The sequence below is a fragment of the Mastacembelus armatus genome, chromosome 14, assembly GCF_900324485.2.
Source record: "Mastacembelus armatus chromosome 14, fMasArm1.2, whole genome shotgun sequence".
In the NCBI taxonomy this organism is placed as follows: Eukaryota; Metazoa; Chordata; class Actinopteri; order Synbranchiformes; family Mastacembelidae; genus Mastacembelus; species Mastacembelus armatus.
The window spans coordinates 7709102-7853280 of record NC_046646.1 but is presented as its reverse complement, the minus strand read 5'-3'; the positions used below and the strand labels follow the sequence as shown (position 1 = coordinate 7853280).

General features: G+C 38.5%; 4 protein-coding genes across 7 annotated transcripts; 3 read left to right on the top strand and 1 right to left on the bottom strand.

Moving 5' to 3' along the window:
* The first annotated feature begins 40276 nt into the window (after positions 1-40276).
* On the top strand, positions 40277-77001 carry gabra3 (gamma-aminobutyric acid type A receptor subunit alpha3). Its single transcript, XM_033325542.1, has 8 exons — positions 40277-40362; positions 43890-43957; positions 60688-60908; positions 65398-65480; positions 66244-66387; positions 68103-68255; positions 70657-70862; positions 76681-77001. Exons 2-8 carry the CDS (start codon positions 43955-43957, stop codon positions 76999-77001), a joined length of 1131 nt encoding a protein of 376 aa, XP_033181433.1. The 5' UTR covers positions 40277-40362; positions 43890-43954.
* Positions 77002-94916: 17915 nt separating this feature from the next.
* Positions 94917-109191, top strand: tmem164 (transmembrane protein 164). 3 transcript variants are annotated; one of them, XM_026328061.2, is made up of 7 exons: positions 96367-97656; positions 103062-103111; positions 105102-105126; positions 105570-105636; positions 106502-106580; positions 107596-107696; positions 107852-109191. In XM_026328061.2, the coding sequence occupies exons 1-7, from the start codon at positions 97559-97561 to the stop codon at positions 108056-108058; spliced, it is 627 nt and encodes a 208-aa protein (XP_026183846.1). In that variant the 5' UTR covers positions 96367-97558; the 3' UTR covers positions 108059-109191. The 3 variants fall into 3 exon arrangements, with proteins under 3 accessions (XP_026183845.1, XP_026183846.1, XP_026183847.1); XM_026328060.1 differs by lacking the exons at positions 96367-97656; positions 105102-105126 and adding an exon at positions 94917-95656; XM_026328062.2 differs by lacking the exons at positions 96367-97656; positions 103062-103111 and having other exon boundaries at positions 103119-105155.
* Positions 109192-112117: 2926 nt separating this feature from the next.
* On the bottom strand, positions 112118-125537 carry ammecr1 (AMMECR nuclear protein 1). Its single transcript, XM_026328059.2, has 6 exons — positions 123973-125537; positions 119083-119193; positions 118033-118147; positions 117463-117553; positions 117255-117351; positions 112118-116656 (listed from the first exon to the last, which is right to left on the bottom strand). The coding sequence occupies exons 1-6, from the start codon at positions 124443-124445 to the stop codon at positions 116542-116544; spliced, it is 1002 nt and encodes a 333-aa protein (XP_026183844.1). The 5' UTR covers positions 124446-125537; the 3' UTR covers positions 112118-116541.
* A 5161-nt stretch (positions 125538-130698) lies between these two features.
* On the top strand, positions 130699-143826 carry kif4 (kinesin family member 4). Of its 2 annotated transcripts, none has more exons than XM_026329356.1 (31): positions 130699-130784; positions 131840-131984; positions 132154-132268; positions 132507-132697; positions 132843-132932; positions 133073-133239; positions 133669-133763; positions 133932-134051; positions 134930-135105; positions 135216-135277; positions 135365-135497; positions 135655-135713; positions 136020-136125; positions 136939-137013; positions 137280-137462; positions 137812-137915; positions 138020-138164; positions 138768-138878; positions 139050-139133; positions 139305-139418; positions 139592-139747; positions 139849-139946; positions 140544-140673; positions 140767-140937; positions 141034-141153; positions 141269-141346; positions 141631-141723; positions 142144-142305; positions 142626-142751; positions 143170-143274; positions 143551-143826. In XM_026329356.1, the coding sequence occupies exons 2-31, from the start codon at positions 131862-131864 to the stop codon at positions 143734-143736; spliced, it is 3678 nt and encodes a 1225-aa protein (XP_026185141.1). In that variant the 5' UTR covers positions 130699-130784; positions 131840-131861; the 3' UTR covers positions 143737-143826. The 2 variants fall into 2 exon arrangements, with proteins under 2 accessions (XP_026185141.1, XP_026185142.1); XM_026329357.1 differs by lacking the exon at positions 130699-130784 and adding an exon at positions 130799-130933.
* The last annotated feature ends 353 nt before the right edge of the window (positions 143827-144179 follow it).

Genomic DNA, 144179 nt, shown 5'->3' with positions numbered 1-144179 from the left:
CATTTAAAAACACAAATCCTTCTTGAACACTCTTTCTTTCCTTCTCCCTGCCTGTCACTCGCCCCTCCTCTCTGTCAGTAACCATGCAGGCTTTACAGAGTGCTGTGTCAATGGCCACATATGCACTGGACGATTTCCAGTTGGAGTGATGGATGTTTCAATTTAAAAAAAAAAAAAAATCAGAACCAACAGCTTAAATAATTCACACCTTCCTGAAACATCTCAGAAGTACGCACCTCTCCCTAAACATCATGTGAAATTGGGTCAACATGGACTACACAAACAGGCGCACCATCAGGATTTCTATTGCATTACTGTTACTTATTGTACGTGCAGGGTCACACATACAGGTGAACAAATGGTTCCCACCCAGGAGGAGAATTGGATTAGTCTTAAAAAAGTGATTCTTATGGTGCATCTGTGTGCAGGATGTGGAAATTAGTGGCACACACCTTTCCGAGAAAGTGTTTATAGCAAACATACCTGTTGGTTTTGCTCATTTGAAAAGGTGCAGAGATAGCTGGGTGTGTAGACATCTCACATCAGAAAGAGCTGTGATTCATTTTAGCTTAATCTTTTCAACCAGCCAGTGTCAGAGGCCATGCTCTGGTTTGAAGTACTGGATCTCTTCCAGGTCAACGTTGTAAGGCATCAGTCACCCGTGGGAGACACTTACCCCCTCTGCTCTGTCCTTTACCTGCCACAGTTGCCAGATTTTAAAGGAGTCACTCCCCTGCACTTTACAGATTCATGTTTTTAAACTACACCACATTTGATGCAATGCACAGTCATCTGTAGCTCCTCGCTGCCTTTCCCCTGCCATCTCTCAGTCTGCGTGCCACAAGGCTCATAATGTGATGACTCCCTGGACTCATGAGCGTTACCACAAGTAAATGACTCTTCTCAGCCAGTTCCTTCATCTGTTGAGACATATGGATCAGAGAGCCCCTATTCACAGTAAATGGCAGCATGGTGCAAAGGAAGCAAACCCAGATTTATTCTCCAGTGGGGAATGTGTCAGGGAGTGCAGATTTTGTTTAGAGAGAAGGTGTTATCTTTTCTGAGAGTTACAGATGGATATGCTGTGCCTCTGTGGCTTAGTGAACCTGCTATCTTCTGGAGTGGCGTTATTACGGGATCTGTTTGTAATTGCCATTCTCTGGATTGTGCATGCAAATGCAGGCAATAAAATGTGCAGCAAAGATAGCGGCAGATTGTTGTTGGAATTAGCATTTCTACATTGCTCCTCGAGGCACATAAGACATGATGCAGTAAAATGCAAAATATCTTCAGTGATTACAAAATAAATACGGTAATATCTCACTGACTGTGGAGGGAAAGCTTTGTCTGTTTTTTTTTTTTTTGTCTGGAGGAAAATAATTATCCCATAAGTCAATGTTGAGTTTTTCAACATGCTTTTGAAATGACTCAGTATGCAAAATAACAGGGTCACCCTTTACTACTGATTAGTGTTTAAAGAACAGCAATCACACACACACACACACACACACACACACACACACACTGCCCTACAGACAAGCTTGTTTTAAAGATGTCAATATGTACTGATATCAACCACACAGCACACAAGTGGAGAATAGGACTAAGGCATGAAGCTACTGGTTGATGATGATAATGATAACAGCTGACAGGAGGTGATCACAAGAGCCCTCTAAATATACTGAAGCCTCAAACATGATCGTGTCAGTCATGACAAAGAAGGTTGGAGGCGAAATTTACAGCTCCAGTCCACAGGGGCAAAAATGATGAGAAGTGGAACAAAGCAGGACAATGAGAAGGCCATGTGGGATTAACACAGAAGGGGAGGGATGTTAGACACATGGATTTCTGTTATCGAGCACAGCCAAACATCATTTGTAGGATGAAGTAACAGAATATTTTATGGTGCGGGGTGGTTTTACGTTACTTAGAAACTCTCGACGTATATGCTGCTTCCAAGAATTTTACTTACCTCATTAATTCTCTGTCAAGGCAGACAGACATTATTTTCCCATTTACAGTATATGCAGGAGAGGAGTAAGATTAATCCAGACGCCTACTGATTTATGATAATTTACATGATTGTCACTCATCTTAATCCTGTACAAATTTTCTGCTGCATCTGTAATGTGGTACATAGAAACTCCACAAACTAGTGACTTGTTTAACTGATTTTGGCTGACTGATTTTCTCCTGACAAGAATCATCTTTTATGAACGTACCTTCCAGTAACTGAGGGAGTAAAACTGCTTGCCAAAACTGCATAAAACATTTTGAGCAAGAACATTATGAGAAGAGCAAATCATCGGCTATTGTTTGGGGAAAGACGTTTGGCGCTTGTGCAGCAGCTGCACAGCACAGTTCAAACTGTTCTTGCTGGATCATCGCTGAGATCAGATTTGTCATTTATAAGCATATTTTTTGTATTTAGCTGCAGACATCTTGTCAGGATAGAATAACAATCAACATAAAGAGAGAATTTTTCATTTGTGCAACATTTTGCACATTTTAGCAGTGAAGTGGAATTAATGAGCTTTCATCCTGTAATAAAAGCCATGCTTAGACTCTATTGTCATCACAGATGTTCACTTTTGTTTTTCATGCTCATGTTTGCAGTACATGGGAAGAAAGAGAGGCGGAAACTGCTATTACAGACTAATCGGTAAAAACAACAAAATAAAATAGTTGCAGATCCTAACAGGCATTTAAATTAAGTTTTTCAGATGGTGCCATGATGAAATTTGCATGTCTGGACTGAAGGTATTGTTGGAATAAAAAACATCTTTAGAAAATTTAAAATGTTTTAAAGTAGTTGGATCCATACAGTGGTAACTCAAAGATTAACTAAATATAGTACCACCTCACTCTCCCTTAGTTTACCCTACTCTCCCAAACCATATATGTCTGTCTGCAATTACTGTGACCTTTAAGGTTCACAGAATCTCTCAGATGTCAGACCCTAAAACTATAAATCAGAAATTGGCTGTACTGCAGGGGCTCAGTGTCTGTAGCTCCTGATAAACTCCTAGAACTCCTGAGATGGTGAAGAAAAGTAAAATGCTGTATTTAAAACTGCAAAATGTTATTTTTAATGACGAGAATATTTGTAGTATGTGTTTTATTTACCTGATGCTTCACAAAAAAATAGAAATCTAAAATAAAGAAAATAACAGTGAAAGAAAATGCCAAATTTGTCTGGTAAAGAACTGGCCCAGTCATGCATTCATTTCATCAACTGGCACAGAAAAGGAATTTAAGCGTTAGAAAAATTGACTTTCAGTTAAAGTTGGCAGAGGACTAAGGTATTTTGGGCATCTTGAGTGAAAGACGATGAAGTGGTCATTTTTTTGACCCTGATCCAGACAGACTGAGAAACATTGCTTGAAGGTTATTGGCAAAGGTAGAGGATTCAAATTTTGTGAATCAAGGTACATGGCACAAATTGCAGTCAAGTTAGTGCAGACAGAGTGGTACAGTTCTGGTGTTTGTGAGACTGAAGGCACACCATAATCGACAATTAAACCATTTCATGGTTGCATATCCTGATGTATATGACAACCTGGTGTTTCTGGCTGAGGATAGAGAGAGGGGGTTATCAGGGGCCAATAGTCTGAGTGGTTGGAAACAGTCAACATGAGACAGAAGGTATAATTGCTCTATGATAGTAATAGACCTCCGTAGGTTGTGTGTGTCACAAGGGTGTCACCACCATCAGCTGATTATTTTTACTGCATCAACTGGGAAACAGTGTGTAATGTCCAGATTATAAGAAGAGTGAGGCACACAATTTTTTGATGTTATTTGTGATGTTACAACCTGGTGCTCGGGGCATAATATTCAATCAAGAAAAACAACAAATGAGGTGTGTGCCTGTGTCATCATCCTGTGTTGGCAGTGTGCAATGGATCTTCATCAAAATTCAATTGTAATTTTGACATATTGGGCATCTGCTCCCACCACTGTGCAAAATCATAAAAGCAAAATAATCAGCATGCATGAACAGGGACACAATTTCACAGTGCACCCTCATACACTGTAGAAAGCGCCTTATTGTTCAGGTTGTGAAATGGCTTGTTTCATCCAAAACAAACAATTTGTGGATGTCACCTCTGAGCTTTAGGAATTGATGACAGGCACCTCCCAGTATTTTTTGACAATGTAATAATAAGACGAATAATCGAGCAAATAATTTGCAGATAAATCAATTGTTACAGCAAAGAGTTCCAACCTTTACAGTAGAAAGTTCATACTACTTCATCAAAGTAAACGCTGCACTGTTTTGGGACATAGTCTGTGCAAAGGACTGTAGTGTTTTTAATGTGCAGTAATTCAAAGTACATTTATGCACAGAACCCAACAGCTCCCTCCATCATAAGTAAAGTCACCACTGAGACTAATGTTTATTCTTTATCACTGGCAGTCAGATGATTGTGGGCATTTTTTATGTGTTTGGCCACTCTCATGCTGTCTCAGCCTACTCTTTATTGCGCCAGGTACAATTTCTTTCAGAGATTATTTTACATCAGCGTTGCATTGCCATGCTCAAACATGGTGTAGGTGTGATGGTAGCTTTTGAAATATATCTTTTAAATGCACAAGAGGATTTTGCAGTTTAAATTATAGCATGAACTGTTCCTGCTGAGAACAATGAACTATCAGATTATCTGCATTTGCCACAGGGAATCTGTTCGTCAAGGTCATCATAGCTGACTAACCTAAATGCCTCAATAAACAGAGGGAGTCATGGGGATAACAAATGCAAAATTCTGCGATCAGAAAAGGCAGCAGGGATGCAAGAAGAATAAACATGAAAGATGATTTAAAAAAAGGCCTTAACAGTCAACAGAGAGAATTTGGGGCCGGGTCATTTAAAACATTAGCAGTTTTAAAAATCAATGCTAAAACAGAGAAAATAAGAAGATGCTAAAGCAAGGAAGATGTGATTCCATGTTTCTGCCCTAAGAGCTTTGCTGCAGCATTTCTGAACACTGAATCAGCTTTGCAGATATTGCAGTATGCAGTAGTCATTGTGAGCACTTAATATGCTATAAAGATATAATTTAGAGATATTTTTTGATCTTAGTTATAAAACTTCACAGCTAACTAAGAGGTTACACCAAGGCTAATACGGTTTTCTCAAGTCTGCTCACCCCACAAACACTTTTATCAAAGACAGCACTACTTTATTACATTTGATAGACCATAAAAGTGCACTGTGGCTGTAATATACCTCAATAAAATATCATTCATATATCCAAGGCTTTGCCTGGTTGTTACCAGACTGCCAGAAGTGTTTTTATTGACATTATACTGCATCCTGCATGAAAATGCACACTAAAGGCATGAGCTGCAGTTCCAATGCATTAAAAACACCTACATAAGACCTTTACAGCAGTCATGGGGCACACCTATGAATACTGGATTCAGCCTTTATATAACCCTAAAACTGGAGCCCTACACATCAAACACTTGGATACACTTCACATGATCCTAAATTCACATAAATGTAACCTGTAAACATATCACTCTTGTTAATGTAGGATCAGTCATCTTATCAGTCTTCTCTCAGCTCAGCTCAGTCCATGTTAAAAAGGAGGATGAAAGTTGATCTTTACATTAGGCAGAATGGATGACCTTTTTTTGCAGTCAGCAGGGATGCCATCCTAATGCCACTAAGCTGGACAGTCAGACCTTGGTTTAACCTTCATGCATAGCCATGAACATCACAACCAGGCAAGAGGACAGGTCTGTCAGACTGTCACCCACCTTGAATGAGTCTGACTTCCTGCCAAGAATGTGAACACAGTTCTCTGAGGACAGTGTTTGTCCCCCTAAATGTCCTGTCACAGGTTACCTCAGAGAACAGGCCTTTTCTAGTTCTGCTGTACGCACGTGTTTAAAAAAGGAGAGTGCCAATTCTGTTCTCTTCATTGGAAATTATTATATTGATAAAATATATTTCCAGACCTTGGTGGGTTTTGCTGGCATTTCTCTTTTTTTCTCTTCATTATTAACTTTCTCTGGTTTCTGATTTTTTTTATCACTGGTTGACCCTTTTTAATTATGTTAGGATGCATCCTTTGCTACCTAGTTCTGCACAGTCACTTTCCATGTGGTAGCCATGTCATTCTGACTATTTCACGTCATCTAGCCAATCCCTAACGTCTCAATGATCACTGCCCTGCTGTTTCTGGTCTATGCCCATCACTAAATATTCTCACATTTCAGGAACTTCTAGCATAGTCGTATTAATTCTTAGTTTATCAGAGCTGTTTACTATTCCTTACAGTAAGGTGCCAAAAATACTAAGAATACATGGATGATTTTACACAGCCAAGGTTTCCACATTTTTAGTCACCCTGTAATGTCCTCATAAACAATCAGGACCAAGGTGAATACAAAGCTTTATGATATACAATCAAATTCAAATGTGTGGCTATTTCTGTCTTAATAGTGTCTGTTGTTGTCTTCATGTGACTGTTCCTGTTTTCACACAAGCGTACAAAGTGTACAGATGCACTCACTCTGAACTGAAAAGACTCTGTTATTCTCTGTTCATGTGTCGTGTAGCGGTCAGGGTTTTCAAGAAGTAAGTTTGCCAGTTTTCAATTATGGATGAGGAAAAAGAAAACAGCAGCAGAGCTTGAGTGAATGCAAACTATATTGAAGCGATAGTTGGAGTTTTACTGGCCTTGAAGTCCTATCAAACAAAGTGCATGGGAGCTAAAATATTTGTACTCAAGCATTAGACCTAATCCAGTGTCTATGGTGACTATGGTTTATGGCTAAAAATTAACAAAATGACAAATCATTTGATTAAGCACCTGTTTCCACACTAGCCTCACCAGATTTCTGTTTTCTGTGGATTGGTGATAACTATTTTGCCTGTTGCCTGAGTTTATTGTCATTTATTGGTATTTGAAGTATCTTTTGAGACAGAAAATTTGTAGAATTTAGGACATCACCATGAGAGATATTTTAAATACTGTACACGTGGTTAAAAGAATTCCTTCAAAATTCTCTTTAAATTAGGACTGACATTGGAAAGTCATTTATTTTAGGCAAGAAATATATAGTAGTCTAAACAAATGAGTCTAAAGTACTTTAGGTTTTAATTTCACAATCTCTCATCCATTAAACAGTTATTCATTGTATCTTTTTGTCCCCAGTGAAGGTGGATGATTTACCAGGCATTTTAATTTGAGAACATTTCTAATTGTTTTCTTTCCAATAAGCTCTAAATGTTATGTGACAGCAGCAGGGTGCTTGGTTTAAAAGAACTTCAAAGTTCTCATAGACTTTTTACTTAAAGCACTACCCAGGTCACAGCATAAGTGCTTATGATTTAAATTCTGGGAAATAGTGAGGCTGGTGGTGCTGTGTTAGCTATGACGTAATACTGAGCACTCTGCAGATGTCTGCAGATGTCATAGTCGTAGACTGAACTTCTAACATCCGAGCCACTATTGTACACATTACAGGCCAGCAAATCAACTGAATAGCATATTGTATGGACATATACTGTGCTCTAAAATAACTCCTCATAATTTTATTTAAAAAAACAAATAATACATATGCATCTTATTTAGCTGTGATTGCACAACTGTGTGAAGCTTGCCAGGTTTGTATCTGGAGAATATGTTATTTGAGAAGCTCTCAGCAATGTGTGGCCAGATTATAGAAATACTGGAGCTTATCAGCCCCACACTTCATTTGTGCTTGAAACAGAGAACCATGAACGATGCTTAACTGTGTCTTGCTCACTCCAGCTGCAGTCAGTCACACTTCTTGTAGTTATGTTTATCACTGCCGCTGCCAAACCAGCAGACTCCACCAGAGTGATAACTTGCTGCACCAGCAGACAAAGCTGCTTTGATCACCAGAATCACTCTCACCACAGTCTGTCAGACTGTGCAGCAGCAGCCCACACAGAGCATCCACAATTATGCTCATCGCAGAAACTCAGTCATACTTCGCGCAGTCGGGCTGATGCAGGCGTTGTCCAAGTAGCCAGCTGCTGTTTGCCACGATCTGCCATGGTTCTAGCCACAGCTGCATTCGCCCTTGCTGTGTTCAGCATCATTCTCACCAGAGACATGCTTACCTCAGCCACAATCAGTCATGCTCGCTGGAGTGCTACACAGCCTGAGCAGCTGGCATTGTAAGCTACATGAGACCAAGCAGCCATAGTTGGAATCACACTTGCCAGAGGCACCCTCACAGCTGCCATCATTCACACTAAGTGGGATCCTACTGGCCACACAAAAACCCCAGTAAACATTTCATCCACAGAGACTCACAGCAGGACCCAAAGCTGATCACAGTCTTGTTCAGAGTAACAGTCACCTCATTCCACTGGAGGGAAAGGTGATTATCATCTCGACCTCAAATAGGTACTTCATAATGGTGCAGCATATGCTATGAGTTTATTTATGTACATGTGTTTGTGCCCTGTACTAACATTCATGGACCGCCTTTGAATATACATTCTATCATCTGTGGGCTGTAATAAGAAAGCAATGAAATTTGATGTGTGTTACTGGATATGTGGGATTCACATTTGCAGCATAAGGTCTTTTTTGATGCACAGTATCTGCTCTTGAGATAAGATAAAATATTTCCTGGAAGTCTGATGTCAGGGAATATCAAGCAAGAACACCATCTGTAATATCCCTCTGTGTCATATGGGAAAATGGATGGCCAACACTTGCCTGTGGCATAAAGCCCTACATACAGTATCTGGTTGAAGGATGAACAGCAGACTATGAACTGTCTACTTAAAATGCAGTGTCATATATATATGACACTAAATTACCTGTTCAGATTGTTAAATTGCATCAGATGATGCTGAATCTGCATATTTCATTGTGACAAAAATAAATAAATAAATAAATAAAATAGATTACAACTGTTAAAACGGTGAACAATACCATTTAATACTGTCACATTTTTTTCTGTAACGTTAGCAATGCCAGTGTAATGCAAAACTGAATTTGGGCTTTTCTTTAGAGCAACATGTTACATTCAATTTACAGAAATGAAAGAAGCTTGTTGCTTTCGAAACTGCCCTCATTCATCATAAAACTGCACCTTATATCTCGTGGTGATATTATACATCCTTGAATCCTCACAGTACATTCTTGTTTGTCCTGGATACAAAAATGAGAAAATGTATTTAACACAATTTCCGGCAAAGTGGTAAAGACAAGCCTATAGAGCTTCAAGGTGCAGTACAGTGTTTATGTTTGATTTATGGTTTAAATTATTCTGTAGGGCCACTCTAGTGTGTGAGTTGAACTCTGCCGCTCTTTGTATGGCTGTTGCTGGAGAGTGGAACCTTGCATTCCAATTACATTTAGGCTATATAGCTGTCATTCATGTTAGTAATGACTATGGGGTTTCCACTAGCACCAAATTGCCAGCAAGCCCATGAATACTTTGCCTGTTAGTGCGATCAATGCCTACCGATCAAGCCACTTCAGCGATGCAGAGTTGGGCAGATTCAGTGAAGGTGTATAAAGACCCATTTGACTCTTAGAAAAAATGAAGCAGGATGTAATATGTAAGTGCAGCATGCATGTTTTCGATTTACTGTATAATTTGCACATCAATCTTTAGCAACATTTACACTGAGGTATATGTGACTGACCAACAAAATGAAGGAATATCTTCACATTTAACTGTAAATTCAGGAAATGGTTGGCTTTAATGTAGCTTTATGTTTAACATGAACTGGATCACTAGAATCTGGACTATATCAACTGCTTGATTTATCAGGGCTTCACTGTGCTCTGTTTCCATGGCTGGTCCCATCCAAAACACTTGTATAACCAGACTAAGAGGCTACGGTCATGCTTTAGATGCAGATGCTGAATATTGTGAACTGAGAATGACATAAGTGGTAGAGTCCCCAGGGCATATGAACATCTGTACCAAATTTCATGGCAATCCATTCAACACTTTCACACAAAACCAAAAATGTCATTACCATAGTGGTGCTATAGGAAATGTTAAGGGAATGCCAGAACCATTAGGACTTACCATCTGCATGTATGTCTGTACAAACTTTACTACCAGTCAATCAATTAAGAGATATTATACTCGAAATGATGAACATGTTGACATGTTGAGGCACTAGAACACGTGTCTGGGAATAATCCAGGTCACTAGACTTCATCTCTGGGGATCAGGCATGTCTCAACAATATTTCATGGCAATCCAACCAGTTGTTAATGAGATTTTCCTCTCAGTACCAAGGTGGTGGACCAACCAGTTGATTGACATGTCACTATCATGGCTAAATGGATGTACAGTAGGAAGGGGCTGTGGGTGAACATCCAAAGAACACCAGACAGGCTCCTGCACAGACCATCTTTTCTCTAGTGGAATATTTGATGGATGGCAATGACATAGAAGTCCCATCAGAGAACAGCCCAACTCATGTTTTGGCTCATACTTAGTGAAACCCCAAAACTCAAAGGGCAGAATGAAGTCAGATAGATGTTTGCCCTGTGCCTTCTTTTCATTATTTACTCTATTTCTCTGATGATTATGGAAGACTATATACCATTCTTATGAATGGACTGCTGTATTAAAATATTAATAGTGTTACATTTTCCAGGTGCACTTTGTGACCTAGAAAGCAGCTGTGATTGAAGTCAGGGTGGACTAGGTTAATGGACCAACAATTAAATTGTGCTGTAGATGTGTTTAATGTTTCCTGCGTGGCACAATATCACTGAAGTTGGTACTGACCTTATGATTTCTATAGTACCATTCTGCTTTTTACCTCTTTGCACCAACCAGGTCATATTCTTTCCTTCACCAATCACTGAAACCTACCTACTGGCTATACGAAAGGAAATGCTGATGCCTGACAGATGTCCTATGCACTACATTAAATTAATGGGTCATTACTACGAGACAGAATACAGAGACTTTTGGATGCAGTCGGAAAAGGTATGCTGCACCTGAAAACCCCGATGTGACATGGCGGGCTCAGCTCATTAACAGAGCTACACAGTGTGAAAGTTTAAACAGCCGGGCTGCTGTTGCTTCTCAGTTCATCTTAAAACGTCTTGTTAGCAATATAGTTTATTGGATACTAAAGATAAAAAATGAACGAGAACATAGCCTCTTTGTAAAAAGTGATTCTTTGTTCATAATTTATTGCTTTCTGGCTTAAAGCCAGTGGGAAACAAATTTGATGGAGCAGTGACTCAGCGTCTCACATAGTGGACCACAGTTTGTTTGTACTTAAGTGATGGATATGTTTTCTCTGGATAAATTACTTTACAGATAATTAGTCTGCACACATGTCAAATGATGTATTATGATAATCCTGATGATGCTTGTTAGCATATTCCTTTGTTGTTTTGGGCTCTAAGATGGTTTTTTAAATGGCTCTCAAAATGAAACTTCTTTAGGTCAACATTTCACCAATATTAAGAGTCACTCCAGGCGTTGAGACTGCTGTGAAAGCCAACATTGTTTAATTAAATTTCACATTCTTAAACTTCACATAAACATTTCTCATTATTCTATTTGCAGATTTAAATATGTTGTCATGAGTGTGAAAATACCAAACTGCCAAATTTTCTTAATCTTAGAATGAACTTTTTAAATCACCAGAGGGAGCAGGTCTCCTTTCAGGGAGGCAGCCATGTTGTGCCACCATATTTCCACAGTAGCCCAGAATGGACAAAAGAGAAACTGGCTCTAGACAGGGAATTGCATTTTAACATCTCACAGCCACCACATCTTCCCTCACGCCTTGAAAAGGAGAGTATGGAGGAGGGGGTTTAGGTGTGAGGTTGAATGCTGCATGCTCTCCACTATATGCTGCTAGATCTTTCACATTTTACATATTGCACCTTCAAACCTTTGATGTCAAAAAGACCTTCCTAGCCCATAGCAGCCCACCAAGCACCTCAAAAACTCAGGAATTACTTCAACAATAAAACACCAGCAATATGGCTGAAAAATGGTTTAGACAATGAAGCAAGTGAACAATCAGCGGGGTAATCATAAAACAATTACCGCCATGCAAACAAGTGGAACTTGCTGTTGCCCATGAATAATGCAGGGACCTCCAGGGCCAATTAGTGGGGTGTATCATCACTTCAAATGTGATTTCTCAGGTTTTCAACAGCCTGAAAGGACAGTGCAGTTTTGCACAGGGTCTAGGGGGGGCTGGCTCCATGTGGCTTCATTGTTTATCTGCTAATTCAAGCTCCCTGTGAGTACAGTCATAGACTGTCCACCCTCCTTACATGCATCTCAATTCCTACAATATGGTCTTATCCATTGGCACAGTATTGTGTGCTGTATCCATTGCATGCATTTCCATGCCACAGGCATTTGTATTCCCTGGGCACACTCAAAGCAGTGGGTTGCTTTCCTGAGCTGCAATTCATTCCCTGCACACAAGCGAGCTGTGTCAACATGACTGAGAAGTGATTGGCTATATGTGTGACCATGCATGCAACTAGAGAGAAGTATTTCAAGAATGTTTTCAGGTCTTAGTTGTTTTCTATCGTTTATATATAGCCCACTAAAACAAATGTTTAATCAAACACCAAGACTGTAGTTGTTAACATTCATTTAGAAGATACACATCTCACTTTCTTTCTGATTCACTTCCATCCCTGCTCTGAGTGATAATTAAATGTTAATGTAAACTCAATACTTTCTACTCCAAGATCCTTTCAATGGAAGCAGCTGCATAAACATGTCACAGATGTCAGCAGTCTACTCCCACCATAATAAAAATATGTTCTGCTGTATATCTGCTGAGTGAATCGGCTTTGCAATGAAAGTGAAGAAAACACTGTGAAAACATGTCAGCTGGTTACTTTTACACATGTACTTAATATAATCTCACTTATATTGTACAAACCCCAAATCACTAACAAGCAACACCTTATTCTTGTTAAGTGGAAACACTGCTGGTGCTGAATACAGTCACTGGTTCTGACCAAGGTTACATGTTGTCTCCATCTTAATGGGAACCTGCCATCACTGTCTTGTCACTTCCCATCCTTCTGGTGCCTGTTCCTTCACAATGTCTGCTAGTATAGTTATCCCTCCTAATGGGCAAAGACTTTGTTCCAGCTGTAATCATAATCCATTGAGGAGATGCAAAACTTGTCACAGTCTGAACTGAGATATTAATTTTCCCTCCATGTGGGGCCCTGCTCTGCCGGCCATGTAATGCTATCAGCTTTGAAGGAATCTTGTCTGGTTAAGCCTCATACAAATGCTCTGTCTAACATCTATTTTCTTGCTTAGAATTTATTTGCACTGATGGAGCACAAAAGAACTGGCTTTTCAGAATAAAAGCATCATGGTCGAGGGCTTGTATCTTTTTCTAAATGCCCCTGCTACTATTATCGCATTAAATTTGTGGCTTACAAGATGCAGGTTCAAATTAAATAGAAGAAAATTTTAACTCTCGACAAATGTTTTGTGCTGAATTCTGAATGAAAGGAGCAGTATTTTTATGTGCAACATAGCTGCATTTAAACCCCTAGGACACGAATGTTGCTTTTTTCAGTTAGCAACGTTAATTGCATTATATTTTTCATTAGTTTGTCTTCACACTTGTCTTAAACAGACTTCTTGTTCTTGCTCTTAACCCTAAAGCATACTATGTATCTTAGCCTGGGAGCCACTGTTAATGATGGTACTGTTCTTTTTTCTGTTTATTCAGTGATGAGGGTGAAACTGAATTAGCAGAGAGACTTGAGTTTGACACAGCTTATTCTTCTAATCATGATTTTTTATTTTTTCCAGTCATATTTTTCGTATAGCATTTTTTGCTCATGTAGCCTGTTTATAGTGCTCCCATTTTGTGAAATACGACCTTTTGAGATGCAAATCTGAAATGAATATGAACAGAACGTAAAGTATAAACAGTCTGTACTGCAGTCTGCGTTGTTAAGTGGCTGTGATGCAACAAGGCCTGAGGTAAGACATGTGCACAGGTGGTGAGTGCTAGAGAGGATACTGCGTTTCACCAGGAATCCCTGATGAACTCTGACAGGTTTCACCTATGAGGATGGTACCCTGTCACTGGTCAAATGGCTGCTTTCCAGTTTGTTGTTTTTTCAATTACAGCAGTAAAATATATGCAGAACTGCAGTAGTTTGGTGTTCTGTGTCTCTAATTGTAAAGTCACACTGATTTCCATGATTATTCTATTTATCTGATTAAATCTCTTTCACCCGGCAGCATAATGAATATTATTGCAGAGACAATTGCCCTATTACAGTACATTCATAATTATGTGTGATTCTGGTATGGAAACTTATTTTTAAGGTGTTTTTTTCATTTACTCACTTCCAACTGGAATAATTTTAGGAATAACTGATTGTGACTCTCAATTATTGAAGAAAAATAATGGTTTGCTCTCTATAAACTTTATCTACTGTTTGACAGTGTCTGAGAATGCACTGCAGTCATTTTTGTGTTGTATACTTTGCAGATTTGATAAATGGATATCCAATATTGTAGATTCAGCAGTATCTAGAGAGAATTACCCAGCTGTGCTGTCTGTGGGCAAACATGTTCAACTGGGTAAGCATTATAGATCTTACCCATTTGCAACTTGACAGGTGGGAACTATTGATGGTTATAAAAATATTGAAGAAAGGCGTTAAATCAGCTTGCCAAATCAGCTTTATTCAGACACAAAGGGACAGCGAAAGCATGTAATCATGAATGGATTCAGCTCCTACGCCTTTATATGTGAAAGCAGAAGGAAAAATGGGTTCAAGTAGATCATACAGGCTAGGGAGCAGTCATGCAATTTTATCAATACCAAGGTGACACATCGATGAGTTTAAGCATTACAGTGCCTCCAAGTATTTACAGAAATGTGCACTTCTCTGTTTTTTTTTTTGTTATCGTTCAATTGGTTCTCTGCTGGAAAGCCTTGACGAGAGCTTAATCCGCTGAAAGTGTTGCCTAGTCAAGTAGCAAGTTATATTCACTGTTGCATGCAGTGTATTGTCATCAAATCTAGACTATATTCTTGTGCGTGCAGTTGCAGTTTACATTTTAGTTTTCAAAAGAGGGTCCTTCTGAACGTCACAATACAAATCTTTAAGGGCTTCGACAGTGTTTTGCTTTTAACGATTTTGGCCTCCTTTGGAAAAACCAGAGTTATTCTCTCTCTACCATCATGTAAATTTCCACACACAGCATGAAAAGTCCAAATTGGTGATTCCATGTGGTATATTTTTTTCATTAATTTCTTTATTCTAATTAACGTTTACAGTATCTTTTAAGAAGTCATACAGTTTTCCAGCCCTGTGAATGTGCAGAGGCGGGTAGGAGAGTAGGTTTCAGACTAGATCTTGGCACATCCAGCAAGTGAGACACTTTATTACTTACACTGCCAAGTTTAGCACTAATAAAAACATCTATCAAGTCAGCTCACCTTTAATTCAGAGGAGATTAAATATACTTGGCTGTGATGAAACTGGGCCATCAGGGCCACTTGGACTGATGGCATTTACAGTTTTAAAGTTCCTTTCACCACCTGTGAACAGTATGTTTAGCCTGATCATTAGTCACCCAAGCTTTGGCAAAATGTGATGAAAACGGCAGCCTGAAGTGGATCTTTCTTCTGCCCTAAAAACAGCAACAGAAGCTTATTGTCATGTGGTGGTGTGTTCATAAGGGATCCACTATACTTTCATTATGACAAACCCAAATCTTCAGAAATTAGCACTGCCGTAATATAATTGTGATGGGTCCCAGTGGAAACTATTTTGCCAAGCAGCCCAACACATCGATCATTTGGTGGTGAAACAGCCTAATGATCATAATCCCGCACAAGCCCACAGTCCCAAAACAGAGAAGAATTGTCCTCACTCAGTAGGTCCCCCTGTGTTTCTAGTGGTATGCATCATCAACAGCAGAGGCTCCCAGCTTTTTATATCAGACATACCCACACTGCCAAATAAACTCATCAAATACCCATTTTCTCAACACTACCCATCATGGTGATTTAAATTGATTTTAAACTGGAAGTTATTTATCACTATTAATTCTGTCAACCTGGATACTGCAACTACGTTCATACAGCTGCACTGTCATTGTTTGAATTTGTACTAGTACTGTTGTGTCAGGAGCATATATACGAATATATACTTCCTGCTTTAATTTGACATCAGATTTGTTTTACCTAAGTTATGTCAGAAATGACTGACCTGCTGCTATACTGAATATAATAGTGTTTCTCACCAATATTTCACAACAACGAGCACTGAAATTGATTTTACTCTTGTGGTTAAATAATACACTACAAAGATCACTGGTAGATGCTTAGTCCATGACCATCACATCAAACCAAATGTGACAGGATTTAGGGCTATTTTTAGTTAACAGCCACTTGGATTACATGGCTATAGAGCTGTGTCCTAAATTCAACAATTACTGCAGCCAACAGTGTTTATTGGCTGATGAGCTCTGTGTTTTTGGCTATTAGCTGTTCCTTGACATTCTGGACTACGCAGTTACTGCATAGTCATAGTCATATTTATTTTCATTCCATGATATATAATAATAAAGTTTAAAATTTACTTTTCTTAGGTCACGGTCAGGACACTATAAAATACATGGAAAACAAAATAGCCTCAACATTTGATATTTTTCTACAAGGAAACTAGAACTTGACACTTTCTATTTTTCCACCTTTTATGTGCATTGTTCAATAAATCACTCAGCACCGTCAGATTATTCCGCTAATTTGCATCAAATGCATTTACAGCCTTTTAATTCTGTCAAATGTAATTACATTAATCATTGCATGTGCTTTTTTCCCCACCCGAAAGAAAATAAACTGACAGTTAAATTGAAAACAAATGTTGGAAGAGTGGGAAATAAGAGTGCTTTAGGTCTACCATCACCTTAGGCAAGCTATTTTTAATTTGCCAACAAAAGCACCATGTCTTTTCATTAATTATTTATTTTTTTAAACATCCGTCATATTCTGTTTCAAGCATAATCTGAGCCTCGGGGACTGCTGAGCCCCTCATTTGCATGACAGGTATTGGTAAATCGGGTGCAGAATTGTAGACAGCGGCCAGCAGCCAGTCTTTTAATGCCTGTTTCTCCTTTCCTCATGAAAAAATTTGTCGACACGTAACAGTGCTGTCTAGTAAGCTTTCTGGATGGCTTTTCACTGCAGCTCTAATTTGTGCTTGTGTTGAGAAAACATGAACTGAATCAACAGAACAGAACAGAACACAGATCCTATAGGAAATGTAATAGATGATGGTGTTCATAGGTTGACTAATGAAAATAATTAAATCTTCACTTTTTTCTTTAATACTTTGAAAGTTTTTTCTGTTTTCTGAGAACATTTCATGTCTACTAATATATGTGCTGCCTCTTCAATACCCACCCTCTTTTTCAACTATAATCTGTGTCTATCAGCAATTACTGTACAGTCATTGTGTTAACCTAAAAGCATAAGAGAACAGAGGTATTTTCAAAAGATTTATTCATCCTAGACACTTAGTGCCTTAAAATGACAAAGATGTAATGATGATCCCCATGTGAAATGGAAGTGACTTGTATAGGTGGTAATATATGTCAGGAAATTAGCATTGCAATTCCAGACAGACATTATAAGACAAGGAAATTATATCTCTCACTCCAGAGGGCATCCTGTAGTTATTATGGGGAACATAAAGTCTTTAATGGATAACGATCCAGAATTAGTTTTAACAAAAACCCAGTCTGCAAAATCTAACACAGAGAGAGAAGTGAGAGGTTGAAAACACTGATGTCAAGTATAATATATGCATAAAAAAGGAAATAAATAAATCTTGGACCTGCAGTGTGCAGCTTTCTGCTTACCTGCATTTGTCAAGCAACACAAGATTAGTTTAATTTGACACAGTCTGGAAGTTGGCCTGCCCTTGAGCCTGACATCTGTTCAAAGAAAAATGAGTGCTGAAATATTTTTACCTCATTTACATGAACTAAACTTAGTGTTACTAAGTTTAGAATTTTTATAAGTTTATAATTTCACCCTCAATGTTGCATTCAAGTCACTGAGTTTTGGGTAAATGCATACATGCAGTTACAGTAAGATAATGAAAAAACGTTTACATGTGCATGTAAACATATTCAGACCATACATTTTATATACTGGGGCAATTACCACTTCTGTCCCATGTTAAAGCAACCTAGTGTAGTACTGGTTGTGGCACAGAAAATGGAGGGACTGATTCTTTGTTATTCTTTTATTTACAGTTGCAGGTTAATGTCCCAGCTCTTAAACGTACAAGCCAGAATGATAATGTATATTGATTCTTGTCAAATCCCCAGTTAAGTGCTTATTGGCTCAAACTGTGAAGACGTTTCATAAGTAAAAATGCTAATCGAGTAAAGTCATTGTGTATGATGGGAGAGCAGCAGCTGGTTTCAGCTCATCCCTTAGAAACACTGTAGAAAAGTTGTGCAGCTCCTATTTGAAAACTAAGCTTAAGTGTGTCTTTACACCCATTCATTTGTTTACTTCTCCTATTGCGATCTATAGTAACACAGAGAACACTGATTACCCCGAGGAACGTGTTTGATCTTCTGTCTGTACGGTGACAATAAAGAGGGACTGAATCTCACAAAGGTACAATGAAAAAGCCTTTTAAGTACGACACAGCTGCTGCCCGTGTGAATGCTCGAATGACCATGTAACTGCTGTACCTCAGTGACTGGCAGACTGGTTTCCCTTCCCTCATCTTCCTGATGTTTTTAGGCTCCATTGAATAGCAAGATGCCAATTTCTGAGCTCATGCATTTTTAATGAGAGGTCATTTCATCTTTTCGTAAATTGCCAGACTGCAACCGCCTTGTTATAATTACCAATAATTACAGTGTCAGAAAAGTAGTTGCTATGCAACATCTAGACGGTGCAGATATAAGCAGAAAGCAAAATGTGTACCACTGTATAATGTGTTCATTCCAGAGTTTTAATCTGGCAGCGTGGTCAAATTTTGTTTAGTATAATACTCAAAATCCTGGACCTACATCACCTCCAGTAACTACTAAGGGTTCTATGGACATAAGCACAGGCACAAACACACTGTGACTGACCAAAAGAAAGAGCCTATCCCAGCGAAAGAGAGGTGGGATAGGCTCCAGCAGATCCCTGTGACCCTGGTTAAGGAATAAGTGGGTATAAAAAATGGATGGGTGGGTGGTATATAAAAGTTATGTACTGTGTAAGTGAAGGAGATACGTGCAAAATGACACATAAAAATGAGGTTTGAGATGTCTTTGGCTGACTGAAGTCTGACTAAAATACATGTGCAGTCACGTCTCTGTAACAGCAACACTAGAACTGTGTTATATCGTAAACTAATTTTGAACCATTTAAACTGTAATTCTGCACTTCGTTCTGGTGCAGAACAGCAGACTGTACAAGCCATTGAAAACTGAAGCACTCGATCAGTGATCATTAATTACATCCATATGTACAGTGGTGTGAAAAAGTGTTGGCACCCTTTTTTTTGCATGTTTGTCACACTTTAATGTTTCAGATCAACAAACAAATTTAAATATTAGTCAAAGATAACACAAGTAAACACATCATGCAGTTTTTAAATGGTTTTTATTATTAAGGGAAAACAAAATCCAAAACTACATGGCCCTGTGTGAAAAAGTGTTTGGAACATTGGAGAACCTTCTCGGGAGTTGCTGACCAACCAAAATTACCCCAAGAGCACAGCAACGACGCATCCAAGAGGTCACAAAAGACCCCACAACAACATCCAAAGAACTGCAGGCCTCACTTGCCTCAGAGTTAAGGTCACTGTTCATGATTCCACCACAAGAAAGAGACTGGGCAAAAATGGTCTGCATGGCAGAGTTCCAAGATGAAAACCACTGCTGAGCAAAAAGAACATAAAGGCTCGTCTCAGTTTTTTTTTTCCAGAAAACATCTTGATGATCCCCAAGACTTTTGGGAAAATACTCTGTGGACTGACGAGACAAAAGTTGAACTTTTTGGAAGGTGTGTGTCCCATTAAGTCAGGCGTAAAAGTAACGCTGCATTTCAGAAAAAGAACATCATATCAACAGTAAAATATGGTGGTGGTAGTGTGATGGTCTGGGGCTGTTTTGCTGCTTCAGGACCTGGAAGACTTGCTGTGATAAATGGAACCATGAATTCTGCTGTCTACCAAAAAATCCTGAAGGAGAATGTCCGGCCATCTGTTCGTGACCTCAAGCTGAAACAAATTTGGGTTCTACAACAGGACAATGATCCAAAACACACCAGCAAGTCCACCTCTGAATGGCTGAAGAAGAACAAAATGAAGACTTTGAAGAGGCCTAGTCAAAGTCCTGACCTGAATCCAAATGAGATGCTGTGGCATGACCTTAAAAAGGCAGTTCATGCTCGAAAACCCTCCAATGTGGCTGAATTGCAACAATTCTGCAAAGATGAGTGGCCAAAATTCCTCCACAGCGCTGGAACAGACTCATTGCAAGTTATTGCAAACGCTTGATTGCAGTTGTTGCTTCTAAGGGTGGCCCAGCCAGTTATTAGGTTTAGGGGGCAAACACTTTATCACATAGGGCCATGTAGTTTTGGATTTTGTTTTCCCTTAATAATAAAAACCTTCATTTAAAAACTGCATGATGTGTTTACTTGTGTTATCTTTGACTAATATTTAAATTTGTTTGTTGATCTGAAACAAAGTGTGACAAACATGCAAAAAAATGAGAAATCAGGAAGGGGCCAACACTTTTTTACTACTTGTTTGGTTGTGATGGAGAAAATAAAACCCTGATAGTGAAATAAGGCTGCTGTGCTATTTTTTCCACATAGATTTTGTAAACATTACCTGGATTTAAACCACTTTTTGATGTCACATAATTATAAGAAAGAAAACTGTACTACTGTATTTGACAGCTTACACATATAAAAATGTCATTGTATCAAGATCAATAATATAAATTAAAAATCTAAACAGATTATAGTAGACAGGTTGAGCAGGGTGGTGTAGTTTGAGGCTTAAATGAAAATATTAAGTTTGTTGATCATTTGATATCTTCTGCATAGAAGATGTTTGCCTGTCACGCCATGACATCATCTCCTTCTCACTCTACAGGGGTCTTCTATTTAAATTGATATGGCTGCTGCACTCTGGAAACCTAAATCACTGGACTTGGGCTTGTGGATCTTCCTCCTGCTCCTCCATCTCCCTCCTCAAACCAGGTACAATAACAAACTATATCTCACCACCTCACACTTTCTCTCCACGTCTACTGGATATTCAGTCTTCCTTTCTCTCGACCCATTTCATTCCCTCAACTCTGTTTGTTGTTGTTTTGGTGAGGTGGTTTGTATAATACCTATATTAATCAGGCTCACTGCTGCAGCAGACATTGTAATCTAACCAACACCATTAGAAGCAAAAGTTCATCCATATCGTAAGCAGAGAAAAAGCTAGACATGTTTTGTTATTACACTGTGAGATAGTTCGAGCTGTGAGTGTCAGTTTGTCAAATGAAATAACCAGTCATCTATAAGAGTCTTGACAGAAAAAAAACTGCAGGATTGATTAGGAGCAAAAAGCATTTCTTTTCTTTTGTTTTTCTTTCAGGGCACGTTGAGTGGAAATTTTGTTTTTTGTTAATGGAAGGACCTCAACATGGCATGGCATCTGCATTTTGTCCAAGAATTAAAAGACAGCCAATGCCATGACGTCCTACTGTAAATTAAGCCACAAAAGATGAAACAGAAACTGAGCTTATGCTTCCATCTGAATTTAGGTTGTGCGCTATAGTGCACCAAACTAAATTTCCCTGACTGGTGAATTCATTTGCATTGTACAGCATTTTCACTACTGCATCCTGTGCAAATTTTTCTGTCTGTGGGTAATAGTCAGCAAAAACGAAGCCACAGCATGTCTTTGAGCTATTCTAATCATACTCCCTGTACTTTCCAGCGAAGATACTGCTCTGGTTGTCATGTTAGCATTGTTGATAAGGTTGGATGTGATGGCAGGGAGACACGGCACAGTGTAAATCATTTTAAGATTTTGCACGCTAGGAAAGGCTAAACAAACCTGGAAGAAAGCAGTCTGGCAAAGGAAATCAGAAGAGTGTGACAGGGATTAGCTCAGTTTGCTTTGTTACTGTGCTTCATGGTGCTCCTTGCTTATTAGAACCACACAGTGCTGGTAATTACAGACATTAAACAGAAACATGTGGCCAGGAGAAGGTGCTGATCCAACCTGGCAATAGAGCTTTTTCAAGAATACTGCATGTGTACATTGACATTAGTTCCCTATTCGAGAACAGTGTGTGTACTTCACTTCAACAATTTAAACTGGGGACATGGACCAGTTTCACCAGTTTGAATGGACTCTCACTGTGATGACTGATCAGACAAAGGCTACCGTGGTCATTAACCGTCGGATAAAATAGTCAAAATCTTGAAGTATGTGATATGTAAAGGCTTTAACCCTAGGTCTTACGATCCAGTCATGACCAGTCATTCTCAGAAAGACTCAAACATCTTTTAATATGTGTGACTGACATGAGCAACCAAAGATGTCACTAAGCCAGTAACTAAAGTCTCAATACCAACTAATGCTCTTGGGCCTAAATAAGAGCAAATCCCTGCATCAAGCTTTCAAAAGCGATTTGAAGATGATCCAGTAGAATATTAATCAAACCATACCATGGATTTTACATTTTTATGCCATATAACTACCATCCATTTCTCAAAACATGCAGCCATAATTTAGCTGTTGTAACATTTTACAAACAAGAAGAGCTTTAAAAATGAAATCTTGGATCCTGCAATTAATACAAGGGCAGAGTGCACATAGGTAGAAAGTAGGCTGTCAGGCAGGTAGGCCATCCAATGTTTTAGTTTGGGCCGAATAAAATGATTGGTCAGGCTTTTTTTTTTTTTTTTTTTTTTACCCCTGCTGCTGCCACAGATGATGGATGTTTTTTCATTATATTGTCAGAGCATTTAATTTATTCACTGCCATCAGGATGAAAAGAGAATTTCAAGAAATAAAACAACAAATGCTTCTAAAATGAATTGCCTACCCTACCTCTAAGGCTCAGAATATAGTACCAACATCAGAGGTGGGAACAAATGTGCTATGTGTGTGCAGTGATGGTTTCACTGTAAACAGCTACTGTACTTAAAGAAACAGTAAACTGTACTTTACTGTACTTATCAGAGAATCTCTATATACGAAAAGGCTTCTTTATTTACTCTGTCTATTCACCCAACATTTAAGATATCTAAAATCAGGCTACAGCTTTGTGTTTGGTTTAAAAAAAAAGAAAATTAAATACTACTGTACTGTAAGAAATTGAATTTACTGTTGATTACAAGTTAAAATTATGACAAATAGTGCAAGGTTTATACCAAAAGCAGGACTTGCAGCATGTAGCATAATGCCTTATAATTACTATATAATAGAAATTCTGTAGATCATTAATTACTGGCACATGGAGTCTTCTGGTAGCAATGTCAAGGTAATTGACACTGAAGTATATAAAGTGCCGGCCTGTGAGTTACAACAGGGATTCAGAATCACCCCGAGCCTTGAACCCAGAGCAGCTGCCAGTAGCAGAGGGATATTTTGACCACTAGCCAGCACAAGTGCTCTCTTCTCATCCCTTACAAGATGCACAAGAAACCACTCCAAGGTGATGTAATAGGCCACCAGTCCATACTGGTGGATGACAGTACTGTATACATAATCATAATGAACACCTTCTCTACCTTTCATTAGCCAGAGGATTATTATTATGTTAACTAACTAATTTACTCTCCAGACACAGCCTTCTAATTTCACTGGCTTTCTTGCCTGCTAACAGTAATTTTATTATTATTACAGTAATTGTTTTGGCAGAAACAGAAAAAACATCCAACTGAAAGTAACTTCGTCATTACATTGACGTCATTCCTGAAAAACAGCAAATATTTTTCTTATAGTTCTCAATGACAAAATTAACGCTCTTCCACAGTCATACAGCTTTCATTTATTATTCCATACTGTCAAAATGACGGCAAATCTTTACAACACTCATGTCTGAACACTTTTTGCCCTCCATGTTGATTTTCAAAACATCACAGCTTCTGAATTGAATGATAAGCTGTAGCTGAAAGGAGAAGCTTTATTGTCAGACCTTCTTTTCAGCACACGTATGCACCATGAATAATTCAGAGATCATGCCACAGTTTTATTGCTATTAAAACTCCTGAACTCTTTAATAAAGCACAGTTTCAGGTCTCTTTGAGTTGACTTCAATAGTGTACTGAAATAAACTGAAACCAGTAAGTCTCTGGAAGGTAGAAAAAGCTCATTTAAAGTTGCAGTACATTTGCAGTACTGCTTGCAATAATTGTGAAATGGCAATTGGTAATGTAAGTTTACAGGACTTAGAAGCACACGCAAATGCTTAATGGCCACAGTTTTGGCTTGAGTTGTATGCCCAGATCTGTCTAGATCAAATATTTTCAAACAGACTTACCTCTACAGAGCACTGCTAGAAACTTGCGGCACATGGCGGTAGTGAGGTTGAGCTTCAAATCTGAACACACAGACACAATCCACATATTTTTGGATTTTGTGTGAATTTTGCTAAAGGATAAAAATTTTCATTATAACTTCAAAATATGAACAAATACTAGACACAAGGAAACAAAACATTTACCCTCACTTGGTAAACTAACATGCAAAATGAACTAATGTATTCATAAGTTAAAAAATACAGTAAGCCTGACCTTGGTTTGATTATTCAGTATGAGGCCAGAAAAGAAGATTGGAGATATTATCTGTAACGTAAGTATTCAGGTTGTTAATGAATACAATTATGGAAAATCATTAGATGTGGTGAGAACAGCAGGTGGATAATGGAAATGTGTAAAGTCTAAAGATGTATTCAGGGACAGAAAATTGCCATCACACCCTTTTCAGCAGGGCCCAAGTAGTCAGTGTGATTCATTATGCATGGACCTAACACAGCACGTGACAAGGATTTTCACTAATGTTAATCTTTCTGCAATTACTTGTGACATGATGTACTGCACATATGCAAAACCCGAGCACAGCAGTCTTTATTTAGCACATTTATTAAGTTTTTACTACTCTAACAGAGGGTTCAGATTAGTTCATTGGAAACACTTATCTGTTACCTGTCAAGAAATCCAAACTTGGGCCAAAACAATTCTCTTGAAATCAGGAAGTGAAAGTACGTAAAATATATAACTTAACTTAACACCCCTATATCAATTGCCAATCAAAGTTCAAGTTGTTGAAGTTTTGAAATAATCCTCAAAATGTCAGCATACACATGCTCCCTAATCATGTGTATCAGCAGAGCCGCTTCCTTCTAAGAACTGCCACCTCCCTGACGCCCACCGCTGCTATCGGCAGGCTCCAAATCAGCTTTACGAAGAGACTTTTCTAATGGATTAAGGTGTAACAGACAAATCTGGTCTGTCATTCTGTACATCGCCAAATTTCCTTGTTTCCCATGCACTTCAAGATAGGGCATGCTTGAGCTATTATTCCCAAGAATCCAAGTAATACATATGAATAAAAAGGTTTATTTCCCAGCGATCGCCTTACATTCACTCAGCTTGCCTCAATTTCCAAAGTCTGTGTTCTCCTATAGTCAACACGTAATAAATGAGGACAGTCAGTCAGTTGTTGTTGGTTTTGTTTGTAATCGGATGCCAAGCTGCTAGCTAATGTGGCACATAATCAATGGTAATATGGATGAAAGTGCTGTACACTTTGTCTATAGATTGGCTCTCAAGTTGCCCAGTCTTTGCTCACTTTCTCACTATATCGCACATGAATTATTCACAGTGCAGCAGAGAGGGACATCACCTTGAGATGTGACCTGGTCAACAGATGACAATTCTGTTTCAGTAGCATTAGACCTGTTGTCATTGGTCCAGACAAGGGTAATGTATTCATGGTCGGCAAAAAGTGGAGTCAAAAGAAAAGAAAGTCAGTGTTCACTACTGTTAAATCGTCCATATATGTCTGCTGCTTTAGTTTACTGACAACCGATCAATGATCTGCAGCATGGCTGCTATTTCTTTTCTTCTTTTATTATTATTTAGTATATTTAGGGTATAGGATTTCATTATCATTTTCACTATTACGGCTCTGCAAAATAAAATACATAAATAAATAATTAGATATATACTGATTTTTTATTTTAAATGTCTATATTCCAGCCCCTGATATCAATACTCTCTCTGGCCATAAGGACTTGCTGTAGCTTCCCCAGCCAATGCAGTAGATTGGGCCAGTCCTTCTCTGTCTTTTCAGACCAGATGCAAAGCGAGTGAATGAGTAAATGCCAAACACCACCTACAACCACCTAAAGTCTACCTCAGCTCGTGCACAGGAGATTACACAGTCTGGGGTGCATTTTTTTAATCTCCCAGGATCTGTGCCCTTATAGTGTTGTTGAAAACCCAGGCTTCAGGCAAATGGTGTACATGATAGAATCACATTAGGCTTAAGCCCCAAATATTTTGAGTTTAGCCCTGAACATATTCAGTCCTGTCAAAGGTTCACACTAACACTAAATTAACACCAGGTTAACTCTAAGGCCATCGACTGATCTTGGAGCGAAGCAGACTAAGTACAGTGTCAGAGAGAGGGGCAGTAATTTAGCAACGCACATGAAAGCAAGAGGAAGGTGGAAAATTCACTCAATAGTCAAAAAAGCATGAAACGTTCCAGTGGGAACACCCAGTCTTACCTTGTTGAATATCTTAAGAAGAAACATGAAGGTACAAGAGGAAGCTAGCACATTAAACTGTGCAGGAATCGAAGGTGATGGCCAAAAGTTGAAACTATTAAAGACATAACTTCTGGTTGCAGAGCAAACCAGTGGGAAAGTTTTCTGTCAGATGCAAGTTGTCCCCTAAGTTTCACACACTGCTCTAAGTCTTACCAGTGAAGCCATTTGCCCCCATTTGCATTTTGCATTTCCATTTGTGTGGCCAAGGAAGGATGGACAAACAATCATTTATTATTTTATTATTAAGTTTATTACCTAAACATTAAGCACCTTGAAAAGAGAGAAGCTAATTGCTTAGGCAAAAGTATAGTATGTTATCTTGATATTTACATTTGATATTTACATAAACAACCATATGGAGACTGGATGGACAGACTCTGCAGTGAACTCAAAGAAATTTATTAAAGACAAAGTAAAGAAACCTGTTTTAGATAACAATTCGCCCTTAAAGTGTGTGTGTGCCTGTAATAGCAGTTTTTATTACATTATATAAGTAGGTAAAACGTCTCCATCCAACTGTTGCCTATCTCTCACTAAAGAAAGCATAAGCCCAGTGCAATCATGACTTAGTCCCCAGATCATTTCAGTTGCTAAAAACACCCACCTGTGTGAGTCCAGCAACAGAAACTAGACACCCTTATTGTTTTCTAGACCAAATTCTACATTTTAGTTCAGTAACAAAAGACTTGAACTGTAATCTTCTGTGCATGGGCAGAGGCCTAAGTCACTTTTTTCATGTTATACTGAATTTGACTTTAAGAACAGGGACATGCACTTTATCTTCACGATCATAGTGTATGAGAATTTTGCACTGAATCTTAAATAAATCATCAGAATAGTTTGTCAGCTCAGTTACTAAAATAATATAATGTGCCTACGTATTATTAGATTATGTCAGTGGTACACAGCATGTTGTATTTTCAGCACTGTTTTTAAAATTTTGAGTAATGGATGTTGAGTATTGCAATATATAGTACTATATGTTGTTATCATATAGATATCGTATTGTACCACATTGCATCGAGGTACATATCATATCATGACCCTTGTTCCGATGTACATATCGCATTGTGACATCCTTAACAATACCCAGCCCTAATTTCCTAATTGAGTTCCCACCAATAGTCTATATATATACTGTAGTAGCTAGTAAGTGTAGTAACTGACTTACAGTAGAAATTCTCAATTACCTAGAGAAAGTGCATAAAAGCTGTAAACAAAAACAGTTTTTTTCATGTTAAACCACTGTCCTTTCACTATCCCAACCTCCTACAAATTGTAACTGATCTGTGTCCTAATTAATTTTGAGTTTTAGTCTATTTGCAGTTGATATAAAGAGAATCTGGCCAATGAGCTTCAAAGCAACCAATTAGCTGACACTTCCAGCAGGCATGTATCACTGAAACATGGATGGATTTGAACACACACCACTCATGTGATGTCTCTCAGACTTAACCCTCAGTTCATTAAATTAGATCAAAACACATTTCAGTGTTTATGTTGTTTTAAGAAAATGATTTTGACTCATTTTCCGTGCAACACAATATTTTCAGTATATCTAATGTTATTTGCTTACAGCAACATCCACCCCCGACTCCTCCTGAAGCTGAGAGTGGACATGAAGCAGTGCTGTACACAAACCCGATCGATACAGATTAAAATCCCTAAACCTACACTAGCTGCACTTTTGAATATGTTTGTCTGGCTGACTCAGTGTTGTGAACAAAGGATCTTAGAGGCTTTTTATGGAAAATGTAAAAGTACAGTTAAAGAAAACAATTCTGCTTTTCTAATAGGGCATTTGGGCTTTTTATTTTCATCAAATTGCGTTTTGTGCAGCCATTTGGGAAAAAAAAACTAGAATTATTTTTATAGAAATAACTAATCACATATCCTCCGTCTTGGTGCTGGAAATTCACAACAGGTGAGCAGGTTCTCGAATACTGACTGTATTAACATTTACTGCTGTTCAGTTCTGTTCCACTGCTTTCAAAAGTTTAGTTATAAAGTACAAACACACAGAAGCTGTGCAGTAATAAAAAATTCAGTATCACAACAAACCAGCCACCTTGCATATTTTAACAACCAAAACATGTGTCAGACTACTTACTAACAGTAGTTTATCAAATACCTTTTTGGAGGACTGACAATTTAATAATTCCTTTAGGGTGGATGGTTATGGTTCTCCAGCGGGTGCCGTTAGAAACCGAATGTTTGGCAGAGCTAAGATAGATCTCTCAAAAAAAGCAAATCACAGCTCTTTAGCTTTGGTCTACTGACAGAATAACTCACTATAGTATCACTGCTGTTAAACTGTCATAATAAGTGATGAGTAATTACCCTTTGTTGACTAAATTAATTTTTGTGGCCATGCAGCTTGTCCTCTCTGTTAACTGCCACAAACCAAAGGTTTTTTTTTCGTGGCTCATGATCCATAGTGTTACTGTAGCTCACTTGCAGCTCGTGTTACGAGTGGCTAAAGAGTAAGACATGGAACACAGTCTGGAGCAGGAGGCCTTTTGAAGCAGCTTTGAGATTATTCAGAACTCACCATGTGGCTTGAAGTAATGCTGTCGGCAAACAGAAGCCCAGATCTTTGCATAAACAGTTGCTACAAACTCTTAGTCCTTGAAAATAACTGAATTCAAAACTATGTGGTCTGGAATAAACTGGAAACATTAGCCCAAGCAGTCAGATGGTGTCTGAGACTGGCATTATGTTAACCATTCTGCCATCAGACAACTTGGTCTGGTTTAGACAATGAGTCTTTGGCAGATTGGACTTAATGCATGTATGCATTTTGTATGTATGCATATAATCCTAAAGTGTTAAACACTTGAAGAAAAGGTCTTAATGCACTGGTTTTGGGACAGTAGACTTGGATCTTAAACTCATCAACCCAGGAGAAAAGATGATGCAGCAGACATAAAGTCTGAAAGCTTGTGTAATCTTTGTTCTAGTGTTTTGGGTGCAGTCCAGTAATTAGGCACGGGTGACTGCTGGTCTTTTATGCATTGCTTTTAAAATGACTTACAACTTTATAAGTTGGCAAGATAAACAGTTTTGTATCCACATTATAAGCCTACTATTTACAATGGGTAATTCACTTAGGCTGATTGTGCTAATAGACACTTAACTCTAATGTATTGATTGTTATACTGTGGAGGTGCAGTCAGACGCTATTGCTCCTTACTAATAAAAAAGACTGCCTATGACTGACTAATTAGATACCAGCCGTGCAGCTGTTGGACTGGAATCACACGTTCAGTTTGTGTTGCTTAACAACTATTAACTGTGAACTGTTTTCTGTTGTTCCAGAAGTGGCAAGGCAGTGATTACAATATTGCCTGCAAGCTTCTGACAGCATCCCAGGTGTGGACTAGTTAAAATGCCTACAGTTTACAGTCCACTGGGCCCATTCCTGAAATTTTTTCTTGCCTCATTAGTCCAGTTTTGGTAACTGTTACATTCAGATGTGACATTAAGTATGTTTCCATCCACCTGTTTACGTGCACAAAAAACAAAACAGGTGGAAATACTGGAAATTTAAAATCATTTTAAATGTTACAAAAAGATTATCTACATGTATCTACACTGGGGTGCAAAGTGCAATAAAGTGGAACAGAAACGGCCACTGAGACAACCCTTCCCTATGGACATTACATGAAACATTATTACATTATTGTTACATTTCTGTCATGCTTTTAATACTTTCATTCACTGGCAGTTTGATACATCATCTTATGGCACCCTCTTCTGTGATGGCACATGACCATGATAAATCTTTTGCCAGTTTTCTAAAAATGTACTTAAAGGTTTAATTAAATTTGTATGGAAAGTACTTACATTTTTTTGTACTATTAAAAGCCATGATATGTGAGAAAGTCTGTGATATACACATGATATTCTGAAAGATGTCCAAATTCTATCCCTTTGGCTTTCACAGGCTCCAACAGCAAATATCCAGGCTCAGCTAATTGACCATAAAGTCTATGGTTACAGTTTTGGTTTTTAATGCTTTGCGTTTATATGATGTGAGAATTTCTTCCTTGTTACGTTAACACTGCAAATCCTATGGTTTTATGTTATTTTCCCAAGTTGAAACATGAATAAGTCAACTGGGATTTAAGTGTTTCTGAATTAAATTTTTCAGCATTTCTGGAAGAATAATTCCTGATTTCTATTCTGTTTTCTTCCATCACGTGATATGGTCAAGCCAACACCACATGCTTAAAAAAGTCTTCCAACCAAATATACCGTACGTTAATTAATCCCAAATTTGCATTTTAAGTTTGTGATCATATTAAACTGGAGTTGAATGTTTGGCCTGACTTGTTCAGAGTATTGTAGATGTGTGCCTGTGTGTATGTGACATCATCTGACTGTCCTGAATGTCACAGTGTCACCTGCTTGAACAGACTGCTGGGTTGCCAGGGCCAAGCTTTTACTGCAGAGACTAACATTGACTCAATCATTAAAAAAAAAAAAAAAAAAAAAATGTAAACAAGTAAATGTTAGTTACTTTAACGGTGGGCACTTACCCTCCTTGTTTGTACACTTAGAAATCCACTTCCATAAGTCTATTCTAATATGTGACACCACACCTGGAAGTAATATGTCCTAGTTTAATAGAATGAATAAATCTTTATCTCTGTATGGGCTTGAAGTAAGAGTCATTTCTGCTGGAATCAGCAAAAGCAAATAAACAGAAATCAAGTTCAAAGGAGCATTGCAAGCAGAGAGGAGGAGAGAGAACATGTGTTAGTGAGATGGAAAACGATGAAAGGGTAACACTGCTGTCAAAGATGCGAATAATGAGAAAGAAGAGCTTCGATATTTTCAGATTTGGTGCCACAGAGGACTAAACTGTGTGACCTACGCCACCCAGCCAGATGGGGATACATATGTTGGCTGTACAGCCTGCAAGGCACTGTTGTATGTGCCCTTTACCTGTGGCTTGAAGATCACTAAATTAAGGCACTTTAGACCATATAAAAAGAAACCTACCAGAACTCAGTGGTTTGGAATTACAGTATATGAAGCAATAGAGTCTGCACCGCCAGGATTTATGTGTACACCTGCTACAGGAAACTCAGCAAATTCTATTTCTCCACCAGCTGTAATAACTCTGTATTCCTGGAAAAATAGATTTTGATTTTACAAAAGGGCATGGGTTTATAAGAACTTATTTACCAGATGAGTTTGTTTACGAGTCCAGTGATCATCCCTGAAAAAATACATCTTTGAAAGAGTGTTTTAAAGAGTCAGGCTTTATAGTTCTCCACAGCACAGAGCATGCTTACAGTTAAAAATGATCTTGTCACTGCTGCTGGTGCTGATTGTGATTTTGCAATATCTGTATATATCAGTGCTTTATGTGACACAAAGGGCCATGGGCTTATATATGGCTTTCCTTGACAAACACCCCAGAAAGTAGTATGGTGTCACAAACACTGATAACACACATTTTAAATCTTATGTATGTGATAATTTCCTGCTCCAGTATGGGAGGTGTTATCCTATCCAGCATTTGTGGTGTTGTATTTGCATATAAAGCATTTGCTTACTCTTGCACAATAAATGTCTTCTATCACTGCTGCACGATTATTTTAAATATATTTGTTACTGTAAATGAAATATGAAATAATTTGAAGAAATCATTGCAGTAACCCTTTCTCCACAGTGAAGCTGGTCTGCATTCTGAAATCTAATTACACGGAAATATGTTATGATGGGAGCACTGAACTTAGCCAACATACTGTAGCTCTCATTATTTTTGAAATAATATTTCTCCAATTTTTCTTTTTGCATGAATCTTAAACCTTTTATGTGACAGATGGATTTTCTGTTAGCAGCCCAAACAGACACAGGAAAGACATCTCTCTGCCCTCTCTCTGACCTTGGTCGTCATGGCAGTGAATTAAAGCTATACAGAGGACAACAAGGGGGCTGAAAACTGATAAAAATCCAAGATCCAGTAAGGCAGAGGCTTTTGCAGGACTGGGCAGGGGAATGGAGACTGTGTGGGAGGAGCAGCAGGGATGTAGGTTTGTGTACTAAATGAAACAAGGTGCTAATTGATAGAATGGATGGTCCAGTGTTGTTGAAATAAAGACAGGGATATGCAAATTGTGTTGAACATTTAAAAACAACCTTACATATGAATAGATTTGTCTTGTGTGTTTTCTCAGTGGATGACAGAAATGTCATGTAGACACTGTACAACACACATTGCTCTACCTTTACCAAACAAAAACTTCTGTGCAGTGCTGAGACTGCAAACAATTATTGAGCTAGCCTTCACAAAGACAGCATCAAGTACAGTATGGAATAGAAGTGTTGGATGATTTCTTAGTAGTAGCAGCTGAAAATTAACATTTTCCAATTGATTTTATTTTCCTCCTCGTGTTCCAGTGTCTGAACAGATAGTGCCTGTTAAACTCAGTCTCCAACATTTGGCTTCTAATGGTGATCAATGGGCCAAGAAGGCCTCAACTCCAACCCCTTGCTTTAACTGGATGTGTTAAACAGATGCTGGGGAGGATGTTCTAGCCACAGACTTCATTATCCTTCAACAACTATTGAAAACCTTTTCCCCAGTTGAAACAGTCATCTGCTCTGAGCTCAAAAGCCAATGCAAACCTCTTGTCATTGTCTGAAATTTCTAACAGTTTGTTCCTGTCAATCGATACTATGGGTAAAAATAGTGAGCGCTGTGAAGTAATGTTCCCAGTGGACACAAAAGATAACTCGGAATATACTACAAATACACATAACAGTGTAGTAAAAATGTCCCCCAGGTGCTTGCCTTAGAAAGTGTGCCAGGCATGGCCAACTGGGAAAAAACCCCTGGGGCCGACCCAGAATATGCTGGAGGGAGGCCAGTCCAGCTGGCAGGGAGCACCTGGGGATACCGCAGGAAGAGCTGGAGGAAGTTACTGCAGAAAGATGCATGGATGATTGAATGGACGTTGTACAGCTGCGGCTCTACAATAAATATTGTGTAAAAGGAAATAGATTAAGAGTCTACAGTCATGTTAATGGCTCCATGAGTCTGTGCTTACTTACAGCGGTACTATATATAAAGGTTATTGGCAATATGGTAACTTGCTCACAATAATGGCATGGTGATGTTAAGAAGGTCTGTTTACCTTATTCTCCGTCTTAGGTTAGTTTTAGCATGTCAGCATGCTAACATCTGCTAATTAGCACCACCAGATAGAGCTGACTAGTGTTGCTACATGCTACATGCTAACTGTTCTGTTTATATAAAGTTTCAAATCTGAAGTGCTTTCACATTTATGCTTTCCCATTACATAAGTTTCACTTTGAACAAATTCTAAAAAAAAGTATTCAGGGCAGCTCCTCTGATATACTTAAACCAATGTGGATGAAAGAAGTAACATGAGAAATTTTGCCCTAAATAAGACAACTGTCCCTGGAGTGAGCCAAAACTACTGTATTGTATGTTAGCAGTGATTACATCTTCACTTCAGCTTTTCTCCTGTGCATACTGTCTGCTCAAAACCGGCAAATAGGAGACAGAAGAAAGAAGCAAACAAAGATGAATCAGTCATATTGAAAAGGCTTTAAATGATACAAGGCATCCACTGGTAAGAGACAATACGCTGCATAATGTGCTGCAGAATAACATTATCATTATATTGTTAGTAGAGAATGTGAGTATGAGAATCTGGTTAGGGAAGATTAGTTATGTTGTAAAGGTTAACTCATGCATGAATTCATGTTTGGATTTCAATATTTATTAATCAAGAATTTGCTAATTAGACATCCTCTCGCCTATGCTTCTACCATCCATTGTGTAGGAGTGGATGACAGGAGGGCAGAATTCAATTTGTTGCCACATGTATAATAAATAAACCAGCGCCCCCATAACAGCAGTCAAGAAATGTCATCAGCTTCCAATATATCTTTTCTACAAAGCTCCAACAACCTCACCAACTCCCTTTTTTGGATTTCAGTCGCCCCTGGCGCCCAGCTGCAAGACAGTTAAGTGAGAGCGTCTGGCCACTTTAGTGGTGGATGGGTATCAGGATTCTTATCAGTCAAACACGTCACTCCTGCAGGGGTGACACATACTTGAAGAGAGAGGGGGTAACAGTTAAGGCATTTCCTGAAAGTACTTGCTTTGAATTCAAACAGCAGCAGCAGCAAATGTTTTAGATTAAATGTCTGCAGGGATGGGATTGAATCAGAAAGATGGTGTGGTGCTTGTTCCTTTTATACAACTCAGAATTCAACAGTATTCATCTTTCCAAGCTACTAAGACTAAACTCCACTGATTTGGCTTTGTAGCCTACTCTTATAATGCTATCAGACTCAACTTAAAAAATATATACATCAAAACCAATGCAGTAGAGCCACAGATGCTGTTTTTTATTAATTCCTCTACAATGCAACTCAAACAGAAAGCTGAGATGAGGACCAAGCTGCAGAGGCATGGTAATTTCTTTTTTCCAAACACGTAGCCTTCAGCCCGAACTGACACAACCATCACGAACGGTGACACAAATGCCAGTTGATCAGATTTCAGACAGCTCCCTCTAGAGCAACATATGCAGCAGTACCCTGCAATACCTGTAAAACAGACTTTAAGGTTAAAAATCAATGAGCTTCCCTTTAAGATACAGTCTCCACATTTGCATTCAGTAGAATACTCATGCTAATTTTTAATTTCCAAATAATAGTGTTTCAGGTGTCTTTTTTTCCCCCAAAGCTACTTTTATCTTAACAGTTTTTCACCAAGGTCATAATTGGTTGACTTTTCTCTTGGCACCCTCTTGATGACCCCTGAAAGCTCTTTTCTTTAGCCCTGCTGCACATGCAGAGAGGATTTACTTAAACAGCTTCAAAAAGTCAACATGCAGGAGCTGCAGGATAAAATAACTTCATAATGACCTCATAAAATAAGTCAAATCACAGAGAGGCATATCTTCACACAAGAACTATAACTTGTCTAATTACTCCTTCTCACTCAAGTCTTATAGACATTAGCTTGTCAGCCCACAAAGCATGTTCATCCCATACTGCCACTCCAACAGTTGTCATTACTGCTCCCTTACCTCCAGCTTCCCCGCTCACACTCATCCACACACCTCCTGGCTGGCAGCAGGCACCCTATGTGGCCGGAGAGACCACCGCTACATCTCTCCCCTGACCAAGCCTGTAATCTTTCACCTGTCAGATGGGTTCATTGCTCTAACCTTGGATCAGAGCCAGCCCACTCACTCTCTACATGTCTGTTCCACTAACTCATCCAGCTCGGCCCACACACATTTCTTTCCACTAGGCCACAAAGCCTTTACCCACTTCTCCTTCTTATGTTGAAACCCGCACAATAACATAACATAACATTATTGACTGAGAACATTAGCTTTTGCAAAGGCTCATCGATAATGGTCTTTGATTAACCAAACTTGTGTGCACATAAATGCTGCGAATTAGCATATTAAAGAATAATATTTTTCCATTTATTATTTGCCTTTCATCTTTGAGATAAAAAAAATACAGTATCTACACTTACATTTTGCTGAAGACCACTGTAAATCTGGTGCCTTTGAGAAATGGGATGAAGCAATAATAAATAAAAGAAAGGGCTTCTACAGAACAAGACCAATTATGAAACATTTTCTGTATAAAACTGAAACACAGAAGGTCTCTGCTTTTGGGAAAGCTGAAAGTCTGCTTGCACCCACAGTATGAAAGTTGTTTAATGTGATATCCCTACCACCACACATACATGGTAATTTGTTATGTAATAATACCTGCAATTTTTGATGTTGGTCTACTCAGGTGAAAACATAAATATTCAGTTCAAATTACAGTATTTTAATAAAAAGAACAATCAGCCTTAAAAAAAAAACATTTACTTCAGAGATCAGTGGTTAAGACTTAACTGTATAGACTTAACTACCAGTACATGTTGGCCCAAGGCTGTTTAATTAATGGGGTATATAAGTGTAAGTCAGGGAAAAGCATGTTGTGACTGTTGTTATAAGGCTTTTCTCAGAGGACATTTTGACATATCACTACAGGACAATGACTAGTGTAAGAAATAAAATTAATGATGGTTGAATCCCATTTAGCTGCTTCAGTTTCACGACCCTACTATTGTGCATGCTGGTTCCCTGCCACAGTTAATGATGTTAACACCTGTGTTTTTCTTACTATGACAAGTCAAAATGTCTGCTGCGAAGAGGAAGGAGCTTAAGGTGTATAAAAGTGTTTCTTAAATTTACTATCTAATTTCACATTTTAAGCAACATACTTCACTCCTGTTGTTTTACTGCCTCTTTTCACATTCATGATAGCACCGACACTGTCCCATATTTTGTCTTTATTTAGAGTTTATTAATTTTCATGTTCTGTCCTCTATAAATCCATGCCTTTTCCAGATAGTTTTTTTTTTCATGGTGTCATTTCAGTATTGGTATTAAGGCAGGTATTTGTATCAACTCATAATTTTGTGACAACAGTATCAACTGCTATAGCTGATAGATGTGTGTGTGAGGTGATTTGTAGTAAAAAAAAAAAGTATGCAATGCAATGAGTCACATTAAAGTCATCTCAAATATAATAGCACAGGTTTCCAGTAGCTCCTTTACGTCAAAATAGTCAAATTGTGAAAACATGTACACCACCAATTGCTTGTAAACAGGAAATCCATCCATAGACCTTATAGTCCTACAGCAAACATTTTGACTTGTCATGTTGGCATAAGAACAGCCATAATAAATAACATTATTGATTAACGTTAAAATGAGGCACAGTTTAACATATTTAACATATCAACATATAATTTAACATGTGAATCATGCACAAAACCAGGACCCTGAAACTAAAATAGTTACACCTTTCTCTTCTGTCTGCTGTAAAATACTGCATAACAATTATAAAGATGTCCCACCTGAAGCTGCAACAAAACCTACAGTAAACTTCACCTTCTTATAATCCTCCACATTTTTTGAAATACTTACAATTTGTTGCAAGCTTTTCCAGGCATGTCTTTAACCACCCTGATCTGATCCAGTATTCACAATTCACTTTTTATGACCAAGCTCCAACTTCACAGTGACTACAAAGAATATTTTAGTCAGGTAGCATGGCAGCTTTTATCCCCACTGATTGAGAGTAGACACATAATAGTCTTAGGCCTTGTGAAAAAAAAAAAAGGAGATCCTTTTGTTAGTGTCTTTACCGTACAATGTGCTCTCCTTAACACAAACATTTTACAGTGTTAATTGGTGGCACAGAGTCTATTCTCCTTAAATGTTTTTTTTCATTATGTGTTAATAGTCCAGGAATATAATATAGACTATTCTGTCCTCTTTTCTTTTCTTATTAGGTATTTATGCACTTATACTGAGATGCTGAATAATGAAGGGGACACGAAGCAAAACAAGCAGCTGGCATGATTATAAAAACAATGTGTTTAAACCAAAATGATCTCAACTTCAGAGGGAATGTCCCATTTCTTTGTCCTCATCAGTGAATTTAAACAGCTGGCTGATAGGAAGAGGATAGTGTGAGTATGTTTGTGTGTGTGTGAGTGCTTCAGTAAAACACGCAGCTGTGACACACTACACAACTACTTTGTTTTTCTGAAGTGGATATTTTAGTGTGGAGCAGACTTTGTTAGAAGGCTTTCTCAGGGACTAAAGTTTTCTCATTAATTTTTGAATTTTCACCAGTGCTGTCAGAGAAACCACAGAGGCTTTTTGTTTAATATATGATTCATGTTAAGTGAGATATGGCCTATTGCTGTTAAACGAGTCCTAGCCATTTTCTAAAGCTCTTTGTATTGAGGGTTTTTGGTGAGTCTGAGCTGGCTCAAACAGGCATGGCTGTCACGTGTGATAACATGCATGATCGAAAAGCAACCAACATATTTATTTCAAATATTTGCTACACTGTCATATTTTTCATATTTCTGGCTCACTTAGGGCTTAATTATACACTTAGGTACCCATTACTAACCACAGGGATAAACACCACATATATCACATGGTGCCCCATGCATTTAAATGGCTCAGACACAGCAAAGTGCATTTTAGAAACAGCTTCAAATATCAAACATCATTAGTACATTCTTCGTAATCTAATGGTCCCAGTTGATTGGGAAATATATTTCCGCACTGTCAACAAATGTCTTCACATCCTCGTTTATTATACTGTAACCATGGAGCTCTGATTTTTAATCTTTACATCCATCCATATCTATACTGTTTCTACACTAGAGCAGAGTTGGCCAACCCAAGTCCCTCGATGGTCACTGTCCTTCTTGTTTTCCAACTGTCTCTGCTCTAACCACTGCTGATTACCTGGATCAGGTGTGTTCAGCCAGTCAGGAGCTGGAAGATACCAATTCACTTTGTCTCTTTTCTCACTCCACTCCCCCCTAACCTGAGATGGTGTCTTCCAGCTTCTGAATGACACACATCAAGGAACGTGCATTGGCCACTTCTGCTTTAGAGAGATGATGCTCGACCCAACCGACTTGGGCACGAGACTGGGTACATCCTGGACAGACCAGACCAGTCTGTCAAAGGGCTGACACATAACCGGTCACACTCACATGTGTTTGGAAGCTGAAGCACATGGAGAAAACCGATACAGACATGGAGAGAAAACTCCACACAAATCCCGTGGGTGGAGTGGGGTTTCTACCCATCTTGCTGTGAGGCAGCAGTTCTAACCACTGCACACCATGCCAACTCCCTGATGTTTAATTAATATTTATTACTCATATAGAAGCCAATTAGCTACACTGAACTCAAGTCTCAAAATCATGACGCATTTCCAGTTCAGAGGATGGAGAAATGTCATTTTGAATGCCCAAGCACCCTAAATTGATAAGAATAACAATTGCACATTTAAAGTAATGACTTTCACCCATTACTTGGACATTACAGGTCAGTTCCTCAGGGGATTTTAGTCTAATTAAAGACTGTAATCATCAGTGCTCCACCTACAGTATAGTGGCCTTTCCATCTCACCACTATATTGTTCTGCGGGGGGCTTGTGGGCCATGTGAATGAATGACCAGTGGCTAATGGTATATGATGAATTCAAAACATATCAATACTGTATCAGTTTCTTATTTGCCCAGCTAAAATCATTCTCCAAAACAGAAACAGTTTTCAGTCTCAGCCAGTTATACTGGATATATACTCTGCTAAAAATATATTTAAAATAAAAGGTGATTTGGTCAAAATGTAAAACTAATCATTTTCACATCATTTAAATACTGAAATATACATGTTACCAGGCCTGGTGACTGCTGATACAAACAGCAGGTTTTCACGCCACTGTTCATTAAAGGCCTGTACTGAACAATATGTTACATTTTATGTGTTTTCTATCTTCTGACTTCACCTTTCTCCATTTCTTCCTGCAGGGCAGTAGTTGGACACAGAGAACCATTACCTGATGATAGTAAAGACAATATCACCATTTTTACCCGAATCCTAGACAGGCTGTTGGATGGTTATGACAACAGGCTACGTCCTGGGCTTGGAGGTGAGTAACAGTTGACTGTATGTTGGATAAATCAGAAACCCCTGGAGAGAAAACTATTTCAGACTGCTCTCTCACTGTTTGACTGTTTTAGCTCTTTAAAATGAGGTTACAGATAACCAGGATACATAAAACTAGGTTTTTCTACACACATACTATGCAACCTATATCCAAGATGCTATTAAACAGCTACGTGAAACAGTATGAACAGATAATCCCTGAAATGACCAATAGATATTTTTTTTAGCTGATTTATTGAATAGAATAAATAAGAATTACTAACTTAGCTCACTTCAGAATTAAAAAGAAAAGTAGTTTTATTAAAATCAGAACTGAACTATGTATACAACCAGAGAACTAGAAAAAGACAAAAAAATGAGTATACCGTCATACTGTCAGAGGTATTCCTTACACAACTGGAAATGAAAATCCATAAGGCAGCACAAATCAATATCACAAATCAAAAATAACGAAACACACACACACACACACACACACACACACACACACACACACACACACACACAACATACCCAGCATGGCAATAAGTGGATAATAACAGTGTGATGCTGGGCTGCACACAGTTTGCATATCTTATAACTTCGTGGAGGAATTATATCACAGCAATGACAATGAATGCATTTCAATTTCAATCAGTAAAAAATAGTGAACCTACATTATGCACTTGCCAGGACTAGGTAATGTCACAGGCTATGAGGAAAGTAGGTATAGTAGTTCAGTACCTGTTACACCAGAAAATATTGTTAACCTACAAAATTAGCAGACTATTGGTTTACATGTGCAGAGTGATCCGGGATGGAGTCAAATTCCTGGTCTGAATTAATGTTTCAGTCCACCCCTGCTCACTTGCATATTGAGGCCTTACAAGCCTAGTAGCTCACAGAAACAACACTGAAACCAAGACCACACTGGAGTCATGTGCAGCAATGTTATGAAAATCTGCCTTCCCTTCAGGGTGGAGATCCTTGTCCTATCATGCCCAAATAGCAAATAAGCACATATGTCAATGAACATCCCTCTAAATGATGCCATTTGATCCAGCTTTTCATCCCCCAAAGACAACAAACCACATGACAACAAGCCCACATGTTCAAGCGGGATTTGCCATTTCTTAGCCAGCCAGCTGGAATGGTGCTTTCTGCTCTACTGCTTGCTGCTAAAGCCACGAGTGTGGCCACGAGGATGCAGACCCACCAGGCTGGATGACATGGACTCTGTGGCAGCAACCAGGAGGACCACCAACCAGGCACAAGATGTTAATGTCACATTCTGCCTCTGTACAGACATCCACATCTCCAAGGGCTAGGAGATTTTGAACCCTGACTGATGCAGGACTCAGCCATGACAAGTTCCCCATGTTGAGCACTGACTGAGTGCACAGTCCTGAGTACATTGTGCAGTGAAAACAAGCAGTTTTTTCCCCTAAATGGCCCAACTGGCTGTACAGGCTAAACAGACAGGAGATTGTTGTTTCCACTTATGACATGCATGAACCTTGTTTCCAATGTTTAGGAAATCCTCACTGTCCAAAGAGCTTTAGCACAGTAACAAGTATTACACATGATCATAGATCAGCAGAGTGCCATGGCTTTAAAAGCTGGATATATGGTCAGACATGTACTTAGGTAGTTAACATCAACTGAACAACAGTACGTACATTTTGAATATTATTATACATTATTATTGTATATTTCTTAGATTATATTATATTGTAGACTGCATATTTACATTAGGCAGCAACTTGAACATATATGGCAAATGGTACACCTATATGACATTTTCTTATGTTTTATGGAAGTGCAGCCTTGTGTTTTTAAGATGCCAGACTATTACAGCACACTTTATAGTGAGCATACTCAAAGTCAAAGTCAAATGCCTTTTCCTGCACAAGAACAATCTTCCTTGTGTAGGCCACCCCATGCCCCACCACCCACAATCCTAGAGAGAAACAGTCATGTGGGACCATCTCAGATAAATAGACTTGATAGAAACTGGAGAAAACCATTTAATTTCGTTTACAGCTGCATCTATTAGCTCTGCCCTATGCTCTGGTGCATTGTTGTAAACAGAAATGGGCCAACTCATTCTGTTCCCCCGCCTATGCCTGCCATGCAAACTGCTGACTTGGTGTTGAGATAATCACATATTTGTGAGAGCTATTTGTGTCGCAGGAATGATTAATGTGGATGTGGATCTCCTCTCTCAGGGGGGGCCCTTTGCCAGACGACTGGAGACTTCACCTGTGGGTGGTCACTTAGATCTGGGACACAGTTATACCCCAGGATCTATTCACTTTTGGAACAAAGCCTCATCACTCTCGTAGCTGTGCTAGTGGGAGCAGCTATTTGTCTTGCCAATCGCCCAAAAGCTTTAAACATTTCTCCCAGAGGAGCTGATTCAGCCCACACTGAAGAGGGCAAAATTTGATCTGTCATGGTTTTCATATCGCACCCTTCTTAATAATATATTAAAATCATTTGTGAAGTAGGTGGAAAGCATTTCAATACTACAGTTAAAAGTTTTGACTAACTTAATATATGTTGGCCAAACTGATTGTTGTTACAGTGTCAGGAGTCATCTATTAATCATTATGACAGAACAAAAGGCAATTATGGAGCTAGTAATGTAACATAATGTGCAATCATACATGTAATTATAATTAAAAGCAATCTATAAACAAAAAAGCCTTCTAACAATCATGCCGATCCATACTATAAAAGAATACATCATGTCTAATGTGAATATAATGTGTTTATTGAACTGTGTAATGGCAATAAAGTGTGCCCATTATTTGAAAAAAATTAGAAACACACACAGACTCCCATTCTGAATGCTGAGCTGCTGCATTTTATTCCCGAGCCAGTAGTCCCTTAGGGGCTGTTAAATGTTTTTTGGGCAGGCTAACAAAAATTATTTTGGGTCAAAAGGGATGTCTTCTCTCCAAAGATACAGACTTGGGTCTGGCCCAAAGCAGATTTTATGCTGTAGTGGACAAAACGAGCTTGAGCCAAACAAAGGTAGTTTTACTGAACAAAAGACTTTCAGAAGCATTTATGAAGTTGTTCACTGTAACTTCTGTTCTCTGCAACTGAGGTTGAAAAAAAACCCTCCTGGGCCAAATATTTAGGAGCGCAATAACTAGTGCTGTCTAGTCTACATTTTAGGAAATGTGTAATGCTGCTGGTTCAGATGCTAAACCTGCAATCTGTGTTACCACGGGAATGACAGTTTTGACAAAATGATGTACAAAGACTGTAAAAATCCAGATATTAAACTGTCCAGAAGGACACAAAATCTTCACTGAGCTCCAGCTCAGTCTTCCTCAGTTTAAAGTGTTCCTCTAATCTGTGAGTACATTTGAATTTTTGTTTGAAGTGGTTTACCTAAATGCCATCAGGCAGGCGCTATCATGTACACAAACAATCAGCTTAAAGACAGAGCTGCAGCCAAGCTTTCTGCATACAGACTGCACTGTAATGTGCTCTGTTCCTTATTGTTTCTCTCCTCAGAGAGTGTGACAGAAGTGAGGACAAACATCTATGTGACAAGTTTTGGGCCAGTTTCGGATACAGATATGGTGAGTATCGTTTTCTTTCCCTTCCTGTAAGAGTTTAGTTAGACAGAGGTATGTGGATGTGTTTATTCTAGCTAATGTCATTCTAGCTAGGACTACAAACATCCATCCATCCATTATCTATACCTGCCTATTCCTAATTAGGGTCACAGGGATCTGATGGAGTCTATCCTAGCTCTCTATGGGTAAAAGGCAAGGGTACACCCTGAACAGTTGTTATTAGTGTTTGCTGTATCTAACAGCATCGTTCCCCTACCTGTCCATTTGGTGACTATGTCATAACTCTTTTTTATTTTCAAAAGATATTTCCATAGTATAGAAATAATATTGTACAATAACAAGTACATTTCTTTAATGAAAAGACTTGCAAAATATTAAGCAAGAAATAGAGTAAATAACATGGTACCCAGCCGACCACAGTACATTCATGCTTCCCTTTTCTTCTTCTGTTTTCACACTGTGACCAGTCTGACAGACCATAGATATTTAAACAAATATCCCTGCGTCACTCAGAGGAAGCCACTTTCTGCATGAGGCGTTCTGCCTGTCCTCCTGATGTTGTCCCTGCATGTTTCCTTACAGAACATTTTTGTCACTGTTGATCCATCAATTTATTTTTTTATATATAGGAAAATATGGCAGTGGCCATAAAACTTCACTTTCATGCATGCAGCGGCCAGGGTTTGATAAAGCCTTGTCTATCAACTCTTAAAGGCTTTTGCTATTACCTTGACAGTGAACAGTGAACTATTTAATATGACAATACCATTTACTTAAGTGGCTTTATTTAGTTGGACAATTAGGGACTTGTAAATTGAGATGAGATGAAATGAGATGAGTCTATATTGTTGTTTTTAGCTATTAGACCTTTCAGTGATAAGTCTCCACTCAACTAGAAGAGCCACATAACTCTAGAAAAAAAAAAATATTAACTGTATTGACACTCTTAATGGGAGAGGAAAAACAGCATTTGTCACTGTACTGGAACAACCAAAAACCATTTGAGGATGCAGTAGTTCAGGTCAAGTCAAGTTAAAGTTTGATCCTTTTTAAATAGCACTATTTTGGAGAAATTTCACCAAAGGCCTTGGATGACCCCTTCATAACAGCAAGATGGGTAGTGTTTTGTTTTGGGACCTCATGCAGCATTTGACAGATTTTATCATGCAGCTCTAATTGACTGCCTTGAGCACTGGGTGGTTTCTCTGTGCTGGCTCGACAGCCTGTATGACACAGTGAGATTAGTGAATTCTAGAAAAGTCTGAGTTGTCTGTAGAGAGGAAACTTTTATCCTCATCGGTGGTATATTACAAACACCAAGCTTGTCTCTGAATTTATGTTCATGAACAGAATTACTAAACTGTTTTCCCCCATTATGTGATGGTGTCACTGTAACCGTAGGCTGTCTTATGCTCAGAGGCAATGGTTCCTTTGAATGAACAAAGCGCTACATTTATTATGAGCAGCAGAGTTGCCAGGAGGTGGCTGGGGGAACTACTGAGAAACTACTGGACTGTGGCTCCAGAGACTGAAGTTGCATACATACTGCCAAAGACTGGGGAAAGATTGTGACTTTAGTTAAATATAAATAAATGTATAGCATCTGAGTTTACTAGGTATCTTTTCTGTATTAATCAATCTATGAAACACTTTTATTTATATAACACTTCCAAGGGTAAAACAAAATATAAGATAAAATAAAATAAAAAAGATCAATAATACCATGTATGGGTAAGACAAATTAAATAAGGTTATTTACTGTATACAGTGGGTACGGAAAGTATTCAGACCCCTTTAAATTTTTCACTCTTTGTGTCATTGCAGCCATTTGCCAAAATCAAAAAAGTTCCTTTTATTTCTCATTAATGTACACTCAGCACCTCATCTTGACAGAAAAAAACAGAAATGTAGAAATTTTTGCAAATTTATTAAAAAAGAAAAACTGAAATATCACATGGTCATAAGTATTCAGACCCTTTGCAGTGACACTCATATTTAACTCACATGCTGTCCATTTCTTCTGATCCTCCTTGAGATGGTTCTGCTCCTTCATTGGAGTCCAGCTGTGTTTAATGAAACTGATTGGACTTGATTAGGAAAGGCACACACCTGTCTATATAAGACCTTACAGCTCACAGTGCATGTCAGAGCAAATGAGAATCATGAGGTCGAAGGAACCGCCCAAGGAGCTCAGAGACAGAATTGTGGCAAGGCACAGATCTGGCCAAGGTTACAAAAGAATTTCTGCAGCACTCAAGGTTCCTAAGAGAACAGTGACCTCCATAATCCTCAAATGGAAAAAGTTTGGGACGACCAGAACTCTTCCTAGACCTGGCCGTCCAGCCAAACTGAGCAATCGTGGGAGAAGAGCCTTGGTGAGAGGTAAAGAAGAACCCAAAGATCACTGTGGCTGAGCTCCAGAGATGCAGTAGGGAGATGGGAGAAAGTTCCACAGAGTCAACTATCACTGCAGCCCTCCACCAGTCGGGGCTTTATGGCAGAGTGGCCCAACGGATGCCTCTCCTCAGTGCAAGACACATGAAAGCCCGCATAGAGTTTGCCAAAAAACACATGAAGGACTCCCAGACTATGAGAAATAAGATTCTCTGGTCTGATGAGACCAAGATTGAACTTTTTGGCGTTAATTCTAAGCGGTATGTGTGGAGAAAACCAGGCACTGCTCATCCCCTGTCCAATACAATCCCTACAGTGAAACATGGTGGTGGGAGCATCATGTTGTGGGGGTGTTTTTCAGCTGCAGGGACAGGACGACTGGTTGCAATTGAAGGAAAGATGAAGGCGGCCAAGTACAGAGATATCCTGGAAGAAAACCTCTTCCAGAGTGCTCAGGACCTCAGACTGGGCCGAAGGTTCACCTTTCAACAGGACAATGACCCTAAGCACACAGCTAAAATAACAAAGGAGTGGCTTCGGAACAACTCTGTGACCGTTCTTGACTGGCCCAGCCAGAGCCCTGACCTAAACCCAATTGAGCTTCTCTGCAGAGACCTGAAAATGGATGTCCACCAACGTTCACCATCCAACCTGACAGAACTGGAGAGGATCTGCAAGGAAGAATGGCAGAGGATCCCCAAATCCAGGTGTGAAAAACTTGTTGCATCATTCCCAAGAAGACTCATGGCTGTACTAGCTCAAAAGGGTGCTTCTACTCAATACTGAGCACAGGGTCTGAATACTTATGACCATGTGATATTTCAGTTTTTCTTTTTTAATAAATTTGCAAAAATTTCTACATTTCTGTTTTTTTCTGTCAAGATGGGGTGCTGAGTGTACATTAATGAGAAATAAAAGGAACTTTTTTGATTTTGGCAAATGGCTGCAATGACACAAAGAGTGAAAAATTTAAAGGGGTCTGAATACTTTCCGTACCCACTGTATAAAAAACAGTAAAAGCAAAACCCATTCAAATACAAAGCATGGACATTATCCAAAGTAGATAAGTAACTTATCTGATGAAGTCTTTAGATACATTTTTAGTCTTAAACATCTATTGAATCAGACTGCCTGATGTCAACAGGAAAGTTATTCCAAACCAAAGAGGCACCATATGAAAAGGCCCAGCAGCCAGCTGACCATAGGAATACACAGGAGCATGGCATTATGTGACTGTGGAGAACAAGGCAGAATATAAGTGCCAAATCAATCATTAAAAAAATACAGGTGCATGTTGATTTAAAATCTTAGAGGTCAACAGGAGAAGCTTAAAATCAGACCAAAGATTAACAGGGAACCATGAAGGGAAGCTAACAAAGGAGTAATATGATCATTCTTGCCCTAAGTTCTGATTCTTGCTGCAGCATTAAACCAGGCCAAGATCATTCCCTTTCCCTTAACCAAGTGCTGTGACAGCCTAAGCATGACTAACAAAGTTTAATAATGCTGTAGCCAACACAAGTGGACATTATACTGCAAGATCAGATACTTTGGTGGAAAACAAATACATTATCTGCATACATTTTAGTCATGTATTAACTATGATGTATTTATGACTTGTCAAATACATAAATTAACAACATATCATCAGTATGTCAACAGAAAAGGGAATATTTTTGCAGTGGTACATTAGCTGTAAATAAGCATCATTTCAAGGAGACAGGGATGTAAACAGAGACATTCACAGTACATTACTACTAGCTATAAAACCAGGTAGATTTAATGGTCTTCCTGAAAAAGCTTTGGGAAAAAAATGTGTTTGAGAAACGTTTCGTTTTTAATGCAAAAATGTATTTGTGAAACAGATGGAAGCTCTGTTTGCACTGTTTAAAAGTACAAAAATGTCTTCTGGGTCTTAGGTGTCCATGTGGCCTGGGCACAAAAAGTCACATAATTTTGCAGAATACGAGCAGATCCAATTGCTCCCAAGACCCTTATTTCAGGTAATAACAAACCAATAATAAATCTAATTTTATTACATAGTTCCTACAGAGTATTTTTACTAACCAGCCATGTAATCATTAATGTATATATAATATAACAATGTAGTTTTTTGACATTGAGAGTGAAGCCCTACTTTTAGAAGTTGATACTGCTTGGCAGTACTTGAATCCATATTTCTACAACTCAAAAACAAAACATCTGGGTTTGTGTTTGACTTCTGTCTTCTTGAGAGCATCCCTGCCAGTGCATAGATAAAATACTCTGCCCACTGTATGCTGAATTTGCTTTGTGACTGTCTGAGAGCAGGCGCTCTCTTGCTTTATTACAATAGAGAGTCCTTCATCTTTTTCAGAAGATATCACCTTTGGGGTCTCTCAAGGCTCAATTCTACGCATGATCTTTTATTCTCTTCACATGCTCCACTTGGCAGCATCACAAATCAACAGCAAACGGGCACCGAGCAGAGTGAGTGACACATATGCTGGCTGCATATACCATGGCAACCCACTGTTGGTAATGTCTTGGTGTCAGCCATAGTGAGTGAAGTCACAGACGGTGTTTTCTTTCTGCTGTGAAAGGCAAAGTATCTGTTACCCCTTCACACTCACACCCTGATCTTGTAATCAGTGTATGCACACTTCTGCCAAGGTTTGGACTGTTCCCAGATGTGGAAACATAGCACCAACAGATTGATTTTTGAAATTTCTATTTTTTCAGTTTTAGATTTGATGTCAGGATTTCATTGATCATTACCCAGACTAGGCTCATTCTCGCCCCAGGCCATGCTGTGTTTTTGTGCTCTATATGTGTATGAACACTGCATAAAGGCTTCCACTGTGTCCTTTCAAGATTTTCTACAATCTAGCCTCAGAAGATGATCAGGCTTAAGCCTTCAATAAGCATCACAGTATGGAGCAGACATCTGTAGCATCTTTGTGAAACACTTCAGGTCAGAGAATACATGCACTTCATTATGCAGATTTGTAGATTTCATACTTGTTTTTATCTGAAGCATGTATGGGTTTACATTACATAAGTAAGAAATTGAGCAATTGAGATTAAGAGGATTCACTGTTTGTCCGAGTGGTCCAATGATTTCCTTCAAGTAAATTCTAATTTTATAATTGTCCACAACTTTGTTGCAGAGTTGTTGTACTGTATAGGACTGGATAAATAAAAATTTGGTCACAGATCAGCCTTAGGAGCTCTGGGGTGCTTAAGGCAGAGGAGGAATAAGAGGACAAGACAGACGATTACACAGTACAGTGAGCAAATGTGCATACAGTAGTAGGCTCTACTAAATAACAAGGTCCTGACTTGGGACTTTAATAACGAACAGTATGAATTGCTGAAATTGGTGCCTATTTCCAAAAGGCAGGGAACCCTCTAAGCATGAGCGGTTTAGTTTATCTTTTCATTTTAGAGGACAACAAGAACTAATGCATTTACTGAGCAGAGAGCTGGACCAGGTTTGCAAATCACCTAATTGTGCAATTTATTGACGGGCAAGTTACTCTCATGGTTTCTCTAAAATATAGCTGGGCTTTCAGATACACTTGAGTTCTGGTACTCAGCACCAATGACGACAAAGCTGCACTAGGTCAGGGTCACGCAATCGTGTTTTCTGGTTCATTGGTTTCCAGGCTACGGAGTTCAGAATGAGTTTGAAGTGTTATCTAAGTGTGCAGAGGGACATTCTCAGTTTTCAGCATTGCAGTAAACATTTCTGGGAAACAAAAGCATGGACCAGTTTTTTAGGTCAGTTTAAGAAGAGGAAATAACTAAGCCAATAATTCCTTAATGTGTTTTAAGAAAGGTTGGGGTGAAGACAAATCTCCAGAGTTTAGCAGATTAATTTAAGCCAACTATCTAGTTGTTCAAATAAAGTTGTTGTTTGTATGTTTGTAAGGACGTAAAAATATCCTAATTTAGTTTGCGTCATCAAAGGTAGATGTTTCCCTCTAGATTCTTTTGATGAGTCATTTGATAAACCCTGTTAATGCTTTAATAAGCCTTACAGTGAAAGTGCTCCAACACAAACCAATATACCACTCCTTAACTACTACTCTATAAATACTGCAGGGGACTGAAAGTCTCTTCTGCTATTTGAACAGTTGTTTGCTCAGACAATCCCAGGGTAAAAAGATGTGAAGAAAACCATTTGTACATGCCAATTTTTTAAATAATTAATCGCCTTGAACCAGTGAAAAAACATTATTTATTATTATTTTATTTTGTTATTTTAAGCCTTGTGTTTTTTGATAGAATGGGACACATTTAAGGACTAGACAAGCTTCCCTTACCTTCTGCATAATTGTTTGGCAAGGGCTAGAGGAAGTACCTTACCTTAACATAGCACTGCATTGTGCCTGGCATTCAGGAAGTAATTTATAAATATTTGGAGATCATTCATTAATTTTATTAAATAGAGTACTGATAAGCTACCAGTCACAGTAAAACCCAATCAGTGGTTCTATAAGCTCTACTCTTCATGCTGACATGCTGTGTTATAGCACGTAATATGTACCATGTTCACCATATTCATTTTTTGTGTTAGCATGCCGACACTGATTATTGGGGTTACTCAGTATGAAATGTGTAGCCGACAATGATGGAAATGTTATAGCTTTTGCAGATATTTAGTGATCCCTTGATTGTATCCTTATTTTATTATTTAACCTTTTTTTAGGCATGTTTCTACAGTAGCAGTGAAAATGTAGACAGGGGAGAGAGAGGATATGATATGCAACAAGGGTCTCGGAATTGAACCATGGTTGTTTATGCACCGTGCCAGGTGGCAGTCCCATAGATATTATACTGGATAATTGAAAACTTTAAGCTCATGGGGGCACTAGATGAGAAGAAAATCATTACCAAAATCAATTGGATTATCCTCTGAGGACAATGAATGTCTGTGTTAAAGTTTAAAATGGAGCACACCCTGTACCCTAGGCATCTCATACCTTATGTTGTGTATATATCCAGTGGTCCAATTACCCATCTCTATACTGCATCATCAAATGTCCTAAAAATGTCCGCCTTCCTCACCCAAAGGACCATTTGTTCTGCCTTCACTTGGACCCCAATATGCCACATCTTCCTTTAGTGTTCCACTATCACAACAGGAGGGAACCTAACTGCATAATCGGAGTGAAACTCAAATATTAGGCCAGTAACAAGGCACAATGTTCAGAGCTGTGTCTGACCATGGCAGATTTCTGCCAGACCCAGAATGTGGGCTGGGATCTTGATGCTGATCTCTGGTAAGTAGGTGGTTGTGTTTCTCTTCCCCTTCTAACATACTCTTTTTCTTCTGTCTCTGCTCCTCTCGCTCTGTGGAATCTTGGCTTATTCACATGTATGCAGTGTCACAACACATTTTCCCGTTTCACAGTTTTGACAGGCCTGTTCTGATGAAATGGAAAGCGATTTAGGCTGTCACAGGTACTGTGCTGAAGTTTGCTTTGACAAAGATGTCAGTGCTGCCCTGATCTCACTAGGATTGCATCATTGCTGAGGGTAAACATTTCTGGAATATCTGAGATTTTTCAGTACACTGCTGTATGCTTAAAATTCAGGAAACTCAAACTGCAAAATGCCTGATGAGCCCAAGGACTTCTGACAGCACAGATGGAGGTTTGTACTGCTAAAATTTGAAGGTGAACCTCTGGATCTGAATCATGCTGCCTTTCTTCAAAGGCTTGCAAACCCAATTAAGTCTCTCTTCGTGACAAAACACGCAATCTTAAATTTGTTTTACCTTCCCAAAACCTTTCACAAAAAAATTTTTTCCACTCACCAACAATATGCTTCATATGTGCAGGGCTGGAACAACCTGAAATTAGAGCAGACACCTGTGTTTTTACATCCTGTTTATACAGTATATAAATTGTATAAACATATATTGTAGAAGGTGATGTGAGAAGACTGGTGTAAAACAGGTCCCCCACTCCCTGCTAACATTTCTGTTGAGTGTCTCAATTATTACCACTTTTATTTATCTTGTCATATGATGTAAAACATAAAGAGACACAATGGAGGACTAGACACAAGGCTGGACCCTTTATGTCTGTTCATAAAAATACTAAAATGTCCCAATATCCAGTTTAAAAAAGGACCATTCAAAGTAAATGTAAACTGCTATCTGTTTATATATGGGCCCATATTTATTTAGACATATAAAAATTATATGACCCAAACTGTATGGGCCCAAACTGTATGACTGAATAACACCAGAGACAAAATACACATACAAATAAAAATGTGAAAAAGAAATAATGTACTGAAAAAGGTGGCATGAAACGTGATGATTACTGTTTTAAAACAAAACCATGTCCTTTCCCATAGTCTCTGCAGCCCCAAGCTTAACTGGTATCATCCTTGAATCTACATAGCCTGACCACCCCTATACAATGTCAGTGTAGCACTATAACACAGCACTGAAATTACATTTCCTTCAAACTGTTTGTAAATATAATATATAAACAGTTTGTATGAGGTGAAGGCCACTGGTGTTTTTTACTTTGATCAAAATGTTTCTTTCATTTTCCTCTTGAATGGGAGCCACTTATGTTTATTTCCCTGACAGCAGCTCAAAATAACCATAATCTTATGAAGCATTTTAGATTTTAAAAATGCAGTATGTTTTCTTTGGCTTAAATGATTACATAAACTTTCACTGCAACATACAGTATCCTTCTTTTGTTTACTGCCATCTGATTCTAGGCTGATTATATTTGTGGAACAAAACGCTAGTTTCAGAAATGTGGCACAGTGAAGTGCTAAAACATGTTTATGTCTCGGAGCTGCAGAGGCCAGTGAACACTGAAGATAATTGGAGTTGGTAAAGGACTCACAGCTCATTGCGAGTCTCACACAGGTTGCACTCCCAGCAGGGAGAAGTGAACTGCAACACGAGAAGCGTAGCAAGAGAGAATAATTGACAACGGGAGATCAAGGAAGACTAGTAATTATGACATTAATCAAATCTTTGACTAATCATTACAATGCCCAGAGTGATGCTCAGACAAGCCAAGTCAAATTGATATGCTGCCTCCAGGAAGTGGTTTGTATCACAACACAACAGATGAGAATGTTCTCTCTGCTCTACTGTTTACTGTCAACAACAGGACATCCTAAGATACTGTATATCAAACACAGCATTTCAGCACAATAATTTGGGGAAACATAACACAATACCTAGTCTTGGGCACTAATAAATTAAACCTGTCAAACCACTCAGCTAATGCAGATACAAACAACATCTGTATGCCAATGTGCTGGGCAATAATTTCCCCTAATGTATCAGGAAAATGAGAAAGAGCGTAGGTTTTTAAATGTCAAATGTGTGGTTTGATGAATGGAATATAATGAAAAAAATAAATGGCATATTGGCTGTAAAACCACAAAAGATCAGATGTCCAGCTCTGTTTAGTAAAAGCAAATTAAAACTGAAATGTGACGATGTTATTAAAATGTGATGTAATAACCAAATGTTTAGAATTTAATGAACTCATTAATTCAAGATAAAAGGCTGCATTAATATTCTATCAGATATTAGACACAACCTTCCTGCCATTATCACAGAACCAGGCATGGTCGTTTTTTTAGACTCATTTAGCCCAGTCTAGTGAACATCCTACCTTAACTGCGACCTTATCAGTCATTCCTATCATTTTCCTCATTTCCTTTGATTCTCATCATTTTCTCACTAATTCAGTCCTGCTAATGGCTGCTTCTCTCCTCTGCCCATCTCCCACTGAGACACACTTGCATATACAGTAAAGCAAACATTTTTTATGTCTGATATGCTTATTTTGTTTATTATCCCTGATATTATCTTTTTGTACATTATTTTCCTGCACAGCACTACTGTGACTATCCTATAGTATTCATTCTAATTGTTCAGTAATTAACCTTGACTTGCAAACATTAGCGACCCATTTAGTTATTGCATATAGGACAGTGACTGCAATTTTTGCGTCATTATGAAGCTGATTCAAATGACCAGGCAGAAATTTTAATTCATTTGCATTGCAAGTGGCAGAAAGACAAGGTTTATAATATACACAAATATTGCAATAATCATTGTTTTTTTGTTCTTTGTTTGGAAACAACAAACAATTGTGTCATCCATTAAATCAGTTCAGTGATAAAGCAAATGCTGAATAAACAAAAGCCAAGATTAAAGCATATGAAAGCATGATGCACAGCAAAAGAGACTACCATCAAAAAAAACAAAAAAACAAAACAGCCTTGTTTAATGGTGTACAGTGGTTATGCTGGTAAAGTGTATATCTTTATAGCACTTTCATCTCACACCTTTGACTGTCTTCCTGTTTCGTGGCTGTCACTGGCCAATCATTTCCTTAAAAAGTTCAAAATGTTGATTTTAGCTTTCCAGAGTGTCAGTTCATGGTAAACCAAAATTGAAATCAAACCCAGTTGTAAAATGTCCTCATGAATTTTATTGGGAAATGTTTTAGTAAACTGTTCCTTATTAATGCTTCAAGATGTTACGGAGCAACATTAGCATTCATCTGTAGTTGTTGTGTGAATGCAAATTCAGTACTGACTCTGTTTTACCCATGTTGTGGTCTTCACCAATCTCCCTCTATAACTTCAGCTATACAGTGGTTCCCAAAGTTTTCTGCAGGGCCCCTGCACACACAGACACACACGTACACAAAGAACTTCCGGCAAAGGTTGTAAGAAATATGAAAAAGTTCCTCTGGTCCGAAAGCTTCTCATGTTGTGTTATCAGTACTCAAGAAAGCCTCATGTCCCCTTAGGGGTCCTGCCCTGCACTTTGGGAACCACTGAGCTACATCAACATCTGAAGGTTTGCCACTAGTGAGCCTTATCACAATAAAGTCTTTTATCAGTTTGTCTAAATATATTAACAGTTTTATGTCATTTAACAAGCAATAAAATTAAAAAATGTGGTGAATATGAATATTTGCTACTTTATATCACTGTTCAAAATTATTTTTCAGTTTTGTTGTATGGACAAAACAAGCAGTCTAAAGGGTGTTGCCTTGAGCTCAGGAAACTTGTGATGGCTGTTTTACACATTTTACATTTCTTAGACTAAACAGAGATTAGATTAACAGTTAGCTTCAGTCCTAGATGCTTGCATTGTAGTGTCACCAATATGGTTTTTATTTAGTTGTCAGTTTTTATTAGGTTTGTTAACAGAAGCAATACAAATACAAATAGTTATCAGACTGGGTAAATATACATTAAAACAGTTGTACCGTTGTTGAATCTTTATGTTAAGAGTGACCTGGTGACCCAGCACTAAAAGACACATATGGCATCTGCACCTGTCCCACTTTGAATCCATCCAGGGACTGCTATGATATATTATTCCCCCCCACCCTTCCCACTTATCCTGTGACTCTGCCCTCTACCTAATAATAAAGACAGGTTTCCAACAAATTATTTATATATATATATATATATATATATATATATATATATATATATATATATATATATATATAAATAAAAGGGGTCTGTACTGTATACAGCAAGAATGTGTATTCATAAATCTATTTATAACACTGTCAATCAGGTGCCATGAATGTGTAAAAGGTCATTTAAAAATCAGCTGCTTGTTACAGTAAAGCCATTCATGATTTGCGCTGTTATAAAAAAAAAAAAAAAAAAAAAAAGACATCTGAAGTCTACTGTTGGCTTGAAGCTCAGCTGTTTCTCCTCTGTCAAGGAGAAATCAATCACTCAGCCCCTGGAGAAACACCAGCTGGCATTTGAACTGACTGTGCCATTTGGCCTTGTATGGAGATTAACTATGCTTTTACACATTTGTGTGTTTCAATCTTCAAATTAATTCCTTATGTCTACAGGAGATTTATGGCTGAAGGACACAAATAAATGATGGCACACCCAACTGGGCTGAGCACATTACTGTCTGTTTATTCATTACTAGGACACTGATTGAGGTGAGGCTTAGCATCTCTAAAGAAAAGACAAAAATAACGTGTAGAGTGAGTACTTTGGACCATTTACATGATTTTTGGTCAAAAGCAGGCAGGAAACAGAACAGTAAATCCCCATGTAACATGCCCATGTCTGTGTTGTGACTTTGTTTTGTTGGCTTTACTGCGCATTCAAATTCAATACAACAGCAATAAAGTTTAAAAAATCCAATATTTCATATGGTTTTGTACGGTGGCCGACAAGGGCAACGGCCAAAACACACGCAAGAGAGAAAACACAACAGAAGTGCGCCAGGCCGATAGGGGGACCCCGAACTGAGGGATGCTATGGACAAAAGTTTGGATAACTTTTACAGAGGAGACATAGAAAAGGTACGTTTTCTGTTTATTTCTTTTTAAATGCTTGCCCGTCACATGTTACAATATTATGAAAGAGCAACATATTTACCTTGCAAATGTTAGCATGCTAGACTGATTTATAATAGCTTGCGTTTAACTGATTAACTCACGTTATCCATAGTGGTAACGTTAGTCACTGTAACTACTTTCCGGTGAGACCCAACTGTTGTGATTGCACTCAACGTTAGTTTTCCCTCGTCTACATAGTCTCCTCATATTGGACACTTTATTGATCAGCAAGGGGACAAGAGGAGGATTAGACAGAGGTGAAAGGGAGATGACAAGGAAAGAGAAAAGGGGTGAAAAAAGGAGACAATGTGAGGAAGAGCAACAAAGGAAATCACAGGAAGCAGAGAGGACATTAAGACCAAATGGGAAGGTGTTAAAGAGAAGTGCATAGAGCATTAGATATACTCAAGCAGAAATAAAAAGTAGATAAAGGTGACAAGGAGAGACAGGTAACAAGTAAAACAAAACACAGGGTAAACATCCAGAAGAGGAGCAGAAACTAAACGCACAAAAAAAATGACCTATTCCTCCAATGTAGCCTTTGTCTTTATTTAGCGATGATTACTACTCATGTCATTTTCAATTGAGTTAAATTTGGATTCATCATATCATTGTCTATCTTTCCAGGCTGCAAGTGTTCTTAGCTCATGAGGCAAAAATGCACAGTTCTTGGCACAAACTGAAGACAACAGTAGGTAGTCTTGATTATGTATTTATGTATTATGTATGTATATGTGTATTTATTTGCAGATAATGAGGGTCCAACACGTCACACTTTTCAAGATATTAATGCCCAAACATTGATTCTTACCAGGTAAACCAGCATTTCTGATTATAAAAATAGCAAGGAGCAAAACACATGAAAACAGGATTTGAACAGAAACATTTTACAGGCCTTAGATTTGGGAACAATATAACTAAATGTGACTGTGCTGTGACAAACTTTAGATGATTTGACACAGAATGACCCAGCTGCAGCCTGTTCTTGTTGAAAATGTAGTCTATTTTTCTCTCTTTGTTTGTCAGGTTCAGCATTGGACAGCCCCACAGAAGAGCATCTGATTAAAAAGGATTTCCATGACGGCTACAGCAACGATGAAATTTTGGATTTCCTGGCAACAATTCACAATGTTAAAATGAGCCTTCGCTCTCTAAAGAGTAAATTGAAAAGTTTCTCACTGTCCAGGCAAAAAAATGACTCTCCTCTGGCTATTGTACGTGCTGCCATCCAAGAAGAGCTGTAGGGACCAGGCCATCATTATGGCTACCGTTTGATGTGGCAGACATTGCGCCAGAAGTAGTGTTTGACAGTTAGAAGGGATGATGTCATGGTTTTGATAGGAGAGCTTGATCCCTCAGGAGCTCAACTTCATGCAAGATGGAGATTTGTAAAAAGAGTTTACAGCTCCAATGGACCAACCCATGTCTGGCATGTTGATGTACAGAACATCACATCCAGATGAAAAAACTGTGATATTTAAATATAACCTATAATTAAGTGGCGCTTAAAACAAGATGGAAGATGTTTCTGAAGCACCTACAACTGTTTGTAAAGTCTTCAGCAGTGCAAATGGACTTTCCAATTGCCTCCTTGTATTTCTGCACTGTGAAAGAGGTCTCTGTTCCTGGGATGTTTGTAACTTCCTTAGCATCAGGATACAATAAAACATGAGCACAATCGTCCATATCCTGGTTTAAATCTTTTTGCTTCTTTACAGCAGCAGCCAGCAATTGTTCAGATGAGCACTGTGGTTGAATATGAACAGGAAGTGACTTCCCTCTCACAGGTTTAAGGGAGACAACTTGCATCCTCATAAATCCAACAATCTTAAGAAAGAGAAGAAAATGAAATTAAAATAAATTAATTCATACCATCTGTCACTTACAGCGTATGAATCTGCATACCTTGTGAGCATACCTTCACTGTTTTTAGTTTCTGTTCCATAGAGTTCTGATGTGTCTTTGAAAAGAACGTCTTATCTCCCTCTCTTTTATTGCCCTAAATTTCATAAAAGACTCTACACCTATGGTTCCTACCAAAGTCGGCAAGGTCCAATATGAGGAGACTATGTAGACGAGGGAAAACTAACGTTGAGTGCAATCACAACAGTTGGGTCTCACCGGAAAGTAGTTACAGTGACTAACATTACCACTATGGATAACGTGAGTCAATCAGTTAAATGCAAACTATTATAAATCAGTCGCTTGCATGCTAGCATTTGCAAGGTAAATTTGTTGCTCTTTTTATAATATTGTAAAACGCCACAGGCAAGCATTTAAAAAGAAATAAACAGAAAACGTACCTTTTCTATGTCGCCTTTGTAAAAGTTATCCAAACTTTGTTCATAGCATCCCTCATTTCGGGGTCCCCCTATTGGCCTGGCGCACTTCTGTTGTGTTTTCTCTCTTGTGTGTTTTTCGTTGTGGCAGCACTTCTCTCTTGCGGGTGTTTTCTCTCTTGCGGATGTTCTCGCTGTTGTGCGGTTTCTCTCTCACATGTGTTTTGGCCGTTGCGGCACGTTTGCCCTTGTCGGCCACCGTAGTTTTGTCTTTAAAAACAAAGTCAATAGCTAGTTTTGTCACTCCAATCTTGTCGAGTCTGATGTTTGAATAATTGCTGAAGAGTTCCCAGTGAATATCAAATAGCATTTTGCTTGAAATGCCTATCCCTAATACATTACTGTATATACATTTGAACAGAGTATCATATTGGATGCATAACTGTAGATGTACCAAAGAGAAGCCAGTGTTTTAAGGAAAAATTAGATGCTTGCTTTCATTGGTTGTCAAGGCTCTCAGTGGAGTTCATTAAGAGCAATGTTGTGAGGACGGGTGCAGCACAATTGCTTTGTGGTGCATTAGACCTGCAGTCCACCAGGAGGTCAGTCACATCACACACGTCCATCCTGTGCTGTTTAGAGAAGCCCTGTTGATGTGTTGAGTGGAGACTGCACACCTCTCCTGCTGTGGATGATGGCTTCCTGTTGTTAAAGCTGCTGAGAAATGACTGTCATTTTTAACGCAGGGAGCAACCACTTAACAGTTCACTGGTGAGCACAGTTCGTGAGCCCTTTCAGCATACGAGCAACAGTGCAAGAGAATTAGAAAGGAACACGCCGTGCTTTTATTGATCAATAGTCTGTACTGTTGGGGGAAATACAGACAGCTCGGTTGCCTCTCACTCTGTTAAGACGGCTCAGCCTGCATTGTATGGAGCTGGTGTGGGAAGGCTGTTGCTAGGACACCAAGTCCTATTGAACAAATAATGGGAAACAAATTGCTACTTCCTGCATTCATTTTATTTTATTTAGTTTGTCATGTGTCAGTGACTTTGTTGCATATTAAAACAGATGTTTTACAAAGCTCATTTGTGTCTCAGTCCATGGTAGTAACTACATGATGCATGGAAATACATTTAAATTTAAAATAGGTGATATGGCTGATGTGATAGACTGGCAGTGTGTTCAGGGTGTACTCTGCCTACTGTTGGCTCAGGTTGTCTATATTAGTAAGCAGAGAGTAAAAGTTTTGTAAAGTTTTAGCATTTGATGTACAGAACAGTAAAGCCTTTTCACAGCAGACATTGTTACTTGTTGAATCAATATAAATAACAGTTTAGTCCCATCAAGTGTTGCATTCAGTGAATAAGGATGCACATTAGCAGAGCTCTTAAACTGGCTGACATACATGCCCACCTATTATTTAATCTTAACTGTGCTTTTCTTGCATTGACAAGTGAAAATGTCTGCCATGAAAAGGCTGCGTTAACGTTTTAAATGTTACAGCCATGTTCATTACCTCTGTGACCATCTATGTCCCAGGTTCAATTCAATTTGATTTATTTGTATCGCACTAAATCACAGTAAAACAATCTCAAGGCATTTTACAGTAGTACAGTACATTTAGGTCTGTAAACTATTACTAATTATCTTGCCAATTAATCTGTTCTCCATCTCTTCCCTTCAGGAGTACACCATTGATGTGTTCTTCCGTCAGAGCTGGCGAGACGAGCGGCTGAAGTTTGATGGACCCATGCAAGTTTTACCCCTTAACAACCTCCTGGCCAGTAAAATCTGGACTCCTGACACCTTTTTTCACAATGGGAAGAAATCTGTGGCCCACAACATGACGACTCCTAACAAACTGCTACGGCTTGTCGACAACGGCACGCTTCTCTACACGATGAGGTGAAACACCTTTGAAATTTGTTAACGTAGTCGTTTGTTTGTTGAATATTGTACTTTAACAAGACTAAGAGTCTACAGCAACAATGGCATCTCAGTGAGGTGCAGCAGTGCTTTGATGAAAGAAAGGTTGATGAAACGTACAAGCATCATCAAAGTTATTGCAATTCATCCTAAGTGGGACATGAAATTCAAACCAGTATTTCATGACACTTCATCTAACAGGTTGGTGAGACTAAAAACCCAAATGTCAACCTCAGAACCATAAGGGATTCAAATTAAGGTGGGGAGATGCTGCAGCTGCTACAGCATCTGGATCATTTCACTGGTCTGACATCCAGCCAGTCTAGGTCAAATATGTTTATCACACAGCTCAGTGAATTTTATTAACTTGATCCAAAGGCTGCCATTGTGTGGGTGCCATGTCTAAAGTAAATTGTAAATAGCAACAGCTATAGAGACGGTCACAGACAGTGAACACTATTGTGTACATGACTGAAGTTAGAAAATAATTTATTGGTTTCAACCCATCCAATCTCCAAAGCTGTCAATCTGCTTTCCTTGCAGCATTACAGCCTCAAAAAGAAATATTTTTATAATTCTAATCCACAAGGTCAGTATCAATATTCAAGGGTGAGAACTTTTCATTTCCAGGTCTCATATGGGAGTATTACAAGTTTGTGTTCAGTTACCTTCACAACTGAATGTTAGCTGTGTTAGTTGAAAGGGTCTTAATAAAAATTGGTTTGTAGTGTTAAGAAACTGGGTAACACTGCACAAGACACTGAGCACACGTCATAGGTATTAGGCTTTAGAATATAAATCCATCCATTGTATAATAAGTTTAGTCTAAAGTGGATTATCATAGTACCCTGCATTGATTGGCACTCCTCAGTAAACAACTGCTTAAATCCATTTAATCAGCACGTCTACAGCATCTGAACTGACAAGTGCTGTGAAGGCTTCCACTGTGCAGGACTGCGTCATTATTTTGACTTGAGGGAGCTGATACTTTCTGCAAGTGCTGCAGCAGTCCTGTGTTTGAGTGAAATTATTTATCTCTCGCTCTCAGTTCACCTCAAACTGTGTGGTTACTGAAGCAATTATATTTCCCTGTTAGAGGATATTAATTTATGAAAAGTTTAACATGTAGTAATCAAAGGCAGTGGTGCATATTTTTAGTGAAAAACATTTTGCAAGAATATATTCATTATCAAACACACAAAATGGACTATACTTTTACGGTTTACGAACCATCAAATAGCCATATTTGAGGTTCAATAAAATCAGGATGCAACAGGCCAGGGATGCACAAATAAACACTAATCACTATGCAACTATCTAGGTGCAGTGGTGTAATATCCCATACATAGAAATGCACATACTATTTTGTATCATTTATATTTGAGCTGGCCATTTATCAGTGCTCAAGACCGGACCATGGCTTTGATTCTGATTTAAAATACTTAAAAATCTAATCGATGAATTGCCACAGAATTTTATGATTTCACTCTTTTGGTCTTTAGTGAAGCAAGTAAGCAATTATTGCAGTGATTACAATGAAATTTGGTAGACTTTTCAGAGCCATCATTAGATCAAAATTGTAAACAATATTCAATATTTTGGTTTATGACCAAATACCTATTAACTAAATTCCCTTTAGCATCAGCTGTATGTTGTGCTTAGTAGTTAAAAACATCTAAGTTAGGAAATATTAGTACACTGCCATACTAAGCTAACCAACAGGGTAAACATTATACTTGCCAAACATTAGCCTGCTAGCCTTGCCATTGTAAGAATGGTAGTATTTAGCTCAAACTACTAATTAACTAACTACTAACTACTAAACTCCTCTGACTAGGCTACTGCCTCACAGCTGCTAGCTTGACTCAACACTTTTTTTTTTTTTTAAATATTTCTCATGTTTTGTCATTTGCAAAGACAGCTTGTTTTTGATCAAAGTAATTCAAGTTCTGTTGTCTAATCTTTGTCTATGTTCCTGTCTGGATACAGTAGCTTCAGAATTAGATGAATTTCATCAATTAGTTGCCAGTTTAAGGGTTGTATGTTATGCAGCAGTGCGTTGCTCACATTTGATTGATGTTGTACTGTGTTAATTTGCGTAGTTACTGAGACACTTATCAGTAATGAGGCAGCAACAGAGAGCAGCCAAGAGGGTGGAAATAAATGGGTGCACAGGGTTATTGCAAGTGCAACGCATACAGCTAATTAGAAACAATACATTTGACTGCAGAAGTGGTTCATGATGTTCCCAGTTTTAACACAGTGAATGCAATAAACTTTATATGCGGAACATCTTGCAACATGAAACGGTTTGCAATGGTAAGACCAACCGAATCTACTCATTAAACTAGTCTTTTAACCTTGCTCAGCACAGAACATGCAAATTTACATGTTACATGTAGAACACAATACCAAGACTTAAATTACATGTTTAAAATACAAAGCATGAAACTACAGCTGTGAGTATAAACATTTACATACATTTAGAAAGTATTCAGACCCCCTTCACTTTTTTCAATTTTCTTATGATGCTGCCTGATACTTTTTTTTTTCCTTTTCTAATTAATCTACACTCAGTACCTCATAATGGCAAAATGAAGACAGAATTTTAGGAATGTTTGTAAATTTATTAAAAATAAAAAACTATCACATTTACAAGTATTCAGACTCTATGCAACAACATGAGAAAATTAGTTCAGGCACCTCCTATTTCTCTTGATTGTTGCTGGGATGCATCTACACCTTGATTGGAGTCCACCTGTGGTAAATTAAATTATATTTTTATTACATATCAGAGCAAAAACCAAACCATGAGGTCAAAAGACCTGCCTGCAGAGTTCAGAGACAGGATTGTTGCACTGGACTCCTGCTGCACTGAAGGTTCCCAGGAGCTCAGTGTCATCCATAACACTGAAATGGAAGAATGGCACAACTAGGACTCTTCCAAGTGCAGGTCGCCCAGACAAACTGAGCAATCATGGTTGAAGGGCCTTTGGAAGAGAGGTGACCGAGAACCTGTTGGTCACTCTGACTGAGCTCCAGAGATGGGACCAAGTACCAGGAGGACAGCCATCACTGCAGCCCTCCACCGATCTGGGCTTTATGGCAGAGTCACTAGACAGCAGCCTTTTCTCAGTGCTGGTTGGAGTTTGCAAAAAACCACCTGAAGAACTCTCAGACTGTGAGGAACAAGATTCTCAGGTCTGGTGAAACCAAGATTGACCTGTTTGGCCTCAATTCTAAATGTTATGTCTGGAGGAAACCAGGCACCTCTCATCAGCTGCCCAATACCATCCCAAAGGTGAAGCATGGTGGTGGCAGCATCAGGCTGTGGGGGTGTTTTTCAGCAGCAGGGACTGGGAGACTGGTCAGGGTTGAGGGAAAGCTGAATGGAGCAAAGTACAGAGACGTCCTCAATGAAAACCTGTTCCCCAGCGCTCAGGACCTCAGACTGGGCCCATCTCTGGAGAGACCTGAAAATGTCAGTCCACCAAGAGGATTTGCAAAGAAGAATGGCAGAAAATCACCCAATCCACACGTGCAAAGCTTGTTAGATCAGACCCAAAAAGACTCGAGGCTGTAGTTGCTGCCTAAGGTGCTCCAACTAAGTACTGAGTAAAAGGTCTGAATACTTATGTAAATGTGATATTTCAGTTTTCCTTTTTAATAAATTTACAGACATTTCTATAATTCTGTTTTCACTTTGTCGTGTAGATTATTGAGAAAAAAATTAATTTAAACAATTGTAGTATCAGGCTGCAACATAAGAAAATTGAAAAACGTGAAAAGGGTCTGAATAGTTTCTGAATGCACTGTAAGTTACATTCAGTTTAGCTGTTATTTACAAATTACACACTTGCTTGAATATTCCAATATATCCACGTAAAGCAAATAACCCAGATTTGGATTGATGCATCACCTATAAATGTAATTGAGTTACAATAACCCAGTTTGTTGTCCATTTATGAGTAACACAGTCCACTATAGGACAGTTTTATGGACTGCTGTTTCTTTTTACTCAGCAAGTTGATTAAACGTGTCTGAGTGACATAATATACACTGTTTATTTACAGAGTGCATTTTGTGGCTTGGCATTCTGACCAACTCAAACTCTGCTGCACTCTGATGTTTTTTCTTTGCTGTCAGTCAGCTAAGCACTCATTACCACTGACAGAGTGGGTACGGGGGGCAGGAAACAAAGGGCAGTGCTCTTCATACATACATACTGTGGCATTAAAATGCCTGGAGGACACTTTGTCCTACATTTTGATTTTGCTAATGCAGATTTCTTGATGCATGGTAAAAGCATTTATAGAACATCTGACTATGAATTCTGGTCTACAAACTGTACTGTGTGTTTGGTCTTTTGTGACATGTGTCATGATGTGTTAATAACAGTTGCGTCAACCGTACTGCAGCCTGACCAGTAAACATCGTCTCTCCCTGTCTCGCCCTCTGCCTCCTTCAGGTTGACCATTCATGCTGAGTGCCCCATGCACCTGGAGGACTTCCCTATGGATGCACATGCCTGTCCTCTGAAGTTTGGAAGTTGTAAGTCAGCCCAGATGGTCACAACAAAATAGTGTTTAATGTGAAGAAACAGTGACGATTGTTCTGTGCAAGTGTTAGACGCCTTTCCTATCCTGGAAAAACCTCAGATGACTCTGCACTCACACCAAGCAATATGGCTGATACATGAAACAACAACTTTAGAAACCATTTCTCCATAAAACAGTATATGTTCTCCAAAGAGCACTGACAACTTCGTTATTTTTAATCTAGAAATCAGCACATATCATGGTTCTTAGAAAACTCTGATCTTTCCCATGAGTACTTGGCTACAATGGTGGTTTGAGCTAAAGACTAACAGTAAGTTAACATCCTCACTATTTCACAGGATAAGTAAGAAATTTGACCTAATGGTGGCGCTAAATAAAAAGTCGAAATAGACCATGAATGTCTATATAAAAACCTGGATGTCAAACTGTCCAATAGCATTATCCACATTATTTCAGTCTGAACAACTGAAATCTCAACAAACCCTAGAACCACACCATTAGCGTGGCTAAAAATAGACATCTGCCAATATCACATTTAAACCTGTAAAAATAGCAGTATGCCTTTGAAATTTAGCAGCTATACAACTGACTGAAGTTGTCTTTCACCAAGAATCTTATTCACTACTATGATAAAAAATACAAGGTACTGGACAACAAGGGCTCATTTCCTGCTCCTAAAGATTTTACTAGAGCACTTTGTTTACCATAGAAAATTTTATATCATAACTTTTTGTTTGTTTTACATTGCTGTCTAGATGCTTACACCAACAACGAGGTGATCTACCTGTGGACCCAGGGAGATGAGAGGTCTGTCGCTGTGGCAGAGGACGGCTCCAGGCTCAACCAGTATGACCTACTCGGACACGTTATTGGCAAAGAAACCATCAGTTCCAGCACAGGTAGGTTATATGCCATCCTCAGACCAAACAGCAGTACATACTGTAATGTAATAGAAACAGATTTGATGTATTAGAAAAAGGTACAACCCAAAACATTCAGCTTGTCTACACATGCAGGTCAGCCAAATAAAAATTTGCAGGAGTTCAACAGATTTAGTGCACACAGTAAACTCTCTTGATGGAGAATGCTGCAGGCAGTGACACAAAATCAGCCCGTCATGGAACAAAATGCCTTCGTTTAAATTAGAAAATTCACACACATTTGTAGCAAACGAATGTGCCTCCCTCCTCTTCTGTTAACCTATACTGGTTCTCGTGTGTAGAATTAAGTCTGCACTTTTCTCCAGTTTCTGTGATTTTGGATTCAGCTTGCATTATTTGGACCCATCAAGAAAATAATGACTTTTCTCAGTTTTTGCGAAACTCTTCAGCATATTTACAGAAACAATATGAAGAGGTGTGCCAGAGGTTAAAGCCTCATTTCCATTCTGTTTTGGGCTACAGCCCAGAGTCAACTTTATAAGCAGAGAATTAAAGGAAAAATCTGCCCGCCCATACGTTTGATTAAATATTCATTTGATCTGAAATTTGTCTCATCAAAACTACTGCAGAAACCTTTTATCTGTCAAATAATAATAATAATAATATCATTTTCTCTATTTCTCCAGTGAAGGACTTAAAGCTTCTGGTAGCACCTAAAATCTGAATATAAAATATGAGTGCTGGTGGTACAGGTATAGCCATTTTGAGGAAGCCAACACCAACTAAAGTCTGGCTCCAAGTACCAAAAATGCAGGGTGTCATTTCTGTAAACACTAGTGGAGTGTACAGTGAGCTGAGGGAATCTGAGTATTGGAGCCAGTTCATCTCTGGTTATAATCTGTCCAGAAAAGACACCTCAGGGAATGGGGCTGTTTTTCTCATACCATTGCAACATGGATTACAAACACAGCAACAAGAGCTGGAGCTCAGAGGAACTGAATTTGTCTGTTTGCTGAGATCTGACAAAATCAAAGCTGAAGGAAATGTTCAGTATCAAGGGGTTAGAATGACATAGGCATAGGTTTTCACACTGACATCTACAGTATAGGAAAATCTAAATAGGTACTATATTTTTAAAAGAAACGCTCCACTGGAAATCTTTTTGTCAGATGCTTAGCTTGAAAAGTGTCTGTGAAAAGGTTATACACTGCTCAGTCTTCTACAAAGTATCAAACACCAAACTTCTCAGAGCACAAATCATAGCTGAAAGAAGGCCACAAAATTACATATAAAAAGATAGTGTTTTAAGGGCAGTACAATCAAGGAATTCAAACTGAGTCCAGTCTTTCTATGCATAGTCATTATTCAGGGATTTGTTGACATTTTGAAAGGCACAACAAATCCACTTTCCATGCTCCTTTGAATAGGTCCTAGTTTAAAATGTAACGAATTAATTAAATTGTACAAAGTGCACATCACAACCTCTTTTAAATGACATTTTGTCTTTATTTTAATGACATTTTTAGTTTTTATTGAAAATGGTTCTCTTGAGGGACTAAAGACAATATGACCTACTTTGATTATAAAAGCATACATGTTCATGGTTTAACTTTAATAAATCTAACTTTGAATATTTCAGCTTGTGTTGCTCCCAACTGTGCATGGCTGTATTAATAGTTATGATCCTATGTGTTTCTTCCTCTCTCTTTCTATGCTTCTGTCCTCTCCTTCAGGAGAATATGTAGTGATGACAACATATTTCCATTTGAAAAGGAAAATTGGCTATTTTGTGATTCAAACCTACCTGCCATGCATCATGACTGTCATACTGTCTCAGGTCTCCTTCTGGCTAAACAGAGAATCTGTTCCTGCTCGCACTGTATTTGGTGAGTGCAATTGTGTCTTTTTACCTTCAACACAAAAAAATGCACAAAATGCTTGATCAAACAGATTAGATGTTTTGGTAGAGCTTTGAAATCGTAAGGTAACAGCAAAACGCACAAAGCAACATTTGTTCACATATTCAGATAATACAGCAAACTGCAGAACTAGTGGAGGATTTTAAGAAGTTTTTCCCTCCTGAAAAGTTCTAATTAACATGAAAAACAGCTTGGTGCATTTAGGCGCACATGGGCATGACTGAGTAATTTATTTTTTTCCTAGAATTTATAATCATAATATTAATTTGTGCCTCTGTAAGAGCAGAAACACTAATTAATCATAGATGGAGTATAGAGGGCAAGTTGGAAGGTATAAAACAGAAAAACGTGGCAGGTGATAGACGAGGCACCGGGTCTTTCAAGGATGGTATTTGGCTGCTCCATCAACTAACGGCCAGCCTGGGTTGAAGTGTTATTACTTACTGAGGTCTGGGTAATTTAGATAAAACCAGACATCAGTTTTAAACCCAGATATATTCCCACTGAATGTGCCATAGCCTCTTAATAAGGATCAGATCACACATTCAGAGAGGTGAAGCACAGAAAAAAATGTATTACTTTTCAAGGAAATAGTACAAGTGCAAATCCTCACTCATTTAAAAGTATTAAAGAGGATCCCATAGCATTTAACTTTACCTTCCATGAGAATAATTATATCAATATTATGCTGAAGGATATTATTTTTAAAAGGTAAAGTTCAGTCTTCCATTTGATCAATCATCTCTTTGATTAAAGTCGGCCATTGTTATTAACATTATTTATGTTAATAATTTGTTACATTTAACTTTACCTTCCATGGGAATATATTAATGTTAATAACAATTTGGTGTCTGCTTAGATAAAAAAGTAGTTTGCCCTTACCCTGCTTTCAACTGTCATAATATATAAAAGAGCCACTATTTGTCAAATAATTAGCGATGTGGTTTGGAGACAAAGTGCACATTGCACAGTAGACTTGGAACAGCATGCAAAGCCACGGGTCATTTAGAACGTCTCCTGTGAATCATTTCAGTCATACAAGAATTTCCACTTGTAGAGAACAATTTCCTTCACATTTGGAGCTGTATTCAGTGTTGTTTTCTCAGTGGAAAGAATCAAAGATATACTGTAAAGGTCACAGTTCCAACAAAATGCTCACACCTTAAACGTTTGTTCTCACTGTTGCATTCAATTTTATTATTAATAATAATAATAATAAAAATAATAATCTCTATACTATGTTCTTCACATTTGTGTGTCATAGCAGTCAATGATGCGATTTATCATTTTAGTTTCCGGCACCTTCAAGTTGGATTTTGTGGAGATTACCAAATAAAAAGGGTCACCACGTTTAATAGGACTACCTGATTTGCACCTGACCTATATTTACAAATCTCAACTTTGATATTGTAAACAATCCCTATTATTTTTCAATTTTTCCTTTGTTAATACTAATGACCTAAGTAAATGTAGTCATGTAATGCAAAATGTAAATAAATTCATCTCTGCCCTTATAGTGAATAGTAACCCATGGATCTGTGTAATTTTTTTGTCAAATTCTATTTTTTTTTTTTTTTTTTTTTACTAATTTCTCACTAAAAAGATCTAACCTCCATGTTTTCAAATACAATATTCACTTTTAGTGCCCGTGTGTGCATTTTTCATCAGATGAGCCAGGCTGGAACAGATGAAGTGATTGCTTTTATATGGTTGGATGGGTGACCACTGTGCAAGCCACATTTAATTCCCAGCAAAAATGAAAGTAAAGGCCAAGATATGAAACGGTCTGTGGAAGTGTCAAAGTTTATATGCCAAAGAATTCATTTCAAGATTAATTTTAGTAGCTTGAGGTCTGTTTGCACTTTGTGTTCTCCTTAAAAAAATATTATTGTTACCAACCACTACACATTATCCTGCACTGTGCTTGCTGTGTGCAAATATATGCAAGCATCTCTCTGCTTTGGCTTGTATTCAGTCTTATTGCAAACACACCCATTGCCAGAAAAAAAGCCATGTCAGACTGGTTTCACCAAAGCATAGTCAAAAATACAGCCTAAAACACCCATTATTATGGTTAATTGCACTGAGAAGCCAGTTTCTGTTTGAACCACTGGCCCAGCATACTTACAATTGTTACACACCTTTGAACTTTGTTAGTGATACACAGTGGGTTGTGTAAAGTGGATGCTCAAAAAAATAAAAAAGGAAAAGGAAAATTCTATCATTGGCAACAGACATGATGGTCAAACCCACACAAAGCCTCAAGTTCAAAGAATATGAACTTTCCTAAAGTCTCACCTTAAAAAAAAAAAAACAACAACAAAAAAAAAAAAACAATGGTTTACTGATCTTTTTGTTTTATCCTCAGGGGTCACCACTGTCCTAACCATGACCACTCTGAGCATCAGTGCTAGAAACTCCCTTCCTAAGGTGGCTTATGCCACTGCCATGGACTGGTTCATGGCAGTGTGCTATGCCTTTGTCTTCTCTGCCCTGATTGAGTTTGCCACAGTCAACTACTTCACCAAGCGCAGCTGGGCATGGGATGGGAAAAAGGAGGGCATGGAAATAAGGGTGAGTTATTCTTATCTGACATTGTCTGATATTTTGGGAAAACATGTCACACCGGTACTCAAACACCAGCACATCATCCAAAACCACAAAAACATTTTTCATTTTTTTCTTTTCATTTCTCTTTCTTATTAAATTCCAGATTTACTGTTCCCCATCTTTTGATTTGATAACCCTGTTAAAAATGCTCAAATTGCTCACCAAGTCCTCATTTAACACTACAGGAACGATGAGAACAGATTGCATTTTGGAAATTGGTAGAAAATCTCTTCCTTAACACAGCCTGGAGTACTCTATAAAGACTATAAAGAGAGCTTTTATTATTCATTAACAGCCAAATGGAACAGGGACACTGGGGCAGAACAGTGAGAGCACAAACAGAGGTAAACTCCCAGAGACACTGGCCCTGATCTATGATGGTGACATATGTTCCACTCTCATCCTAAAGTCAGCATAGACTCATTCTCCCCAGAAAAGATGGCATCCTTACACCTAGTCTGCACACCACAGAAACTCCGATTACATGGTTAGAGTGCATTATTTAAAAGCACTGCTTGAGGCTAGGCACTTTTTAACTTAGGCATTAAATCTGATAAATCACAATGTACTTAATTTCTATCAATAGTCGATAGTCTAGGCCGACTATGGATTGTTTAGGGGTATAAAATGGTGAATAAATTTCTATCAGCAGGTAAGTGGAACTACAAATGGTGACAGTAGTTTTTTTTTTGTGGTTGACTGTTTGGAGGATGCAGAGTCCTGAACAAGTAGCTTGTCTATGGAGCTGTAATGAAGTCACATAAATAAAAACTGATTAGTTTCTTATAATAACCTCATCACATACATTTACAAGAGTCCGACCAATATGGGTTTTCTGGGGCCGATGCCGATGCCGATATTATGAAGTAAAAAAAAAAAATAAAAAAAAAATCTGATATTGATATATTGGCCGATATTATTTACGTGTATATTATAGTACAGTACCAGTCAAAAGTTTGGATACACTTGTGCAGGCAATGGCATTTCAATTCGTGTGTCCAAACTTTTGACTGGTACTGTATATAGAATACAGTATACATAAACAGAATATATATACACATAAGTGCATTTTAAACACACATTAAAAAATATCTGCAGCATATTCGCCGATACCGATATATCTCCAATAGGCTCATATCGGCCGATAAAATCGGCAAAACGATATATTGGTCGGGCTCTAACTTTCACCGTGATTTCTGTGATGTTTTATAAGCAATCTCATCAAATAAAACCAATTAGAAGCATGAAATCTTAGAGCAGGCAGAGAAACAACAAAATTTAAAGCACTTGGTAATGTGCTGCCTGTATGAAATAAGTGTTTCTGTTTAATTAATGTAGCTGCAGTGACTGCTTCAACATACATCATTCTGAAAGGAACAACTTGGCTTGGATAACTTCACAGAAGCAGCTGTTAGTCTAGTCACCAGTGGTTTTAAAGTGCTTGTAGACTGCAAAATAGGTTTGCCTTCTGTCAATAAGTTTATTAGGATGTACAATACATTTACTATTTCAAAATAAATAGTCTGTCCTTGTTTGCTGAGATCAGTTACCTTAGCAGATCCTCACATTGTGCTGAGAATATGTCAAGAACAGCTTACAATTTGATTCACAGTTCAATTTGCAGAACCACATGTGGGGTTTACAGAGCCATATTGATTTTTGATAGAAAGAGCCAGCAAACCAAACCATGTATTTGTATTTCAGATGTTAGAAACTGAAATGCAAGAAGGCCATTTATACCTTGATTGCTTTATAATAATTAATTTGGTTATTTTCCCTGTTTAATCAGGTAAAATAGACAAATTACTAGATGTACAACTAAGTATGTCTGACCTAGTCAAAAGGCATGTTTTCCATTTCAAACTGATCAGCTCATATAAACAGCGCCAATATACAGTACAAATGAAGTGAACCTATATGAAAACAATGGCCTTTGGTCATATTGCTATAAAAAATCCCATTAGAAACATTATGAACCTGCCCACAAGGTAAAAAAAAGCTGTTATGTTGCTGCTAGCACATAAACATGCTGTAACATTTCTACATTTCAACCACAAACACAACATGGAAAACACATTTCTTCTACTGCAACATACTGTGCCACAAATCTATTTTCTGCTTTTAATGTCTGACACAATCAGTAGAGCCTTTTCAGATTTTTATAGCTTGACATTTGGTCCTCGGGGTGATTGACACAAATGCATATTGCTGCTACAGAACTTTTCAGTTGGTGAGGATAATTTGCAGCGTTACACTGCAGCAATGGAGTTTTTTTTTTTTTTTTTCCTTTCCCCCCCTTCCCTCCTTTTGATGCCTCATCTTAACGGCAACAGCCTGGGCTGCATTCTTGGGGGCTGTGCTGAGCATGCAGTTGTCATGACAGATAAAAAAAGAATAGGGTCACACAGGGAGACGTGGTACTCACATCACACACCCTGCTAGAATGAGCTACCAAAAAAGCAAAGGAAGCTGACTTCACACGGGCTTTCATTTGTTAATGTATTCATAATTTTTATTATTAAAAAAAAAAAAACCTACAGGAGCAGCCCTTACAAAAGAATAGTGATGTTTTATCTGGCTATGACCTTTTGGAAATACAGCCTCCAGTCAGCGAGCTGTAGATGAGTCAGTGGGCACCAATTTACTTTGCTGGTTACAGATTCTTTGAAATTTTCCTTCTTTTTTTTGTCACCTTCTGTTTGACAAGTGACAAGTGACTGATTAGCTCTCCCCTCCCTGGCTGAAGGTGTGCTTATAGCAGGAATTAGCCGATGGGGAGTTTGCTTGGAATGAAAGCCTGGATATTCTTGGTACCGCATGCCACATGATTGGACACTACTGTGTTAAATATTGTGTGCTGATTTCATCAGCTGAGGCAGGAGCACTGGCTCACTACACAGTGGGTCTCACTGCTGGAGCCGAGGAACCATCATGTTTTCATGTGTGTATGTTTGCCTCACAATCTTTTGTCTCGACAGCTTCGGCACAAATGATTTCATGTACAGACGTGATCACAATAGGTTGTTAGAAAACGACGGAGACACAGCCTGTCATTATCGATCCTAGCAGTCACTTTTCGGTAAAGCAGAGCAGAGCGTGACACTGCTACTCACCATACTGTTGCAGGAACAAAAGGGGGAGTTATTACAGCTTTTTCTGAAAGTTCAATGCATGTCAGGTGGTTAAAAAAAAAAAAATGGAGGCACCTTGTTTTTGGGGCTATAGTTTAATAAATGCCCTGCACACTTCTGTTGTTGGAGCTAGAGGTATTATGTGCTACTATTTGCCTTGCTGTGACTATTACAACAAAGAAGGATCCTTGTAAATTAGCAAGATAAAAATATGTCTGAATAGCCATCCTAAATTTAGTCATCTCCACTGGATTCAGTGTTTTGTCAGTTGTAGTATAATAAGTCGGTTTTTGGCAAAAGGCAGATACATGTTTTTTGTTTGTTTTTTTGTCTTTTTGAAGACATGTGCTATTTTAGGAATTGAGCACTACGAAGTAACCAAAATAAATGTGAGAAAATGTGAAGTAGAAGTGTCTTTTATAACCTGTGCTTTTATTTGGAATTAGAAAGTTTACTTGTGTTTACTGCTGGGGGACAGGTAATTTGCAGTGATGGGACCAAGGCTCAGGCTACATCTACAACTACCAGATTAAAAAAGTGTAAATCTTGACATTGTAAATAAAACACGAAAAGCCCACAGACAGGAACTTTGTAGCTCCCTAAACACGGTCTGCAGGCTCATGTGGCCCCACATGCTCACTGCCCACAGACTAAAAAATAGACAATCTTAGACAGGATAAGACTGTCACAAGGTTCAGTTACATACACACACACACTGCAAACAGTAAGACATAGCGAGGCATAATTACCCCCAGGACACACTTACTCACACTCATAAAGAAATTCTGATGCAACAGTTTGCAGAAGTTATGAAGACAAGGTCATTAGACGCATTGTATTTGGGGGCCATTTGTGCCTGCAGGTAGACAAATGACTTTGAATAGTGAGCAAGAATCTTTGGCTGGAAGCAAATTGTGTCCTTTATCACAGTAGGCTGATAACACGCACGCAAGTCAATGCCACATGTGCTTTCCCTAATAATTTAACTAAATAAATTACTGTGGCGCAAGGCCAAGTGGAAAAAGTGACAAAATGACTTTGCTTGGCTCGCTTGCCAGGTTGCTGTGCAAAGACCATCCCTAATACCAAGGACTGCAGAGTTTAGGAGGTCACAATTAAGGTCAGAGAACACATTTGTACTTTGCTTTTCCTGCTGAGGTAAGCCATCCCTGTGATAGAGGAAGCTAGTGGTGGTGGTGGTGTTAGATGTGGAGGAATCGGCATCATGGGAAAGTATCTGGTTATCTTGGGGGCATCAGTGCGACTCTTTCTCACCCTGAACGAATTGACTTGAGATAGAGTCGTTCAGGCAGCAGCTCACCATTTGTCACATTTGACTTTCACAAATGGTTTCCCTGAGAATTTTATGCACACTGGTCCAGCTCAGGAACTGACCAAACATACGACACATTTTGTCTCTCGTAAAAGCCATTTGTGTGCCTCCACTTCTAAGTGTATGTGAGTATACAGACCAAACAAAACATTTGATGATGTGTTGCGTGTGGAAGAAATCCACCGTGAAGCGTTCTGGAGGAGGAGAAGAGGGGACATTAGTTATGCTAATTAAAAAGATATAGTGAAGGAAAAAGGAAGGAAAATTAAATGAAGCTGAAAAAGTAGAGCAAAAATTAAAGCCAGGCTCAAAGCAACAGTGAAAACAAAGAGCAGTGAAACTGAAACTCTTTTCCGTAACACGTACATAGTTTTGTTGCAGATCTTAAAGTGGCCACAGAGGAAATGAATGGTGTGAAGAAAATGACCCTAGTACAGGCTCACACATTACATGCCACACATAAAACTAAAACTCTGCCCGGTGATCAATCTTGGTGCCCTACTTGTTCACTCACTTTACAATGTGTACTGCACTGTACTCTTTTAAGCTGACAGGATCCTCTGGCGATGTGAGTTTAGCTATCATTGTACCATTTTGCCAAATACAATTCTCCTTCCCTCTGCAATTTCCATATAAAAGATGAAGAAGTTTACTGATTTCTCTCTAGTAGAAGGAAGAAGGTAGTTTTCTCCATCCAGCTTTATCTCACACAGCCTTTGTCGTGTTTGTTTTATCGCAAGCTGTTTGCCTGGAGAGGCCTGGCTGCTCTCATTGATACAGTTTGTCAGACATGTTTTCAGGCACAGTTATTTTGCTTTGTTTCTAATCCTGTTCTGTGCTGCTACTGCTACTGTTGGCAGTATCACACGCCAGTCCAGCCTGGTTCTGCAATGATGCGAAACACAATTGTCCCTATTACCACACTCTTAATTTTACCAGCCTTATAATTCTGTCATGAATATTCATCATGACCTTTTTTTTCTGCAATCCAGATTCCTGTGTTGCAGATCTGAATTGACAATATTAGTGTTAAATGCTCAAAAGTAGATCCAGCTAGTTAGTGATGAGTTGAGTATGCAAGTTGGGTAATTTTAATATAATTGGTAAACTTTTTTTCTTTTCTACTTTTCTTTTCAGGAACCGTTTCAGGCTAACATGGCCAGGATTAAAGATATGGTTAGGCTTTTGTTTTGTTCTTGTGTGTGTCGTGTCTCGTGGTGTTGCTTCTATTTCCTCTTTATGAGTTCAAATGGAAGTATTGTTAAGTCTGATGCTTCCCTCCTGACAAACTTTACTTTACTACCTTGTTCTTTTTCAGAGAAGAGAATCGGCAACTTTATCCAAAAAGGCAAACAACACCTTCAACATTGTTGGAACCACCTACGCCATCAACGTAGTCAAAGACCAAGGCTTAACGACCATTTCCAAGAGTGCCAGTGGTGCAATGGCCAAACACCCCTATCTGTCTAAAATAGACGACCCATACACGGAGGCCAAGAAGTCCTACAACCGTGTCAGCAAAGTGGACAAAATATCACGCATCATTTTCCCAGTTCTGTTCTTCATCTTCAATTTAGGCTACTGGGCCACATATGTCAACAGAAAGCCCGCTATCATGAAGGCAAACAACCTAAACTGAATTTGAACCACAGCTATAGGCTTGATCTGGTTTTGTTCAGAGGGTAGAAAGATTTGTAGGAGGCCCGTTACATCTTATTGTGTGTGTATGTGTGCGAGCGTGTTTCATCTGTCTGTTTTCTTAAGCATTTGATATTTTTGCACGTCTGTGTAGATGGAAGCCAAATTTTATCATCATACTAGGGTCATATATAGTCATGGACCCTGAAGGGGTCACATCAAACTGTGTGTTGTGTAGCATCTCTTTGCTCCCCTCCACACTTAGCTCTGGCCCTGTTCCCTGTTGTGAGTTTCCAAGTGTTTCTTTGCTATATCTTGATCGCTTGCTGTTTTGTAAAATAGTCAAATCGTGTTTTCACCGTGTTTCAACATGTTTGCGCTTTGCTTGTAATAAGTCAGAGCAAGCATGTGTTTGAAGTTTTCATTGTAACTTATTAGCAATGATAATGTTTTGACACATTCATCGAGTTAACAACATGCGTGCATGCACACATACACACAGTGATGCATCAGAAAACGCCAGCAGAGCCATCCATGGGTCGCTTTACTGTGCTGCGTTAGCTGGGGGCAGCGTGAATAGTTCTATAGGAACATCATTAATAATCGTCAGTGTCTGGCCTTCAGCTCGCACTGAATCTCAGCAGACCCAGTGCAGTATCATCTGGAATTGCTTTTGTGTCCCATGGGGCTGTCTGTGTATTTTCTAATCCAGTGGCTCTTATTGTTTTAACTGGCTGACTATGTTTAATGACAGAAGCTGTGCCTTGGTGAATACACACACCATAAAGAAAAAGGCTTTGACACACATTCACTTGCATTTTCAACTCATATGCACAAAGGTCTGTGACTACATTACATGCAAATATGTACTGGTGTCCACAGGCTCTATATACTGCAGTATGCGGTCCCCCACACCCACCCACAGCCCATGGGCACCAAGTGTAAAATTGCCCATTAGTGTGGAAGGTTAACAGACCTCTGCCTGTGAAAAGATGAAGCAAAGAGATTAAAGGATCAAGTGTAGTCCAGAACAATTATGAAGTTCATTTTTGGCTCATGGTGTGGCGACTCCAAGAGCTGCGCAGTCATAATGAACTACCATCATTACCTCAGACTGAAGTCGAAATCTGAATTGCAGTTCATTATACAATTTCCCAAGGAAACGCAAATTACACTGGCTGATAATTAAACCATACCAGATACAGTTTCTTTCTTAAAGTATATTGTGGGCAGGCACTCCAGTGCCAGTATTTTTGTGTCCCCCCTCCAATTCAGTCACTGTAGTGGGTTGGCTCCAGTATGATTTCTCTGTATGTCAAGTCATGAGCACGATTTTGAATCATGTTCTTTTGCCCTTTTACACCTGACTGTATAAAGTATACTGGTGAAGATTTGTTTGTCTACATATGCTGTACTGTTTCTGTGTTTTGTAGTAGACAACAAAGGCCATTATGTCACAATATTTCTAAACAGACTATCATCATTTGGGGGAAAAAAATGTCGTCAAATGGATGAAGAAAAAAATATATATATTTCTCCAACAATAAAACTACAAACTAAGTTTAAGTCTTGAAGACCATACCAGTGGTCAACAAGTGATGGTTTCAAAGTTGAAAACCAGCTGTGCCAACTGCCTCCAACTTCTGTTTCTCCTTTACGTGTATTTTTGTTATGTGCTGAATCTGGTAAGGGTTATACATATATATATATAAATATAAGAGTAATTTCTGCCTTTTTAGCAGCTGCACTCTGGATATATTGCATTATCTTAATTACAGTGTAGAATTTGATGACTGCTGTACTTTAGATTCCAACATGCATTGGATCTTTTCAGACTGTCAGTGGTAATCATAGGACAATAAGTGAACTGTGTTGTGGCCTCTTTAAAGACGTGTTAATAACACAAACCATGTAACCAATGTAAAAGTCATAGGTTAATGCATGACAATCTGTACATGTGTATGTCTACAACCTCCGATAATGGTGTTCGTTACACTGAAATAGGGCTTAGTATCAATGTTTCTGTAGTTCATGCCAGTTACTCAACAATTACTCACTTATGATCTCTGCAGCTTTTGCATCAACACACAAATTCCAATTATTCCAATTGTGCATATCGATATGATGCTAATTATTCTTGGTAGGCACGGAGTTCCAATTGTGTCATTTGATAACACACTCATTTTAGGTACAGTTTAATATACAAACACAATGAGCTGGTTTTACATTCATCTCAGTTACAAATATTAAAACACAAAATGAGGGAGAGATAAGTCGGTGTGCATACATGTAGGGAGATGCATAACCACAAAATACAATTTCATTCCTGTCAACTAGTAATCACAGGGTCAGTTTTTATTCTGTTTCATGCATAAAATTAAAAACTAATGAACAAAAGATAAATGGTATGGGTTTCACCAACTCTACTCATACCAGTTCGTTTAAATTAGCAGACACTGTAAAAGAGAGAATCTAAACGTGTTAAAAGTCTTCATACCATGAGCATATAGAGCATAGAGGGCGTATTGTTCATTTTAGCCATCCAGTGACACAAAATGGAGCAGCACAAATATCTCCTGGTAAACTCTTCAAATTTTTATAGGCACCTCAAACCACAAATCTGGTCTGACATGCAATATGTAATAATGCTCCCACATACTTCTCAACACCATGGGAAAACAGAGACTGAATATCTTAATACTGACACAGTATGATTTTTTTCATAAAATATACTTCATGAATTGATACACTTCAAGAGGTGTCTCTTTTCTCTTTTCAAACTTGATTTTTATCATTTCATCTCAAATTGATTCATGATACACATCTGCTGAGGGTGTTTAAAGCCTCCTGGCTGCTGCTAATTTAGGATCTCATGACACTGAGCGCTAATGTTTATGTATGATTCATCTCGGTGATGTGATCGAGGTACTTTACGTAAGCAGTACCAAGCAGCAGCTGCTGCATATTTGAATTGCATTTGCGAGATAACTTGCGTCAAATATCACCAATATGTCCACTCACCCTTAGCCAATTAACATGTATATTGTACAATGCGATGACCAAAGACACATACACATAATTTCTTGCATATTCCAGGCGATTACCAGGAGATTCATTTAGATTTTAGTCTATTCCATTTGCAATGTCGTATTTACTATACTTTACTATCTATCCTCCAAACTGCTCAGACTCATGCAATGAAGCAAAAATAAGACAGTGACTGATCAACTTTAAAAGAAGTTTAGAATAAAACAGTATTTTGAAGAATATGCATACACAATTGGCAAATTAGGACAAAACTTATGGGTTTTTTTTTTTGTTTGTTTTGTTTTTTTATATATTAATATATATATAAAAAATATATACATATTCTTTCCTGACAATAACAAGACTCTCCTGTATTGTTGCAATTTAAATTTATGATTGTGTTATTCATGTCCTAAATCTTTTCCTCACAGGGCCAGAGTTAACTTCAGCAGAAACATGTCATCCTATAAGATGAAAGTATATTAACAGTATATTACTATATGAATATATTTATGCTATTCAGTACAGCATTAAATATTATTTTATACAACATAACCTCTACAGCATTGATGCAAAACTCTTAATGGATAGAAAGCCGTAGACAAATAGACTAAACAAATTATTAAAACTAAATGGCAACAGTTCTAATTGCTCAGAATAGTGTTACTAAGTTGTGAATTTGTAGATATTGTGAAATCAATTCCAATAGTTTTTTTTTGTGAATATTGATATGTCACATCATTTATTTTTACATCTGATAAGTACCGCTGTCTTACACTGAACTCTGTAACACTACGTGTTATGGTATTTTAAAGATGTACAGTAGAGATAATATATTCATCAAGCTACTTACAAGATCAATACCTTGTGTGCACTTTTCAAACCTAACTGTGAATTAGCAGCTGTTTGCAAACAGAGTTGTACACACTGTGTTCACGCTCCCGCAATTTCATTGCATGTCCCAACGCATTCAGAGATCAAAGACTTCCTCCACAAAGATAGCTCCAGGAACTTAGTGGACTTTGTGTTTTTGTTGGGAAGTTGCTATCTGTTATGCTCAGTGACTGGACTCTGTATGTTGCCCTCTTGTTCATGTGCTTACTGTATGACATGTAGCAAATGGAAATGAGGATTAAAAGGACATTGTATTTTGTCTTGGAGTTTTAAGACCCTTCTTCAAGCTTCAAAGGTCCATATTAAACACTATAGACTCATCTGATATTCCTACTGAATGAGGATTTTTGTCTGATTCTGTGTGCCAGAGGATGCAAGTCATTTTGTGTGTTATGTTCACTCTGACTTATTAGGCAAAAAACAAGCAATACAGCGAAAGGACATCGCACAAGGAAGAAAATATGTGGCACACATTTTAATCAAAGCACATGCACCTGACATTGCTTGCAATATATGAAGTTTGGCATAAACATATGCACCTCTCAATATTTATGTACATTACTCATAGAAGACGACAGCGAAGGCATAAATATTGTAAACTCACTATCCTCATATCTAATGTTGTGACTCACTTACTGAACACCGATTCATTCCTGCATATGAGTAATTGTCCTAATCAGCATCTGAAATAACAGCAAATGATATTTTAAGGGTCTATTTTGTTGCCTATAAAAGCTGCTCATGGACATGGAGTAAAATTAAGATACTGTAGTAAGTGAAAGTAACATTTTGTTTTTGAAGCCCTGAAAAAATGTCAACATGTTTGAGGGCTGCAGTGATGATCTTTGGCCAGAAAGTGTTGCAACAATTTACCCATTTGACTTCATAAATTATTTAGCATAATAAGTAAACACTTAAAATCCTCATCTCTATCAGAAAACAGCCCAGTATAAATAAATAAAATATTATCCGCAACATCCCAATGTAATACAACTGCAATAGAACAGACATAAGTGATCCAAACAACATTTAAAAATATGAGACCTCCTAAAGCCTGTACAGAGCACTGAACAAAGCAGCAAAGAGGAAATTACTGAGTATTATGGATGAACAAGTTTGTGCTGCTGCCTATAGACTTTGAAGGTTACTGTATCTCTCTGGCCCTCACCCAGTTCTGGCTGCCCTGTCGGGGCCTTCGGCTGCACAGGTAGGGGTAAAATGAGCTTTGTAAAACTCTACATGGATATATTAGGTTTTTTGCTTACTTGTGCAAGCTATGATAAATGAAACAATCCATTTTCCACTTAGTGCTACTGTTGACACCTGCTCTAGGAACATATAGTGCTCAGTGTTTTTGAGCCACATGAGTGTGGTGCTCATCTCCATGCTTGCAAATACGGAAAAAAAAAAAACACACACACACACATTTGAGCACATTAAAGTGACTGAAGACTTGTCATATTTAGCAAAGGTGAAGGCCATCTACTTGGATAATAGCTCTAAATGTATATACAGTGGGTACGGAAAGTATTCAGACCCTTTGCAGTGACACTCATATTTAACTCACATGCTGTCCATTTCTTCTGATCCTCCTTGAGATGGTTCTGCTCCTTCATTGGAGTCCAGCTGTGTTTAACTAAACTGATTGGACTTGATTAGGAAAGGCACACACCTGTCTATATAAGACCTTACAGCTCACAGTGCATGTCAGAGCAAATGAGAATCATGAGGTCGAAGGAACTGCCCAAGGAGCTCAGAGACAGAATTGTGGCAAGGCACAGATCTGGCCAAGGTTACAAAAGAATTTATGCAGCACTCAAGGTTCCTAAGAGCACAGTGGCCTCCATAATCCTCAAATGGAAAAAGTATGGGACGACCAGAACTCTTCCTAGACCTGGCCGTCCAGCCAAACTGAGCAATCGTGGGAGAAGAGCCTTGGTGAGAGGTAAAGAAGAACCCAAAGATCACTGTGGCTGAGCTCCAGAGATGCAGTAGGGAGATGGGAGAAAGTTCCACAGAGTCAACTATCACTGCAGCCCTCCACCAGTCGGGGCTTTATGGCAGAGTGGCCCGACGGAAGCCTCTCCTCAGTGCAAGACACATGAAAGCCTGCATAGAGTTTGCCAAAAAACACATGAAGGACTCCCAGACTATGAGAAATAAGACTCTCTGGTCTGATGAGACCAAGATTGAACTTTTTGGCGTTAATTCTAAGCGGTATGTGTGGAGAAAACCAGGCACTGCTCATCCCCTGTCCAATACAATCCCTACAGTGAAACATGGTGGTGGGAGCATCATGTTGTGGGGGTGTTTTTCAGCTGCAGGGACAGGACGACTGGTTGCAATTGAAGGAAAGATGAATGCGGCCAAGTACAGAGATATCCTGGAAGAAAACCTCTTCCAGAGTGCTCAGGACCTCAGACTGGGCCGAAGGTTCACCTTTCAACAGGACAATGACCCTAGGCACACAGCTAAAATAACAAAGGAGTGGCTTCGGAACAACTCTGTGACCGTTCTTGACTGGCCCAGCCAGAGCCCTGACCTAAACCCATTTGAGCATCTCTGGAGAGACCTGAAAATGGCTGTCCACCAACGTTCACCATCCAACCTGACAGAACTGGAGAGGATCTGCAAGGAAGAATGGCAGAGGATCCCCAAATCCAGGTGTGAAAAACTTGTTGCATCATTCCCAAGAAGACTCATGGCTGTACTAGCTCAAAAGGGTGCTTCTACTCAATACTGAGCACAGGGTCTGAATACTTATGACCATGTGATATTTCAGTTTTTCTTTTGTAATAAATTTGCAAAAATTTCTACATTTCTGTTTTTTTCTGTCAAGATGGGGTGCTGAGTGTACATTAATGAGAAATAAAATGAACTTTTTTGATTTTGGCAAATGGCTGCAATGACACAAAGAGTGAAACATTTAAAGGGGTCTGAATACTTTCCGTACCCACTGTATATGACAATGAAAATACTGACAATTTTTTAATGAAACCACAATTATTGGCCAGTTGGTAGAGGTAGTATATTAAACACATTGTTTAATAACAAAAAGAAAAATATGCAAATCAACACGCACACACGCGTGCACACGCACACACACACACACACACACACACACACACACACACACACACACACACACACACACACACACACACACACACACACGGTACCTGCTTTCCTTCCAGAAAAATGCTAAAGTTAAGGGTTATACAGGTCATTTTTGCACCAGAAATGAATAATGCAGTTATATCTAATTTGTACATCTGTACAAACTCATGACCTCAGCGATTACAGTAACTAACACCAAACATGCAAATAGGATAAGTTGCAACTGTGAGATGTGAAGTCAGTACTGTGAAGAAAGAGACTCATGGCGTTTGTGTTGACACTCTCACGGATATGAAAACAGAAAGAATTTGATGCTTGATCTCCACTGACTTATGAGCAGGGTGCAAGGCAGTCTTGTCATACATGAAACATGTTTCCCCTTTGTTTTTAACCTTTGTTAGCTGTGTCCACCTTTCGATTACTGAGGTTTATTTGTGGGGCTACTAACAAACTGTCTCCATCCTTTGGTCCAGCAATTTCTGTTCTCTACAGTGAATAAAGACAAAGTGCTTTTATGTGTCTGTTAGTGTGACTGAGTGTTTTGAAAATGCACTGCTGATTTCAGTTAATGAAAAACATTACAGAGTAAATTGAAGCTCCCTGTAGCAGTCTGGTCCACCAAAAGTCACTCAGGGGAGTCTTCAATCTCAGAGACGTGCAGCTCCTCACAGGGGACAAGGCAATTACGCTGCAGCCAGCTGGGGGGGCACTAGTTATGTACCATAGTTCAAAGAGTTCAAAGGCAGCAGTAGGCAGTAACATTTCAGTCAACCAACTGCACAGAATATAAAACGCTGATATTATGCATGCTTGTAAAAATCTGCCAAAGCAGCCACGTTAACCCTTTACTTTCAGCTGAAATAGTTCTCTTAATGCTGAGCTGACTAGGAAGTCTGGTGGAAATCTGTGACAACTATTCCTTCAGTTTCTATTACTGGAGATTAATTATGTCAACGAACAAGACACTCACATTTACTTCAAGACAGCTAACAGGCCTATAGTTCAAACCTCTCAACACATCCTAGTGAGCCAAAAGCAAAGTCCCCTAAAACAACAACACGACCACAGTTGGAAGAGAAGTCCCATACCCAGTCACAAAACGAATTAATTACCTGTAAGACTGGATATTTGCATAAAAAACACAAAATACTTATTATGTACTTGCCATCCAACCACCAAAGGAGAAAGCTATTCACAATAACAGCCAATGCACACAGGTAAATGATTATTAGCAGAAAGTGACCACAAGCAGTTCTGAGGTAACAACAAACAACCAGCAGGCATTTTGTCAAGAACATAAACAAAACAGAGCAAATACAAAACTTAAAAATAAATGTTTATGTTAGCACAAACAGTTTTCCCAAACACTCAGCCTACCTAGTTTGCTGAGGTGAGACGTCTTTAGGAAGAGTCGCAGGCTGAAGATGGGACAGGACTGAACTTTGAGTTGGACGCTGAGCAGACTGGTCACACGGGGGCCTCGGGTGAGGGCCGAGAGGAGCCAACCGCAGCTACCACACGGCCTACATGGAGACACGGTCGGTCGCAGGTGATTAAACTAATTAGTTGGTATCAGCAGTTGTTTGTAGCGTTAACAGGAAGCTAACTCGTTGTTGCTACACTTTAATGTAAAAAGCAAAAGAAGGGCAGATCGTATTTTGGAAAACTAACGCCGTGATACCTGGTTACCACCTGTGCTCACTACTGCGCAGACTCACACGGAAAATGGCAGCCGAGCCTTCAGTGGCTTTGCCGCTGATTACCTGGATCAGGTGTGTTCAGCCAATCAGAAGCTGGGAGGGCCGTGGTCCTCATGGGTCACCTGAATTCTGCTCTGACCCGGATCTTCTTAATACATACATGAAGTTAACTTCTAATGTGCCTTTTCACAGTGGACATTTAAGCTGTCACTGTTGTAAAAGCACATGAGTAACATTAATGATCGCACCATGTTGTTGAAGTGGCACCATAAGCCAAGCTATCGTTAGTTTGACTCTTTATACAATATTACCCAATAGCCTACTGTATTTAAGAGCAATTTAGTTAGAGTACTGCCCTTGTATATTTCACTGATGAAAGTGATGGAAGAAGTACTTGGATTGTTTCAAGTCTAAAGCAGCTATACCAAGGTATAAATACTCGCATAAGGAAAATTCATCCATTAAAAGTTTAAATAAAAATTAATTTATTGGAATACGGGGTTATTAGTATAAAAATATACTTAAAATGGCAGTGAAATACTATTTATTTACTATTACAGAAGGCTCTTGTGTTATGTGGTAATGATCTTGTTATCTCAGGATGTTATCTTGATACTGGGTTAATCATCTTGTTTTCGAGGGCAGATAGCTCATAATAGATATTATACAGTTTTAAACAAGAATTTAAATGAGAATTGATTACTTTTAAATTTGTGGTATTGCTGTTTTTATGTGAATAAAGGAGCTTAATTTGACTGCCACAATGACTTGATTCTTACAGATAAATTTGAATTGACAATCCCATCTTGCTCTCATTGGGCTGAATTTAACCATCTAATTCTACAGTATTTGCATCAGCCACCCTCAACTATGGCAAAAAATATATATTAATCCAAGCCATTAAGAGATGTTTCTATATGTTCAGTATTGTTTCTCATTATCCCACTGTCTAATTTTTCCACAGAGCAAAATTATAGTATTCAATGTACTCCAGGGATCACTGCTAAAGACAATGCAGGAATCGTTTCATCTCAAGGGAAAGTAAATTTGATGTAAAATAATCCAAACTAAGCTTGTGTAATGCTTGTAAATTCAAAAATGTATTTTGGGCCATTACTGTCACTGCCACAGGGCTTAAATAAGGATTATACATTTTTCCTTGCACGTCAATAAATGTACATTGTAGTGGCACTAATGAAAATCAATGAGACAAATATGTACTGCATATGTTATATGATATGGAAATGTTTTTTTAGAGTAGAAAGTAACAATGTTTAGAGTGAAAGTATTATTCTCACCATGAAAAAAGTATTTATTAGCCAAGGAATAATTTATGGATTAGAAATTGTTAGACAGGTGGATTTGAAATACCTCAGAAATGCTTGTGGAGGTGTGAATTAGAGACACGACAGGTATCTCTTCAGTTTAGGCTGGCATTTAAGGAGTCGACATCTTTGAACTTCTAAAAGCCTGCCCACTGATATCTGTGACATCCAAATGTAAGACAGGGTTATTATCCTAGTCATAGCCATGCAGTGAGCAAATAGTCTTTGGAGCAGTGTCAGCTCTGATTGTCCATTACAGCCTGCTTCTTTCCGCTGCTGAATTGCAACCATTCAGGTGAAATTTTAATGAGCTACCCCTGAGTCCAAATGTGTATGTGATCCTTTTCAACAAATGTGTCTCTTTAAGGTCCACTGTCCAGTACAAGTATTTTGCCCAGCATAACTTATTTGTTCATTGTCATGTGGACAAGTAAAATAACCTTTCACTTGTCCAAGAGCATATGTAGCCACAGAGGAAAAGTTTGTCTGTATTACACATATATTCCTCTTCCCACTTATATGGTCTGTATGAAACAGGGAGTGTAGCAGCACTGAATGATATTGATTGTTAATTACTTATTATTCACATGGTGAGTAATTATTGCTACTAAAAGTAATTGGAATATCACAATAATAGTAAAAAGAGCAACTATTCAGGACTTACAAGAGAAAGTTCTCCTGCATGTTTACCTAAAAAACATGTACGTGGTGCTATAGTACAGTAATATTAATACATTTATCAAGTGCTCAGTATTTTACAGAAGTCATTGTCAACTATTTGACAACTGATTTATGTCATTTTCCAAAGACGTAATATCGAACAGCACTCAACCTATGCTGTAATACGCATTGTGAGATGAAAGTGGATTCACATATAGCATTAGTTTACTTTTATTTTTTCCTTACAGGCTCCTCAACTTTGATGACAACTTGTAGTATTAGCACCTGCCTCATTTACTGAGCCTCGACTCAGCTTGGAGGTTTTTACTGAACGAGATACTGCTTGCCCCCAGTGCATGCTGCTTTTCTGCGATTAGTTCAGGTACTGGAATCCTGCAGGCAGATTTCTTGCCTGAAGGATTTGGCAGTGCAGACTTTGTTGTTAATTGGGTGGCTTGTTTTGTGTACTAGCAAAAATAATGCTTGAATTGTCTCTAGTCATATGTTTTGCTGCTCTATATGCAGAAGTGTCAGATGGTTTTTATTTACTGGAAAAGTAGTACATGTTTATTTGTAAAATGCATAAGAGGATTAAACTTCATTTGAAAAACTTTTAAAAAACTACAGTATTGATATTAAATGACCAACTATATGTAAACATAAATATTATGATAAGATAATAAAAAGCACAACACATTTGGTACCAATTCAAATCATTTGTGTGCTGTGTGATCTAGTTGCCAAAGAGCTGCACCAGCAGATTTAGTGACTTTATTTGAGGTGCTACATAAAGGAAAGATTCAAACATTTCCATTTCTCATTTTGTAAAGGAATATAAAGATACATCTTAAAGTACAGCTATAAAAAACACCAGCAATTTTTATATCCAGATCAATTTAGTGATTTATTTTCTCCCTACGAACTGAAAAATCATTTTAGAAGACTGAAATGATGACTCATGAGCTCTTCACTTGTGGTGCTGCACTCTGCTGCTGTTGGGACAAGCAGAGGCCTCATGGCTTCGAACTACGGATGACTAACAAATGGGTGTGGGAATAAATATGTAGACCTTAATAAAACTTAACTTGGAGAAAAGTTGACTTACTGCTTACTTCCCTTGAGTGAGGAAGAGACACTGGAAACCCACAGATGTGGGCTTGAGCCAGACAAATGTTACATGGTAATCAATGGAACATCATATTATTGTTGTTGACCTGTCACTGCTACATATCGCTGTATCAATATACAGAAAGGTCTATATTAGTGAATTACACGATAAATATAGCACTAGGGGATATGATTCGACTCTACTAAAACCTCTGCATTTATTTAACATTTTTTCCACAACTGTATTGGGGTTTAGTATCGACTTATAACAGATCCAGTCATAGCAGTGTAGCTGAATATGAAATTGATTAAAAATCTGCCTCTGCTCAGCCTTACTGTCTCTCCAGGAGTTTAATTTTAAATTCCAGCCATGATTTTCAGCTTGGGTTATGTCATCGATTAGCAAGTTAAAATGGACTGTGTTGACATGTTTCTGTAGCTATTAGCACACTTGACAGTTGTGGTACATTAGATTGGCTGTGGAGTGGAAAACTCAGATGCCCTGCAGTCACAATGGGGTATCCTCATGCAGGAAATGACTCAACAGCTGTACGTATCCTGAGGAAGAGAGGCCAGTACCAGCCATAAAAACTAGTAGCAGAGGAGATGTTTTATAACGGTGATGAGAGAAGATTAAATAGAGTATATTCTAGGTAATAAGACAGTGGGCTGATCTTGAATTTTAAAATTTTCCACTGCTTACAGTGTGTGGAATATTAGAATGACAGGAGGATTAAATTGTAGTAAGATGAATGAACATTTACATATAACTTGAAGATATAGCTTCTTCTTTTTCCATACATAGCCTATTGTTCCTTGCTGGTCACTGTTTTGGCTGCAGCTTTCTCAGCTCTCTCTGTAAGACAGATTATAATGTGGTTCAGTGAGCTACGTACAAATTTCAGTTTTGATGGTGCCAACCTCTTCAGTTTGGGTTTTACTGTCTGTGTGCCTAAAATCAGCCAGCATCACTATCTCCTGAGATGATACCCTGACATACTTACCCATTCAAGTCCCTTCCTCCAAGCCCCCCTGACTCCCCCAGGAGATGCATGGATGAGCAAACTTATTCTCCTCATGGGGTGTTCTCCATGCATGACTGATGCTTAGATTAATATCCTTGACTGATTCCTTCTTTGCAGTGAAGAGAAGAGCCTATCAGAACACAGACAGCCCCTCAGGAGTCTATTGATTTTCACACCATACTGACAAACATAAACCTCCTAGACTCATAAAATATATTATGTGTTGATTTGGATGCCATCTCCTCAAGCCTAGTTGTCTACATCTTTAATAGTTTGTTTTGTCCTTGCTTGTGTTAGCCAAATTTTGCCTGCTGTGTGCAGGTTTAAAGCAGCTTTAAAGGAATTAGTTGTTTAAAAGAGTCTAACCTGTGAATGAAGAAAATGCACACAAACATAAATTTCAGTGTTTCAAAACTGATCTATTTAATTTTTTAATTTGGCGCCCCATTAAAGTTGTAGCACATCTAGAAGCAAAATGATTAGATCAGTATTTAATGCGCAGAAAAGTATAAACCTTAACAGAAAACTATTAAAGTCATAGTAACAACTTTAATAAATGCATGGAAGCAAAAGCAAAGCAAACAGCAGCAGCACAGTGTTTATTTGGCTCCAAACTTTGCACTGTGAAAATGATTCTGATTATGACATTACGGTTGGCATTTTTTTATTCATGCACATAAACAGCTAAATAGTGAGAAGTATTTAAACAATTTGTTTATATTTAAAAAGTTTACGATTTGCAACAATGCTATGTCAGATATCCTCCTAAGAGCCTCATCTGGCATGCATGCTGAACACCAGGAAAAAAATGGTAATATCGCCCCCTGGTGACATATGAAACACTGAGTAAAGCCTTGCCTTTGCAATAAGATTCAAACCTGTATTGCAGTATGATTTGAAATCAAAATAAAAATTAATTTCATGATTATAGTGATGTGTGTGTTTGGTGTCATCCCAAAGTCCAGATAGAAGCTTACAGCATGCAGAACAGCAAAATATAGACATTACAAACAGCACTGACAAGTGTGTACAGGATTTTAGGCATCTCTTATTTGTGTCACAAATGTATTTTATATTTGGACAAGGGGCTGTTTCAATTGTGACAACACTTGGCTCCTAATATTTGCAGCATGGAGAGCTAAAGAGTCAATCCAGCTTTCAATGCTAAAGCTCTTTATGATCTGAAAAGAATTTAATTGTGGTTGTAACCACGTGTCGTTAATATAAATTCAGGAAATAAAGTATGAAATAGTATTGCATTAAGGGAACACAGATACTTGACATTGTTCGAGTGATAAGGGGACTGTTGTCAGAATAAATAATGTATAATGTATGAATAACTCAGGGTAATGTTGAAATGATGAGCTGTTGATCAGAACTATTGTTTCAGTATTGGCAGTGATCTTCTGCTTTCAGTATTTCCTGAAAAACCCTCCAGAATTGAACAGGGTTCAGTAAGGAAACATAAAGTACACTGAAGAGAAAACATGTTGTCTTTGTAAGCAGAGCTGTGCACCCTCCCTCTCTAGCTGTTCTTTCCAAAGCTCAACTACTTGTCCTCTTTCACCAAAACCTAAAGGATTTGATTTGTTGCACCTTTCTAACAGTTTTTTTTCCTAAAGAGTTAAGCATTGAGCCAGGAGCGCAGCTCACTTTATATCCCTCAGGATCCAGCGCTGGCAGGCCAGTTGATCTTCAGCCTTCTTTCTGCTGCTCTATGCATCCTGAGTGAGGCCTGCACTTGTAGCCAACAGTGGCTTGTAAATTGGGTGTCAGAAAACAAACTGGGTCAGTTTTTATTTTTCTAGATGATGGAATAGAGTCTGCTGAAAATTCCTTAAGAAATGTCAGCTTTGGTTGGCCTTACTCACCTCAGGAAAATAATTGGAGTCTTCTTTTCTATAGCTTTGTCTTGTTATATTAATGGAATATGATCTGTGACTTCTTGTCAGTGATTTATATCAGGAAGAAATGATCTTTTCACATAAATCTTGTCTTATTTATACAATAAATTTTGCAAGATTTCCACTATAGCACCAGTACAACCAAACCTCCATTCCCTTGCTGTGCATAGTAAAGCAGCTTTGGCCACAATTACAACATTTTAACATGGAGTCATTTGCACTCAGAATGTTGGACCTGCTTTCAAGCGGGCACTTCACAAAGCTTAGAGATACACAGCTATGTGAGCGTGTGGTTATTTAAAAAAGCAAGTGCTGGTTAACCAAAGCAGGTACCATGGGAGAAACATTAGATGCATCCCAATGCTTTTTCACTTCATCTCTTTGCTAGTCCATGTCAGCCCATTCCCTGCAGCCGTGTTCAGTCCACTCATCATCTCTTACAAACATGCAAGGGGAAATGGAGTCTCCACCCATTAGAGTGGAGCATTCATACAACACTAGCCCTTACTGTGATGAAAACCATGCCAAATCCACATGACAGAAACCAGCTTACAAATTACTTTTCTGTGGATTTTGATATTGGCAAATAAGTATTTTTGTGATTCATTTCAATCAGACTGATGTCTCTTAATGCATTCAAGTGACTTCAAGGAAATATTCAGGTCCCTTCATAATGCAAAGCTTACAGCCTTCCTGTTGCTGTGGTCCTTGATAATTTCTGTTTATAGTGTCAAAAATACATGAGAAGCAGTGACCTACAGTGATTTTTTTCCTTTTTTGTCATGCATTTAAAAAGATGTAACAGTAATGAAGACGACTTGCTATGATGTTGCAGTGTGTGTGGATAATGGTGTGTTTTTGTTTGTTTTACAAAAAGAAAATCATGGGTATTCATTGCGTATAAACCACAGCATAACTATTATGACCATATGCCAAATAATCTTTGGAGTTTTAATTTTTTTTTTATTTTTAGATTTCATTTTTAATGTTAGAATTAAAAAACACAGATGATTTCATAACAACTGTGTCATTAGTTTTGAACACAAACCAGCTACGATGTAAAAAACTGCTGATGGCACTTCTATTCCATTGAGAGGGGAGCTGATTAAAACTACATTTAAATCAGGAGAGTAACTTTATTCTGTAAAAACTCAGCTATATTTATCAGTCATACCATTATCAAATACTTATCATAAAGGGAACACCTCAAAAATAATGTGAAATCTCTCTTAAAGCCTGAGCTCTAAGAAGTTTTGAATCTTTAATTTACACATAACAAAAACCTTAGTGACTTAGGCAGAAATGAGGAGGACAGGGAGAACATACTTTGCTGTCACTGCAAGATTGATGTATATTACACTATGGATAAAGTATTTCATATATGTTTGATTTTAGTTGCCACACTGCGATCTGTTACATTTCTGGCAGAGTTTTCTGTTGTTGTATGTGTCCTGTTTCGAGATCAATGTTTACGATAACAAGTATGAACTGTGTCGATCCTGCATAGTCACAAAATCATATAAGAAATATTTCCCTCAAATCATGACAGCTGTCTAACATCAGTGATTCATACACTTTATAAATCAAAGGGGGGAAAAAATCACTGTACATAGCCCCTTAGTAATATATTGTTTCTTATTACTCTAGTGTGTGGTGCATTTACAGTAATGATTTGCTTGAGCATATTCCATGAAGCAACTGAGGCTTTGAGTTCAAACATCATCATGACTGCTTTCCTTGGCATTACAAAAATGCAACAGGAACATCAGGTGGTTCAGTTAATTTTTTTGTTTTCCTGACTATGAAATCAGATGAATCAGCATATAGGAAGGAGGTATCCAGTCTTGTGAACTGGTGCTCAGATCATAATCTTTATCTTAATATTAGGAAACTAAGGGAATAATTCTTATTGTTAAGCTTTTAATATGTTTAGGTATTAACTTTTTTATTGGAGTGTTGTGGTGTTCAATGTTGTTTCAAATCTGTGCGCGCTCTAAGACAAATTCCTAATAACAACACTGGCTGGTGACTGGTGTTGAGCTATCTGAAGGACATCACAGGCCCCCTGCTGGACCCCCTGCAGTTTGCCTACTGGGCAAACAGGTCAGTGAATGACGCTGTCAACATGGGACTGCACCACATCCTGCCTCCGCCTGTTAGTGGATCACCAGCTTCCTGACTGACAGGAGGCAGCAGGTGAGGCTGGGGAGCATCACATCCAGGACCCGGTCTGCAGAGAGGATAATTGGGGTCGATCTTCCCTCCATCCAGAATTTGTACCGGTCCATGGTCCGGAAACGGTGAAGGAGCATCTCTGCAGACCCCTCACATGCTGAACACAAACTGTTCAGACTCCTTCCCTCTGGTAGGTGCTACAGAGCACTGTACGCCAAAACCACCAGGCACAGAGACAGTTTCTTCCCCCAGGCTGTCACTCTCATGAACTCTGATGTCATATAGTGGCAGAGATAACCACTGTACAATAATCACTGCATAGATACTTGCACATCTGCACCTTTATAGTTAAATCCTTGCACTGCTACTGCATAGAGAGAGCTTAGTGAACCAGTCAAATTCCTTTGTGTGCAAACACTTGGCCAATAAAGCTGATTCTGATTCAATACAGTATTGTAATGGCAATAAAATGACCTTGTCTTATTTTACCTTAGGTGTTTCCTGATAAGTCATTAACGCACCATGTCTGCGCGTCACGTGTGTTGCAAGTCCTGATTGGTTTCTCAGTCTAAGCTACGCCCTCATATTTGGCCTCTGATAGTGCCGTGTAAAGGTATTCAAGGACGTAAAAAGGAGGGGTTGCCTCGTTTGAACAGCAAATAAAAGTCGTAAATACAATATATAAATATAACGATTGATATTATACTCACGAAATTACATGCATATCTTATTTATACAGTTTAAGTCAGTTTCTGCTTTGTCATTTGTGCATGTGATTATAGCTGTCAGCACTAATTATAAGTGTACAGAAAATATGTCCCCTTTGCTTACTTAGGTATTGCAATTCTTCCTTGACACATGTTCCTACATAACAAATGCCACGGTACACAGCCAGATCTGAGCTGCATCTCAGACCTGAGCCTGAGAGACTATACCCGGGGTAAAAATGCCCAGTTCACTTTGGCAGCTAAGCTAGCTTCTTAACAGTGTAGGCGCTGTTGCTAACCAACCGAGCGGAGCTGAGCTAGCTTAGCCGCTATGCTGCTAACAGTGTGAGGGGACGTGGAAGAAGAGAGAGGACTGCCACTACCCACTAGCACCAGCAGCATCTACGGGTAGTCCAGACTTGGAGCTGCCTCTAGCCGTCAGCTGAGGCTCCTCGGCTGTCCCCGAATGAGGTAGTTTGTGTCGATGTGACGTTAGTTAGCTTAGGTAGTTAGCTGGGTAGTTGCACGTCTGCCTCTAAAGCTCGAAACGAACAGCTAAAGGGAAATCTCGCAGTTCATGTTTCGCCAAGAAGTCAGTGTGACGGCTTTTATTCCATCTTGTTCGTATCTTTTCCAACACGAGAAGAGGAATATGTCCAGATATAACATATACAGCCTGTTAGACTGGGTCTATGGCGGAGTGGACCCGAAGTTTGAGGGCAACGGGGGGCCCGAGTGTGCCGCCTTTATCGCGCCCCAGCAGCGCATCAGTGAATCCCTGATAATCATCCTCATTTCTCTGGTGGAGATTGGCGTGGCACTGAAGAGGATAAACGTCTCTAGAGAGCTCAGAGTGGTGGAAAAAGACTGCACACGGGCAAAGGAGGACAGTCTGGGCAAGAACCTGTTGCTGGTTGCCCTCTGCATGACTTTTGGAGTGGAGGTTGGCTTCAAATTCGCGACCAAGACTGTGATCTATCTGTTAAACCCATGCCATGTCGTGACCATGGTTCAGGTAAGGATGAGCTGGAGCTCAGGTGTATTTGTTAAGGCTACGTGTATTTGTGTGCACCCCCAGGATAGGCTGCTAACATGAGAGCAGCCCCCTCCAAATGTATATGGAGACATATTTATCCCACTTTATTCTAAACAGACTGAGAGTCACATTGGATGGATCTCGTATAATTTATGTTGTAATATTAGTTGACGTTGATGACACTATTTTCAGCAGCCTGACCTCACCCTTCTACACTATGGTGTAACCTCAGGGTTAGTATTTACAGTCAGTGTTACCTAAGTACTTTCTGCTTATTTGAAATGCATATCAGCATGCATTCTTTCTTTCTCTCTTGAGCCCCAAAGAACTGTAGAACAAAAACCTTCACTGGAAAACATGTTTATGTTATGCATTTTCTAACTCTGTATGTGTACAGTTTGCATAATATTCACATACTGTTTGGTTAAACTTTTATTTTTTTCTCCTCAAAAGCTAGACAATTATTAGCTCCAAACAAAGCCTGCTATATAACAATACAAACATCCATCCATCCATCCATCCATCTTCTATACCCGCTTTTCCTGGTTCAGGGTCACGGGGATCTGCTGGAGCCTATCCCAGCTCTCTCTCGGGTGGAAGGCAGGGGTACACCCTGGACAGGTCACAATACAAACAAGGAAAATAAATATATATTTTATTTAATAAATCATGTATATAGCACTTTTTCAAACAGTAAACAAAGAGTTTGGGGCTTTGTTTTGGAGAATTGATTAAACATTTTTCTCTTCTGTGTTATGGAGGTGGTCATGACAGGAAGTAGAGTAAGACCTGTCTCAAGTTCTGCCTCCGAGCTATGAAGCAAGAGCTGGGCGTAATCTCTTTTAAACCGTTGTAATTGTCTATGACTGGAAGCATTTTATAGCTGCTGAGGAGCAGTCCAAATTTACAGCTTTTATGTTTGAATCAAGAGGTTTCAACATAAATGTTCTCAGTGCAGAGAAATACTCAGTTCCTGTACTGTTCTTTATGATACATGATTGCACAGCACAGGTCATGGTAATGGTCACTGCTGACTGCATTTCAAAGTATGTGTCATATACATGAAGTAATAGAGAACACATAGTATTGATGTCATTTCAGATTACATGGAGGTTGTGTGATAGCCAGTGGACATTGATGAATGACTTGCTATAATGAAGACTTGACTGGTGGTAGCAAAATATCCTTGATGTTTGGTGACCAAGGCTAAGATAATCTACAGCAGTTTTCATCATTCTTGTTGACACTTGAGGTGACCAGAAAAGCAAATTAAACTGTGGTTTGAATGAGGAAAACATGCACTCAGAGGAGAGGAAAGTAGCCGGTTGCAACAGGAAGTGGTTGTTTGTAACAACGTGGTGGTTTTGCAGGACTTGCCTCCGGGAGGTAATTTCTTGACAAAAACTGGTGAAACAGGAAATGTGTAAAGCATTTTAGCTTTGCTGAAAGGGATGTTTCATCATTACGGGGCTTGAGGGAGTTAAAATGTATTTTGTATGGGTTTGACTGTTTATGTCTGCTTCTTTAACCAATTTCTCTGATCAAAAACATGTAAAAAGGCTTACAAAGATTGCTGACTGACCTTTTTCTTCCTGTCTCCTTTTAGATGTTAGGAGCAAGTTATGAGTACATTTTATTGGCTGAAAAGTGTAAATGTAAACTTCCCATGGTGCCTGATGAGATGTGTGGTGCTCTAGTCAAAGATATTCGAAGCAGCTCAAGACTGTGGGGCTCCAGGAACTAGTCAAGTACACGCTGCAGGGATAACAATCAAAAGTCAAGGTGTTTTGTGTGTGCGTGTGTGTGTGTGTGTTAAAAGTCAAGGTGTTTTGTGTGTGCGTGTGTGTGTGTGTGTGTTTTGAATTGCCATGCTTCTGGTCAATGGGCACTTTACTAGAAAGGTTTTTAATTTCCTTGTTTTCCCAACACAATGTACTTGACTCCTTCCTGGTCAACATCCCAATAAGCATTTTACAAAGGTAGGATATGTTTTTTGGACTTGCAGTTAAAGTTGCTACAGCTCTTGAGTAATCGGCACCTCCATTGCTAGCTTTGCTGGTAACCACTTAAGTATGGTGCTGTGTCCCAGCAGTTAATGTGACTTTCAGTATCCTCATACATCAGCCTGTTTGCTCGAATACTAGTGGTGCTTAGTCCTAGATTGAAATTGACATAATGTACCACAGATTAATGTAATTCTGGGAAACCTCTGCAAAGATATTTAATGGGAATAAATTTCACGGTTTTTAAACAAAATAGCCACCTTGGAGCCATCTAGTGAACATTAAAATGTGATTGTGAAAAATAGTGTGTTGTCATGTGAAAAGTGGCTCTGTGAGTTACAGAGTTCTGGACCACTCAGCCCAAGGCAAGAGAATCCCAATAGAGGGTGAAGAGTTCACTGTCTGATGATGATTGATGAGTTGATGCCTCACATCTGACAGCACAGATGTCTCTTATGTTTTACTCCATGCAGAACAAGAGCAGTCACACTAGCATACAGATGCCTACTTGGTCACCGACTGATCAATCGAATGTCCTGTATTTTCATTAGAGTCTCATGGATGTGGTCAAGGCTCCATAAACAAATCAAATGGCTCGTCTAGTATGGATGTGATGGACAAATCTTTTTATGGTGACCTTAGTATTGTTTTTTATTTGGTACAATTATTTTAAAAATATACACGCCTCAGCTTTTTCTTAAGGTTATTATAGATGTTAATGCCGAGTGCCTAGATATTTGGTACATCTGATGTAATCCGGTGAGTGAAAATGTCAGATTTCATTACTGAGCAAAGCCATTTTAAGGGATTTCTAGATTTGGTCCATGCTGTGCTAAAGCCTTTATGTGATGCAAACATTCAGGACCCGTAGCTGGTGTGACGGCTGTAACATGAAAGTTTTAGACTCTGGCTCTCTGTATCTTCCTTTTTCCTTCCAGGAAAAAGACAACAATCTTATCTGCATATGGCAGGAAGGAAAGGACTGTTACTAGAGTTCAGATCATCACAATCATTACTGTAGGATTGCTGTCCAACATATTGAATGTTCAGGTATGATAGTAGAGGGTTATCAAGTAACCTTTCTTTTCTTGTAGAGCCCCCCAGGGTGCCAGTGTGACTGCACATACTAATAATTTAAAACACTGATAGATCGTCCCTTTTATGGTATGCTGATGGAGATAAATGTTGCTACAGGCAATCCTTTTAAAAGAGGCATTTGAATGGGTTTAATAGGAGTTTAAAATACAGTAACACTACAATTAACTTTAAGGATTTGTTTTTTTTTTTATCTTTGCTCTAAAGGTTGAGAACTTGCTTTCAAATTGAAGTACCACACTGTTAACAAGCTGTGTGCAACAAACGTTCAGTATCAGTGTAATAGACTACTGTATCAGCATTATCATTAAATATAGCAACATTTATTAGAGGAAGCAATAACAGCAGCTGAACAGATTGACTCAGTCATTCAGATCACTCTGAAAGTGCTGTAGTGCAGTACGTTTGTGGGTCAATTTGTAAAAGGAAGTATAGTTTATCAGTAATTAGGTCACTTTGTAAACAAACCATCTATCTTTCTTTTTCAACAGTTTTGCTATTCAGCTGTAAATACCACTATGCAGTTATAACTGTACTTCAGAACTGCTCTGCAACAAGGTAGAAATGTTATTCCATTAATACAGAGATGTATTTGCACCATTTCAGTGACAATAGCTACAAAAAAATAGTCAATATTCCACACTGCATCAAAACAAGTCTAGTCGTTTTTGGGGGGGATTGTATTGTTTGGAGGAGATGATTCCTTCTAGACTCCTCCAGTGATTGCTTTTCTTGCACCCGTTGATTATAAAATTCAAGATACTTCACATTATTTCAGGTCTTGTCTCAGTCACCTGTGAGCAGAACAGCATCAAGAAACAGAAAAAATGTTGGCATTATATTTGAGCATGCTGTACCTTCAGAGAAGTTTATGTTTCAGTATTAAAATTAATAGAGAGAAACGACCATTAGAGTTAATTGGGTCTTTTATGCTCCAACAACAATGTCAAGGATGGTTTGACTAATAACTGTGATCACGCGTGATGATAGTCTAGGCTGGATTGTTTCTGGAAGCTGCAGAATATAATGTACATTGCATTTGCTGTCTTGCATGCTTTTTTGCTTAGTGTAGTTTTAATTCAATAAATCAAACACAAAAGGCATGTCTAATAATACTGGTCTCAAATACACTGAAGTTCCTTGATTTCTTGTGTGTGTGAGAGAGGCTGCTGTTTAGGAGCTAGTTAAATCTATATGCAACGGTTTGTTTTGATGGCCAGGGTTTAACAGGATATCGGCTGCTTTGAAGTACAGGGAGCTGAGTTGGGATTTGTGCTTTGTCCACTTCCACTGTATATGTATGAAGTTTTTTCTGAGCACACTGATGGATCATCAATATTAAAAGAAGAGACCTGACTTATGCCTCAAACTGATCAAGTCGATTCAACAGCTCCAGTAATAACACAGCATGCATAATTTTCTTACTGACCTTCACAAAATTCCAACACACAGTTTATCATCCCAGTTTGCTGTGTATCTACCTGTGACTGACATTCATTTGCTAAATGAGTAATGAACCCACATTACCCTAACACGTGATGTAAAGTGTTGATGTAGTAACAGTGGTCAAGTTTGGTAGATAATTGGATTGTCCACATGAAAAGTGCATCTAATTGAACAAGGTCTCTCAACCTTTTGCATAGTGTCAATAATTAAAATGGATGTGTCAGCTTCACAGCACTTACAGTATAACCACAATAGTATCGTGAAAAATAGACTAGCCAGTTTAGCTGACACTTGTGTTAAATACTACTCTGCATATTTAATATGTGAGGTGTTTCTACCAAGAAATTGGTTTAGATAAGAATATTATCTATCTGATATTAAAACTAGGATCTTCTCCTTTGCGGTGCCCAGTACTGGATTATACTTAAGTAAAGCTTGTCACCTGTAAATAAGATCATGATTTGATGGGCCAGCAACCCAGGCAGGGATTAATCCCATTTGAAGACTGAAGTGGCTTTTAAATAGATTAACTAAAACTTTTTGGGATAGGCCTGGATTTACCCTATTCTTGATTTAAATGAACCGCTTTCATGATGGAATACTAGGCAGTCTAAGACAACTGTGTGTCACCAGTGACGCATGGATTGTTTCTTCAGTTCAGAGCAGCAAGCACCACCAGTCAGACAGGTTCTTATTGACAGGAGGAACTTGCTCAATAATTTTTAAACCTAATTTTTTGTGTACAATGAAAATGCAGTAGAGATGACATAATCGCTGGAGCCAAGAGTTCTTATTGCTGTCATAAACAGAAATGCATTTACTCCCATATTTGAGAATTGTGATCATAAGCAACAGTTTTCCATTAGAACAGTATGTTTTGGGTGAAACAAAGTCCTACCACTATCCCCTAACACCATGTCAGCTCGTATCCATCCATCCATTATCTATACCCGCTTATTCCTAGGGTCACAGGGATCTACTGGAGCCCAGCTCTCTTTGGGTGAAAGACAGAGGTACACCCTGGGCAGGTCACCAGTAGCTCATATTCATACTGAATATATTTGCAAAGTAATTCAACTGATTTTGTAGGTTTAAGGTCTGCTGTGAGTAATAAATTAGGTGTTTAGCCAGGTGAGTAACAGCCTTAAACAAAAACACACAAAAGGAGATTTTAGTGCCTGTGTCAATTTCCTGCAGCAGGTAGATAGTAGAATAACTTTAACTGGTAACAGTTGAAAAATTTTTTATTTTTTTTTTACTCTAAGAGCAGTTGTTGAGCTTGCTAGCATAAGGGGCTTCTGCTTCATTATTTATGTTATTTATATTTAACACTACCAGCACTTTTATTTCATGTCTTTTATTTTTTATTTGCTACGTAACACTGGGGTTCCATATAAGAGAGCTTTGGTTTGATGTGTCAGACATGAGACCAAGGATCCAAGCGACAAGGCTTTACTGCAGACACCATGATCACAAACACAGTACACAGTAGTGGCTTCTCAGGAGAACATAGCTCAGCAAGCAACTTGAGTAACTTGTATTCATTAAAAAAAAGCCACTGTCATGTGTGTCATGGAAACATATGAACATATATTATTATTCATTATATCATTTTCACAGTGTAGAATAAAAAATAAAGAAATATGGAAGAAATACATTCTTGAAAATGTATTTTCCGGACTATAAGTCACTTTTAGGAAAAATGGCATTGTTGAACAGGAAGAGAAAAAATTGTGTAAGTCGCTTTTCTAATTTTACTGTGTATAGTCTAAATTAGCCTATGAAGAACAAAGACTAGGCATAACAACAAACAGAAGTGCATTACGATATTCATTCATCTGTGTCAAGTAACATTAAACAACTGCACCAACGTCTGGGAGAAGATGAAGCGGCGTGTCCTCCTCCTCTCATGTTACCTGAACACCAACACTCAGTCCAAACTTTGTTTCAGCTGCAGACTTGACCTGCAGTTTGAAGTCTTCAGTATAGCTCTTTTTTTGGGTGGTATTTTCACTTGTGTTACATTAGGAGATGTAGTTTAGCGTCAACATCTAACACTAGTGACTCATCAAGAAAATTACTGTAAATATATGCATATAAGTTGCTTTGCGGTATAAGTCGCACTGCAAGCCTGAGGAGTAAAACAAAGTGCAACTTATAGTCCAAAAAATACGGTATATGTATTTAAAAGTCAAGAATTATGCATGTAATAAATCCTGCACTGTGCTAAAAGTGCAGGATGGTCTCTGAGTGCTAGATGGTCTCTTGATTAAGAAAAACCCCTGTTCACAGTACAGATCAATAACAGTTTATAGGTGTACATTACATCAGTCTCTATTATATATCTTGAAGGTCTCTGGTCAGTGTGTAGTTTTACAACAGATCTCCAGTAAAGTGCTTTATAGTAAATTGTCTTTTTAGCCTATTCCTTCCAGGTTAACTAGAATTTCTTATATGAGATGGTGTTTTGTCAAGCATTTCAAATGCATACATGGGCTTTTAAACAGAATATCAGCAACTTAAATTTGGAGCTGTAAATGTATAGTTTTTTGGTCAATCATTTGTGATTCTATTGTGAATCTCACCTGGACCCCTGAGGCGTACATTTTTAACAAAGTTAAACATCAACATAAAGTTCAAAGCACATTGTACATATCTCCATGTCCTTGTTCTTCTCTAACAGAAACATTACTTCTTCTTTCCCTCTTCCATGGGAATCGCTCAGATTTTTCACCAGTCCCGTTTTAAATCGGGCAGTAAAATATATTAATGCCACTTTAATGCTTTTAGATTTTACCCTCATTATGTAATTTCTCTCTTCTCTATACTTTCCTCAATAGATCTTCCTGCTGGCCTGTCCGCCATGCAAAACTGCAATGGTTGTATTTAGGTAAGTATATATGCACCTGATTCATGATGGCCTTTAGTAATGTTTACACGTCAATTCAGTGAACTTCAACAGTGTGTGTGTAGTTATGCAGAAGTGTAAAGTTTAGTGCTAACTGTAAAAAGACTATGAGACACAGTCTGTTGCATCAAGTCACCCACTCTCCGTTGCAACCTGTCAGAGTAGGCACTTTTATACAGTTCTTGGTTGTAATGTAAAATGACTGTGCAGACAGAAAAAATTAAACATGGATTTTATTTTCATATAAAAGCAGCTGCCACAATGATCATAATTACTTGTACACTTTCACCAGGTAAATTGAGTTTTCAGAGTTTTATTGTAACGATTACTGAGGGGGGGGGATATAGTCTTCTGTCCTCAACAGTTTCTGTGGTCTGGGCAGTTGATTATTCAGGAGCATGACTGTGTTCTTGCCAGTGGGAACACAAAGTGGGCTTTACACCGAAATAAATACAGGGCAGGGTCACTTTCTTTCTCTTGTCACAGCCCATGGGACTCACACAGTAAACAACTGCATGTGTTGTAGCAGATTTATAAAGGTCCTGTAGCTGTGTCTTACCTGAAATGTCTGAAACGTAGCCTTGGAAATGAAATTGTGAATACTCCAACAAGCATTTCATCTTTTGAAAAACTATAAAAATAGTTTAGTTAGCCAGGTCAGAAAAAAATCGCCCCTTTGAGACAAGGTGTTCTCTCATAAAGACAATAATATATATTATTTTGTAATATAAACTCACTTGTACTATGTGTAGAGTAAATGTGGCATTTACCCTACAGATTCATTTACCCTAAAGATTCAAAGACAAGTGGAACTGTACAGTATTTGTACCACAAATGTAATTGACATCTAAGATGACTGGGAAAAAAAACTATGCCCCCTCATTTAAATGAACATGCTTCAAAATTGTCAACCTTGAGATTTAATCCATGGTTACCGTGGTAACAGCAAGAGTGGTTAATATTACAGCAAACACTCCCTGAGCAGCTGCTTTGTCAGACACACTGCAGCTAGGTAAACCTGTGCTTTCTTAATGAAGACAGACAATAAGCTGCTTTTTCCTGTCAGTCTGTGGGCACTCAAGTTTTCCAGAAGACAGCAGGGCACAGTAGTAACACTGCTGAGAAGTTGGATGTCTGCATTTGGTCACCCAGGGCACCAGGTTCTCCATCTAACAGTGTGCCAAAAATTAACAATAATAACATTCAACAGTCCACCTCTGTGACAGATTTAGTTTCCTGTAATTGCTTCACAATAAAAGTCCCCCCACGTGCTTTTACATTCTGTAATTAGATCCAACCCTAAATTGCAGAGAATGGGGTTTGATTTCATTCAAGTCTTAGGATACATTTACTTCTACCTGGATTTTTCAGACCTTTTGTGTAATTTTACAGAACTTTGTAGAAAAGTTTGGAAAACTGATTATTCAGAGGTGATTAAACACTGTTTCAGCACTGTTTATTTTACCATTTGAGCTCATAATCTCAGCATCTGTTTCTCCCACAGCACAGCAGTATCAAAGAATGTCTTGGCCTAAGCATCGATTATGACCAGGAATAGCACTGTTTATGAGAATTTCATTTTTAAACATCTTTTCAAACATATTCAGGAAAATCAAAGAAATACAAAGATTGTGAGAGAAAGAATAACAACTGTGGTGAATTTGAAATTGAATGAAGCATGCTCTTTCAAAAAATTTCCAAGCCCCCAGAGTGACAGCTGGGCTTATTGGAACTGACAGTCGTACAACACCGCCGTTTCCCCAGTGACCTTACTGCCACAGCATTTATTTTGGCTCATTTGACACAAAGATCAGTCAGGGTAGAGGGATGTTGGTCCACATTTTGACATATAAGCTCTGGGGTTTATTTTTTATAAGGTGTCTGAGATTAATTGTTGGTTTCAAAGAAGCATTTATCCTCATGCTGGATGTGTAAGTTAACTGAACCAGCATCACAATCCCTCTGTCTGCAGGAGCAGGCTGTGTGTGTACTGAATGGTGAGTGAGATGGAAGCAGATACAGAAATGTGAGCTAACCAAACACTGAACCATAACTAAATTACACTAATTATGAATGAATAGTTGGAAATACTGAGTATCATTACATCAACTGTGTGATTTCATAATGGTTCATAGAAATGTCAAGTCCCTGCAACATACACTACTGAAGGATTGTAATTACCATCAGTAAACTGACTTTTCAAAATCAGCACTCCCAAAACGAACTGACCCTGCTAGAGAATGAGAGATAGCTGGTACTAACAGCATTGGGGGGCTGTGATTTTCTGCAACACAATCTACACTGTCTTCATGCCAATTAATTTATTTATGCATGGAACATTGTAATATTTTTTTCTTCATCCTGGGATTCTGTTATGATGGGTGAATTGAGGGTTTTCAGATTTTTACTTTTAATATTTTTAATGTCTGTGTGTTTTCAGGCTGCAGGTCCACATGTTGAATGGTGCATTGCTGGCTTTAATGTTCCCTGTAGTAAACACTAGACTGGTAAGTTACCAATACAAGAAAAATCGCCAGCAAAGCCTTGATCTCATTTCAGAGAGCCCTCTGCAGGTGTTTCTTCTGCCTCTGAGTTTTAACAAGAATATGTTCATTAGCCATTTATTTCACTTTTCAGGACAGCTCAAGAACCGAGTAAGTGTGTACCCCTGTAGCTATAGTATGTTTTAAAAAGACAGCTTTGTCACATTTTATAATCTTCATATCAGAATTGTGTTATCTCCTAAATCTGCTTATAAAACCATTAAAATACACATTTTAAGTATTAATAATGTAATAAGTAATGGCAGACATTTACAATGAACATTATAACCAATTTGGTTTAAAACACTGATCTCTGACCTGAATGTGCACAAAAAATTCAAAATAGTGTATTGTTAGATTATACAAGTAACATCTCCAGTTTTCATGAATAAATCATTGGAATTGCTAATGTAGTCTATTGTATATTGTTTTTTACCTTTATTATGCACATTCGTTGCCTTTCATAGTCAAATTTGAAAAAGGCTGATCCTGGATCAGTTTGGGCTGTTTAGGATACCATGTCATTGCTTCCTTTCAGCAGCAGTGGAATCAGGACTAAAGATATAACAGCCCTGACTTCACCTCTTGCATTTTTCTGCTGTGGTAGTACGGCTTGCAAGCTGTGCTGGCACCTCATGCTAAAAGAACACAGCGCCACTTTGAATCCTGGTCTGAGCTCAGCATGTTAGTCTGTGTTTGCACTGATGTTTAGCACTGTCTAATAGTAAAAACAATAAAGCATGTAACCATACTACAGTGGTCTGGGCAAATTAAATTTCTGCTTAGACTCTGCCTGTTGGCCATCTTAAAGCGTTTACTCTCTCCCCAGTTACCATTTGAGAAGGAGGTCTACTACATTCAGCACTCCATGATGTATCTGGTGCCTCTTTACCTTTTCAGGAAAGGAGGTAGGTATTGTTTTTCAGTAATTACACCTGCCCTGCCTGTGTTCCCATTAACACCCATGAGGACATATCTTTCACATGCCAGCCAAGCAAACTTATAATACCATGGACATGGACCGTGCAATTTGTTAAGGGCATATGATTTGCTGTACACGCCCCCTTTTTCTTTCAATGTTAATCTCACAAAATTATCTTTTTTTTTTTTCTAAACAAATGTCTGTTGCTGCTTCTGGCATGGTAACATATTTTCCTGCAAACATGTGCTACTGAAAAACAAATACTTGATGGGAGCCATATAAAACCATATCTACACTATTTTTATGTTGCTCCGCTGTGTCCTCTAAAGATTACTTCATGACTGCCTGAGAAAGAGCTTTTTATTAATTGTAGTTTAAAGTTATACATCTGTAAATACAGCTATTATAAGTGAGACAGTGGACAGGAGGCTGTTGTGTTTATGGGAATATTACTATTATTCAATTGTAATATGATCAACAGCACCTACATTTTTGCAGCGGTATTATTATCCTGATGACAAAAGAAATTAGACTGCTGGATAGTTCAACATAATCTGCATAAACAGTTTCCCCAAAACTGTAGGAAATACACTTACAATACCTCTATTAGAAACGGTTATACAAGTGCTCTTTGTCACCTACTGGCATACCCCATCTATTAGTAATGTAACACTGGAACCACATAAAAGCAAATATTCATTGTTCATGTGAAACTGATCTAATAGGTACATATTTGTTGCCATGCACTGGCATTACCGTAAATCCAGCAGCGAAGAAAAAGGAAGACCCCCTTAGACACATCACATGCTTTTGCTGTGGGCACAGGGTGTTAGTGTTTTTTTTTTTTTTTTTTTGGGACTGATGTGTTAATAGCAGTTCAAACAAAAGGGAAGTCAATGAATATGGCTCTTATTACTGGCTGAAGTTGGCACAGAAGACACATTCTGTGTGGTTGTAGTTATTTAAATTAATTAATTGATTAATGTATTTATTTGTTGCAGGTGTGTACAAGCCAGAGCCTCTGGCTGACATGTGGTGGGCGCTGCTCTCCACCGGCATTCTGTTCCTTTATCACTTCCTCTTCTTGCAGGTCCTTGGCCTGGTAAGATGAGGCCCTCTGCTGGGCATTTATATCACCTGCTACAGATGTTAAAGTTATAACAAGACAGCCTCAGGAATCATCAGAGCAATTTCTAACTAGGTAGTACTTCTGATCATATATTGACTCTGATCCTGTCTGTCTCTTTTCCTCTCCAGGTGATTGAGGTTAACCTGAACAACATGCTGTGCCCGGCCGTGTCCGATCCCTTTTATGGGCCCTGGTACCGTGTTTGGGCGACAGGACACCAGACCCTGCTGACCCTCATTCACGGGAAGTTCCTCACACTCCTTTCTCAGCACACTGGCTCCTTCTGCAGATACCTCCTGGACACACTCCGTCTGCGCAGCAAGAAAGTTAACTGATTATCCACTAAGATGCACCCAGATCTAGCCTTTCACTCTGAACGCCTGCTCTTTTCATGCAGATGTTTTTTTGTTTTTTTTTAATGTGACATTTTAGTACATCTTTTAAGACTCACCATCTGTTTTTACACAAACAAGTGAGCATTTCAGGGCCAGTGAACCAGTGTGTCATTATTTTAGTGTTGTTGGCTTGCATATATGTTTGCATGCACAAACATAATAGGCATTTTAAAGCTGGTGGCCAGATCTTGCCTTTTTCATTTTTATAATATATATATATATATATATATATATATATACATATATCTCTGTTTGGTGGGTTAGGCTGTCATCTTGTCTCAAATTGTCAATGTGCTGTAAAACGTGTTGCTTGTAGTCTGGGGATTTTTGTTTGACATGTATGATCACTTCAGTGCTGTCATGAGTGAAAGTACACACATATTTATGGTGTCCTCTGCACCCACTTCATTACACACATCTACAGGTTATGAGTAAGTTGCCTCTTTGGTGTTTCTGTCTCCAGCCTGTTCAGCTCATTCCAGTAGTGATAATCATGGGACACGAGGATGAATTACATGCTGGGATTCAGTGATGAATGAGGTTTTATGGATCTACACTGGGATGTTACTATTATCTATGGCTAATTTATTTCATTGTGATATTGGACCATATTCAGTGAGGTATAAAATTCAGTGCATAGTTAGGATGAATGGATGTGATGTGATATTTGCCAAGATGAAATAGATCTTGATGCATACATGCACATGCACTTGAATACATTTTGTTGCTGGATCATCAAGTTATCATTATTATTATAAATAAGTGTCCTGAATTCACTCCACCACTGCAAATGTTACAAGTCACAGTGTCAGTTTTAGACAAAAGAAATGCATCTGATGTGTTGCAAGAAGCCTCTTTGGGTCATTTTCTGGAAAACCCTTTGGAAGAATGTATTATTGAATGTTGTTAAGTGGAATAGGTCAGTCATCATTTCTATATTTATCATTTGAAATATGAGGGGGTGTGTTCTGCAGCATAAAATGTTATTCACTGTAAAGAAGGGATATGACAAACTTTTGTATTTTTGTTGAGTTTATTTGCTGTATTAGCATTAAAAGTAATGGTTCTCACTGTCTAGCCTTTTGGTTATATTACTCTTTAACAGCCCATAGAGTCCTACAACTGACACTTGACTTTTTTGGCTGTATTCTTATTTGCTTTGGTTAGACTCAGTGTAGGTGTAGTTAGAAGACTGCTATCACTCTTATGAATATGAATATCAATAAGGCTAAGCTGAGCAGCTGCTTAAATAAGTGTTAACAGTCTTTATGCTAAGCGAACCAGCTGGCGTCTGTAGCTTCATTCTGACTGCAGAGTTCGTATCTTTCTTCCCAAAATGTTGAGCTATTACTTTAATAATGGGGCCCCCCATTCCACCACAAAACCACACTGATTCTAAGATTCAGTCTGATTCATTCTTTTGTGCTGTGTGTTCGAGTTCACTGTTCTCTGCCACACAGAGGGAAAAGCTTTCAGTGCAGAATATTGATTGAAGTGAACTGCAGAGTTTTCACAGGCCTGTAGCACCTCCTCATTATAGACCGTCAAGAGATGAGGTCGATCAAAATCCACTATATTGGCTGCAAAGAGGCCTCCAGCTGACTGCGGAGCAATATTCAAATATTCTGCACTTCAAGTATTTGTTGTGAGATGTAGAATCCTGCAGCTCAGTGACTATAGGAATGTTTGGGTATTGCGGCATCCCTTTCATAATGTATGCAAAGGCAAGAGAAAAGCATCTTTTCCCCCAGTTGGAGTTCAGTTAGTTCTCCCAGCTGCAGCATGACAAACCGCCAGTCTCTTGGCCAGCACAGAAATAATTACTGCTAGAGGAAACAAAGAGCACTTAGTGATGGTGGTTAATGTAGTTGATAAACTGGACACATTTTGTAACAAAAATGGTGTGTAAGGCAATATAAATCCCTAGGTGAAATGAAGTGAACTGAATATGGACTCGTTGGAGTTGTAGCTTTTACAGTTTAATCTGCATTTACTCATCAGTATCATTTATTCAGACAGATGGAAGCCTGGAGGCAGACACAGGGGAGAAAACAAAGTGCTGGCTGGATTTGATCTTAGGCAAGGACTGGGTTACACACATAGACTGGACTGAACCACTCATCTATCTCTGAGCACTTAGCCCTACATATCATGTAACATGCAGGGAAATATTTTTAGATGCACCTCCCCAGACTTCTCCTGACTTTGTGCTGAGTGGTTTCTGTGCAGGAATTAGCAGGAAGAACAAGGGAGGATCCTTCTCCTTATTACAGGCGCAGCTCCACATGGGTACAAATCAGTGTGGCCACAGTTACAGGGTTTGTTACCAAAAGTATGGATGAAAAAAAAAAATTCTAAGCCAAAATTTTAAATAAAACAATGTATTTCCTACTTTATACAGCTGACACATTAACAGTGTGAATAGTGAAGTTCCTAATGTATTTTATAATTGCATAGACAATTTTTTAACAAGCTTAGTTAGCTTGTTAGCAATTTACTAATTAGCTGAAGTTCCTGGGAATGTTGTAAATACTGGACAAATGTTTTTGTTTTTTTTTTTAAATGACTTAATAATGAAGCCAAATAAAAACTTACTGAAGCACTAAAAGTTAAAATAATCCAGCCTGAGTGCCTCATGGCAATCCATCTAATGGTTGTTTAGACGTTTAGACCAAAGTGGTGTAATGAACACTTTGAAATGTAATTCACACATTGCATTTTATAGCATGAATCATGGGGAGGTACTGCAGGTTTAACCACTTCCATCATCTCTGCCCTCAGCAGAAGCTTTGCACTATTGTACACATGTATAATATCATTATTTTTGACTGAATCACACTGGTCAAAATGACCTGTGATAATGACTTTTATACCAGACTAAACAATCTCACCAAGTCCATTTAGTAGTTTTTCCAAAGCTTTCAGTAATAGCACATGATCTTCAACAGCACTTGAGTTGTTACGAAAAGCAAAATAAAAAAGTGTTGCAGTCACATGAAGAACTCACATTTTTTTCAGGAACTAAGAATGCCCTTGTTTAATTAGGCCACAGATATGTGAAAGCATCATGTTGCTGCTTTATCTTGCAGAGAAAACTCAATGCTTTATCAGATACTGGAGCCAAAAAAAAAAAAATCCTCATTTAGCTCAAAGCCACAGCATGTGCCCTGCATGGTCTACTGCTTGTCCAAACAACGTGAAATTGTACAACACCTTATGTCATTTCACTTAATTGCAGAAAAGCACTGATACAGTAATGCACACTATCACTGGGGGCAATGAGGTGTGGGCATCTAATTTAAAGGGTCAGTTCATATTTTCTCAGTCATTTCTAGAGGTATCTTAATATATAAATGACCTGTTTGTATGGCTTCAGTATAACTTGTATACTTAATTATCCAGAGTGTGTGTTTAAAGAAAATAGAACGACACATATTCTCTTTTCAGTTGATTTTGATTTTTTATTGAATAAATGATTTAAAAGGTAATAACAATATTTAAAACTACATTATCTTCACAGCCATTGCATACATACTCAGATAACCCATCTATATATATTCAACCCTCCCCACACTTTTCTTTTGCAATTTTTTTTGCTGATTTCTTTTTTCTTTTGTTTTTTATATTTGTTTATTTTATTTTTTTTCTTGGAGTCATACTATCGTAATAAATGCCCATTTCAAGTCTCATCACACTAACAGCAATTCAATAGGAAAAGAGGAAGGGTCTAGCTCTACAGGGGATGGATTTGAAGTTCCCAGTTCATATTATTCCATCAACATTTTAAGTTACTAAAGCAGAGGAAAAAAAAAAATTCAAAAATTGAAAGGAAATGAAATAAAAGTTGGTATGAGGAGTTACACCAGGCAACCCTCCCAGCCCATCAGGCCACTGCAACAGAAAAAGGTCATTTTGTACAGTGACACGTCTTAGAAGTCAGTGTCTCAAAAATTCAGAACATAGAAAACCACTAAAATAATTTTGAAACTAGATCCAAAATATTCTTTTGAAAAGAATTTATTTTTGATGTACAAAAACAGTCATTTTCTTTTTTTATTTGCTTTTTTTAAAATATTTTTTTAATAAAAGTTTCAGACACAAGTTTATTGTGGTTCTTATTTCATTTGTCATTATCATTATTATTATTGATTCATTTATTCTTTTTTTTTTTTTAATTAATCTATCAGTGCGATTGTATACCAGTGCAGCTACTGGGTCCAGAGTAAAGAAAACAGGCTTTTTTCATTTTTAATGGCATAAAAAATAAGGAAAAATCCATCTTTTATACAAAGTATAACTGCTGGTCTTTAGGGAAAAAAACATTTATAAACCCATAAAGCTAGGAGGCACACCATGGGATTTTCAGTTTTGTAAATTATAGCAATAATAATAATAATAAAATAATAATACTAAACAAAACAAGTAACAATTTGCAACCATTTTAACCCATCCTTGAGGCCATGTACGGCTTCAGAGATAAACTCAATGAAAATTCATTGAAAATTTTAGTTGCTTAGTAAGTCAAGAGAGTTGAATAATTGCATTAAAAAAAAAAAAAAAAAAAAAGACGACACGACGACAAAAGTGTCAGTTGCAGGGTTGTTTTTTTGGAAGGACAGGAAGCCAGGCCTGAAGAGCAGCATTTGGGCATGGCCGCTGGCATCTTTGGTTCAGTCAAACATACGAAGGTAACATGAGCTTGAGCATTCCACGAAATATGAGAATGACCACTGAAGGAATGCTGAGGCTGAACTCTAACCCTGGTATGGAACCAAAACACAATCTGCTACAACAAACTACGAATGCTGTTCCATAATATCCCATGAGGTATCAATGCTTTAAACAGGTAATCAGTACAGACGAACTACACTACCGCCTTCCCACTCAATTCAACGTCAAATATGGACACACATTTGACTGGTAGTGTGCAGTTTCTATGTGTTCTACCTAAAACATAAACTCTGTGTCCCATCACAGTAGATACTTACTTTCGACACAGTTAACAGGAGGCTGTGAAAGCCTCAATAGAAACATTTCACTAGTCAACAACTTTGAAAAGAGGAGGTCAAACGATTCAGCAGCTAGAAGGAGAACAGCGGGTGTGCTCTGAAAAAGCAGCACCCAATCTTCAGAGGCAACAACTACTGCCACTATCTACAGAACACACATCACACCTTGACAAACTAGGCCATGAGGCTGGGCCACAGTGTAGGGAGAAATCGAGAGGGAGGAGGTTCATGTGTGACTTCTTGTCCTTTCAAAACCTGCAGGGGTGTTGACTTGCACTGGTAGGAAAAAAAAAAAACACCTGTTGAACAGATCTGCATATATCAAGAATAGTAAAGGTAAACATGTAGGATTTTCTCTAAATATATATCACTGTTAAATTGTTATAACGACAATAACAGTACATTCCATAGCCCCCAAGACATGTTGCTCCTGGGACTTTTCCTCCTTCATTATATGGATAAGAATATCTATGCGTTTTTCCCATAGGGAATTGATCCCAAAAATCACTCATGCTAGCAGAGAATCTTGGGGCTACTGTTTGTATTGATGGTAGTCATCCTTCAGTATTTAAACGTGCCGCCATGACACCTTTCACAGCAATGTACTAAAGAGAAAATCTTACATGTAGCATCTTTAAGTATGATATGATCAATGAGTCCGCATGACCAGTCACGAGCTGTGACCACCCCAATATGAGGTCCGATAGCACCATATTTGTCTTTTAAATCTCTTAATGGTTAATAAGAGTGTCTAAGCCATAGATCAAGCATATTATGGATAAAACCATAGGTCTCATACTCAGACATACATGCAACAAAATACATTGCATGTTAATACAAAGACATATGTAAAAGAGCATGGTCAATTTGGTTTTGCAGCAGAAAAATTCAGGTTGTGCTGTATAAAATGGACCAGGAAATGAGTACACGACTGTTCCCTATTGCAACATATGTAAGTGTAGTGTACTTTTCAGAAAAGCATTTTCTGCCTTCCCATGGTTTAAACATGATAACACCACCACAGTGCCCAACATTACTTTAAGAGAATGTGGTTATAAAGTCTATGTGGGGCTTACAAGAAAGGAAATGAGGACCAGCAGCTGGGTAAGATGTGAGGGAACAGGGCACCGCAGGCATACAAGACCCTGCTCATGACTAAGAATGTATTAGCAACAGCACTCAAGTGATGAAAATGTCATCTGAGCCCCTTCCCTACACAGTGTTGTGAAGATGCAGCTGGAAACAGAGCAGACCATGGGCCAGAGAAACACTCGGAGTATCATCTACTGGTCCATTGTTTATTAAATCATTCATTTAAGGCAACACAACTGAAATCTGGGTCATTTCGGGTTACTGTGGATGGAGTGCCAAAAGCCCTTGACATTTTGCATAAATTAAAATAACCTGTCAGTTAGTAAAGGCTGTTATGAAGGAAAGACGGTCAAGTAACAAGAACCTCTCAAAAATTCCAGTCAGCAAAAACCAAACCCAAACCCGGCAGATCGCATGAGGATCCTCAGCAGTTTAAACGTTCTGGAAAGTAAATCCAACTAAGCCAATGTGTGGATGAGACTCACAAGTAATATTTTGATGAGAAACGGCTTCTCAAGGCCTTACAAAACCCTGGCTTTTTATTTGTAGACCTCACTGTGAGCCGCCTGGCCCCATGCAGAGATTCTGCTCTAACTAGTTTAACTGTGTTTGCTCTAACCTACTGCCAAACAGCCTGACAAAACAGACCACAAACCAAAATATCTCCTGCGCCACAACAGGAGCTCACTGAAAAGCAGAGTACCAAAGGACAACGGTGGTAGTGCGGTTTCAACAACTAAATCAACCGATGCATTACTCCAACTGTTTTAGAGTATCCAGATCACTATGACACATGCTTCTGAATAACGCAAACGCGTCAGTTTCTTAGTGCGCCAAGTGGTGTGTCTTCATTCACAATGACAATTTTAATACATCATACTTTGTGACACGAGTGACAATGGTTAGCATTAATCCGAAAAAGGCAAGACAATTTTCCACAACACAAGCAATATACAAAACATCCCACAGAATGACTGAACCAGCCGGTTCAATAAGTATTAAGTGAGGCAGCCTTGCTTGAGGCTGGCTAGTTGAAGTTTGCATTCAGAGGTTGAAGACCCACTGTACTGTAGTTGTGGTTACCAGTTAGGTTTTACTGAATGCAAACCCTTCAAGCCAAACAACAGATTACTCTTCCAAAGTGTGGAATAAAAAGAGAATATGGCTTTAAATAGTTATAGCATGTCCCTGTCAAGTGACTCCCTGCCAGTAAACCAACAGACACCGTAACTCTAAATGAAAGCACTGGTCATGTGCAGACCTTTTCCTAGGGACCTGTAGTTATGCTTGCTCCCCCCATTTCCAAAGCAAGAGAAGCAGACCCACTTGTAGCCCGTTTTACATAGAAAAGTCACGAATCGCCTGCGTGGAAATGATCCTCCTCAGACAAAATGGCTTCCTCCGCAATTATCATAAATTTTAAAAAGGTTAAACAAAAAAGAAAGAGCATGGCTGCACGCTCTAGCCAATCAAACACAGTTCAATTTTTACAAGTTCCAACATAAAACACAACAAATACACTAAGGGGAGTTTTCCAAAATCTTTAAGTAAAATCCAATTTCCGATTTACTCTGGCAGATCAGTGTCTATATCCACACAAAGAAACACACACATGATTGTGAGCTCAGACAATAAACACTACCAGCAAAGTCTGGTCAATGGGCACCACAATCCTACTATCTATACTTTGGAGTACACAGATCCCAATAAATAGTTCCAACACTTACACTACACTACAAGAGTTTACAAAGCTCAGACAACCTCAACTGTCACTCTTTTTTTTTTTGAGAGGAATCAGAATAGAGACGACACAGCCTTTGGGAACTGCAGTTGCCTTGCTACATGGTATATATATGTCTGGAGATTAAAATAAAGAAGGAAAAATAAGAATTTTCTCAGTAAATGTAAAATTGTAGCAAAGCCTAAACAATATAAGCCCAAGACTAATCCACTGTAAGAGACTTCCTTCCATCCACAGAATCAAACACCTGATTAGTTTTGCTGAAAAGATGCAAGATTAATAAAATCTACTATTTGTTCATTTTCAAAAAATATGATTGAAGGGGGTTATAGATATATGTATACATATGCTGCAAAAACTTAACCACAGGCAAAGAAAAGGAAACATGGATTTCTTGCCATAATCAAATGATGCTTCGTTGCCACCCGTTGCCATGTCAACGTCTGGAAGACGGCCAGCATGGCAACGGAAACTATCATCATAAAATGGTACAGTAGTAGAAATAGCTAGACCAGGAGGGGGCAGGCTCTCCTGGGAAAAGGTCCGCGGAGAGGTCCAATGATTGGTCATGCGGCTCGCTGTCAGGAATAATGGTTGTAGGGTGGTAGAGGGTGCCCAATGCCATTCTGGTAGTGATGATGCTGGCGGTGGGCGATGTACTCTGCATAACCCATTGTCATCTTCTCGCTACGGTACCTAGGAATGAGAAGACATTTGTTGCGAGGGGAGTTATGACTAGTCTGAACCGAGTATAAATTGTGACACTTCATAATCAATTTACAACAAAAGAGTCGATATTCAGTCAGAACAGCTTTGCACTATTATTTCAGTTTTTTAAGGATTAAATGCAATATAGTAGAAACAGAAATAACTTTTTTTTTTTTTTTTTTAAATCGCACACGTTCTTCTTCATTGTCAAAACCTGGCAGCTACATTATACACAGTGCAACCTTGATGTAGCCTTGAGCTGTTGTTTTACTTAAGCACAGATGAGGAACAAGCTATACAGGTCTAGTACGCTCACTTCTTTCTGAAGCCATCACCTAGATGTTTTTTTTCCAAACTTGTAGTCTAAAGCCACAAGCATGAATTTCTGATTTTCTGCAGCTCCCTCTAGAGCTGCAAAAAGGCATTATGCAAGCCTTTTCATATATGCAGTAGTGCTCTTCACTTTTCTGTGTTTTGTCTTGTGTCCACACTGATTTAAATGAAATTGTGTGGCAAACAAAGGTTACAGCAGGGATATGTCTCTATATAAGCAGATTTAACTCTAATACAATGAGTGTAATCTTACCTGGTTAACTTAATGGTCTTCCTGAAGTCATTTGTGATGGGAGCTTTGTAACCTCCCTTTCGTAGTAAGGAATCTATGGTTTGAATGTGGTCCCAACCTTGATAAAAAGTAGTTAAATCTCTTTACACAAATCTATATATACACACAGACACACTAAATCTTTAACAGCAGCTGAGGCTGAACTGTTAGGACCAGAAAAAGATCTCACCTTGCTCCTTTGCAACCTCTGGTAGGTAGGTGGCGGTGCGCTTTGATCCTTTTTCATTGAAAAATTCTATCCTAATACCGTGAACACCCACCTGGAATTCAAGACAGGCACTATAAACAAAGACTTTGTCTAACCCCATAAATATCTCCATCCAACAAAGTCAAAGCCATAAAAAGATAAAGCTGTTCAGCTGTACTTTCAGGCAATATATAGAACTTCTACATTTTACAAGCAAATGCCAGGTTTCTACATTTAAATTCCATTAAATTACTGCTAATTACTGCTAATATTGCATTAACATTAGTCATGCTATGAGACTTTTTTTGTCAATAATATACAATATTCTCGATCATTCCCTTGTTGCTGCTCTTTTGAGAATTATGGTTACATACATCCAGAAAACACTGACTTTTAAGGAAATGGAGAAGAGCTGATTGTATCATCTGCAGTGAGACGTCTAAATGTGCCTTTGAGCTCTAAAACACCATAACTGACAAAACAAAAAAATATTACCCTTTGTCTGGGTGAAACTCCATCTCAGGCATGGTTTTAGCAAACCACGTCTCTTACCTCCCAGTCAAGATAATCACCGACGTCTTCAAAGTTGGTGAGAAGAGACACTGAGCAGAAGAGGCGAGGCAGCTCATCCCTTGTCATAGGGGGGAAGCGGCTGTCTTTAAGGGCACTGCAGACATACAGGGCCCAAAGAAATTATCATTACAAGGACCAGTTGGTTTTTATGTGTATGATTTAAAAGTGTAACGCTAAGATCTTTTTAGTTGGGGGAGATTTGTAATTTTGGGCAGATTTCCTCACTAGTGTGAAGAACGATTAGAGAAGACAAGCTACAGCTGCTTCAGGACCAGTTTACGTACTCAGCCAACCTACTGTATCTGCCCAGTCATATCCTCTTTCTATTGCTGGAGGAGTCAATAGCTACATGATATTTCAATGCCAATAACATAAATATTGAATCTAGAGTATTAACAGCAACCACTGTCCACCAAAGCCAGGTAGTGTTCAACCCACGTTAAACCCACTGGCCAAATGACAAATGCTGGTCTGGACAGAGTATGAGTGCCCATTGTTACCCTACTCTTTAAATTTAAACTTACTTAGAATAATGTACATTGTATTTATTTCAGTGGTCAAGTCATTTTCATTTCATTAACAATTTTAGCACCTTCCTATCATGTGTACAGACTTCATAACCAGTATCCATTTGCCCGTATACTTTAACACTGAACATTTGTTGTCTTTTCTTTTTTCTACAGCAGATATTAATGAAAACCCTTTATGGAAAAGTTTACTTAAGGGGATCTATTTTAATATTTTTCAACCCCCAGGACCTGTGATCAAAGCACAACACAATGCAGACAATAACAGAAAGCAGCAACAATGAAACAGAAAAAAATGAGACTGAAGTTAATTGCAGTCATGAACAGGCCAACTATGAGTACTGAGGGCTGCTTACTCTTGCTGCTCAGTCACTGGTTACCAGTGTTTCCATTATTGATTCCAAGTTGATCATTGTTTATTTTATTAGTGTCACGACTTCATAACAATGATGCTCAATTGTGAGCTCTGACACACAAAACTATTCTACTTATAGTTGCTCACCTGGTAAGGGTGTACTCCCTGAGTCCTGAGTGCAGATTCATGGCAGAAAATGTACCTATACAACCCCGCAACCGCTTGTCTCTGCCTATTTTCCATGTGACAAACAGCGGGCTAAAAAACAAGAGCAAAACACCATGTTAAAATAGCTGAATTTTAATAACTTGCACAGCAGACGTACATCTATTCACCTTAGGTAAAACTGACTGTCTTTTACACCAGAATTGATCAGTTTTCATTCAAGACTGCAGAGTGCTATGTGACCAGTGCTATGACCTCTGGTCATTTGTCCACTTAAGTAACCAGTACTTTTTTGAAACACATATAGTTATGGGGTTTATTCACCTTTTTAAATGGTGAAACTGATTCTGATAAAGAACATTAGTGCAAAAATCAGCCCAGAAAAAGTATTTCTCCTGACTTTGATTTATAAACCAAATGAATAACCCAGTGAAATGGTGCTTAACAGGACCCAGATCAGTGTAAGTGATGTTTGAGCACTTTGGAGGACACTACTCAGATCTGTAACATTGCTGTGGATCGGAACCAAAAGTGTAAACACACAATGGCCATATAGTGTTGTGTTAATATGGTCCAACAACCTGTTTTCTTTTTTCCACTCCAATACATGTCTGATGGACAAATACCATTCAATTTTAATCAACTTAGCTCTCTACATTGACTACATAATCACTTCCTTCACACTTTACTACAACCAAAATCATTTTTTTGTGATTCATATTTCCACACAGCAGTACAGTGGCTAAACAGACCTACTATGAAACAGAACTGCTGATGTTCAGCAAGAGATGACACATTAAGTCTGAAATCTGATTTATCACATACCCCTGCGGGACGACAGGCTATTTTTTTTTTTTTATATCAGCAATAGTACAATTTAAAGACAAGCATTTACATTGAAATTCATCACAGCACTTTTATACTTTCACATCATTAGTTGTGCAAAAACACCCACCCATTCTATTCTACAGAAACAAATGTATGCATTGAAACAAAAGCAAGAATGACAGGAACACAGACACTTCTTTATGTAATCTTTTTTTGTTGATCTACAGTACCAGTAAAGGAAATCTTGGCAAACATTTTTTCCTCCACTGATGAAAATTAAATATATGTAAACTGCACAATATAAAAAGAAGTGAGAAAAACAAAAAAGTAAAGAACATTTAATTACCAGGACCAATACAAACAAATGTAAATTATAAAGGAACAAAACACAACAGCTAGAGCAAATAGGTGCCAACAGCTTAGGGTAATACAACTTAAAAGTTCAAACTCTACTCAACGCAGGATATTTTGATGACTTTTACTCAGAAGCTTGTTAGAAAATCATTGATGGTAATGGTCCAGTGTCTTCATTTTACCTTTCCTGGACCTTTTTCTCCTTCTAAGTCAGTAAAGAGGCTGGTTTCCTTGTTGTCATCAAACAAGGGCCAAAGGCTGATGTACAAAAGACTGAGTTCACCAATCTGGTAGCACAATGGATAAGTAACATTACATTTAACAAGCCAACACGTTATGTATGTAGTTAATACTATCAAACGCTAATATTATGCTTCAGTTAAGCTTTACAATAGCAAAATTAAAGTAGCTTGCAATGTCTAATATTACATGGATTTCAGTTAGTAATACCCCACCCATTAACTACTGTGGAATTGTCAAGTTATACAACCATTCAAGTTGACTAAAACGTTAGCTAGCTAAATTTACTGACTGGTTATGCTAACATACCTGCACCAATGCTGGTGTGCTAACGTTGTCCACTTGTCTTCTTGCATTTAAAATGAAGCAAAAACATTTTTCAATTGATGCTGTACATGTTTAATTCTATTTGATGTGTTCACATTCTTTGAATTTTGTATAAAGACACACAGCATCTAAGCCTCCATTTTGAACAAAACTCTTTTTTTTTTTTTTTTAAATTTAATGCCTAAAACATATAAGCTAGTCAGCCCATCACTAATCTAGACCACTAAAACACACCGAGTCTCAATGTGATTGACAACTGAAACAAAGTATGTCGGTGACCTCACAAAATAAAGGAAATATTTTTAACAGGCAAATTGATGGTTACAGCGTGAGGTCCTGCATTGTTTGCTGGCTAACTTTGCGAAGCACTGTGTCTGTATCAAATGTTGCAGTTGTTTCCATAATTCAATCTGACAATGCCCCCAAGTGAAGGACGTGTTGAGGACACCACAGACCCTAAGTATGACTTTCTCAAACCAATGGGACTCTTCACATTGGTGGGCATTAGACTGCTGTTTAGGTTTAGACCTTGGTTTCATGCAGTGCAAGCCCAGTGCTCACCCTTCAAAACTGACAGAGGCTCAGTTCAAATGGGATTTATCTGTCTAAGAAATTTTGGAAGTTTAAAGACCAGTAACACTGTTCCTGATTTGACTTTAGAATTTGAATAACAGTTTCCCTACATTAACATGCAATTTTTGCTAGTGAGTAATTTACAATGTTCTAAAAATGCAAAACATTACTTGTATATCAAATCTGTATTACTCAAAAACTAGAAAACCAAACTGTTATTAAACTACATGCAAAATATGAGCCAATCATTATATGGGTGACAGAAATATCTTTGCCCAGGTAAGACAGGATCTGGTCTAACATGCCTGTCCAAGCCCTGATAAGGCATTTTGAGTCCTGACACACAGGAGGAAATTATTCTGTTTATACAGGTAATGTCAGTTGGTGTTTATGTAAGTTTAGTACTTAGTGTGGACACTTGGACTGGGCTACAGAGCAAGGGTCTTATAAGACAATTGTAAATTCACACACCTACTGAGACACACTCATGTTTCCCTGCAATGGTTCAAATTAAGGAGACGGCCTGATTATTTTTTGTGTTATTAATGGCAAAACTAATCCGGTTTGCCAGGCTAGTCTGACATAACACTGGTAGAATACATTTAGACAGGACTGAGAAAATCTTCTTATAAATGTCACAGTGTGCATGTGTAGTCAGTTGTATATGGCATCAGGAATGTTTGAATCAATGAATGAAAAAAAAAAAAAAAACCAGACACACACTCACTCCTTAAAGAAAATACTACACTGAATGTTTTTTAGTGATGGATTTCTACTTCTCCATTATCTGACACATACATTTGGTTCTAAAAAGCTAAAACCAAAGATGCAATGAGCTGTATCTACTTTGTCTGGGGACCTGTCAATCTATTATTCAGTGTTCACCACACCACTGTGAATTTTTATGGGTTCTCATATGAGAATGCGCAAAATGTTTTGCTTGAAGTTTGGTGAGGTAGTTTTGAGATAGAGAGAGAGAGAGAGATGCTGGTGTGAGATTCTGAAGATAAACTATGAAAGTCCCAGTATGTTGGGTTATCTTTCAAAGGTCAACATACCAAAAATGGCATTTCAACAGAATCAACGCTCCTTTAGTATATATTCAAATCTAAAAAGGAAAGAAAACTTTAATGTAAATGTGGTGTTTGAGAAGAGATTGAGAATTTATTTATTGTATGTATAAGAGCTTACATAAATACTTGGGCCTTGCAGTGGCTTTGAGATGATTTTAAAATGAACAGAGCACTGTATTTAAGTGTGTGTATGGTAAAGTACAAAACTGCCTTTGACTTTAATTTTACACTTTCGTTTTTCACGGCAGTGGAGAGACGCACTTAAAAACAGATCAAATCCTTTAACTATTTAAACAGGTTTAAAGGTGGTAGTGTTTGATAAGTCACTCCATAATGTCTTCGCCCATCTCAGGTCAATACACTGGGTAGTTTGCTATGGCTTCAATGGTAAACAATCCCTTTAACTTCAGCATATAAGTAAAACGTCCGCAAAGCCTCATGCCATCACATTACAAGGCTGATTAAAAAAGAAAGTTGGGTTCCGACGGAAATAAATACATATATTCACCATCGGTCTGACCTTAACACATATCAACTTCGACGGAGGCTTCAAATGGACTGTGTCTGTCGTAATGCGTTAACACGGTCATTGTTTTAGTGGAGGTTGACCAGGATGAATGCTCAGGACAGCTAGCTACTTAGCAAGAACCGCATTTTCTTTGTTGGCTGATGCTGTTACTCAGTTGAGTTTTTATCTTTATCTGACCGTACACTCGCCTTTACCACACAAATCCTGTCGTGAAACGAGCGACTCAGGGCGTCATATCAGCAGCGTTTAATACATCTACCATCAAAATAATTAACACAAGCTCATTAGTGCTGTTGCTCGGCTAATGTAGCCCATAGCTAACTAAGCGGCAACCCAGAGCCCATTGAAATAAACGAAAGGATTAAGAACACTAGTCGTGTTCATTTCTGATAGATTTGTGTTTAGACCTTTAAATTGTATATCCTAGCCCACAAAACTGCTATCGTTGAGCCGACAAAATACACAGTGCAGTATGTTGCTCGTACTATCTTTAAGTGGTGGCTAGTGGTTAGCTAGTATTAGCTGGAAGCTAGCAGACTTAGCTAACGTTAGCCCCCGCTAGTCGAGTCGGCTAAACAGCATTTGTAGTGTTTTTAGACAAGAACTAACGGGAAACCTAAAGTTAATACGGCACATCATTGAGTGATGGACAGCTTTACAGCACAACATCAAATCAAGTCACTCTTGTGTTAATTTTAGGCTAGTGTAGCTGCAGGCCAGTGCAGTCTCTTCGACAAGGCCCCACTTCCAACTTGGCCAAATTAATCACTGACCGAGAGCTTTTCGCGTTAAATTGATTAAAAGTAAAACGCTGCTTCGCAGTGACAGTTTGTGCCCCGTAAACTGGAGCACAGCACTGAGGCAAACCCGCCAGGTGTGCCGCAGCAGACACTAGCTGAGAGGACACCCCTGAGCTTTGACATGCAGCAAACAACAAAAGATACTCACTAGGGATCATTTGTAAACCTGGGTGTTCTCGGAGGTTGGTATCCGTACAGATGGCAATAAAGCACGTCAAAACAGAAGCAGCACATCTCCGCTGAGACAACCATTTTTCTGCCTCCACTTCCCGAACCAGGTCCCGGGCTGAGATTCGGGGAGAGGCCGGATGAGGTGTACCCGGCCGGGGCTGGGGACAGAGCGTTCGTGCCGCTGCTACCGCTGCTGCTGCCGCCGCTAACGTTACCCCCGGGTCCCCCCAGGCCGTTGGCTCTGCTCACGTTCGCCGCTGCTGCAACGGTGGCGGAGGAGCCGAGTCCCAACTCCGAGCCACAATGTCCGGTTCCTGCCACCCCGCTTCCCGCCCCCACCCCGCCGGGACCCCCCGACCCGGGCGATCCCGACAGTTTCTGCTTCTTCACCCCGCAGCACCCGGCCGCCATCTTGGAACAATCTGCACCGACACACCGCTTCCGACCCATAACCGTCACCGCGGGAAGGGTGGGGGGGGACGCCGACCAGACGTAGAAATCCCACTGCGTTGGTACGTATGACGGACAATACTCCACTTTCACTCTTCTTTTTTTGTCGGACGACGAAATACCCGATGTGGTGAGAAGACTGCAATGTCACCCTAGCGTTGCCTTTAAAAATGCGTGACTTCACTACGCAAAATCCATAGCTGGATAAGCGTTTTTTCCTGGAGTAGTCAGCCAGTCCAGCTCTGGACTACGGTGTTCCAGTGGATCACCAATAACGTCAAGTCCCGGCCAAATATTCACCCCCTGCTCACTAACACGACACCATCCGAGGCGATGAATCAGTCCCCCTTAGGCATACAAGTTCAGGGAGTACACAGTCCGAACAGGCCGCAGATGACAGTAGCCAGGCGGTCCAGATGTGAAGCCGACAGCCAGTGCGCTGTAGCCCCGCAGCACACCTCTCCAAGTGGAAGCCGGGAGCTTGAGTACGCAGGACCCATAAGCTTCAGCACAAATTGCGCACAATGTCCTGGACAGCGTAGATTCTCATTGCACCAGCTTGTTTGCCGCTGCCTCACGAACTTCTAATTACACAACAGGCCCAGTATGTAGGAATTCCAGACAGTGGGATAACGCAGAGGAAAATGGCATCTGACAATGCAGGGTTGGCATGGCACAATGAAAACGCGTCAGCGTCAAGCAAGTCATTTCAGCAACGTTAGCCTACAGTTTGCACCTGCATGATGACTGTTCTTGGACCTGGTCAAAATATCTCAATAACACCTCCACATCAAACGTAGAGCTGAAAGTTTTCAGTATATGTTTGTTTGGAGGTTGTCATCGGCTTTTGATGATACATACAAAAGACTGTTCTGGTCGGCGAGCCGTGAGAAATCCTCCGGGTTTGCCGACCCTCGCTCCGCACCCGTCTCTCAGCTGCTACCATTCAGTGCTGTTCGGGTAAAAGCCCTGTGATCAGTCTGTGGGCACAGGCATCGGTGTCGTCGGCACGCCGGAACCGGATTCAGAAAAATATGTTGCGCCCATTTGCTACACATTATGCGTAGCTTCTGGGGTATCAGATTTGCAGCTCACAAGAAACGAACGGTGCTGTGGAAGCATGCGCGCCCATGACGTTCATACGCGTGTGTGCGTACGTTCATGAAAAAGTATCGGTATCCCTAAGTTATAAAAGGCACAGGAACAGAGTGGCCTTTCCCTGGGCCTATTTTGATTTTCCACACAGATCTAAAGGACAGATTTAAGGGGCACTTTTGCCAGTGTGTGGTCATATATACTTGACATCAGACAGACAAGTGACATTTATATATCATCTGTTTTCAGGGATATTGGTACATCTCAGGAGACCCTGAAACACTAAATATAATCCTGTCACAAATGTCCCTTGTCTAATTCTGGCTGTCATTCTCCCTCTCCATCCCATACCCCTGCCACACTTAGTCACAGATGTATCGGGAAAGAGCAGTGGGCATTGTCTAAATGTCAGTGATTAATACAAATCCTAGGATCAGCTGATGATGACCGTGTCCTGACTCATAAATCTGGACTGAGTGAGTGAGACAGGAGAATTTTATCACTGGCTGCCAAATGAAATATCTAGACATTAAAATATATATATAGATTTATATATATATATTTAATTGTGTGCTTTAATAAGTGAAATCAGCTACACAGTAAAGTACCAATTAAAGGTCTGGGCATACTTTTTTTTGTTTCCAAATGTTTTCTAACTTTGAGAATAATTCTGAACAAAGCATAAGTGTTGTTCTTTTGGTGACAGCTTTTCACGCTATCAGCAATATCTTAACCAGCTTCTTAATGCATTTGAAAACATCATTTGTGTTGTGCCGAGGTGGTGTTGGTAATACACCAATTTGACTGCTGGTTCTGTAGTAATTCATATTATTGCAACAACCATTCATCCAAATAAAGAGGAATGATAGTCCACTAATTTCATCAAGGTCACTGAAGCTCTCCCTAGAAAAGGAGGACTAGCTGTTAACGCTGCTGCAGCAAATTACGTACGTTACCAGCCTCAGAAATTGCCAATTAGAACAGAACTGCTTAGGCCAAGAAGCCAAGAAACATAAGGGACAGACATTAAATCAATGAAAATACAAGTATTTACATGTGATAAATGTGAATACAATACAATATCATAACAACTAAGAACAATTAAAATATATATATGCCAAAAAACAAAAATGATTCATTTTATTTAAAAAGCAAGATGTGTTATAGAACCAGCACAGGGCAGAATGACCAGTTTTCTCCTGTTATACAGATTAAAGGCACCAATGAGTTAAACAGTTTTGTGTAATTTTGTGTGTGTGTGTGTGTGTGTGTATGAAAAAATGAGATCGAAGCAACGAGCTCAACAGTCATCTATGCAGGTTGTTTTGAAATTGTAATAAAATACAATAAAAACGGTCATAAAATATGCTGACACAGACTAAAATATTGACTGTAAAATGCTTCATTAATGTATTTTATCACAACAAAAACTATAAAGACTTGTATTTCGTAGTATAACTGTATAATGTGGAAACTCTCACTCGTTATAGTACAGAACGATGTGATGTGATGTCTTTATTGTCGCACTCAACGCCGTAAAGTCATGAAGTCTATAGAATAATTAACTCTGATGTGGAAATTGAGCATAGCAGGTTAATTTATCTTACTAATTTTTAAATGATGATAGCAAAAATACTCAAATTCACTTTTTGCCGAGAAATTTAATGAGGCTCAGCAGATGTAATTATTTTGTTATGCTACCTTACTTAGAATAAATGATTTTGATCATATATTAAAATTTCCACAGTTAATGGGAAATTGGTGTTGTCAGTATACATTTAGCTCAGTAGAGGATGAAGCTCAAATGTAGGCCCTATACATGGCTTAGTGTAACTGAGCAGAGTGTATCCTCTTCAAAACCCCTTTCATGTTACCATTGGATTTTGGGCATGGGTGATGTCATTGCAATGCAATCCACCCCATCCAGATTATCTTTTGAAACTTCAACAGTGCGGGGGAAGCAGGCTGAGTTACCCCTTATTCCAACTAGAGTGTGAGAGGGCACTGCTGTTCAAGGTCAAGATGGCTAGGTGGCTGAGCTGATAGCATATTTGTTCATATGATAATCTTCCTATTCAGGAAACATCCTGACATTCACGATGTCTAATCGCACCATGGAGAGAATAGTTTATTCCATTCATTCACTGTCTGTTCTATTCTTGGGAACAGGGACAATCTAGCACATTATTATTATGGTGGAATTTCCCACAGCAGCAGGACTCACTCACCTCTGAGATAAATTGTGCAAAGCTGACTGAAGATAGACAGTTAGCAATACCAATGAACAGTAAGTTCAGTGAAGTGCAAACATTGTATTTTTGCACTGCATGTAAGGCTAACCACATAATGTTTAATATGCCAAAAGTTGAGTGGATATTCCTATGGAAGACAGTTGTTCACATTCACCCTTTTGAACCTATAATACTGACCTATCATGTTTAGATAGATAGATAGATAGATAGATAGATAGATAGATAGATAGATAGATAGATAGATAGATAGATAGATAGATAGATAAATGAGCCATCCACTGCACCCACTTCTCTGTGGATTCTGTGGTCAGTGTTTTCCAGGATGGCCTTTACCTTTTTCTGTATGCATCTCTCTACCGCACATAAATAAATCTTCTGCATTTTGATAAAAGCCCTATATCCTCATTGTATTTGCTTGAGCTAAGCTGCCGTGCTGTATGCTGCTTGACAGGCAGTTTCATCTGAATGCCACGGCCTGCTTAGTAGCCAAGCCACTGCACTAATGCTGTCTCTCTATGGGGCCACATGACAGAGTAATCTAGAGAGGAAGGCTCATCCATTTCTTGGCACGTTCCATCTAATTCATATTGGTAACAGTCATTAGTTATAGCAAAAATTAGCACCCTCTGACCTAGTGCTAAAGTATTCTGGATTCCCATCCTCAATGTACTGTACTTGCTTAGGTCAAGCTACAGCAGCTGAACAGGCTTGTCAGGCAATTTCATCTGAGTGCCAGGTCTTCTCAGATGTTGCCCCGCCCCCCTCTTTTTTTTTAACAGACCAAGTGGCTATATATTTATATTCTGGATATTAGTAGTGCTTCCTTTGTATATTTATTTAAAGATTTTTGAACCTCTGATCATTTGTCCCTTATCTCCAGGTTCTTGATGTTCCATTTCCTTCCCACACTTTCCGCCCTGTTCTTCAGTCTTTCTCAATGACCATTGAACATCCCACGAATTATCAGTATGTGTTCCGCAGTTTCCCTACAGTTACACATTCTGCATTAATCTGAAGCTGCCTTTTTAATGATGAATAATGTAGTGTTGAGGCGTGTGTTTTCTAATCTCAACCCAGAGAAAATGACAGCTTTATCACTACATTTTCGTCTATTGCTTATATTCACTTTCACTTGCACTCACTTTTGTGTTTTGTGGTAATCTGTGCATGTCCATGCCTTCTTTCCTGTCATAATGCTATTATTTTTTGGATGAATAATTGAGTCTGTTTGTGATCTTCCAAAAACATTTTCATTCAAGATACCATTAGTTTGTGCTTAGAACTATTTTATTATTATTAACTTATTTATTATTAATCATAATATTAGTAATGGACGGATTAAATTACTCTGAGCCTACTCTGACTTGAAATGTTGTATTTGATAAAAGATTGCATATCCCAGTTATATAATCTTTCACCTTTGCCTGAGTTATTCAATTTAGTCAAACAACTTTCTCACCACATAGTCATAGGGATTCTCAGTATCAAAGGATACTTTTATAAAGCATCTTCTGTGAATCATCCTTCAATGTTGTCAGTCTGGTACTCACTGAACAATGCTCTTTTTTCTAAAAAATATGAGACTCTGTAAACAATTACCTTTTACTTCCATTTACAAAGATGGAAGGTTATTTTATGTGTTTCTGTCTTAACAAAAGATAAATCCTAATTTTCCGTATGACTGGGTTTTTGTTCAATATCAATGAGTCCATGATTACCCCTCAGGTTTCCTGCTTCCTGAATATCAAAACAATCACAATCATTTATTGGCACTCTCTCATTTTGGCACAAACTCTCTCCATCCACTGGAGTTTCACTCTTATCGCATTTATGGTTTCAGCTTCTTAGTATGGCTGTTGTAGGTAATTTAACATGATATCGAACACACTAAATCCCTATAGTAAGTATGTGCACTGAAATCAGCTGTGAGGTCACCAGCACTGGTTTTGGGAGTGGTGGAGGCTGAGCCAGACATCTGGTCACAAGATTGGTCAAGATCATGGATTGAATATTACCCATCACAACTGAGCTGTCTATGCTTGCTTGCTCCATACATTCAATAAATCCTCTAATGCAGAAATAGGACAATGTTTGGGTACAGGAGAATCTTTTAGCATAATTGTAGAAATCGATAGAATTATGGAAATATTCATGCCTCTTATGAGAAGCACAAAAATGCAATGTCAGTCCAATTGATTGTTTGCTTAGCTCTCCTTGGCCTGCAGAAACCTTGTCATCACATTATATGGATTCAGCTGTTGTCCTTTCTGGCTCTCAGTGTAATGACCTTTTTCTTGCAGCCAGAACAGAAGAATCACACCACATTTTCCTCTGTAGGCTAAAAAGTCATCTGATGAAGTCAGCCCACTCAGCTCCATCCATCCATCCATTATCAAGACCTGCTTATTACTATTTCGGGTCACAGGGATCTGGTGGAGCCTATCCCAGCTGTCTTTGGGTGAAAGGCAGGGGTATACCCTAGACAGGTCACCAGTCCATCACAGGGCCACATAGAGACAAACAACCTCACACACTCACACTCACTCCTATGGGCAATTTAGAGTCACCAATCAACCTGACATACATGTTTTTGGACTGTGGGAGGAAACCAGAGTACCTGGAGAAAACCCACACAAGCACAGGGAGAACATGCAAACTCCACACAGAAAGGTCCCTGATGGGTTTCAAACCAGGGACCTTGCTGTGAGGGAACAGTGCATCTATTCATCTACTAATTGAATTTTATTTTATTTTATTTTATTTTATTTTATTTTATTTTATTTTATTTTATTTTATTTTATTTTATTTATTTTATTTTATTTTATTTTATTTTATTTCTACCCTGTAGGGTGCAGTGACGCTGCCGAGTTGCGCTGACTGTACTATAAAGGTAGAAGAAGAAAGAGGAGGCGGGGCTGGGCGTTTGAAAGTGGCGGGCCGGAACAACATCTCACAATAGAGATCCTCTAAACACTTCGACAAAGGATAAACGGTTAGTAAGTTGTTTGCAACTTAAGCAACCTTAGCTAATTTTTTTTATTTATTAAAGTAGTCGGATTTTCATTGGCAGCAATAGTCGTGTATAGGTCGAAATCACGGTTTAAAGCTGACACTGGAGGACGTAAATAAAGCAACTTAACGGTAATGCAGTCTTTTCGTGAACGCTATAACTCGTTAGCTAACTGCTTTTTAATTTGACTGGACCTAAATATCAGCCGTCACCCGGGCTAAAGACCCTTTTTTTATCCACTATTATCGTATCAGTGACGATAACGATGTACCGTGTTCAAAGCTTGGCTTGATTTGCAGGTCGTCTTCACTGTGAAATGGGTGACACCAGGCCAACGGTCATTGGCCGACAATGACAACACTGTCACATTTTTAGACAAAGTAAAAACTTACTTGTTGTAGCTCCACCGTGTCGTTATTCTGTCGTTACAGCAAATGAGATACATTGGGATGTAACATCTGCCTCTGTTTAATACTAAACCAACTACATAGTGTCTTTCACATTATGTCACACGGAGACAGTTATTTACACCTGTAGGATAATACGTCTGCACAATAATAGGAACAGTACGTTATAACTTATGTTTTAGGGTTTTAGAGTTTTTATTCCCATCTGTAATCATGGCATTTGTGAAGGAGTTGGGTGTCCAACAAGAGACCGGTGATGTCTTTATTCTCAAATATGTACTCTATGTGTTGATGTTGATTTACAGCAAATGCATGTAATACTCAGGTAGTTAATCATAATATTCACAATTTACATGTCGACAGGTTTTAATGTTTTGTTGGTATTCTACAATGACACTTGCATTCATGTTCAGATATTTCATGTAGTCATGTCATCACTGAAAAGAAATTTTGCCTTTTAAAAAGAGGTTGGAAGTCATTGTATCTTGATATCTGCCATTGCGGTCACTGTCAGCACTGTTTAGTTTTAGAGATGTCTCTAATTCAAACAAAGGGTTATCAAAGTATTCTTTCCAGCAATATTACCTGGCTTCATTGCCAGTTCTTCATACTTCTTTTTTCACTTACCAGATATTTGTTTGCATCTTGCATCATGGTAAATGAGGAGGCTAAGGTGATCCCAGTACGGGTTGCCTTGCGATGCCGTCCATTGGTACCTAAAGAAATCGGTGAAGGATGTCAGTGCTGTCTCACTTTTGTGCCAGGGGAGCCACAGGTCTGTGCTCAGCAGTTTACAATTATGTATTGTGTGCATTTATTCATTTATTTGTGTTTATCATCAGTTATATAAATGTTACTATAATCCATTTTTATTGTATGTACCTCCACTACACCATATGAAAAAAAATATTAAAAATTAAAATTGCTTATGTGTTATTTTTCAGGTGATTGTAGGCACAGAGAAGGCATTTACCTATGATTATGTTTTTGATCCCACTGCTGAACAAGAAGAAGTTTTTAATACTGCTGTGTCTCCATTATTGTGTGGGCTTTTCAAAGGTAGCTATATCTTTCAACATGATGATTTAAAGAATTCAGTTAACAGTGATTTATCAATTTCAGTGGAAAAAATAGTATTTTTGTTAATGCCCCTTTCCCGGGATGTGACAGCATGCAAATGAAAATCCCAGTAGATACATCTGAAAAAAATCTAACAAAATTAGCAAAGAATAAGTTTTTAAAATAATTATAAATAATGAACCATTAAACCGTTTAAATTATATTGTTCTTTTTGTAGGCTACCATGCCACAGTTCTTGCATACGGACAGACTGGATCGGGAAAAACCTTTTCCATGGGAGGAACATACACGTCTGCTCAAGAGAATGATCCTTCAGTTGGCGTTATTCCACGAGTTATCAGAAGGATTTTTGAGGAAAGGAAGAAGAGGACAGACTGTGAATTCTATCTCTCAGTATCGTACCTAGAGGTTGGTGGAAATATGCTATTTACACTGTGTAAATTCTGTTTTGTGTGCCATGTAGAAATGTATTGTTTTCCTTGGCATCCAGCAAACATTGTGTTATTGCATGTTGGCCTTTGGAAGGAATTCAAGTTTTTCTTTTTCTTTTCAGATCTATAATGAAGATATATTGGACTTGCTGTGTACATCTAAGGATAAACCTACTATCAGCATTCGTGAAGACCCTAAAGATGGCATTAAGGTGAGTGACTGACAACACGTATTAACCCATGTTTTGGAAGCTCATAATAAACCAAGACAAACCCCAATAAACTGCATGCATGTCTACCTGTGTATATTAGTGTAAGTTTTTATTCATTTTTAAAATATCCTAATTTACAGATTGTAGGTTTAACTGAGAAGCAGGTGTTCTCTGCTGACGAGATGGTGGGCTGTCTGGAGCTTGGAAACTCTGCTCGTACTGTGGGCTCTACAGCAATGAACGCTGCTTCTTCACGATCCCATGCAATATTCACTGTCACACTGGAGCAGCGGAAAACAATAGACAAGTCAGTTTGTTGGCTTCTCACACTAGCATTTGACAGAGCATTTTGACATGGCTCCCTATGAAATAGTTATATAACATTAAAACTACAGTGGGTATGTCCTTGTCAGGTTAAAAAGAGTTAGTATGGCTGATAGCTGATGAAAGAAACAAGGGTTTTACAGAGGTATCAAGGGACAACTGCATTGCTTTTAGTAATATAAAATTGTAAGGTGCACTTTCCAAAGCAGGACTCTTAGCTATAGATCTATAATAAGAATTAATTGTAATTGAAATGGAACAGTTTCATCTCAGTTGTTGTGATGAAAATGATATGATTTGATTTTGACCAAAACTCATTAGATGATAAAATGACTGTATGTTAAAGCCCCAGTTATGAGAGAGCATTTTCAAAATATCCTGTGTTAAATGTTTGTGTAATCTTTTGTTGTAGGATTGACTCTGTTGTTTCAAAGTTGCACCTTGTTGATCTGGCTGGTTCAGAGAGACAAAAGAAAACCAAAGCAGAGGGAGATCGTTTAAAGGAAGGTAACTGAAGTGCATTTCTGTGATTTATTCATTTAAAAGTTGTCAACCCCCAACTTATACTTGCAGTGATGCATGCTTCAGTATAAAATGTGTGTTGTCTTTTTGTGTTGTAATTGTGTCCTTAGGAACAGTGTGTTTGTTTTTGATGCTGTTCATTTTCACCTTCAGGCATCAGCATCAACCGAGGCCTTTTGTCTTTGGGTAATGTGATCAGTGCCTTGGGAGATGAAAGCAAGAAAAATGCTTTTGTTCCTTACAGAGACTCTAAACTCACCCGTCTGCTGCAAGGTAGGCTTTAAGTAAGAATGTCACTAACCTTGTGCTCTCTCTCTCCCCTAGTTTGTGCTCTCTCCCTCTCTCTCTGTTCTCTCTGTACCTTCTGCAGGTGTCCCTGGTCCTGGAGCTGTATATCGCTGATGTGCAGTTACTGGTCCCACCAACCTGCAGTGTCTATTTGTTGTTCTTTTCTCTCTGCTCTATCCACTCACTCCAACCGGTCGAGGCAGATGGCCGCCCAAACTGAGCCCGGTTCTGCTGGAAGTTTTTTTTTTTTTTTTTCTTCCGTTAAAGGGAGTTTTTCCTCTCCATTGTCGCCAAGTGCTGCTCATAAGGGAATTGTTGGGTTTTTAGTTTTAGTTTTTGTAAAGTGCCTTGAGATGATTTGTATTGTGATTTGGCGCTATACAAATAAAATTGAATTGAATTAAGATGTTCATAAGCTACAAATGGCTCATTAGGTCAATCTCATATACAATTATTACATTTAGGACCTTCAAATGTAAGCAAATCATATCCAGAAAGCATGCAGCATGCCTCCTGCTTTTGTTTGCTTTGATTACTGTATTTTGAGGGACTATAAGTCACACTTTTTTTTTTTTTTTTTTTTTTTTTACTCCTCTGGCTTTTCCTTACATTGCGAAGCGACTTATATGTGTATATTTGTTCTCACTAGCATTAGAATGTATCTTGACTCAGTTGACAATAATACTGTACTACCAAAAAAGTAAAAAGGCCTATCTTCATGCTGAACTCTAACTCCTAGTGTAATACAAGTGAAAATGACACCTAAAAGAAAGAACTATACTGCATTGTACAAGATCGGTATATGATTTCACATCTTACCTGTTTAACGCAAAAATTGCATTCTGTTTCTGTCATTCCATCAGATTCTTTGGGCGGGAATAGTCACACTTTGATGATTGCGTGCGTAAGTCCTGCAGACTCAAACATGGAGGAGACCATCAACACCCTGCGATATGCTGATAGAGCTCGCAAAATTAAAAACAAACCTATTGTCAATATTGACCCCAGAGCTGCAGAAATGAGCCGCTTGAAACAACAGGTACAGAAATTGCTGCAAGATAAACTTAGTTAATTGACTTGCTTATAAAGGACAGAAATTATATGATTCACAACCTTCTTTTAAAATGTGTCTTCATTCATACTATTTAGGTTCAAGAACTGCAGGTGATGCTACTTCATGCCCGTGGAGGAGTAGCTCCAGTGCTGTCTGGGTAAGAACCAAAATTTCACTCACATTGTGACAGCAGGATATAAGATGAATGCACCCACGCTATATATTACTTATCCCTCTGTTACAGGCCTGAGCCAGCAGAGAATATGACAAAGCTGTTGGAAAAGAACCGTGCTCTTCAGGATGAGAACAATAAGTTAAGCAGGGAGCTGAGTGAGGCAGCTGGACAGACTGCCCTCATGTTTGAAAAGATTATTATGGTGAGACATATTGGAGTATGTCTAATGTCTATTCCAAAACTCTTAGTTGAAAATTATGACAATACCACTGGAGAAAAATGTGTCCCTTTGTATCCATGGGTAGATTAAACCAGTTAAAAGGATAATCATGTTACATCATGTTTGCTTTATTTTACAGTCAGAACAAGAAAATGAGAAACTCCAAAGCAAACTGGAACAACTTCAGCACCATGCAGCGTACGTTTACTAAGGCATGAAACCAGGAGGCCTTTGAAATGGATCTGATGAAGCATGAAGAGGACTAAGAAAACAAGCTTTTCTTGTTAAATGCTTTGTTCAGATTTTAATGGCCCGAGTGTTTTTTCTCCTCTCTTCATAATGTCAATTATTTGTTGTATGCTGTTAATCAGTGTGTAACAGGTTTTGGTACTGAAGGACTAGCCATTGGTTGGTTTTTAACAGCTGAGGAAATCACTGACATACAAGAATTATTGAGCAAGACATTAATTATGCTGATCCACTCTTTGTTTCACTTCATTTCAGATGTACAGTAGATCTTGAGAAAGTGTTGGAAACACTGGAGGACCAGGAATTGAAAGAGAATGTTGAGGTGATGAGGAACCTGCAAGATGTCATCTTAGAGCTCAAGGTACACAAGTCAGCTTAAATAACAACGCCAAAAGACAGTAGTGTGTACTAATGCTGAAACTAGTGTTATATTTGAACTTTCAAAGACTAAATTCATTTGTTATAATACAAATATATTAAATGAACACTATTAATTGTTAGCAGCTACACCAAATTCTTTTTGTAATTGTTTCGAATCTGAACTTATATGGATGAAGCCCTTTGAAATTCTGCAGATTTGGATGTTACTGTATTTTCCGGACTAAAAATTAGTCTTTTTTTTTGTTTTGTTTTTTTTTTTTTGTTTTGTTTTGTTTTTGTTTTTTTTACTCCTCTGGCTTGTAATGCGACTTATAGCGAAGTGACTTACATGTGTATATTTACAGTTATTTTGTGAAGTAGTCACTAGCTTTACATGGCACTCTTGACTCAATTAGAGATAATACTGTACCACTGAAAAAGTAAAAACACAAACGTTCACACTAAACTATAAGTCCTAGTGTAACACAAGTGAAAATGCCTCTCAAAGAAAGAGCTATACTGCAGACTCCAAACTGCAGGTAAAGGTTTTTAACTGAAACAAAGTTTGGAGTACACACCAATGAAATATCATAATGCATTTCTGCTTGCTGTTATGCCTAGCCTACATTTTTCTTGGCTAATTTAGACTATAATTTGTATATTTAGAAATGCACCTTATATATGTTTTGTTGTTTGTTTGTGTTCAACAAAGCTGTTTATGCTAAAAGCAACTTATACTCCAGTGCAACTTATAGTCTGGAAAATACAGTAATACTGTTTTACTGCATTGTTTTGTTTTGTTTTTTTTTCCTAGAATGAGAGTGCAGGCATTGCTGCCTCCATCGATGCTATGGCCGCAGGCGACAACGTAGCTGAGGGTTCTGAGAACGTCAGTAAAAACTCAGCAGATGAATCCCCATTGATAATGCTGTTTTAAGTGTCTACATTAATTGATAGTTAATGACCGATACATAACAAAACCTCTATTCAGTAAAAGATAATAAAATTCTAGTCACTGAACATGTACATTTTGTACAGTTCTTTATGAAATAACTAGTATATTAATCAATCTTAGTAACACATTTCTTTTAAAAATTAAATACATTTTTGGAGATTAAAAATTAAAATGTTTTCCATCTCTGACATATTAAACAGGGTGATAATGCCATTGTTGATAAGAACTCCCCAGAGGCCTTTACAACCCATCATGCACTGCGGCAGGCCCAACTTTCCAAGGAACTGATTGAGCTGAACAAAGTGTTGAGTTTGAAAGAAGCTTTTGTGAGGAAAATGTGCCAGAATGACAGCCAGTTGGAGCAAGTTGAGTCAGTACACCAGGTAAGAGGACTCTCACCACGTCAGTATCAGTTACTTAATTAGATGCTTAGTGTAATTATATATTTTTTAACATAATGAATGCATTTAATTTGCAAAATGTGAGCATATTTGAAATGTGTGTAATGCAGGTAAAATGCTCTACAATCCACTAGATAAAAGGAGGGGTGTGTAGTGACTCCCATACTAACTTCTATATGAGGTTCCCAAGTTGAAATGGGTTAAGTTTAAAACACAGTCCTTTTCTATGATTTTTATTTTTTATTATAGGCCATATTTTATTTTTTATTTTTTTTTACATTATTGATAAATAATATGTCTGTTTTAATCTTCTTGACATTTTGTTCTACAGAAAAATGTACAGACTCTACAGTCAGCAGTCGATTCTCTGCAGAAGGAGAAAGAGGAACTCATCTTGGCCCTTCAGTCTGCAAAGAAAGATGTTAACCAGGCCAAGTATGAACACTTAAAATGTATTTGGTTGTGGCATAAACATACCTGCTATAATTTTTAAGGCTAATTATGAAGTAAATTGATTTGATTTGTAAAATGTGCATCAGGATTAGTGAGCAGCGGAGAAAAAGGCTTCAGGAGCTTGAGTGCCAGCTTGGAGAATTAAAGAAGAAGCTGCTTGAACAGTCCAAACTGTTGAAACTCAGAGAGACCTCGGTACAGAAAATTAGCAAGCTCATGCAGGATATACAGGTATCAAGCGATTTATTTTACTGCTACTCGATGTTCTGATGAGTCTGACGCTATCGTTTCTTGGGAAAGGATGAATACTATTGTGGATGTAATTGATTTTTCTAAAATATCTGTGCTGTACCAAACATGCTGATAAAAGTTTACACCTTTTTTTTTTTTCTTTAACCAATACAAAAATGAATTTTAGTGGAAATTTTTTGTCATTGCTCATGGGATGCAAAACATCAAGGTTTACATCACATCTACTATAATGTTACATCAAAATAATATGTTACATCATAGTTGAGAAAGTATACCAATCCACTACAAACTCTACTGAGTTAGTCAGACATGTTACTGTCCCATTCATATACCAGGTAAACATGAATTTGCTGTCTTAATGAAACAATACAATATATACTAAAACATTTTATTTGGTAACACATATAGTAAGTACCAGAAAGCTGTGATAATATCTGTAATATATTTTGCCATTTTAGTGGTCTAAGGTAAAGTTATTTCTCAAAAAGTGCTGCTTTGGCATAGAGCATTGCTAATGACTACTGAACGCAAACGTAAGCCAGAGGTTTCGCATCCAAGCACAGTAATGCTGCGCTCTCACAGGCTATGAAGACCCAGCGTACACAACTGATGAGGCAAATGAGGGACGACTCAGAGAAGTTCAGACAGTGGAAGAGCAAGAAGGAGAGGGAGGTTCTGCAGCTAAAGGAGAAGGTAGGTGGAGATCAAGTTCTTGAGACATTGTAGGACATTTCTGACAGGTTATTAAATCCACTCAGTCAAGTGTTATCACAAAATTATCTGCCCCTTTATACTAACTGATTTAGTTTCCTTGCTTTTGGTAATATCAGTGACTGTTTTGTTTGTTCTTTTCCTGTTTTACAGGATCGGAAGCGCCAGTATGAGTTGCTTAAACTTGAGAGGGATTTCCAGAAACAGGCCAATGTCCTGCGTCGTAAAACTGAGGAGGTGAGGCGTCTTTGTCTTTGGCTGTCCTAGTCTGTCCTGTCCTAAAACTGTCATTGTTTCTCAGTCTGCCAGCAGTCCGGTTTGAATATCAGTCTCATGTCCAACTGCCACAATTAAATGTAACTGGAAATGTTTTAAATCAACTTATTTTGAGTTTTCACTTCCCCACAGGCCGCAGCAGCAAACAAGCGGCTGAAAGATGCCCTACAGAAGAGAAGTGAGGTGGCAGATAAGCGCAAAGATGCTCAGAACAAAGGAAAGGAGGGAGCTGCTGCAAGAGTTAAGGTAGGAAAACCTGCTTCTTCTCTGTAGTTGTAAGGACTTCAGTTTGGTCCATTAGACTAAAAAGGCAATAAGCAGTTGGGCAGGCATGACATGTTTTGAGGTAATTGAGAATCTTGACAGATGTTGTATATTTAGATTGTTGGCAGTTGTCCTGTCGTTGATTCTGTGATCAGGCATGGCTTCTGGATGAAGTGGAGGTGATGGTTAGCACTGAAGAGGCTAGGCGCCACCTTGGTGATCTGCTGGAGGACAGAAAAGTCCTGGCTCAGGAGATCAGCCACCTCAATCAGCAAATAGAGGCTGGGGAGACACCTATTCCCAAAATCAGGGTGAGTTAAGAAATTAGTATTTTTACTTGGTCATGCACAAAACAGAATAACTGATACATCCAGTGCACCAGCAGAGTTGAAATGTTTGTATTTCTGTGCAGCGTCGGACACTGATACTTTCTGAGCTGGAGACTCACAAGATGCTGGAAACACCTCTGACCAAGCAGGTTGAGAACCTCAAGACAGAAATGGGCCTCAGGTGAGTGACAAGAAACCAGCTCTGTTGATTTGATTTGATCTTTGCATTTTAATTACCTTCAGATGGATTTTGGATTTAAAATTCATATTAAAAATCTATCCATCCGATCCCTACTACTGTCTGCTCTGTAAGGTGTGTCACCACTACAGGCGGGAAGTGGAGGGTGCACATTTTGTAACACACGATGTCTGTGTACTGTTTCTCTGAGGTTAAAGGAATAGTTGGTTTTAAAACAATATTGATATGTCTTTATGTATGTGAGAATAGGTCACTTTGCCTATTGTCCACACTGACGCTGAATGTTTCCACTCAGAACGTCAAAACAATGAGAGACAAAACTTAGAACTTTTGTTCTCTTAATAAGCATCACTCAGTTTGTCTGAGGCTGAAATGCAGTTTCTGTTGTCCCAGCAAGCTTCAGTGCTTTTCAGTGCTGGAATCCATTGGAAGGTTGCATCGATATCCTTTTTATTTGATGTCTTTACATAAGCTTTTGTGATTCTTTCAAACCACAGTCTTACAATAGGTTGTTACAGTAAAGTGATTTTTGCTGTTCAGCTGAGGGATTGTTAAAATCAATGATTTGTACTTTGACAGGAATGCCCAGATAGCAGACCTCCAGCAGAAGATTCTTGCTGCAGAAAACGAGGGGCGTTTGAAACAGCGCATAGATGGCATGACAAGCATAGTGGACACCAAATGTGCCCTTAAATTCTTGATGTCTGAGGTGTCACATTGTTTTCTAGAAAGTCTGATAATGCATAATTTTGTAATTCTGTTGAATTTCCTCTGTTGAATTTGCATTTCTTTTCTCATTCAGCTGGTGTCTGCCAAAACAGCCACTGCCAAGCTGGAGAGCGAGCTCAAACAGGAGAAGGGAAATATAATGGATTTAAAGAAGATGCTGTCTGATGAGAGAGATGTTATGTCAACCATGGACATGGAGCACCAGCAGCAGTTATTGGAACTAGAGCAGAGGCATCAAGAGAAGGTGCTCATATCTGGTGTTTATATGCCAGTTTGGATCTCATGTTGGAGATGTGCACATTTCTGAAATATTCTGAATATTCTGATATGTTTTGTGCAGGTGCTGTACCTTCTTAACCAGCTACAGAACAAACCCATTTGTGGAGTGTCAGATGAAACAAAGCAGAAAGATGAGGAGAGTTCAAAGGAGAAGGAGCTTCTCCAGCGCCTCAAAGTTCAGGTTTGTTTCCACTAGCTCCAGAGAAAAGTTTTTCCACCCCCTCACTGTGCATTTCTCCTTGTTGTAGGGGAAATCATGCCACTAATCAAGTGCTTCATTTTAAACTTCATTTTAGGAAGAAGAACTTGAAAAGCTGCGAGAATTAAATGAGCAGAACCAGAAACTGGTGGAGCAAAATGACCAGTACAGACAGGTAACTCAATAAGTCCAACATTCCTGGATTGCATTGTTTTTCATTTTATTTGAGTGTTAAATTCAAATTCAAAGTTACAAATGACTAGATCAAGAACCTGAGGTCAACACCTGCTGAAAATAAGCACGTTTCATGTAATCTTCATGATCCCATGACAAATAATTTAAAATGGTGGTAACTGAAGTCTGACTGCAGGTCTGGGAAATTTGCCATAGAACAGCATTACTGTGTAAAAATGTGCTGTATTTGTCTTTTTTTAAAGCTGTGTGACTGTTTCTCCACAGAAACTCTCTGTGCTAAGTGATAAGAAAATCCTTGTACCTTCCCAAACCAATGAAAGGAGTGCTAATGATTCGTTTGAGTACATCCTTCCAAAGGTTAGTTACTGCAGATGTTCTCCCTTCCTGTTTATTGTATGTTTAAAGGTGCTTCAGTGTTTGTTTTTTTCCTTTATTTTAGTTTTATTCGTAGTCACTTAGAATGTTTTTGTCAGGGCCAGTATGTCACAGAAAGAATGAATTGATAATTCAAAGAATGAATGACTTCACTACATGGCAGGTCTGGTAGCTGAACTCCTGAGGTAGACACCATTTCTAGTGACTTACAAAACTAAGACTTCATAGATAGCATGAAGCATGTTAGGTCACTGAAACTGAAAGGTAAATGACCTTTGCAATCAAAGATGCAGAGAGTTATTTTGGGGTTGAAAGACTTTCCATGTAAATTGAAATGTTGATTGTCGGTGTCTCACTCCCAGTGTATCGACTCTTCTTTCCTTGTGTTCTCTCGAATGAAAGCCTAAAGGAAAACGCTTCAGCGCTAAAAAGCAGCAGAGTGTGGCCATCGCCATTGAAGACCTGATGTCTCCTGATGAAGAGGAGGAGGAGGACGAGGACGAGTGGCGTCCTGACAAAGCTGAGAGGGGATGCAGAATCTCAAAAAAAGCGAAAACAAATGGGGTAAGCCTGGGATGAGAATCTGTTCATAGACCTGGACTGTCCACATTGCTTGCCAAGAGATGGTCAAAGCTTAGAACGAATCATATCCAATCATCTCATTTCATGTCATAGTGCCACAGCACTATGCAAAATGCAGTAGGTATACAAGCAGTAGTAGAGTTTTGATTAGAAGTGTCTGTTAAATCATTTTCTTTAAAAGTAATAAACCTGCATACAAAATGTGGATGTATTATACTGGTATGTTATTAAAACCAGATCTGGATAGTTGAATTACTGTGATGCAGAGAGGCCTTGATTGTAAACAGTTTCTCTTCCTGTAGTGTGCATGTAAGGGTCACTGCAGCAACCGAATGTGTAGATGTCGCAAAGGACAGATGGCTTGTGGGGAAAACTGCCAGTGCAACCGTGACAAGTGTCGCAATATGAACGACCAGACACCTGCTGAGGTAAGTCTGAACTTCAGTGTCTGGCTGTGAGAAAGAATTTGATGGTTTTGGTGGAATATTAAAATTTCATACCACTTAGGCTGTTCTTTACAGCTTGAGACACGCCTGTCGCACAGTTTTAGGCAAGAACATTTTTAATGTGCAAACAGTAATTGCAAAAAACTATTTTAAGTTTAAGATGCTCCTTTGAGCACAAGACATGGCCAACTGCCATCATATTTAAAGTGTAAAATCATGGCGCATATAAATGAATTATATAGTAATTTCTAGTGGAACACCTGAAACCAGACTCCGAACTGAAGTTATTGGATTGATGTTACGTTACACCTGTTAATAAACCATAATAACCAGGTATTCTTATGTAAATACATGCAGCTAAACATACTTTGGTCTGTTTTGGACATTTGACTCTTTTCAGGGTTTAGCTGGTCTCCTGAGAGACTCTGTCTCCCCTCAGGACCCCCAGTCAGTCAGCCCTGACATGACATTTTTCAAACCACCATCTTGTTCACCTACTAAGAAGGTGAGCTGCCTCCTGAAAACTCAACAAGGCAAAAGATTGTCATCAATTCAGTGGCCCTGAGAATGATTGACACGCATGCAAATAATATTGTATCAATGTATTTGAACAGTGATTGATTCTTTTCCTTATTAATTTGTCTATCCTTCAATTTTATGTTGATTTCAACCAGGTCACGACCCTGAACTAATATTTTTAACATGTATTTTGACAAATGGAACCTGAATGGATGTGATGCAGAACTAAAACTAATGTATTATTATTATTTGCCATTTTAAGGTGCTTAAAGAAATCGGAGAAATGGGATACATCACTAGTGACATGAAAATGTCAGAGGATGAAGACAAGAGCGGTGAAGAAGAGGAGAAGACCACTGTCAGCTTCCTCAAGAGGAAGAAACGCATTCTGACTAGTTTTCAGAACAGTTTTTTCTCTGGATGCACTCCAGTCAAAGAGGAATTCTAATAAGATAGAGCCTGGCCTCGTTTTTATTTGATAAAATGTTTTGTGTAGTAAATATGTTTGTTTGTTTGTTTTTTTTTTATGTGACTAAACCATTATTTCCTTAGTGTTTTACAATAAAATTTTTTTTTTTTTTTAATAAAAGGTCTATAAATGCTATTGAATGGTGTTACTGGAATACACAATTAACTCAAGATGCCTGTATGTAATTTAGTTTGTGTTACAAAATGTCTCTCCATAGGATCAGACTAAATTTACTTTGCTAGTATGTCAATCAAACGCCCACTCATCTACAGTTTTAATGTTCAATATTAAGGCAAGGCAGGTGTATTTATATAGCACAATTCATACACAGAGTAATTCAAAGTGCTTTACAGAGATAAAAGACAGGTTAAAAATACATAAGCAGGAATAAAAATGAGAAGCATGCCATCTCTTTTTCACCA

Bases quoted from the DNA above. Each gene is read 5' to 3' on its own strand.
- gabra3 (XM_033325542.1), top strand. The intron at 60,909-65,397 runs GTGAAACACCTT...TGCCTCCTTCAG, and splicing joins ACGCTTCTCTACACGATGAG to GTTGACCATTCATGCTGAGT. The intron at 70,863-76,680 runs GTGAGTTATTCT...GTTCTTTTTCAG, and splicing joins AGGAGGGCATGGAAATAAGG to AGAAGAGAATCGGCAACTTT.
- tmem164 (XM_026328060.1), top strand. From the start codon at position 95,219: ATGTTTCGCCAAGAAGTCAGTGTGACGGCTTTTATTCCATCTTGTTCG. The intron at 106,581-107,595 runs GTAGGTATTGTT...TATTTGTTGCAG, and splicing joins TTACCTTTTCAGGAAAGGAG to GTGTGTACAAGCCAGAGCCT. The intron at 107,697-107,851 runs GTAAGATGAGGC...TTTCCTCTCCAG, and splicing joins TCTTGCAGGTCCTTGGCCTG to GTGATTGAGGTTAACCTGAA.
- ammecr1 (XM_026328059.2), bottom strand. From the start codon at position 124,445: ATGGGTCGGAAGCGGTGTGTCGGTGCAGATTGTTCCAAGATGGCGGCC. The intron at 117,554-118,032 runs GTAAGAGACGTG...CTTGAATTCCAG, and splicing joins GTGATTATCTTGACTGGGAG to GTGGGTGTTCACGGTATTAG. The intron at 116,657-117,254 runs GTAAGATTACAC...TCTCATTCCTAG, and splicing joins AAGACCATTAAGTTAACCAG to GTACCGTAGCGAGAAGATGA.
- kif4 (XM_026329356.1), top strand. From the start codon at position 131,862: ATGGTAAATGAGGAGGCTAAGGTGATCCCAGTACGGGTTGCCTTGCGA. The intron at 131,985-132,153 runs GTCTGTGCTCAG...GTTATTTTTCAG, and splicing joins TTGTGCCAGGGGAGCCACAG to GTGATTGTAGGCACAGAGAA. The intron at 137,916-138,019 runs GTATGAACACTT...AATGTGCATCAG, and splicing joins AAAGATGTTAACCAGGCCAA to GATTAGTGAGCAGCGGAGAA.